Here is a 120,376-nt window from a genome sequence, read left to right as displayed (position 1 = left end):
CCTTGTCAGTAAGTCGCTTAAGTGTCCAAAGGAATCCCTGTCTTTCCTCAGCTTCCTCTCTCCCAAGGAGCCCATTATCTCTGTTAGCCTGCCATAGAGAAAGAAGACATTCGTGACATGCTCTAACTTCTCTGAAGTCAAGGATGCCTTCAAAGTGAAGTTTGGGTGGTTGGGGGAGGGGAAGTAGCGCAGGGGACAACAGGGAGGAGGGAAGGAATTGTAAGCAAATGGACAGCTGGGGGATTGGCCAGTTCTTCTGGGCATTCTGTGAAGCCTCTTTGGAGGCAATGAAGAAAGTAAAATTCAGAGGCATCTTTTAAAAAATGCTGTAAAGGTTCTGACTTCTTAAACTGATCTACATAAGGAATAAAGATGAGAGAAATAATGCCAGTCAGTGGGCCAGGTATGAACCCAACCCTATTTTCACTTACCTTTGCTATTTTTTAAAGGGACCATTACATTCTCTATTTGGCAGTATACCAGAGGAACCAAAACAGGAGAACTACAGTATCACATGGGGCTTCCCTGGTGGCTCAGAAGGTAAAGAATCTGCCTGCAATGCAGGAGACCTGGGTTCAATTCCTGGGTCAGCAAGATCCCCTGGAGAAGGGAATGGCAACCCACTCCAGTATTCTTGCCTGGAGAATTCCACAGACAGAGGATCCTGGTGGGTTACAGTCCATGGGGTCACAAAGAGTCAGACATGACTGAGTGATTCACACACACACACACACACACACACACACACACGCACACACACACACAGAGTCAGACACGACTGAGCGATTAACACACAGACACACACACATCCCATAACATGGTTGTGGTCCTGGACCAAGACCTAAGTAGATTCCCTCAAATGCTATCCCACTTAGAGGAGTATGGATTCTAGAAACACCTATTCTGACAAGAAGCCATAGATTAAAAAAAAAAATTTAAGTTTACACCTTAAATAGCTTCGGGTTAAATGTGATTAAGGAGGGAAATTATGAAGAGAGAAGGCAGGAAATTTTTTTCTCAGTGGACTTGTATTTCATTTCTAAAACTGGGGCAGTTGCTTCTCTTACTAACATGTCATGCAAGTATTTTCTTAGGGAACTGGGGACAAAAATTCCAATTCTGAGCAATAGAAGATTGAAGACTAAGTGACTTTACTATTTTAAAAATAACTTTTTCCAAGGATAAAAACAATCTATGTCCATTATAAGAAATTAGGGATGAATTAATGAGTTCCACACTGGGGAAGATGTGATGGTAAGATTCTCTATTCATTTTTTAAGAGTGAAAAAATGGTTTGAAAGAACTGAGGCAGTTTTCATATGTTTGACTTGTAGGGAGGGGCCAAGCAGAATGTTGAGCCTTCCTGCAAGGCTGAGGTTGCTCTGTTTATGACTTGGCTCAGAAGACTGTCACAAGGGTTTATGGATTAAGAATCTGGGAGGCAGCAGTGTTACTACTATTAGGTACATTTGGCCCATGGTGTTACTAAATTAGATTCATTTGGCCCACCCGCCCCAAATTAAAAATAAGGTTTACAGCTGAGAAGGAGTATATTGACAAAGCAATCAAGCGGGGAGACTGGAAAACAAGTCCCTGAGCTGCCTCCCTGAAGGTGTGGGGGTGGGGATATTTATGGACTGAGAAGGGTGGTCTTAGGGGAAGAGGTGAAGTTGATTGGAGGCAGGGGAAAAGGTGAGGTAATTGGTGTTCTACACAGGTGTATCTAGATTAGATGTTTCTGCATATCAAAATGGAGGCTCTGAGCCATGATTGGAGAATGGAGTTTTCTTTTTTTTTTAATTTTATTTTATTTTTAAACTTTACATAATTGTATTAGTTTTGCCAAATATCAAAATGAATCCGGGGAATGGAGTTTTCAAGTCCTCTGATGTCACCAGGTGAGGGTTAAGACGTCCACGCAGGCTCAGTTTTGGGGCCTGTGGTCTCAACCTGCCCCAGCTGGCCTGCATTGGACAGGAGCTGACTACAGGTTCCTGTAATCCAAGTGGACTGTATGAAGCTGGGAAGGTATGCAATTTAAGAGAAAAAAGAAAAAGGGGGGAAAAAAAGCTAAGTAAACTGAGGTTAATCAATGAAGAAAGGATTTTAACAAGCTAGTCCCTTCTCTGTTCTGTGAGACAAGCTTAAGAATTTCTGTTATCAACTTCTGTTAACTCTATGGGTCACTGTTTGAGTGCTGTGGTTCGTCTTGGTGTCAAGTTTGAGTGATAGGGGGACTTAATTTTGGACTATTCTGGTGAGTGGGAATGCTGTGTGTTTGTGAATAATTTGGAAATCCAGGGGTCGTCAAGTGAGTTTGGAAAAAAAAGTTGTGAACATCTTAACTGGTTGGTTCCTTTTATGTTTCTTCTCAGACACACCTGCTTAGAAGGAAAAATTAGGAGGTACTTCAACTTTTTTCTTTTTTTTTTTAAATTTTATTTTATTTTTAAACTTTACATAATTGTATTAGTTTTGCCAAATATCAAAATGAATCCGCCACAGGTATACATGTGTGCCCCACCCTGAACACTCCTCCCTCCTCCCTCCCCATACCATCCATCAGGGTCGTCCCAGTGCACTAGCCCCAAGCATCCACTATCGTGCATCGAACCTGGACTGGCAACTCGTTTCATACATGATCTTTTACATGTTTCAATGCCATTCTCCCAAATCTTCCCACCCTCTCCCTCTCCCACAGAGTCCATAAGACTGTTCAACTTTCTTTCTTTTATCTTTCATTTGCCCTGACTAGGTAAAGAGGTGCTGCAGACTTGGTTTGGTTATCATCCCTTCAAAAATTAGCTACAACTCAAGATGTTTTCTTATGAGAATTAGCACCCAGGGCCATGATGTAACATCTGTCTTGCATAATCAAAATACTCCTGTGCTGAACTAAAATGGCCTTTTAGTGCTTTGGGGGTGTTACCTGAGGCAATGCTTTATCTGTTTCTATGAGAAAAGGGCTTTAAGAAAGCTTCTCAGACGAGGGTGTAAACCTTAGAACAATTGGAAACAAGTGGTACCGACTTCCTCTCCCACCCAGAATGTCTTCTGCAAGCTTGCCCAGGAACCAGCAAGGGAAGGAGACCCAACTACACTTTCATCCGGAGGTTGGAAGCTGGAGAGGGGATTGAATTGCCAGTGAACTTTGCACTGTGATTTCATATTAAAGTGGCTGCATCTGTGCCACCTGTTGATGGCATGATTGGAGCATTAGTCCTGGCTCAGCCTCGGCACCATTGATAACTCTGCTTAACATCACCCCGGGGGAGGCTTTATTAGAAAACCAGTCACTTTGCCTGGGCAATGGTGTACATTGGTGCCCCATTCAACCTTTTTTTCCGACATTAGCACATTTGAATGGGCCACCGGTGAAGCCATTCAGCGAGAACATGCAACCAGGGTTTCTGGGTGGCCTGGGGCTGAGCTGAGAATTCTCGTTAATGGACTGTGAGACTTAGCCTATTGAGGTACATGAACTCAGTGACCAAAGAAAAGTGAGACAAAGATATCCCTTGCAGGAACATGTAGGTCAGAAGTAGACAAAAGCAGACATGGACCAAAGTTTTTGATTATTGAGCTGAAAAGGGAACACAGATCCCTGTGGGGTTGCTCCACTAGAGCTATTTGACAGAAATCTCAAAAATGCCCTCACACTCTGAGAGGAAGGCATTTATCAGAATTGCAGGCGGTGTGTGAAGTTATTTTAAAAATGTTTTTTCCTTCCACTTGTCTTTGTGGTAATTTCCTATTTGGCAGTACTTAGAAAAGGCCCCCGATAACTAGAATGAGAAGAAAGTGTTGCAAAATTGACTGGAAAAAGCATGCTTAGAAGTGAAAGGTGATCATGGGCAGCATTTCCAATGTCACTGGTACTCTGAATTATTTTCAGTCTAAAGGGACCAGAAAGCGTGCTTTGGGAACCAGAATTTGTGCATGTTTAGTATTATAACTTTAGTAGATTTCATTTTTACTCAAGATATAGGATAAAAAATACATCGTTTTGAAATTTTGCAAAAACACAAAAGAATAACTGAAAAAGCTTAAGGAGTCATTTGTGATCCATCTACATGATTAATTATAATAACAGCTTGCTTAATACTGATTAACCCTACACTGTTGCTTCTCAATTCTATGGGCGAGACATTCGTCCCGTATTTAGAAGTCATCAATGTAGATGTCTAAAGAACTAATACTCAGATGCATGTGAAATTTGAAAGGTGTACTGTAATTTTTTCAAGATGGTATTTTAATAACATATGAATACTTTATTCCAAACCAGCTTTATTAAAATGATTAGAATTTTTACAACTTTTTGAGATAGCAGTATGTTTTAAAATATTCAGAATTTTGGTTTTGAGAGATTTGGGGAACCTAGTAATACCTGTAATCTTGTTCCATAAAAGGAGCTGAGAAGAATGTGTGTGTGTGTATGTTTTAAATCCTATCATAAATAAGGGAATGATTTTTATGCGGGAAGTATTCTATTTTAAAAAGTGTGACTGAATGACTTCTCTGGTGGTCTGATGGTTAAGAGTCTGCCTTGCATTGCAAGAGATACCGATTTGATCCCTGGCCTGGGAACTAAGAGCAACTAAGCCTGCAAGAAGAAATCACCACAACAGAGATCCCATATGCTGCAATTAAGACCCAGTGCAGCAAAATAAATAAATAAATGTTAAAAAAAAAAAAAGTGGAACTGAAGGAAAAGGAAAAATCATACCTTGAGATCATATCCATTGAGGCATATACCTTTATATACCTTGAGTCATATCCATTTATACTGAAACAGAATTTTATGAGGGTGGGGGCTTCTGGGTCCATTTAGCCTACTGTAGCCATAGTATGATTGAGGCCTCCAGAGGTTTAGTAGTTTGCCAGAGACCCACTTAGTATCTGGACTTAAAAGTAGCACTGTATCTTGTGGGAATTGTTTCATTACAACAGTAATAGATCTTTCTTTGTTAAAGGCTAGAATCCTTACATTTAGAAGCTGTTTTACCTCATATTGGGATTTCCCTGGTGGCTCAGACGGTAAAGCGTCTGCCTACAATGCAGGAGACCTGGGTTTGATCCCTGGGTCGGGAAGATCCTCTGGAGAAGGAAATGGCAATCCACTCCAGTACTCTTGCCTGGAAAATCCCATGGATGGAGGAGATAGGCTACAGCCCATGGGGTCGTAAAGAGTTGGACACAACTGAGCAACTTCACTTTACCTCATATTGAGTTGACTAAATGTAAAATTGATTTACATGCTATCTATATTTATATGTCTGTCTTGGTTATGATACTTTTGTTATATGTTTCCTAAACTTTCAAAAAGCTCTAGTAAAAGATAACAATTTCAAAACTCCACTTTTCTCCCAAAAACCTTTGTACCAGTTTTGCTTTGCCCCTTTTATTTTTAAAGCATTTCTAAAATCAATTCCCTTTCTTTCCACCTTTGTATTAAGAAATCTTTAGCTTCCTTTAGGTGTATACCCTGTCTAGGTTATTTCTGTTTCTTCTCTGTCTGCCTGTGCGTGTGTGTTCAGTTGTGTCCGACTCTATGCAACCCTGTAGCCCGTCAGCCTCCTCTGTCCATGGAATTTTCCAGGCAACAATACTAGAGTAGGTTGCCATTTATTTCTCCTTTAAGCCACTTCATAATGTGTGGTAAAATTTGTCCATCTCTGTGATTTTGTCGATCGACAATTTTGTCGATCTCTGTGATTCAGAGCAAGTTGCCTCTGGAAACGCTTCCATCTGGGTCCTCCGTTGCTTTCTAGAGAAGGGGTCCAGAATATGCCAGCCCCAAATATGCCACTTTGGCATAAAGATTATTTTGTGGCAGTTGAGGAAGTCACAGGAAATGTTCTCTACCATAGTCCCTCTGGCCTGAAAAAGAAAAGGGCATAAATCTCCCTTTGTAAACATGACATAAATTTGTAGAGGCGTCCCCTCTCTTACACCACCAAGACCCTGGAGGCAGCTCTGGGTGGGTCGTTACAATAAACCATGTTAAACAGCCAGCTTCCCACAACTCACCGCTCCTGGGAGCTCTTGCCTCCTTTTCTGTGTCTAGTTACTCCTCCACAGTTTTATTCTTTGTTAAAATGGTTGAGAAGCATTCCCCTCCCCGGTTTGCTTCTTTCCATTTTAACTTTTTCTGTGAAGCCCTCATGTCTGTAAAATACTAACATCTATAAAGTTTGTATGCCTTTTCTCCTGTTCCCTTTTTTCTGTTTGATTCACAGGCCCCCCTGTTCGGAATCTGAGAGGATAGAGGAAAAGTTTTTTCTTTCCCTACACTAGGTAATCACTAAATTTTCTCTTCTGTTCCAATCAAGCCTGTCATATTGCTTTTTCTCCTCCAGTTTCCAACTCTTTAGTGCATTGTTGTTCCATGTTGTCTTACCCAGCAGTTTTCCTCTAATTTGCATCCTTTTCAGTTCACTACAGTTCAGTCACTTAGTCATGTCCGACTCTTTGCAATCCCACGGACTGCAGTATGCCAGGCTTCCCTGTCCATCACCAACTCCTGGAGCTTGCTCAAACACATGTCCGTTGAGTCAGTGATGCCATCCAGCCATCACATCCTCTGTCGTCCCCTTCTCCTCCTGCCTTCAATCTTTCCCACTATCAGGGTCTTTTCCAAGGATTCAGTTCTTTGCATCAGGTGGCCAAAGTATTGGGGCTTCAGCTTCAGCATCAGTCCTTCCAGGGAGTATTCAGAGTTGGTTTCCTTTAGGATAAACTGGTTGGATCTCCTTGCAGTCCATGGGACTCTCAAGAGTCTTCTCCAACACCACAGTTCAAAAGCATCAATTCTTCAGCGCTCAACTTTCTTTATAGTCTAACTCTCACACTCATACATGACTACTGGAAAACCTTTGTCGGCAAAGTAGTCTCTGCTTTCCATTATGCTGTCTAGGTTGGTCATAGTTTTTCTTCCAAGCAGCAAGCGACTTTTAATTTCATGGCTGCAGTCACCATCTGCAGTGATTCTGGAGCCCAGAAAAATATAGTCTGTCACTGTTTGCATTGTTTCCCCATCTATTTGCCATGAAGTGATGGGACCGGATGCCATGATCTTTGTTTTTTGAATGTTGAGTTTTAAGCCAGCTTTTTCACTCTCCTCTTTCACTTTCATCAAGAGGCTCTTTAGGTCTTCTTGATGAGTTTGATTAGTTTTTCTTTTCAGTTAAAAATTTTAGATCTCAAATGCCTTATTATTAGCTAGAAATGTCTTGGCAATGAGTGGATGTGATCCCACTATCATGTCATCTCTGTTATTTTTGGAGGGCATGTCTTATGGTAAAAAGAATGGGAATTCATTTGTAAAATCTTAAGCTATCTTTCTACAAGCAATAAAGTCTTTGGGTTTTAAAGGACAATGGCTTTAGATATCTAAATTTTGTTTGAAGATACTGTTAAAGCAAAGTTGAGATGAATCAGTTGATTACTGTCCGGAAATTTTAAAGCTTTCTCATACATCAATTAATAGGTATAAGGGTTAGTTTGGGTTCCATATCTTTACTTTTCCATATAAGAAACTGCTGGGTTTGGGTTTATTATATTAATAATATAATAATATTTCCATTTAGCCAATGATACTGTGTATGAAGAACTGAGTTAAGCATTTGACATACATTCTGTTATTGAATCCTCTTAACAATCCTATAAAATAAGTACTTTTTCAACTCTGTTTGACAGACAAGGAAAACTTGAACTTTGAGAGGTTAAGTGACTTGCCCATGGTTACCTGGCTATTAAGTGGGAAATTGAATAGTTTTTGGAAGTGGTCTCAACCTGGTTCCTTTGAAGAAACAAGACCATCATTAGTAATTATATCTTACTATGCTTTGTGAATGTCTTTCCCTTTATACTTTATTGATGACACATGGTGCTTTTCCAGCAGTTCAAAGTCTGTAAGGGCACAGCCAAGGGCAGGGAAATGGTACTTGGATAAGTCATATTACTAGGCTTGCAGCTAAGATCTACAGCCAGAGGGGCCATTGTGGCTGGAGGATTGTGGGAAGGGGCATACTCAGCATTCCAACCAATGCCTGGGTACTTTTTATTTGAATCTCTTCTTCAGCATTGGCCACTGGCTAGATGTATGTGCTAACATGTTCTTATTCTCATATTCTGATGCTCACTGATTCTGGTTTCTGATCCCACGCTTTTCCATTTCTTTTAGAGTTCAAATGGTCTGCTTTCTGATTCAGTTTCTCTAGGAAATATATGAAAATATTTTCTGAATTGTAGAAGTACAAATTATCAAATATTGCAATATTATGGTTACATTTCTGCTGTTAGATGATTATTCTGCTGTGAAACCTCACCCAAACTTCTGGTTCAGGAAAAGTCAGCTTTACAGTTTTCATCAACTGAAAAAAGAGCCATATTAGGTATAATTATAAATTTTGATAAAGTAAAGCATAACTATGTCACATTTTAGGTTAACAGATGGGGTTCAGGACATGCTGCTGCCAAATATGGTATTTTGTCATATTGAGTATTTTAAACTGAAGGAATTTGAGAAACCAGCATGTGCAAGAAGGACCTTCTGACCTTCCCCTGAAGCAGATAAAAAATTTCATGTTAGAGATGCCCTCATTATATCTGGAGGAAAGGAGCATCCTTATCTCTTAAAATCTAGGGACCAGAGAGGATTCTGAATGAACAGTTATTGCTAAGCTTCCCTATCTACTTGCTTCATGCCCTTTGTCCTCTGCTGCTTTTTCATGACTTTCTGCTCTTCATCAAACCTAATATAAAAATGCTCAGGTTTAACCATTTCTTTGGGTCTTCCTTTTGAAGGTTCCCACATCACATGAAAAGTATGCTAAATAAATTTGTATGCTTTTCTTTTGTTAACCTTTAAAAATTTTTTTTTTCTGTGTGAGTTAAACTTCATTACAATATTCTTTTTTTGTGTGGATGACTCATATGGATTTGGGAGTTTGTGATGGACAGGGAGTCCTGGCGTGCTGCGATTCATGGGGCTGCAAAGAGTTGGACACGACTGAGCGACTGAACTGAATATGGATTTATATCACTTATTTATTTAAAAAAAATTTGGCCACACTGTGCCATATGTGGGATCTTAGTTTCCCCACTAGGGATTGAACCTGTGCCCCATGATGTGAAAGTACAGGGTCTTAACTGCTGGACCACCAGGGAAAGTGAAGTAGCTCAGTCGTGTCCGACTCTTTGCGACCCCATGGACTGTAGCCTACCAGGCTCCTCCATCCATGGGATTTTCCAGGCAAGAATACTGGAGTGGGTTGCCATTTCCTTCTCCAGGAGATCTTCCCGACCCAGAGATTGAACCTGGATCTCCTGCATTGTAGGCAGATGCTTTACCGTCTGAGCCACCAGGGAAGTCCCTGTTAAATCTGTCTTTTGTTATAGGGGTCCCAGTCAAGAACTTAGAAGGGTAGAAGAGAAAAACGTTTTTCTTCACTGATACAACCTACATAAAAGTCTGACAGATTGTCTGAAATTGGCTTCTACTCTCTCTCAGGAGATACGAGGCTAAGCATTGCTTGTATGAGAAGGACGATGTCAAAATGCAAACCCAGCTTTACCTTACACACCAGCTTTCTCCAGAGAAGGTAGAAAGTTGGCAGCAATGGCTGGTGCCATTTCACTAAGGAGATACACAAACAAAACATGAGCTTTTACAATCACCCTAGGAATTAAAAAAAATCTTGAGGCCAGGGTCCTACCCCAGACTCAGTTCAGTTCAGTTGCTCAGTCGTGTCCGACTCTTTGAGACCCCATCGACCGCAGCATGCCAGGCCTCCCTGTCCATCACCAACTCCCGGAGTTTACTCAAACTCATGTTCATTGAGTCGGTGATGCTATCCAACCATCTCATCCTTTGTCGTCCCCTTCTCCTCCTGCCCTCAATCTTTCCCAGCATCAGGGTCTTTTCAAGTGAGTCAGTTCTTCGCATCAGGTGACAAAAATATTGGAGTTTCAGCTTCAACATCAATCCTTCCAATGAACACTCAGGACTGATATCCTTTAGGATGGGCTGGTTGGATCTCCTTGCAGTCCAAAGGACTCTCAAGAGTCTTCTCCAACACCACAGTTCAAAGGCATCAGTTCTTTGGCGTTCAGCTTTATTTGTAGTCCAACTCTCACATCCATACATGACCACTGGAAAAACCATAGCCTTGACTACACGGACCTTTGTTGGCAAAGTAATGTCTCTTTTTAATATGTTGTCTGTACCCCAGACTAATAACTAAATAAAAATATTTGGAGGTAGAGTCCAGGCATCAGATTTTTTGAAAAGCTTCCTGAGTGATGCCAATGTATAGCCAGGGTTGAGAAGCACCGGTCTAGCACTGCATGTTGATCAGAAATTACCATATAACGTGGTCCAAGGTCCTTTGGGAGATGGAGACATTAGAGTTAAGACTTGGACCTTACCTTTTAATGTGGTTCAAAACACTCCTGCCACAAAAATGGTTACTAATAATGCAGTGTGGTCACTTGTTGTTAGTAACTGATTGGTAAGTGAGAGAGGTTACCACAGAGTATGCAGTGTGTGATGGTGACTAAATAGCCTCCAATTCCTACCCTCATCCTTCTGGGTAGTAATAATCACTGTCTCCTGTGTGCCAGCTAGTTTATCTGCCTCATTTCATCTTCTCAACTGCTTATCACTTAGGTGGTGGTCTCATTTTACCGCAGAAAACTAAGGCTTGGTGATACTGTTACTTGTGGAAGGTCTGAGCAGCAAACTTGGAAGGTAGGTCTATGGGGACCGGCATCCATGCTCTCTAACCATTAAGTTGTACAGTTTGGTCTTGGTAGGTGCCTGGTCAGTAGCAGTTAGGGTGAGCTATGTGCCATAAAACGTTTAACCTTTTATACATTTACATTTCTTGTTTTTAAACTGTGCATTTTGAGAAATTCCAAACCACAGGAAAGTTGAATGAATAGGACACTAAATACTGTATAAATCCCTTTCCGGAATTTATTTGATTGTTTTCTCATTATTAGATACAGATTAAATATTCATGGCAAGGAAACTGGATAGCTGGTCTATAATTCTTAGTGGATCCATCAAGAGGTTCATATCAGATTGTCCCACTATCGGTGATGCTAAGTTTGGTCATTTGGTTAAGTTGGTATCATGCCTAAAGTCCCTGTTGTACAGTTAACCTGTGTGGTGATATTTTAAAACAGATAGTTTTTTACCCTTTGGTTTTAGCATCTGTTATGATTTTTTCACTGTGGGTTGAAAATAGAGATTTTCTATTTCTATCATTTTCTTGACACTCATTAGTTGGCATATTAGTTGCCTCAGGCTGCCACAACAAACTACCACCACTTGGTGGCTTAAACAACGGAAATGTATTTTCTCATGGTTCTGGAAGCTAGAAGTCCAAGACCAAAGTCTCGTCAGGATTGGTTTCTGGTGAATCCTCCCTCTGTCTTGTAGGCAGCTGTCTTCTCAAGGTGTCCTCACTGGCCTCTCCCATGTGACTTGGGGAGGGAGAGAACCCTTTGGTGTGTCTTCCTCTCCTCTTCCTACAGAACACTAGTCCTGTAGGATCAAAGCTCTACCCTTGTGACCTCATTTAACCTTAATTACCTTCCTACAGGTCCCGTCTTCAAATACAGTCACATTGGGACTTAGGGCTTCGGCATATGGACTTTGGGTGGGAGACAATTCAATTATAACAGATAGTGTTCTGTAAAACTGAGCTTTCTTCTCCCCACCCCTTCCCTCCTCCTCTTCCTTCTCCACCCCTACCGTATTTTCTCCTTCTTCGGAGTTTCATGATGGATTCATTGAGTTATTTTTCATCAACTGTACTATGACCTGTTTCTGTCATTTTTCACGGTGATCAAATTGTCCAAGATGTGGCCAGTGGGAGGGTCTTCAAACTAGCCCCAGTATGTTTCCACATGACTCTATCGATGTTTAAGCACTTCCTTCCTTTCTTGAATAAGATGTTCTAGTCTACCTTGTGTTTTTCCTACCCCAATCATTTCTGGAATCAGTCATTTCTCTAAGGAAACCTTGTTCCTTTTGGTGGGAGATGGTATTTAGAAACACTGTCTTTGAGCTTATGTTGCTAGCTATGATTACCTTGTGAATCTGTTATTTTTAATAGATTTCTCCATATGGTAGCTATAAAAACTGTACCAAAAAAGACTTTATTGAATTAGAGATTAACTCTTCAAGAGTACAATCAGGCATTTAGTAACATTTGAAAAGCCTTTGAGTGGCTTGGAATGTAGCATGTACTTAGTAAATAAATATTGATAAATGAATGAATAAATGGCCTTGAATTGTGGGGTTTGCTTGGTTTGCTAGGAGGAGAATTTGCCCAGGCTGTAGTGAGTGGAGGAGATTGACATCATTTCTTGTATATGTATTTATATATGCATCTTATCTGCATTGTTTCAGTCTGTAGCTGTCTCTCCTGTTAAGAAGAAAAATCCAGATTCCTGCCTCCAGACCCTTAAGCTCTTGTAGCTGTTTCCCCAGGAAGTTGGAGCCTCTAACTTCTCATCAGTGGTTCTCAGAGCATCCCTTCAGACTTCTAGGGGGATGAGATAACTTATCCTGAAAAGATACTTGAAAAGAAATATTTTTTCCTAGTTTTAAAAAAACAGATAGCTAAGGAATATTATTTTTTCACAGATGAAGAGAATCGAGTTAAAATGAAGCTAGGAATACAGATTTCAGAGCTCTTGAGACTCTCATATATTTAATATCTATCCCGAGGAACAAGGATTCAGTCACAACCACTCTTTAAGGATCTATTTACTGTCAAAGTGTAATTGGATTTTGATATAGCAGTTCATTTTAGTGGGGGTGGGCAAGGGAAGGTGATTACAAAGTAACAAAATGTAAGTGATGGTACCTTTGATTTTTTTTTTTTTCTTTCCTGCTCCTGGATCTTAACAGATACTGGGAGTAAACCCCTTATCCCCCACAGTAGTCTTAGAAAACAAGGCATACACTTCAACTACTTCTGCTGTGAATAATCCATTGAAGCCAAACAGTATTATACTAGATTCATCAATGTTCACACAAAGGTCATATCCTTACATATCTCTTTGAATTTGTGGGACGCATATGGTGTACCACTTCTATAGAAGAAATATTTTCATTTTAGAATTCAACTTTTGTAACCTTTGGCAACATGTAGTATCAATGGCTCTTTGTTGTTCAAAAAAAAAGTAAAACTGTAAGCTATCCCCAAGGATATGCAGGGCGTTGCTATAGCAACAGAATCTGCCTCCTAGCACCGCAAGAGAAGCTATGAATAAAAGATGGTGTTCTAAGGACAACAGAATAGAAGAGGTTGTTTCGATCCTTCTAATACCTGAAATTTGCTGTTATTTTGTTAGATGCAAAATAAAAATCTTGGGGAAAGGCCCAGTTCACTAAAGGGATGAATTTCTATATTGTACTTCAGATGTCATGGGGAAAAATATACACTTTCTGAATAGAGTCAGGCCATGGTAGGAGGGCCAGGAAAGGGCCAAAATGTTTGATTTATGGGTTTTTGTTTGTTTAATTTTTTACTTTGGATGAAAGAATTCAAAGAAAAACATGCTACTCAGACATACAGAAAATAGGACTATTTAAAATTTGACCGAACATAGTCTTTTTGTTATTTATAAGTTTTTTGGCCGTGTTGCACTGCATGCGGTATTTTAGTTCCTTGACCAGGGATCGAACCCATACCCCCTACAGTGGGAGCACGGAGTCTTAACCACTGGACTACCAGGAAAGTCCCTGGTTCTATATTTAAACATAGCAGACTTTACGTAAAATATAGGACAAAACAAAGTACTGTAATTTCAGCTTGCACTGTCTGTTCTGAATCCAGTTATTTTTATGTGTACCCACTTTGGTCACTGAGTTCTAGCTCCTAGTGATTTCTCCACAACTGCCTGTGCTGCTGCTAAGTCTCTTCAGTCGTGTCCAACTCTGTGCGACCCCATAGACGGCAGCCCACCAGGTTCCCCTGTCCCTGGGATTCTCCAGGCAAGAACACTGGAATGGGTTGCCATTTCCTTCTCCAATGCATGAAGAAAGTGAAAAGTGCCTATCTACCTACTAACCTAGCTATGTTATATTATACTGGGTATTTTAGGACCCACATCTTAGGATGATGGATAAAGGTTTCAGATGATGCAGAAATAGAGAACTTTGACTCTGTCTCTCTCTACCCACCAACACACCTACATACATGTATATATACATGTATCTTTTCACAACTATCAGTTCAGTTCAGCGGCTCAGTCATGTCTGACTCTTTGCCGCCCCATGAATTGCAGCATGCCAGGCCTCCCTGTCTGTCACCAAGTCCTGGAGTTCACTCAAACTCACGTCCATTGAGTCGGTGATGCCATCCAGCCATCTCATCCTCTGTTGTCCCCTTCTCCTCCTGCCCCCGATCCCTCCCAGCATCAGAGTCTTTTCCAATGAGTCAACTCTTCACATTAGGTGGCCAAAGTATTGGAGTTTCAGCTTTAGCATCATTCCTTCCAAAGAACACCTATATATCACATTTAATTTTTAAGAAACATCTTTTTTTATTGTGTGAAGTTATTGGTGGGTGAACTGTTATTCTGAAAAGAGGTAAAGAACTCACCCCTCTCTAATGCTGATTTTCAATATATGAAGAGCTAAATTAAATTATTGCAGAGATGTGACTTCCCAGGTGGCGCAGTGGTAAAGAATCCACCTGCCAATGCAGGAGACGGAAGAGACGCAGGTTTGATCCCTAGGTCGGGAAGACCCCCCTGGAATAGTAAATGGCAACTCTCTCCAGTGTTTTTGCCTGGAAAATCCCATGGACAGAAGGGCCTGGCAGACTACAGTCCATGGGGCCACGAAGAGCCAGACACAACTGGGCATGTGTGAGCACACATGCAAGTGTGATTATCAGAGCAAAGGGGCTGCCATGGACTGCGTTATTTCTCCCCCACCCAAATTGATATCTTGAAGCTCTAACCCTGAATGTGACTCTTATTTGGAGACAAGGTGTTTGTGGAAGTGATTAAGGTTAAGTGAGGTCTTAATGGTGGGACCCTGATCCAATGGGATTAGTGTTCTTTAAGATGAGAGACCAGAGCTTTCTCTGTTTGTGTGCATGTACTGAGGAAAGGCCACGTGATCACACAGTGAGAAAGCAGCCATCTATGTCAGGAAAATAGGCCTCACTAGGAGGTAACCATGTTGGCATCCTAATATCAGACTCCCCATCTCCAGAACCGTGACAAAATAAGCGTAAGCCATTTAGTCCATGGCATTGTGTTATGGCAGCCCAAGCCAGCTGATACAGATTTAAAAACACTTGTATGATTACTTAATTTTCTTTTAGAGTCAGAGGTTAAAGGGGGGCAGGTATGCACATGATTCTCAAAGTTTTTCTAGGACTGGTCTTTTGTTACTGTTACCTTAACAACTTTACATAAGCTGGAATCTGAAGGTTTCTAATACAGTTATTAAATGTGTTTAAAAACACTATTTTGGCCATGAAACCTAGAAAAATAAGACCTTTTGTTTTAGTTGCAATAATTTCCCCACTTATTTTTGTGGCTGGATACAATTGCAGAAGCTTAACAAAAAGGCAGCATTTTGTTTTTCAATTCTATCTTAATTTAGGTGTTGATTGACTACATTTGGGAGGATGGATTAATAGACTCTATGTTAGTACTAATTTTATGAGAATAGATTCCGGACAACCACTGTCAAAATTTCGGAGATCTTTTTTCCTGTTCAGTGTTTTCCTTTCCTTGGATCTCCCCATAAGTCAAAAGCTTCAGAGATTTTTTTTGATTAGCAAGGAGTCTATTCAGTTGAGCTGGTTATATGTCTTGGTTGTTTCTCCTAGTCTTGAAATTAAGTGGTACACTAAAATGTTAATATTGAGGGGTGGGAACATGAATTATTCTTTTTTCTTCTACTTTCCCACTTATTTTCTAAATTTTGTATAATAAACATTCATCCTGAAAAAAATAAAGTTGAAAAATAAGTGTTAGACAAACTTGTAAAAATCCTGTCTTCTTTGAGGAAGAATTTTAGATGGTTTACAATAAAAAACATTTATACAATAAAGCTAGATGAGCTAGGAATTCGAAATCTAAAAGCATGAAAAAAGGAAGTAAATACTCTAACCGTGAGATTTAGTATAGTTATGGTAACTGAACATTAAATTTAGCTCTGAGCTTCTTTATATCCAAGAAAAAAATGGTGGATTAGAAAATGATCATTATCTGATCAAGAGAAAGTATATCATCTAAGTATACTTAGTGAAAGGACATTTTTTTTGCTTGTTAAATTCCTAAAAGGAACTTTTCATAGTATGTTTTATTTGTGTAAAGCATAAAAAGTATTTTTATATGCTTGTAAATATAGAGAAAATGTTTGGAAGATACTCAGGAAACTATTGATGGTAATATTAAGTTGCCTGACACTTTTGCTGCCTAGCATACTTTCCCCTTACTTTGATAACAGTGTCCCTCTTCCTTAAGGGAACAGCTCCCCTTCTATTTTAGTCATGAGTTTCTGAGCACTGCCAACTGCAAATACTCCTTTGACCCAAACCAAGCTAATCAGAGCATATCCCTGGGATTTTTCTAAGGGAGAAAAAAACATCCCTTTTCTCATTGAATGACAGTGATGCAGGGTATGTTCCCTCAGTCATGTGAAGCCCTGTTCTTCACCACCCAAGATAACTAAGAATAACTAATGTGCATGTAGAAGCAGAGACCAGAAGCTCACACCCCAGGCTCATTCCCTGAGGCCTTTGGTACCACTCTGGTTTCAGCAGTGTTTGCTTTGATTCCTTGCCTTATCCCTAGCGGCCTTCCCTTCTTCTCCAGCATTTAACTTCCGTCAAATTACAGATCTATCACTTGCAATAGAAAGAATCTTGACTACTTGAATACCCCTGGGAGTTAGAACTGTGTGGGCAAGGAAAGAAGGATATGGGAGCTTTTATATTGCTTGGGGGAAAAAAACTTTTTAAACAATAAGCCCTTATTGTATTTATAATAAAAATCCTACTGGAAATAAAGGCAGGAAAAATGTATCATGAAAAAATTTGTGTAGAAGACATTGAACAATACAGAAGACAGTGTCTCCAGAAAAGCAAATGCACTGCGCCTTTATTCAGGTGTCTCGTTCTTATGTTGAACTTTGTTGCAGTCTGGGAATAACACTGAAGTGGTACGTGGTAGAGGAACTAAGCTAGTGTGGTGCTCCATTATACGAAAGTAGCCTATGGAATGCTTAGCGGAGTGGACAGAGGACAAATCTCAGGCTGTTAGCCTATCAACCTAAGGGCCTTGACTATTCCAGGTGAACTTCTGTCATGAGAAGTTAAGTGTGCGTATACTGTTGATGGCAGAACGATATGCTTTGCATGATAGATGAGCAGATGGCGGGGTGACATCTTATGAAAGATGAAGATAATGCTCAGTTGTATTTTTACCAGAATGAAAGGTCATCTCTCTTGCAAATGGAGATGGCTCATGGAGGTCCCTGAAGCTGAGGCCAAATTTTCTTCAAGAGGCAACTTCTCATCTGCTTAAGTCCTTGAATGTACTTTACTGAGACCTTAGGGTAGCTTAAGATGGATACAGCATGTCACAGGGAAAAGAGACTTGAACTAGTTTACACTTCCAGTGTGACTCACTGACACCTACAGCCTTAGCAACCTCCCAGGGCTGGGTGCCCCTTGAGCAGCTATAGATGCAGACTTCCAAATGCTTTTTGACTAATAAGTCTGCAAGTACTTTTTAACTCGGTATACGTTCCTGAACACCTGTCGGTATTCCTTTATTCCCTCTCTAGTTTTGTGGTGCAGTTGTGTCTGACTCTTATGACCCCATGGACTGGAGCACGCCAGGCTTCCCTGTCCTTCACCATCTCCCTCTGTCCTTTTAGGGTACCTCTATCTATCTAGTCATCCCGGCTGGTAACCTGGGAACCATTCTAGATTTCTCCCTTTGTCTCACTACGAGTATATAATACAATTGCCCCTCTCTTACAATTTAGAGATTTTGTCTTCCCCACTCTATCTTCATGACCTCTCTTTTTGGTTCTGTGCTAATTATTTGTCATCCAGTTCCAGTTCAGTTGCTCAGTCGTGTCCGACTCTTTGAGACCCCATGAATTGCAGCACGACAGGCCTCCCTGTCCATCACCAACTCCTGGAGATTACTCAGACTCATGTCCATCGAGTTGATGATGCCATCCAGCCATCTCATCCTCTGTCGTCCCCTTCTCCTCCTGCCCCCAATCCCTCCCAGCGTCAGGGTCTTTTTCCAATGAGTCAACTCTTTGCATGAAGTGGCCAAAGTTTCAGCTTTAGCATCAGTCCTTCCAATCAACACCCAGGACTGATCTCCTTTAGAATGGACTGGTTGCATCTCCTCGCAGTCCAAGGGACTCTCAAGAGTCTACTCCAACACCATAGTTCAAAAACATCAATTCTTCGGTGCTCAGCCTTCTTCACAGTCCAACTCTCACATCCATACCTGACTACTGGAAAAACCATAGCCTTGACTAGATGGACGTTTGTTGGCAAAGTAATGTCTCTGCTTTTGAATATGCTATCTAGGTTGGTCATAACTTTCCTTCCAAGGAGTAAGCATCTTTTAATTTCATGGCTGCAATCACCATCTGCAGTGATTTTGGAATCCCCAAAAATAAAGTCTGACACTGTTTCCACTGTTTCTCCATCTATTTGCCATGAAGTGATGGGACTAGATGCCATGATCTTTGTTTTCTGAATGCTGAGCTTTAAGCCAACTTTTTCACTCTCCTCTTTCACTTGCATCGAGAGGCTTTTTAGTTCCTCTTCACTTTCTGCCATAAGGGTGGTGTCATCTGCATATCTGAGGTTATTGATATTTCTCCTGGCAATCTTGATTCCAACTTGTGCTTCTTCCAGCCCAGAGTTTCTCATGATGTACTCTGCATATAAGTTAAATAAACAGGGTGACAATATACAGCCTTGACGTACTCCTTTTCCTATTTGGAACCAGTCTGTTGTTTCATGTCCAGTTCTAACTGTTGCTTCCTAACCTGCATATAGGTTACTCAAGAGGCAGGTCAGGTGGTCTGGTATTCCCATCTCTTTCAGAATTTTCCACAGTTTATTGTGATCCACAGAGTCAATGGCTTTGGCATAGTCAATAAAGCAGAAATAGATGTTTTTCTGGAACTCTCTTGCTTTTTTGATGATCCAGCGGATGTTGGCAATCTGATCTCTGGTTCCTCTGCCTTTTCTAAAACCAGCTTGAACATCTAGAAGTTCACGGTTCACATATTGCTGAAGCCTGGCTTGGAGAATTTTGAACATTACTAGAGTGTGAGATTGGAGAAGGCAGTGGCACCCCACTCCAGTACTCTTGCCTGGAAAATCCCATGGATGGAGGAGCCTGGTGAGCTGCAGTCTATGGGGTCGCTAAGAGTCAGACACGACTGAGCGACTTCCCTTTCACTTTTCACTTTCATGCATTGGAGAAGGAAATGGCAACCCACTCCAGTGTTCTTGCCTGGAGAATCCCAGGGACGGGGGAGCCTGGTGGGCTGCCGTCTAGGGGGTCATACAGAGTCTGACACGACTGAAGTGAGTTAGCAGCAGCAGCAGCAGCGTGTGAGATGAGTGTAATTGTGCAGTAGTTTGAGCTTTCTTTGACATTGCCTTTCTTTGGGATTTGAATGAAAACTGACCTTTTCCAGTCCTGTGGCCACTGCTGAGTTTTCCAAACTTGCTGGCATATTGAGTGCAGCACTTTCACAGCATCATCTTTCAGGATTTGAAAGAGCTCAATTGGAATTCCATCACCTCCACTAGCTTTGTTCATAGTGATGCTTTCTAAGGCCCATTTGACTTCACATTCCGGGATGTCTGACTCTAGGTGAGTGATCACACCATCGTGATTATCTGGGTCGTGAAGATCTTTTTTGTACAGTTCTTATGTGTATTTTTGCCACCTCTTATTAATATCTTCTGCTTCTGTTAGGTCCATACCATTTCTGTCCTTTATCGAGCCCATCTTTGCATGAAATATTCCTTTGGTATCTCTAATTTTCTTGAAGAGATCTCTAGTCTTTCCTATTCTCTTGTTTTCCTCTATTTCTTTGCATTGATTTCTGAGGAAGGCTTTCTTATCTCTTCTTGCTATTCTTTGGAACTCTGCATTCAGATGCTTATATCTTTCCTTTTCTCCTTTGCTTTTCACTTCTCTATTTTCACAGCTATTTGTAAGGTCTCCTCAGACAGCCATTTTGCTTTTTTGCATTTCTTTTTCTTGGGGATGGTCTTGATCCCTGTCTCCTGTACAGTGTCACGAACCTCCATCCATAGTTCATCAAGCACTCTATCAGATCTAATCCCTTAAATCTATTTCTCAGTTTCGCTGTATAATCATAAGGGATTTGATTTAGGTCATACCTGCATGGTCTAGTGGTTTTCCCTACTTTATTCAATTTAAGTCTGAATTTGGCAATAAGGAGTTCATGATCTGAGCCACAGTCAGCTCCTGGTCTTGTTTTTGCTGACTGTATAGAGCTTCTCCATCTTTGGCTGCAAAGAATATAATCAATCTGATTTCGGTGTTGACCATCTAGTGATATCCATGTGTGGAATCTTCTCTTACGTTGTTGGAAGAGGGTGTTTGCTATGACCAGTGCATTTTCTTGGCAAAACTCTGTTAGTCTTTGCCCTGCTTCATTCCGTATTCCAAGGCCAAATTTGCCTGTTACTCCAGGTGTTTCTTGACTTCCTACTTTTGCATTCCAGTCCCCTGTAATGAAAAGGACATCTTTTTTGGGTGTTAGTTCTAAAAGGTCTTGTAGGTCCTCATAGAACTGTTCAACTTCAGCTTCTTCAGCATTACTGATTGGGGCATAGGCTTGGATTACTGTGATATTGAATGGTTTGCCTTGGAAACGAACAGAGATCATTCTGTCGTTTTTGAGATTGCATCCAAGTACTGCACTTTGCTGGAGCAGCTGTGAAGAGATACCCCACGACTAAGGTAAGAGAAACCCAAGTAAGATGGTAGGTATTGCAAGAGGGCGTCAGAGGGCAGACACACGGAAACCATAATCACAGAAAACTAGCCAATCTGATAACACAGACCACAGCCTTGTCTAACTCAATGAAACTAAGCCATGCCATGTGGGGCCACCCAAGATGGGCGGGTCGTGGTGGAGAGGTCTGACAGAATGTGGTCCACTGGAGAAGGGAATGGCAAACCACTTCAGTATTCTTGCCTTGAGAACCCCATGAACAGTATGAACAGGCAAAATGATAGGATACTGAAAGAGGAACTCCCCAGGTCAGTAAGTGCCCAATATACTACTGGAGATCAGTGGAGAAATAACTCCAGAAAGAATGAAGGGATGGAGCCAAAGCAAAAACAATACCCAGTTGTGGATGTAACTGGTGATAGAAGCAATGTCCGATGCAGTAAAGAGCAATATTGCATAGGAACCTGGAATGTTAGGTCCATGAATCAAGGCAAATTGGAAGTGGTCAAACAGGAGATGGCAAAAGTGAACTTTGACATTCTAGGAACTCAATGGACTGGAATTCAGCGAACTCAAATGGACTGGAATGGGTGAGTTTAACTCAGATGACCATTATATCTACTACTGTGGGCAGGAATCCCTTAGAAGAAATGGAGTAGCCATCATGGTCAACAAAAGAGTCCAAAATTATTTGTCATAGGACTAATTAATTAAACTAGTATTTATTGAGCATCTATTATATGTCAAGACCTGTGTGAGGTTCTGAGGCTTCAGTGGTGAGTAAAACCGACAGTTCCTGTTCTCATGAAGCTTGTAGTCTAGGGAGTTACTGTGATACATTTCAACTGGTGTCCCTGCCTTTATTTATGTTTTAAAATTTTATTTATTTACCTGCATGGGGTCTTAGTTGTGGCACCTGGGTTCTTCAATCTTCATTGTGGCCTGCGGACTCTTTAGTTGTGGCTTTAGTGGGATCTAGTACCCTGACCAGGAGAAGGCAATGGCAGCCCACTCCAGTACTCTTGCCTGGAAAATCCCATGGACGGAGGAGCCTGGTAGGCTACAGTCCATGGGGTCGCTAAGAGTCGGACACGACTGAGAGACTTCCCTTTCACTTTTCACTTTCATGCATTGGAGAAGGAAATGGAAACACACTCCAGTATTCTTGCCTGGAGAATCCCAGGGATGGGGGATTCTTGTGGGCTGCCATTTATGGGATCGCACAGAGTCGGACATGACTGAAGTGACTTCGCAGCAGCAGCAGCAGTACCCTGACCAGGGATTGAACTCCTGCATTGGAAATGTGGAGTCTTAGCCACTGGACCACCAGAGAAGTCCCTTAACTGGGGTGTCTGCTTTTAGAATACATGCTCAGTCCTTGAGCTTGAGTCCATTTCTAAAATTCAATGGCAAGATGCAAATCTGACTTAAGTTAATTGTTTGCAGGATGAAATACAAACTCCTCAGCTTGGCACACAAGTCATTCATGACCTGGCTCCTCCCTCTGTCTTCAGGCTCATTTTTTTCCACTATAGTTAATTAAAGAGTGACTAAAGAATGAGCCATCTTCCAAAGCCACTGCTGAAAATTAGTATTCTTATATATATCTGACTTCATAGAAGGGTGAAATCATGGATTTTTATGTATTTGCGGTGGATGAACCTACAGCCTGTTACACAGAATGCAGTAAGTCAGAAAGAGAAAAATATCATATGTTAAAGCATATATATGGAATCTAGAAAGATAGTACTGATAACCTATTAGCAAGGCAGCAAAGGAGACACAGACGTAGAGAACAGACTTTTGGACACAGTGAGGGAAGGAGAGGGTGGGACGGATTGAGAGAGCAGCATGGAAACATATCCATTGTGCTGTTCTATGGTAAGTGGTTTCCATTGTGTCTGACTCTTTGCAACCCTATGGACCGTAGCACTCCAGGCTCCTCTGTCCATGGGATTCTCCAGGCAAGAATACTGGGGTGGGTTGCCATGCCCTCTTTCAGGGGGACATCCTGACCAGGGATCTAACCCACACATCCCTTAACGTCTCCTGCATTGGCAGGTAGGTTCTTTACCACTAGTGCCACCTGAGCATGGAAACATACACAGTAAGTAAAATAGATAGCCAGTGGAAATTTGCTGTATGACATAGGGAGCTCAAGTCAGGTATTCTGTTTGAATAGAATTTGAAAAGACCCTGATGCTGGGAAAGATTGAAGGAGGGAGGAGAAGGGGATGACAGAGGATGAGATGGCTGAATGGCATCACCAACTCAAAGGACATGAGTTTGAGTAAAATTCGGGAGTTGGCAATGGATAGGGAGGCCTGGCATGCTGCAGTCCATGGGGGTCGCAAAGAGTCGGGCACGACTGAGCAGCTGAACTGACTGACTGACTGACAAGATAGAATTAAATAAATGGACATACAAAAGAGATTATGAATGAGAAGACAATATCTGTCATTTCTCTCTAATCCATAAAGTCACTGTATTCTAATAAAATTTCAATTTTTTTTAATCTTGAAATTTGATAAATTGAAATAAAAATTTATATGGAATAATAAAGTGTCCAAAAGAGCCAAAATAATTTAAAGAATAAATTGGGAGTTTACCTTGTTCAATAACAAGATTTAATATGAAATGATCGCAATGAAAATAGTGGGATTTTGGCACAGGACAGGCAGTTAGACCCCATATGCAAGTGTGACATTGTGTGTAATAGAGCTGGAAGGATAAATCAATAAGGAAAGTATCAGATCAGATCAGATCAGTCGCTCAGTTGTGTCTGACTCTTTGCGACCCCATGAATTGCAGCATGCCAGGCCTCCCTGTCCATCACTAACTCCCGGAGTTCACCCAGACTCACGTCCATTGAATCAGTGATGCCATCCAGCCATCTCATCCTCTGTCGTCCCCTTCTCCTCCTGCCCGCAATCTCTCCCAGCATCAGAGTCTTTTCCAATAAGTCAACTCTTCGCATGAGGTGGCCAAAGTATTGGAGTTTCAGTTTTAGCATCATTCCTTCCAAAGAAATCCCAGGGCTGATCTCCTTCAGAATGGACTGGTTGGATCTCCTTGCAGTCCAAGGGACTCTCAAGAGTATTCTCCAACACCACAGTTCAAAAGCATCAATTCTTATAGATCTTTTTATAAATAATACTGAGACAATTGGCTCTGAGTATGGGAAAAGAATTGGATTTTTATTTCATGTCACATGCAAAAAGAAATTCATAAAGATAAAGATCTAGAGAGAAAACAAAACTTTAAAACAAGAGAATATCTTTAATCTACAGGCTAAGAAAATTTATTATATTAAAAGCACATCAAGGGACTTCCCTGGCTGAGACTCTGGGCTCCCAATGCAGGTTGCTTGGGTTTGATCACTGGTCAGGGAACTAGATCCCACATCCTACAACTAAGACCTGACTCAGCCAAGTAAGTAAATAATTAGATAAATAAATATTTTTTAAAAATCCCATCAAGGAGGAAAATGAATATGTTAGCCATATTAAAATTTGTATGCAAAAGGTATTATAAAGTTAAAAGTTAGTCATTTTGACAGCAAAAGAGACACTGATGTATAGAACAGTCTTGTGGACTCTGGGAGAGGGAGAGGGTGGGATGATTTGGGAGAATGGCATTGAAACATGAATAATATCATATATGAAATGAGTCGCCAGTCCAGGTTCAATGAACGATACTGGATGCTTGGGGCTGGTGCACTGGGACTACTCAGAGGGATGGTATGGGGAGGGAGGAGGGAGGAGGGAGGAGGGTTCAGGATGGGAACACGTGTATACCTTGTGGTGGATTCATGTTGATATATGGCAAAACCAATACAATATTGTGAAGTTAAAAAATAAAATAAAAATTAAAAAAAAAGTTAGTCATTTTGAGTAATTATTTGCAGTACATTATCTGATACTGAACTCATTGTTATTGAAAAATGTGCCTGAATTTCTTTAGTTCCCACCTTGATGAAGAGCATCATTATGGACCTACTCACCCAAGCCAACAACTAGTTGATGAAATAAATTAAGGGACAAGTCAATATGAAAAATAAAAATAACTCCCCCAAAAGGGGCAAATGATGCAAAAAAAAAAAAAAAAAAAAAAAAGCCAAACAGTAAAAGAAACCCTAAGAGTTAACCTATGAAAGACATTTCGGCTTCACCAGTGATAAGGTAAACGGAATTAAAACAATGCCAGGCTTCCCAGGTGGTTCAGTGGTAAAGAATCCTCACCTGCCAGTGCAGGAGCTGCAGGAGATAAGAGTTTGATCCCTGGGTGGGGAAGATCCCCTGGGGGAGGAAATGCCAACCCACTCCAGTATTCTTTCCTGCATAAATCCATGGGCAGGGTAGCCTGGTGGGTTACAGTCCATGGAGTCCCAATGAGTCAGACGAAACTGAGTGACTGAGCATGCATGAGCAAAATGAAAACAATAAGGTGTTAGTTCCTGTCCACCAGACTGGCAAGTTTCTACAAGTCTGGTAGTACCAAGCATTGGCAAGAATGTCCTGAAAGGGGAGCTGTCATATGATGGAGGCAATTTGGTAAGAACTGATAAAGTGAAAGGTGTACAGCCTTTAGTGATTCTAGTTTTATAACACCTTGGAGAAACTCATACTTGTATAAGAGTTGTAATGGCAAAAACTTGTAACATCTGAAACTTCCTTGAGCAAGAAATATGTAAAGGGAAATTTACACATTCCTTTCTCAACAGAAACTTATTACTCACTGCTCTGGAGGCTGGTGGTCCAAGATCAAGGCATCAGCATGGTCTGGCCAATTGATGTGGGCCCTCTTCCTGGTTCATAGCTGGCATCTTCTCCCTTTGATCTCACATCCTCAGAAGCCTCTTTTATAAGAGCACCAATTCCATTCATGAGAGTTCTACTCTCATGACCTAAGCACCTCCCAAAGGTCCCTCACCTTCCAATGCCATCACCTTGGACATTAGGGTTTCAAAATATAAATTTTGAAGGGACACAGACATCTAGACCATAACAATGTATTATTGTATACTCACATATTTAATTACTGATATATTTGGGTTATAGTTACATTCTTTTTTTTTTGTATTTGTCTTATGTTCTTTATTCTGGTTTTTCTCCTTTTTTGGCTTTCATGAATAAAATATTTAAAGTTTTAAAAATTTCCCTCTTATTATCAGTTTCCCTCTCAATGCTATTCCTTTAGTGATTATTCTTAAGATTACCACAGATATCCTTGACTAAGTAGATACACTAAAAATGGATGCTTTTACCTCTGTCCAGTCAGTAAGAGGTCTATTTAACCTCTTTCCCTTTTGTGCTATGGTTATCATTTTATTTCTCCCTATATTTTAAGCCTACAGTATTATTGTTTTATAAAGTCAACAATCATTTGAATATAACCACATATTTACCTTCTCTTGCTCTACATTCTGTCCTGTATTTCTGTGCTTACATCTGGAATCTTTGTACTTTTGCCTGAAGAACTCACTTGAATATTTAGTGTGGATCTTTTGGAATAAGGTTTCAGAGTTCTTATTTGCCTGAAAATATCTTTGTTTTAATTTCAGATTTGAAGGATCTTTTGCCAGGTATGTAGTGCCAAACTGGAATTTATTTTTTTCTGCACTTTAATTCCTTGGCTTCTTTTTTTCTGTTGACAACTCTTGTTCTCTAAAGGAGGTGTGTCTGTCTTCTCTGGTTGCTTTTAAGATGTTCTCTTTGACTTGAGCTTTAAATAGCTTTGCCCAAAGTATTTAAGTGTGATTTTTTGGGGGGCGGGGGGGTGGTGTATTTACCTCACTTGTGTTTAAATAGTTTCTCTAATCTGTGACTTGAGATCTTTTATCATTTTTTGAAAATTCTCATTCAGTTTTAGAATCATTGTTTTTTACCACTTCTCTGAAACTGCAGTTGTAGAGATATTAGCCATTTTACCACATCCTACATATCTCTTGTGCTCCTCTTGTATATTTTTTCCCCCTCCGTGTTCTAGTCTTAATTTTCTATTAACGTATCTTTCAGTTTCCTAATTTCTTCTTCTGTATCTAATATGCCTTTAACTCTGTTTACTGAGTTCTTATTTTCAGCTATCGTATTTTATAGATTCTATTACCATGATCAAAGTCTCTATTTGGTCATTTATCTTATTGAAATTTTTAATTAAAATTATTTTAAAGTTTATGTCTGATAGCTCCAATATCTGGATCACCTTCTGGTCTACTGTCTATTTTCTATCCCCCCCCCACCACCCCCACTTTGGTTTTCGTGATTTTTTCTATGCCTGGTATGCTAAATAGTTTTTTAGAAAAGAATGTATACATTATATAAAAAATTGTAAAGGCTCTGGATAATGTTACCCTATTCATTTTTTTAAATTTAATTTTATTTTGTTTTTTAACTTTACAATATTGTATTGGTTTTGCCAAATATCGAAATGAATCCGCCACAGGTATACATGTGTTCCCCATCCTGAACCCTCCTCCCATCTGCATCCCCATACCATCCCTCTGGGTTGTCCCAGTGCACCAGCCCCAAGCATCCAGTATCGTGCATCGAACCTGGACTGGTGACTCGTTTCATATGTGATATTATACATGTTTCAATGCCATTCTCCCAAATCATCCCACCCTCTCCCTCTCCCACAGAGTCCATAAGACTGATCTATACATCAGTGTCTCTTTTGCTGTCTCGTACACAGGGTTATTGTTACCATCTTTCTAAATTCCATATATATGCATTAGTATACTGTATTGGTGTTTTTCTTTCTGGCTTACTTCACTCTGTATAATAGGCTCCAGTTTCATCCACCTCATTAGAACTGACTCAAATGCATTATTTTTAATGGCTGAGTAATACTCCATTGTGGATATGTACCACAGCTTACTTATCCATTCATCTGCTGATGGACATCTAGGTTGCTTCCATGTCCTGGCTATTATAAACATGAGTTATTTTTTCCTTTTTTTTAAAAATGGAAGATAGAATGACCATCTTGATTCAGTCACTAAGGAAGATGATTCAAAGCTGAATTTAAGTTTCTGTGAGGGCTGGTCTATTTTTTGTTTTGCTTTACCATGAAAGCATAGACTTTGGGGAGTCTGAACTGAAAGCCTGAGGTGTTTATCAGATCATCTCTTCTTTCAGATCAGATCAGATCAGTCGCTCAGTCGTGTCCGACTCTTTGTGACCCCATGAATCGCAGCACGCCAGGCCTCCCTGTCCATCACCAACTCCCGGAGTTCACTGAGACTCATGTCCATTGAGTTAGTGATGCCATCCAGCCATCTCACCCTCTGTCGTCCCCTTCTCCTCCTGCCCCCAATCCCTCCCAGCATCAGAGTCTTTTCCAATGAGTCAACTCTTCGCATGAGGTGGCCAAAGTACTGGAGTTTCAGCTTTAGCATCATTCCTTCCAAAGAAATCCCAGGGCTGATCTCCTTCAGAATGGACTGGTGGGATCTCCTTGTAGTCCAAGGGACTCTCAAGAGTCTTCTCCAACACCACAGTTCAAAAGCATCAATTCTTTGGCGCTCAGCCTTCTTCACAGTCCAACTCTCACATCCATACACAACCACAGGAAAAACCATAGCCTTGACTAGACGAACCTTTGTTGGCAAAGTAATGTCTCTGCTTTTGAATATGCTATCTAGGTTGGTCATAACTTTTCTTCCAAGGAATAAGCGTCTTTTAATTTCATGGCTGCAGTCACCATCTGTAGTGATTTTGGAGCCCAGAAAAATAAAGTCTGACACTGTTTCCACTGTTTGCCCATCTATTTCCCATGAAGTGATGGGACCGGATGCCATGATCTTCGTTTTCTGAATGTTGAGCTTTAAGCCAACTTTTTCACTCTCCTCTTTCACTTGCATCAAGAAGCTTTTGCGTTCCTCTTCACTTTCTGCCATAAGGGTGGTGTCATCTGCATATCTGAGGTTATTGATATTTCTCCCGGCAATCTAGATTCCAGCTTGTGTTTCTTCCAGTCCAGTGTTTCTCATGATGTACTCTGCATAGAAGTTAAATAAACAGGGTGACAATATACAGCCTTGACAAACTCCTTTTCCTATTTGGAACCAGTCTGTTGTTCCATGTCCAGTTCTAACTGTTGCTTCCTGATCTGCATACAAATTTCTCAAGAGGCAGATCAGGTGGTCTGGTATTCCCATCTCTTTCAGAATTTTCCATAGTTGATTGTGATCCACACAGTCAAAGGCTTTGGCATAGTCAATAAAGCAGAAATAGATGTTTTTCTGGAACTCTCTTGCTTTTTCGATGATCCAGCGGATGTTGGCAATTTGATCTGTGGTTCCTCTCCCTTTTCTAAAACCAGCTTGAACATCAGGAAGTTCACGGTTCACATATTGCTGAAGCCTGGCTTGGAAAATTTTGAGCATTACTTTACTAGCGTGTGAGATGAGTGCAACTCAAATTAAAATGTGTTTGTTTGTTTGTTTGTTTTTCTGGCTGTGCTGAGTCTTCATTGCAGCTTGTGGGCTTAGTTGCCCCATGGCATATGAGATCTTAGTTCCCAGACCAGGGACTGAACCCCCAGATCCTACATTGGAAGGCAGATTCTTAACCACTGGACCACCAGGGAAGTCCCCTCAATTTTTTTTTTATCTCTTCAGCACCAAAAGACAGCCAGCAATATAGCTCACTTGTAATTTAGGAATTAGCAAATTGGCAGAAAATTTTTAACTCCTCTGATTCCTTTTTCTCCTGGAACCTGCTCCTTCTCATTTCTGGCTATCATAAGTGTCAGTTTTTATCTTCTAACCCTATGTAATTGACACAATCTCTGAACCACTGTTTTCTTCTTGACTGCCTAGCCCTGAGCCTTTTAGGAAAGAAATGGTAATAGGAGGTGTCATGGTCAGTCTAGTGCATCTGCTTTCTCTCAAGGATTAGCTCTCAAGTTCTGGCAGTCTTGATTGCTCTCCAGTGCCTTAGAAAATGACTTTTTTGGGTAGCTTATTGAGATTTTCTAGTTATTACTAGCATATGAGTGTTTGTCTTATATAAGCTACTCTGGCAGAAGTTTCTGATCTCCTTTCCCAATTGCTCTTTTCTGTTGTGGATGACTTAAAACTGTTTTAAAATGACACTTTGATTCATTGCAATAGTTGGTGGACCTCTAGCTGATTCATTTATAATAATGTATACATTAGAAAGAGTAAAACATATCAAAATGAGTAATGCTGTTGAAATTTAGAATGGTTAGATAACTATACCTGATTCTTGTGGTTAGATATTTAAATCACACTAGAATTACTTGTTATTACTCCATTTCCCTGAAAAAAGGATGAAACTATCAAAGGAAAACATACTTGTAGATTTTGTAATGTCATTAAAACTCAGCAGTGAGGAAGATTAACTTGTAAAACATTTCTCCATTGATTTAACTTTTTTGGTCAGAGAATTATTTTAAAAAAATCCCTAACTTTTATTGCTCTGCTGGCTAATAGCGGTTTCTTTATGTCCTGAGTTTACTGAATCAAGAAAACCTTATCTAGAAGTCAGGTCAGACTTCACCTATACTAAATACTGTCTATGCAATAACTCTATAAATCTCACCAGTGTGAATTTTATAAAAATTACGAGACAATGTGACTTAGTGGAAAAGAACATAGACTAGGAGTTGAGATATGCAGTTTCTAGTTTATTGACTATGCCAAAGCCTTCGACTGTGTGGATCACAACAAACTGTGGAAAATTCTGAAAGAGATGGGACTACCAGACCACCTGACCTGCCTCCTGAGAAATCTGTATGCAGGTCAGGAAGCAACAGTTAGAACTGGACATGGAACAACAAGGACTGGTTCCAAATAGGAAAAAGAGTACATCAAGGCTGTATATTGTCACCCTGCTTATTTAACTTATATGCAGAGTACATCATGAGAAATGCTGGGCTGGAGGAAGCACAAGCTGGAATCAAGATTGCCGGGAGAAATATCAATAACCTCAGATATGCAGATGACACCACCCTTATGGCAGACATTGAAGAACTAAAGAGCCTCTTGAAGCAAGTGAAAGAGGAGAGTGAAAAAGTTGGCTTAAAGCTCAACATTCAGAACACTAAGATCATGGCATCTGGTCCCATCACTTCATGGCAAATAGATGGGGAATCAGTGGAAACAGTGGCAGACTTTATTTTTTGGGCTCCAAAATCATTGCAGATGGTGATTGCAACCATGAAATTGAAAGACGCTTATTCCTTGGAAGGATAGTTATGACCAACGAGACAGCATATTAAAAAGCTACTACTTTACCATATTAAAAAGACTACTTTGCCAACAAAGGTCCGTCTAGTCAAGGCTATGGTTTTTCCAGTAGTCATGTATGGATGTGAGAGCTGGACTACAAATAAAGCTGAGCGCTGAAGAATTGATGCTTTTGAACTGTTGTGTTGGAGAAGACTCTTGAGAGTCTCTTGGACCGCAAGGAGATCCAACCAGTCCATCCTAAAGGAGATCAGTCCTGAATATTCATTGGAAGGATTGACACTGAAGCTGAAACTCCCAGTACTTTGGCCACCTGATTCGAACTGACTCATTGAAAAGACCCTGATGCTGGGAAATATGGAAGGTGGGAGAAGTGGACGACAGAGGATGAGATGGCTGGATGGCATCACGAACTCAATGGACATGAGTTTGAGTAAACTCTGGGAGTTGGTGATGGGCAGGGAGGACTAGAATGCTGCAGTCCATGGGGTCGCAAAGAGTCCGACATGACTGAGCAACTGAACTGAAGAGTCTTGTTCTGCTAGTGACTGTGATTTGGATCCTATAGACTTCTTTGGGCCTCTGTTTCCTTATCTGTAAAATAACAGTTAAAGTAGTCAGTGGCTGTGGCAGATTGTATTTTCCAAAGATGGCTTCACACATCACTATACCTGATTGTACATATTCTTACAAAGTAACTAAAATTCTCCTTGCTGAGCGGTGAGGTCTATGTTGTCCTTTCCCCTCTCCCTCACTTTAATATGGGTAGGAACTATTCCAACCAATAGGCTATGGTAGAACTGAGGCTATGTTACTTCTGAGGCAAGATCATAAGAAGACAGTGCTTCCACTTGACCTTTCATTCTTTTTTTTTTGTAATATTGTAAAATTTACTGTTTGTCTGAAAATTTTTTTTTAATTAAAAATTTTTAAAAATTTATTTATTTTACTTTACATTATTGTATTGGTTTTGCCATACATTGACTTGAATCTGCCATGAGTGTGCATGCGTTCCCCATCCTGAACCCACCTCCCACCTCCCTCCCCATCCCACCCCTCTGGGTCATCCCAGTGCACCAGCCCCAATCACCCTGTGTCATGCATTGAACCTGGACTGGCGATTCGTTTCACATATGATAAATATACATGTTTCAATGCCATTCTCCCAAATCATCCCACCCTCTCCCTCTCCCACAGAGTCCAAAAGACTGTTCTATACATCTGTGTCTCATTTGCTATCTCGCATACAGGGTTATTGTTACCATCTTTCTAAATTCCATATATATGTGTTCGTATACTGTATTGGTGTTTTTCTTTCTGGCTTCACTCTGTATAATAGGCTCCAGTTTCATCTACCTCATTAGAACTGATTCAAATGTATTCTTTTTAATGGCTGAGTAATATTCCATTGTGTATATGTACCATAGCTTTCTTATCCATTCATCTGCAGATGGCCATCTAGGTTGCTTCCATGTCCTGGCTATTATAAACAGTGCTGCGATGAACATCGGGGTACACGTGTCTCTCTTGATTCTGGTTTCCTCAGTGTGTATGTCCAGCAGTGGGATTGCTGGGTCATATGGCAGTTCATGACATCCGGTCCCATCACTTCATGGGAAATAGATGGGGAAACAGTGGAAACAGTGTCAGACTTTATTTTTCTGGGCTCCAAAATCACTGCAGATGGTGACTGCAGTCATGAAATTAAAAGACGCTTACTCCTTGAAAGGAAAGTTATAACCAACCTAGATAGCATATTCAAAAGCAGAGACATTACTTTGCCAACAACGGTTCGTCTAGTCAAGGCTATGGTTTTTCCAGTAGTCATGTATGGATGTGAGAGTTGGACTGTGAAGAAGGCTGAACACCGAAGAATTGATGCTTTTGAACTGTGGTGTTGGAGAAGACTCTTGAGAGTCCCTTGGACTGCAAGGAGATCCAACCAGTCCATCCTAAAGGAGATCAGCCATGGGATTTCTTTGGAAGGAATGATGCTAAAGCTGAAACTCCAGTACTTTGGCCACCTCATGCGAAGAGTTGACTTATTGGAAAAGACTCTGATGCTGGGAGGGATTGGGGGCAAGAGGAGAAGGGGATGACAGAGGATGGGATGGCTGGATGGTATCACTGACTCGATGGACATGAGTCTCAGTGAACGGGAGTTGGTGATGGACAGGGAGGCCTGGCGTGCTGCGATTCATGGGGTCGCAGAGTCGGACACGACTGAGCGACTGATCTGATCTGATCTGATGGCAGTTCTATTTCCAGTTTTTTAAGGAATCTCCACACTGTTCTCCATAGTGGCTGTACTAGTTTGCATTCCCACCAATAGTGTAAGAGGGTTCCCTTTTCTGCACACCTTCTCCAGCATTTATTGCTTGTAGACTTTTGGATCGCAGCCATTCTGACTGGCGTGAAATGGTACCCCATTGTGGTTTTGATTTGCGTTTCTCTGATAATGAGTGATGTTGAGCACCTTTTCATGTGTTTGTTAGCCATCTGTATGTCTTCTTTGGAGAAATGTCTGTTTAGTTCGTTAGCCCACTTTTTGATTGGGTCTTTTATTTTTCTGGAATTGAGCTGCAGGAGTTGATTGTATATTTTTGAGATTAATTATTTGTCTGTTGCTTCGTTTGCTATTATTTTCTCCCATTCTGAAGGCTGTCTTTTCACCTTGCTTATAGTTTCCTTTGTTGTGCAGAAGCTTTTAAATTTAATTAGGTCCCATTTGTTTATTTTTGCTTTTATTTCCAATATTCTGGGAGGTGGGTCATAGAGGGTCCTGCTGTGATTTATGTTGGAGAGTGTTTTGCCTATGTTTTCCTCTAGGAGTTTAATAGTTTCTGGTCTTACATTTAGATCTTTAATCCATTTTGAGTTTATTTTTGTGTATGGTGTTAGAAAGTGTTCTAGTTTCATTCTTTTACAAGTGGTTGACCAGTTTTCCCAGCACCACTTGTTAAAGAGATTATCTTTTCTCCACTGTATATTCTTGCCTCCTTTGTCAAAGATAAGGTGTCCATATGTGCATGGATTTATCTCTGGGCTTTCTATTTTGTTCCATTGATCTATATTTCTGTCTTTGTGCCAGTACCATACTGTCTTGATGACTGTGGCTTTGTAGTAGAGCCTGAAGTCAGGTAGGTTGATTCCTCCAGTTCCATTCTTCTTTCTCAAGATTGCTTTGGCTATTCGAGGTTTTTTGTATTTCCATACAAATTGTGAAATTATTTGTTCTAGTTCTCTGAAAAATACCATTGGTAGCTTGATAGGGATTGCATTGAATCTATAGATTGCTTTGGGTAGTATACTCATTTTCACTATATTGATTCTTCTGATCCATGAACACGGTATATTTCTCCATCTATTTGTGTCCTCTTTGATTTCTTTCACCAGTGACCTTTCTTTCTTGGGAAATACTTGCTGCAACTTGGAACTCAATAACCCGCCTGTGAGGAAGCCTGAATCAGCCCTTAGAGAGAGATCAGATGGAGAGACATCCAAGTGCAGAGAAACTATTTTTCCTCTTTCAGTTTCATCCTTGGCCACCTTCCGAGGTAACTGGTAATTCCAGTTCCTGGGTCTTCTGTTGAACTGACTGGCTTCTTATTGCCTTTCCTTACTGTAGGTACTTAGTTTCTAACTTTCTCTGGTCCTCTGGATTCAGGGTCATCCACCCTTCTCCTTCCAGATTCCAAAATTTTGTTTTTATCTCTTATTTGCTATTGTCTTCTCTCCTGTGTTTTTATCCTTGGGGCTTCATGACTTTTTATTTCTCTTATTTTGTTTAAGAGTGTTGAGAAAGAAGCAGAGGTGAATGCTTGTATTTTACCCTCCATGTTTAATTGAAGTGTCCTCTTTCTTTTTCTAAATTTTCTATTAAAACTCCATTTTCTTTTTTGACCTTTTGCATAATCTTTGAAAGTTCTGACTATAAAAACTACTAAAACTTCCTGCAGGGTCAGGTATTTGCTATAATGTTGCTAGTGAAATACATTATTGGGTGCTTTGTTTTAGTAACCCATGGAGAAAAGAGTGGGAATTAAAAGATAATCTCCCATACATATAATATCTGTTGATTTACTTTTACTCTAAAATAATTGACTATTTTTTAAAGTAGTTTTAGGTTTACAGAAAAATCGAATGGAAAGATCAGAGGTTTGTTGTTGTTGTTTTTTTTTTTTTAAACAAAGATGCAAAGGTAATGCAGTGGAGAAAGGATATTCTTTTCAACAAACCACACTGAAATAACTGGATACTCATATACAAATAAGCAAAAACCAGAAAACCCTTCTATCCATACTTTGTACCATAAACAAATATGAATTCAAAATGGATCATAAACCTGAATATAAAACCTAATCTATAAAATGTATAGAAGAAAATAGATATGATCTTGAGTTAAACAGAGATTTCTTAGATAAAACACCAGAAATAAAAATTGGTAAACTGGTCCTCATCAAAAGTAAGAACTTCTGCTTTTCGAGAGATACTATGCAGAGAATGAAAAGGCAAGCCACAGACTGGGCGAAAATATTTGCAAACCACATATCTGATGAAGGACTTGTATTCAGAATATTCTAAGAGGTCCCAAAACGCAACAGTAAAGAAACGAAGAACTCTGTTTTTAAAAGTGGGTAAAATATCTAAACACATTTCATGGAAGAAGATACATAATGACAAAGAAGTACATGAAAAAATCCTTACCATCTTCACTTGTTAGGGAAATGCAAATAAAAACTGCAAAGGAATACTCCCACATATTTATTAGAATGCAAGCATTAAAATGATTGACCATACCAAGTGTTGGTGAGGATATGGAGAAAATTTTCACACATTGCTGGTGGGAATGTAAAATGATATAAACATTTTGGAAAGCAGAAAACATACATATACCCTGTGTCACAGTCATTCCATCCCTAGGTATTTATTTAATAAAAAATGAAAGCATATGTTCATACAGAAACTTATACACAAGTGTTCAGAGCAGCCTTATTTGCAGCAATCTTAAGCATTGGTAAACAGTCCAAATGTCCACTGTCAGGTGAACAGATGAACTATTCACTGTTGTATGTCAAAACAATGGAATACTACCTAGCAATAAACAGAAGTTAACTACTGTTACATGACCAACATGTGGCAGCTAGTTTTTCGCGGAACCTCCATACTGTTCTCCATAGTGGCTTTACCCACTTTCCTTCTCACTAATAGTGTAGGAGGGTCCCTTTTCTCCACCCTGTCCAGCATTTGTTATTTGTAGACTTTAATGATGGCCATTCTGACTGGTGTGAGGTGATACCTCAGTGTAGTTTTGATTTGCATTTCTCTCATAATTAGTAATGTTTAGCATATTTTCATGTGCCTGTTGGCCATTGGGGTGCATGTATCTTTTTGAACTAGTGTTTTCTTCGAATATTTATTCAGGAATGGAATTGCTGGTTCATATGGTCATTCTATTTTTAGATTTTTTTTTTTTGAGAAATCTCCATACTATTTTCCACAGTGTTTGCATCAATCTACATTCCCACTAACAGTGTACAAGCATTCCCTTTTAGGGCTTTTAAGGGGGAAAAAGTATGCAAAGTTAAATGAGAAATTCTGTCTCTGAAGAGTTAAAAGTTGTCATTAGAAAATGCTCCACTAACTTGAAGTGTTTCTTGCCTGTTCTCATTTGGAAATATAGAATGATGACTAAAAACTACTCAATATGCATGCCAAATTGAAGTTGATTAACCTCTGACCTTTACACATCATTTAATGAGGCAGCATGCACGCTGGCATGAAGAAGGCTCTGTCAAAATGCTGAGTTTCAGTTAATTCCTTTTCTGGAGCTCTTTGTTTTGCTCCCAGCCCACCTAATTTGACTCTTGTCATGCTCCATACAAGGCTGGGGGCTTTATATGAATCCCAATCAGTCACAGTTATTGGCAGAAGCTGCGTGGTCGGGAATGATAGTGTCGTGGAGTCTCATGTATAAAAAGATGTATGTGATCAACAGAAAATAAAATATCCTTTTGTCTCTGGTGAGTCCAATTTAGCAATTATTATGGCATTTGAAGAAAATGTCAGTGTAGTCATTTTGTTTAGATTATTTCGTGTCTTGATGAGCTACGAAAAGAGAATGAATGCTGAGATGGGTGGTGTGTGATAGAGAGCTGGCTGAATTTTCTGTGCTGTACACAAAGACTGAAAACAAATTGCCCACAGATTGAAATAATTTCCACGGGGTCACAAATGTCAACAACATCTTTCAGAATTGGTTTTCTTTTTAAAACTAGAAATTTCTTTCATGATGTTGTCCAGCTATGAAAACGAGCTTTGCGTGAAACACATTTAGAGTCTTTGGAGGACAACTTGAAGCTCTTGGTGATGTCATCCTTTTATATTATTTATTTTATCACTCTTATCCTCGTGATCATCAGTGTCATCATTAAATATTTATTGATTGTCATGTGTAGGTATTTGTTAAAAACCACTGAAACTATAGATTTAAAACAATGTGAAAATGAAAGACTTCCTTTATATAGTTTCATTTTAATCATATGACAGGTCTATATATGATGAAATATCTGTAACTCTCCCATAAACAATGTGAACATTTTTAAAAATTAGCTTTTAAAAGCAACTTCATGCCACAGTTAGTGTCTTTTGACTATTAGCGTGAGGTTAAAGTAAATACTTCTAGAATCTTCCTATCTTTATAAAGTTGCCTAAGGGACTAGAAAGATTCTTCAAATGGAGGCAATAATTTGGGCCTTATTTTCATAGAATACTACTTATTGTCTGGGAGAGGCCGTGATATCACAGCCTCTGAATGACATTAGGCATTCATATGACTGAGATAAAAGTATAAACCCTTAGAGGGAAAACACCATCTAGCATGTGCTTCACATCTTTTAGCCTAGATGCATTCATCTTTGGCATTTTTTGTCTTGTGCTCATGCTCCGTCGTTTCTGACTCTTTGTGACCCCATTGACTATGGCCCGCCAGGCTCTTCTGTCCATGGGATTCTCCAGGCAAGAATACTGGAATGGGTTGCTATGCTCTCCTCCAGGGGATCTTCCCAACCCAGGGATGGAACCCGCATGTTCTGTGTCTCCTGTGTTGCAGGTGGATTCTTTACCTGCTGAGCTGTTGGGGAATACTTCTTGAGCAGCTACTATCTAGGAAAAGATACAGATAAGAAGCAGTTAGTTTGGTGAGAATATGACAGTATAGATGTATGATCTAGGTATTTTAAGAGGCACAGACCAGGCTCCTTAGCTTCATGTTGGGGGTCCTGGTGGTGCTCAGAAAAGGTTTTCAGGAGCAAGTGATAACCTCAACTAAGATCTAAAAGTTAACAAGGCAGAGGGAGTAAGGAGGTAGAGAGAGGTGGTGAAGAGGCCAGTACACATGAATGCTCAGAGGAGAGAGGGTGAGCTTTTTTAGAGTTGAATGTGGTTCAGTCTGGCAGGAGTACAGAATGAATGGAGTGGTGAGGCATGTGGCTGGGGAAGCGAGCAAGAGCCAGAGCAAGGCCTAGTACACAGGCCAGGGGACTAGAATACAAAGTATTTGGTTGGCCAAAAAGTTCATTTCAGTTTGTCTATAAATATAACAGCTTAAGGGAAAACCCAAACAAACTTTTTGGCCAACCCGATAGTTTAAGTGGGAAATTTCGCTTGTTTACAACTTCACTTTAGAAAAGACTTAATATATTTGATGAGAAGGAAAATACTTGAATTTGAAAGCAGATTATTATAAACTGTTATAGTGAATATTTGTTAAATATATGAATGTGACTAAGTATACTGCAATTTAGCCCTTTCTAGAAATATGTTTTGTGTAGTTTTTATTTCATTGTAATATGCCATAGTCATGTGTGAATATATTATTTAGAATTTAAAACCACACGTAGTAGCCTACTTCCCTTGGAAGTAGGGAGACAGAAACCTCTTCCATTTCATTCAGTTCAGTTCAGTTGCTCAGTTGTTTCCAACTCTTTGCAACCCCATGTACTACAGCATGCCAGGCTTCCCTGTCCATCACCAGCTCCAGGATCTTGCTCAAGCTCATGTCCATCCATTTGGTGATGCAATCCAACCATCTCATCCTCTGTCGTCCCCTTCTACTCCTGCCCCCAATCCCTCCCAGCATCAGGGTCTTTTCAAATGAGTCAGTTCTTCTCATCAGGTGGCCAAAGTATTGGAATTTCAGCTTCAGCATCAGTCCTTCCAATGAATATTCAGGGTTGATTTCCTATAGGATTGACTAGTTGGATCTCCTTGCAGTCCAAGGGACTCTCAAGAATCTTCTCCCAACACCACAGTTCAAAAGCATCAATTCTTCAGTGCTCAGCTTTCTTTATTGTCCAACCCTCACATCCATACGTGGCTACTGGAAAAACCATAGCTTTGACTAGATGGACCTTTGTTGGCAAAGTAATGTCTCTGCTTTTTAATATGCTGTCTAGGTTGGTCATAGGTTTTCTTCCAAGGAGCAAGTGTCTTTTAATTTCATGGCTGCAGTCACCATCTGCAGTGATTCTGGAGCCCAGAAAAATAGTCTGTCTCTGTTTCCGTTGTTACTCCATCTATTTGCCATGAAGTGATGGGACCAGATGCCATGATCTTAGTTTTCTGAATGTTGAGTTTTAAGCCAACTTTTTTATGCTCCTCTTTCACTTTTATTAGGAGACTCTTTAGTTGTTCTTCGCTTTCTGCCATAAGACTTGTGTCATCTGTGTATCTGAGGTTATTGATATTTCTCCCGGCAATCTTGATTCCAGCTTGTGCTTCATCCAGCCCGGCATTTTGCATGATATACTCTGCATATCAATTAAATAAGCAGAGTGATGATATACAGCCTTGATGTACTCCTTTCCCAATTTGGAACCAGTTTGTTGTTCCCTGTCCAGTTCTAACTGTTGTTTCTTGACCTGCATACAGATTTCTCCGGAGGCAGGTCAGGTGATCTGGTATTCCCATCTCTTGAATAATTTTCCAGTTTGTTGTGATCCACACAGTCAAAGACTTTGACGTAGTCAATAAAGCAGAAATAGATGTTTTTCTGGAATTCTCTCTTTTTCAGTGATCCAGTGGATGTTGACAATTTGATACTGGTTCCTCTGCCTTTTCTAAAATCCAGCTTGAACATCTGGAAGTTCACAGTTCACATACTGTTGAAGCCTGGCTTGGAGAATTTTGAGCATTCCTTTGCTAGCACCTGAGATGAGTGCAATTATGCAGTATTTCATTTAACTGAGGGAAAATAATTTTCATGCATCAAACATTTATAGTATTCTCACAAACATAGGTTCCATGAAAACCAGCTACAATGGAAATAGAAATGAGGACAGAATCCTGTAATATTTACTTATCCTGTGAGTTAGGTTTGTATTAATTAGGAACTTAATTAGGAAAACTTGATGCATTTGGGAAATGGAAATTAGAGCAAGAAATAGCTGCATTTTTAGGTCAAGTTTTCCACATAGTTCTGGAAAACAAAGCTGTAACCAATGCATGAAGTAGCATCAGATGGTTGAGTGAACTCCCTGCCCTCGTGAAGCAAATGGTCAGTCTGACCAACTAGAAAATGAGGTGCAGAGGTGATGGAGTGTTCTTACAGCCAGTGTGAAACTTCTCGATGCCTGAGGCAGTAGTGTGCATGAGTAAAGGAGGGCGATTTGTATACCTCTTCTCTAGTTTCTGAAGAATCCCTGGAAATTCTTGAATCTATTTTTATGTTCAGTGAGCTTCTAACTTACTTGATCATCAGCACTTTATCCTTTTATGACCTGGCTTCTTATATCTTGAAAATATATATATATATATATATATTTCCCCCTCCCCCCTTCTAGCTAGGCATTTTGCTATAGAACCTCTGCACTGAGGTGGTAGGAGGGCTGACCCTGAAGTCTTATACCACTGTAGGATCAGGGAAGAGGCAAGTAGGTGGAATCTGCCTGCCATGTAGGAGACCTGGGTTCAATCCCTGGATCAGGAAGATTCCCTGGAGAAGGGAATGGCAGAAACTCCAGTGTTCTTGTCTGGAGAATTCCATGGACAAAGGAGCCTGGCAGGCTATAGTCCATAGGGTCACAGAGTTGGACACAGATGAGTGACTAACACTCACTTTTTTCATATGGACCTCCACTGGAGCCAAAACAAACCCACTGAGGGCAAAGCTACTTCTGAATCTTGAGTGCGCCAGACTGTACCCTGTATTTCTCTTAAGGACCTATTTGCCTCCTTAGGGACATCACTACAGTGATTCAAGCCAGCAGCCTCCCTGTCCTACTCCTCAACCAACTGCTTTCAGCTCCTGTTGAGATGAAACATCACCTTCCTAGGCCGTTTAACTTCACTGTAGTGGAATGTCCATCCACATTCTAATAACTGTCTTGGTTTTGGGGAGAACTCCATACTCAAATATGTCTGCTCTCTGCTCTCAGTCCTCGTTAGAAAATTCCATAATCAGTAAAAATAATGCCTAGATCCCCACGCATATTAGCATCCAGGTATGGTCATATGACAAATGTTTGCCAGTGGAATGTGAGTAGGTGGGGGCCACTTCTGAGTATGGGTCTTAAGACACTGGGCATGCGCTCTTACATGTCCTCTCTTCCTTTCTGAGAGCTGGTATACAGTGGTGCCTGTGACCCAGCTTTGATCAAACAGGCATGGACAACATGCTAGAGTTTTCCTATTCAGGATGTGGTCCACAGCCTGTCAGCCTGGGATCCTCTGGGAGCTTGTCGGAAAGGCAGACTTTCAGGTCATATCCCAGACCTGAAACCAGAATCTGTATTTTTAACAAGAGCCCCAGTAGTTTCATATACATATTAAAACCTGGTAAAACAAAAACACAGAAATATCTTGGCTCTCTGAGTGATCACATGGAGCGTGGCTGCCCTGATAACCGGTGCTCTCATCTCGGGACTGCTGTGTGTGAGAAAATAAGCATCTCTGGTAACCCACCAGAGTTTGAAGTCTCTTTGTTGTATGGCTTCCTCCTAAGTAATTCAGTGTTGTTCAGTCACTCAGTCATGTCTGACTCTTTGCGCCCTCATGTATTGGAGCACACCAAGCTTCCCTGTCCTTCACCATCTCCCAGAGCTTGCTCAAATTCATGTCCATTGAGTCGGTGATGCCATGCAACCATCTCATCCTCTGTCATCGCCTTCTCCTCCTGCCTTCAATCTTTCCCAGCATGAGGGGTTTTGTAATAAGTCAATTCTTTGCATCAGGTGGCCAAAGTATTGGAGCTTCAGCATCAGTCCTTCTAATGAATATTCAGGATTGATTTCCTTTAGGATTACAGTGTTACTATAACTGATTTTAAGACTGAGGAAACTTGAGATTTGAAAACTGTATCATGAAGGCCTCACAGGAAATAGGATCTAACTTGAATGTTTGGAATAAAGAGATTTTAATAACAGGAGGTGTGGGCAGGGTTAAGGATACAGGGCTACTGTGGGGTCCTCTTTTAAGAAGTTTGGGAGAAAAGTAAAGGAAACCAACTGGCAGCTAGAAGTTACAGTTTTGGAATCAAGCCTTGAATCTATTTGGGACTGTGAAGAAGGGGCCAGTGAAAGGGAGGAGATGGAGCTAAAGGGAGATGACTGATGGGGTTCTAAAGGAGGCAGGGGGCTTCCCTCATAGCTCAATTGGTAAAGAATCCGCCTGCACTGCAGGAGACCCCAGTTCGATTCCTGTGTTGGAAAGATCTGCTAGAGAAGGCATAGGCTACCCACTCCAGTATACTTGGGCTTCCCCTTTTGGCTCAGCTGGTAAAGAATCTGCCTGCAATGTGGGAGACCTGGGTTCAATCCCTGGGTTGGGAAGATCCCCTGGAGAAGGGAAGGGATACCCACTCCAGTATTCTGGCCTGGAGAATTCCATGGACTATACAGTCCATGGGGTTGCAAAGAGTCGGACATGACTGAATGACTTTCACTTTCAAAGGAGACAGCAGGTCTCGGGGAACAAGGATGGTTATTTCTCTGGGATAGGAGGGAAGGACGGACAGAGGCATGTGGGGCCGTGTGATGTGTGAGTGTGACTTTGCTGAGGGAACTCATGCCTTCTCTGAGAGCAGGACGTGAGTGCTTGTGAGAGAGAAGGCATCATTTCCCACACAGGTTGTGGAGATCTTGTATGAATCAGGTGGAGGAAGGTGGCGAATATACGTGGGGAGGGCTCTGTCTAGTTTGAAAATCTCTCCTGTTGAAAGTCTTCTGCTTTGCTCCAGGGCACCAAGTAGTCCACTGGGGAACCACTCTGTCCCAGTAGAAAGTCATGCCTTTGATGAAAGGTCCCCTATGTTAGAAGCAGTTAGGTAGAGAAGTGCCTGAGAGTGGAACCTGAACCATTGGTAACATATCCTGAACTACCATGTAACTCTGGGGCACTAACATTTCATTGTTGTTTCCTTGTCCATTGGTGTATCCAGTGCTCTGGACCTGGGGCTTGAGCCCAGGTGCTTACCTGGTAATGCATAATAGAGCAGCTGCTTCAGTTTCACTCATTCAAGCCTCTGTTCAGAATTCATAGGTGGGAAACTTGGAAGATGCTATGACCAGAGTTGGCTGCCAGCAGTCTTGTGTATTATGAGCCAGAAAGCTTGGAAAGATGAATAATGGCCCAATGGACTCAAGTTCTCGCTACCTACTCTGTAGAATCTGGTTGGGGGTGCTTGGGCCAGGAGGATGCTAGCATTATATAATATTTCTGTGTTAGCCAGCTTTACCGGCCAAATCATCAGGACAGCTGGTGGCTTCTATTTGGCAGCTGTTTTAAGAAAAGGTTTTCTTTTACAGAGACAATGGATTTTTTCATCCATGTTTGGATGGATTTGGGCCTCTCTTCCACTGCTGAATTTTGTCCAGTTAAAAAAAACCAGTGAACAAGAATACATAATTCTCCATCTCTCTGTAACTTCTGATTCTAAGTCTATAAACAGGCTACCAGGCTCCTCCACCCATGGGATTTTCCAGGCAAAAGTACTGGAGTGGGTTGCCATTGCCTTCTCCAAAATTAGCATAGGCATACACAAAGAAGTACTTCCATTTAGGAAAACAGTAAATAAAAAAAAAAGTCAATAAAAAATGAAATTAAAACTCAATTCCTTCCAATTATTTTTTACACATTACATATGTACAAATGAATCTCCGTATTTGTGTGTGTAAAATTAGCATCAGTTCAGTTCAGTCACTCAGTCTTGTCTGACTCTTTGCGACCCCATGAATCGCAGCACACCAGGCCTCCCTGTCCATCACCAACTCCTGGAGTTCACTCAGACACGTCCATCGAGTCAGTGATGCCATCCAGCCATCTCATCCTCTGACATCCCCTTCTCCTCCTGCCCCCAATCCCTCCCAGCGTCAGAGTCTTTTCCAATGAGTCAACTCTTCGCATGAGGTGGCCAAAGTACTGGAATTTCAGCTTTAGCATCATTCCTTCCAAAGAAATCCCAGGGCTGAGCTCCTTCAGAATGGACTGGTTGGATCTCCTTGCAGTCCAAGGGACTCTCAAGAGTCTTCTGCAACACCACATACACAAATATGGAGATTCACTTGTACATATGTAATATGTAAAAAATAATTGGAAGGAATGAGTTTTAATTTCATTTTTTATTGACTTTTTTTTTTTTTCCATTTACTGTTTTCCTAAATGGAGGTACTTCTTGTGTGTGGGCAGGTGAGAGTAGACTCCTAAGGAACATGCTGCTTCTCAAGTGAGGCTGGGGCCTGAAGCCTCCCAGTGAAGTAAGTGCTGAGAGGTGTCATGTTATTTCCAGGGTGGGCATAATTGGAATTGAAAGCCTGAAGTAATTGAACCAGATTGCTTCCCTAAAAATGTAAAATGCTGTATGTTTATTTATTCCCAGTTGTTTTACTGTCAGCATTCTTTATTTGAGGTTTGGATAAAAGTTTGCTTAATCAGAAAAAAATTATTAAAAATAAAGGGAATTTTGAAGTGATGAATACAAACAGCAGTTTATTAACCTGTGGAAAATGTACTTGATTTTTTAAAATTTGTTTACTTTTTTTTTGAATTTTATTTTTAAACTCTACAATATTGTATTGGTTTTGCCAAATATCGAAATGAATCCACCACAGGTATACATGTGTTCCCCATCCTGAACCCTCCTCCCTCCTCCCTCCCCATTCCATCCCTCTGGGTCGTCCCAGTGCACCAGCCCCAAGCATCCAGTATCGTGCATCGAACCTGGACTGGCGGCTCGTTTCATATATGATATTATACGTATTTCAATGCCATTCTCCCAAATCATCCCACCCTCTCCCTCTCCCACAGAGTCCAAAAGACTGTTCTATACATCAGTGTCTCTTGCTGTCCCATACACAGGGTTATTGTTACCATCTTTCTAAATTCCATATATATGCGTTAGTATACTGTATTGGTGTTTTTCTTTCTGGCTTACTTCACTCTGTATAATAGGCTCCAGTTTCATCCACCTCATTAGAACTGATTCAAATGTATTCTTTTTAATGGCTGAGTAATATTCCATTGTGTATATGTACCACAGCTTTCTTATCCATTCATCTGCTGATGGACATCTAGGTTGCTTCCATGTCCTGGCTATTATAAACAGTGCTGCGATGAACATTGGGGTACACGTGTCTCTTTCCCTTCTGGTTTCCTCAGTGTGTATGTCCAGCGGTGGGATTGCTGGATCATAAGGAAGTTCTATTTCCAGTTTTTTAAGGAATCTCCACACTGTTCTCCATAGTGGCTGTACTAGTTTGCATTCCCACCAACAGTGGAAGAGGGTTCCCTTTTCTCCACACCCTCTCCAGCATTTACCACTTGTAGACTTTTGGATTGCAGCCATTCTGACTGGCGTGAAATGGTACCTCATAGTGGTTTTGATTTGTATTTCTCTGATAATGAGTGATGTTGAGCATCTTTTCATGTGTTTGTTAGCCATCTGTATGTCTTCTTTGGAGAAATGTCTATTTAGTTCTTTGGCCCATTTTTGGATTGGGTCATTTATTTTTCTGGAGTTGAGCTGTAGGAGTTGCTTGTATATTTTTGAGATTAGTTGTTTGTCAGTTGCTTCATTTGCTATTATTTTCTCCCATTCTGAAGGCTGTCTTTTCACCTTGCTTATAGTTTCCTTTGTTGTTCGAAGCTTTTAAGTTTAATTAGGTCCCATTTGTTTATTTTTGCTTTTATTTCCAATATTCTGGGAGGGGTGTCATAGAGGATCCTGCTGTGATGTATGTCGGAGAGTGTTTTGCCTATGTTCTCCTCTAGGAGTTTTATAGTTTCTGGTCTTACGTTGAGATCTTTAATCCATTTTGAGTTTATTTTTGTATATGGTGTTAGAAAGTGCTCTAGTTTCATTCTTTTACAAGTGGTTGACCAGTTTTCCCAGCACCACTTGTTAAAGAGATTGTTTTTAATCCATTGTATATTCTTGCCTCCTTTGTCAAAGATAAGGTGTCCATAGGTGTGTGGATTTATCTCTGGGCTTTCTATTTTGTTCCATTGCCCTATATTTCTTTGTGCCAGTACCATACTGTCTTGATGACTGTGGCTTTGTAGTAGAGCCTGAAGTCAGGTAGGTTGATTCCTCCAGTTCCATTCTTCTTTCTCATGATAGCTTTGGCTATTTGAGGTTTTTTGTATTTCCATACAAATTGTGAAATTATTTGTTCTAGCTCTGTGAAGAATACCGTTGGTAGCTTGATAGGCATTGCATTGAATCTATAGATTGCTTTGGGTAGTATACTCATTTTCACTATATTGATTCTTCCAATCCATGAACATGGTATATTTCTCCATCTATTAGTGTCCTCTTTGATTTCTTTCACCAGTGTTTTATAGTTTTCTATATATAGGTCTTTAGTTTCTTTAGGTAGATATATTCCTAAGTATTTTATTCTTTCCATTGCAATGGTGAATGGAATTGTTTCCTTAATTTCTCTTTCTGTTTTCTCATTATTAGTGTATAGGAATGCAAGGGATTTCTGTGTGTTGATTTTATATCCTGCAACTTTACTATAGTCATTGATTAGTTCTAGTAATTTTCTGGTAGAGTCTTTAGGGTTTTCTATGTAGAGGATCATGTCATCTGCAAACAGTGAGAGCTTTACTTCTTCTTTTCCAATTTGGATTCCTTTTATTTCTTTTTCTGCTCTGATTGCTGTGGCCAAAACTTCCAAAACTATGTTGAATAGTAATGGTGAAAGCGGGCACCCTTGTCTTGTTCCTGACTTTAGAGGAACTGCTTTCAATTTTTCACCATTGAGGATAATGTTTGCTGTGGGTTTGTCATATATAGCTTTTATTATGTTGAGGTATGTTCCTTCTATTCCTGCTTTCTGTAGAGTTTTTATCATAAATGGATGTTGAATTTTGTCAAAGGCTTTCTCTGCATCCATTGAGATAATCATATGGTTTTTATTTTTCAATTTGTTAATGTGGTGTATTACATTGATTGATCTGCAGATATTGAAGAATCCTTGCATCCCTGGGATAAAGCCCACTTGGTCATGGTGTATGATCTTTTTAATGTGTTGTTGGATTCTGATTGCTAGAATTTTGTTAAGGATTTTTGCATCTATGTTCATCAGTGATATTGGCCTGTAGTTTTCTTTTTTTGTGGGATCTTTGTCAGGTTTTGGTATTAGGGTGATGGTGGCCTCATAGAATGAGTTTGGAAGTTTACCTTCCTCTGCAATTTTCTGGAAGAGTTTGAGTAGGATAGGTGTTAGCTCTTCTCTAAATTTTTGGTAGAATTCAGCTGTGAAGCCGTCTGGACCTGGGCTTTTGTTTGCTGGAAGATTTTTGATTACAGTTTCAATTTCCGTGCTTGTGATGGGTCTGTTAAGATTTTCTATTTCTTCCTGGTCCAGTTTTGGGAAGTTGTACTTTTCTAAGAATTTGTCCATTTCTTCCACGTTGTCCATTTTATTGGCATATAATTGTTGATAGTACTCTCTTATGATCCTTTGTATTTCTGTGTTGTCTGTTGTGATCTCTCCATTTTCATTTCTAATTTTATTGATTTGATTTTTCTCCCTTTGTTTCTTGATGAGTCTGGCTAATGGTTTGTCAATTTTATTTATTCTTTCAAAGAACCAGCTTTTGGCTTTGTTGATTTTTGCTATGGTTTCTTTTGTATCTTTAGCATTTATTTCTGCCCTAATTTTTAAGATTTCTTTCCTTCTACTAACCCTGGGGTTCTTCATTTGTTCCTTTTCTAGTTGCTTTAGGTGTAGAGTTAGGTTATTTAATTGACTTTTTTCTTGTTTCTTGAGGTGTGCCTGTATTGCTATGAACTTTCCCCTTAGGACTGCTTTTACAGTATCCCACAGGTTTTGGATTGTTGTGTTTTCATTTTCATTCGTTTCTACGCAAATTTTGATTTCTTTTTTGATTTCTTCTGTGATTTGTTGGTTATTCAGCAGCGTGTTGTTCAGCCTCCATATGTTGGAATTTTTAATAGTTTTTCTCTTGTAATTGAGATCTAATCTTACTGCATTGTGGTCAGAAAAGATGCTTGGAATGATTTCTATTTTTTTGAATTTACCAAGGCTAGCTTTATGGCCCAGGACGTGATCTATCCTGGAGAAGGTTCCATGTGCGCTTGAGAAGAAGGTGAAATTCATTGTTTGGGGATGAAATGTCCTATAGATATCAATTAGGTCTAACTGGTCTATTGTATCATTTAAAGTTTGTGTTTCCTTGTTAATTTTCTGTTTAGTTGATCTATCCATAGGTGTGAGTGGGGTATTAAAGTCTCCCACTATTATTGTGTTATTGTTAATTTCTCCTTTCATACTTGTTAGCATTTGTCTTACATATTGTGGTGCTCCTGTGTTGGGTGCATATATATTTATAATTCTTATATCTTCTTCTTGGATTGATCCTTTGATCATTATGTAGTGACCGTCTTTGTCTCTTTTCAGAGCCTTTGTTTTAAAGTCTATTTTATCTGATATGAGTATTGCTACTCCTACTTTCTTTTGGTCCCTATTTGCATGGAAAATCTTTTTCCAGCCCTTCATTTTCAGTCTGTATGTGTCCCCTGTTTTGAGGTGGGTCTCTTGTAGACAGCATATGTAGGGGTCTTGTTTTTGTATCCATTCAGCCAGTCTTTGTCTTTTGGTTGGGGCATTCAACCCATTTACGTTTAAGGTAATTATTGATAAGTATGATCCCGTTGCCATTTACTTTATTGTTTTGGGTTCGAATTTATACACCCTTTTTATGTTTCCTGTCTAGAGAATATCCTTTAGTATTTGTTGGAGAGCTGGTTTGGTGGTGCTGAATTCTCTCAGCTTTTGCTTGTCTGTAAAGCTTTTGATTTCTCCTTCATATTTGAATGAGATCCTTGCTGGGTACAATAATCTGGGCTGTAGGTTATTTTCTTTCATCATTTTAAGTATGTCTTGCCATTCCCTCCTGGCTTGAAGAGTTTCTATTGAAAGATCAGCTGTTATCCTTATGGGAATTCCCTTGTGTGTTATTTGTTGTTTTTCCCTTGCTGCTTTTAATATTTGTTCTTTGTGTTTGATCTTTGTTAATTTGATTAATATGTGTCTTGGGGTGTTGTGCCTTGGGTTTATCCTGTTTGGGACTCTCTGGGTTTCTTGGACTTGGGTGATTATTTCCTTCCCCATTTTAGGGAAGTTTTCAACTATTATCTCCTCAAGTATTTTCTCATGGTCTTTCTTTTTGTCTTCTTCTTCTGGGACCCCTATGATTCGAATGTTGTAGCATTTAATATTGTCCTGAAGGTCTCTGAGATTGTCCTCACTTCTTTTAATTCGTTTTTCTTTTTTCCTCTCGGATTCATTTATTTCTACCATTCTATCTTCTAATTCACTAATCCTATCTTCTGCCTCTGTTATTCTACTATTTGTTGCCTCCAGAGTGTTTTTGATTTCATTTATTGCATTATTCATTATATATTGACTCTCTTTTATTTCTTCTAGGTTCTTGTTAAACCTTTCTTGCATCTTCTCAATCCTTGTCTCCAGGCTATTTATTTGTGATTCCATTTTGATTTCAAGATTTTGGATCAATTTCACTATCATTATTTGGAATTCTTTATCAGGTAGATTTCTTATCTCTTCCTCTTTTGTTTGGTTTGGTGGGCATTTATCCTGTTCCTTTATCTGCTGGGTATTCCTCTGTCTCTTCATCTTGTTTAAATTGCTGAGTTTGGGGTGTCCTTTCTGTATTCTGGCAGTTTGTGGAGTTCTCTTTATTGTGGCGTTTCCTCACTATGTGTGGGTTTGTACAGGTGGCTTGTCAAGGGTTCTTGGTTAGGGAAGCTTGTGTCAGTGTTCTGGTGGGTGGAGCTGGATTTCTTCTCTCTGGAGTGCAATGAAGTGTCCAGTAATGAGTTATGAGATATCTATGATTTGGGGGTGACTTTGGGCAGCCTGTATCTTGGAGCTCAGGGCTGTGTTTCTGTGTTGCTGGAAAATTTGCTTGCTATGTCTTGCCCTGGAACTTGTTGGCCCTTGTGTGGTGCTTGGTTTCAGTGTAGGTATGGAAGCGTTTGATAAGCTCCTGTCAATTAATGTTCCCTGGAGTCAGGAGTTCCCAGGAGTCAGGGTTTGGACTTAAGCCTCCTGCTTCCAGTTATCAGTCTTATTTTTACAGTAGTTTCAAAACTTCTTCTATACAGCACCATTGATAAAACATCTACATTAAAGATGAAAAGTTTCTCCACCGTGAGGGTCACCCAGAGAGGTTCACAGCATTACATGGAGAAGAGAAGAGGGAGGAGGGAGTTAGAGGTGACCCAAATGAGATGAGGTGGAATCAATAGAGGAGAGAGTGGGCTAGCCAGTAATCACTTCCTTATGTGCACTCCACAACTGGACCGCTCAGAGATGTTCATGGAGTTATACAGAGAAGAGAAGAAGGAGGAAGGAGACAGAGGTGGCCAGGAGGATAAAAGGGGGGAATGAAAAGGAGGGAGACAGATCCAGCCAGTAATCAGTTCCCTAAGTGTTCTCCACCATCTGGAACACACAGAAATTCACAGAGTTGGGTAGAGTAGAGAGGGTTAGGGAGGAGACACAGGCGATCTGGTGGAGAAAAAGCAAAGTCCAAAGGGAGAGAGAGCAGTCAAGCCAGTAATCTCGCTCCCTGGTGAAAAATGGGTACTGAAGATTGGGTTCTTAAAGGTACAAAATTGGTAACAAATACATAAAAGCAAAAATTAAAAATCTAGAGTAGAGTTTGAATTTTCAAAAATACAATGTTAAAGAAAAGAAGAAGGAAAAGAAAGAGAAAAAAAAAACAAACTAAAACAAAGTTGCAAAAATTATAAAGAAAATATAGGTACAAAATTGATAACAAATACCAAAAAGCAAAAGTTAAAAATCTAGAGTAGAGTTTGGAATTTCAGATATACAATGTTATATAAAAGAAGAAGAGAAAGAAAGAGAGAAAAAAAAAGTCACAAAAATTATATATATAAAAAAATACAGGTACAAAATTGATAACAAATACCAAAAAGCTGACATTAAAAATCTAGAGTAGAGATTGGAATTTCAAAAATACAATGTTAAAGAAAAGAAGGGGTGGGGGGGGGGGAAACAAGGTCACAAAAATTATAAAAAAAAATATATATGAAGTTTGCTTTAAAAATATAGGGTCTTTTTTTTTTGCAAAGTAATAGGTTATAAAAGTGAAAATTAAAGGAATAATAGAGGACTTAAAATTTTTTAAAAAATTAAAAAAAAAACAGAGAAAGAATGATCATAAAAATAGTAAAAATATATCTAGGACTTTCTCTGGTTTTGTTGTGGGTATTGTGGGGTCAGTTCATTTTCTGCTAGTTCCTTGGTCCGACTTGTATTTCTCAAGATCTATAGGCCCCTTCCTATGTATTCGGTACTACCCACAGGGTTTTAATCTATTGCCTGTAGCTTCCAAGGCGGTTCCTTCTGTTATAGCTTCTTCTGTTTGCTGGTCTCTTCAGTGTCTGGTTTCCACCCTGACACAAAGGGGACGGTGGTGGACACTTTTTTTTTTTTTTTTTTAGGCTAACTTGTTCAGTTGCGCTGTGGGGAGGGAGGGACGTTGCAAACAATAACACTGGCGTGTGCTTGCAGTGCCTCAGCCACACTGGGTCTGCCCCTGCTCACGGCGCGTGTAGCCTCCCCACCCACACTGCTCAGGCTCTAGGTTGCTCGGCTGGGAACCATCCGTGGCTGGCCCTGGGCTGCTTGCACCTCCCAGGTCCAAGCCACTCAGGTTCAGGTACTCGGGTAGTCCTCAGAGGCGCAGATTCAGTTGGGCCTGCGTTTTGTGCCCTTCCCAGGTCCTATCAGCTCAGGTGATGAGGTGTTTGGCGCGCGATTGCTGCGGCTTATCGCCTCCCCGCCGCTTGGTTATCTAGGTGTACAACCGGCGCACCTTCTCAGGAGGATGTTGACCGTCCAGACCCCAGTTTTAGTTAGCAAAGAAGCCTGCTTACAGTTTTATAGATAATGTCTCTCTGGGGCTGCGATTGCCCCCTTCCGGCTCTGGCTGCCTGTCACCAGAGGGGGAAGGTCTGCAGCCGGCTATCTCTGTTCAGTCCTTTGTTCCGTGCACGGGCCTGGCGGTATCTTAGGTTAGGGCTGGCTTTTCGCGTGGTAGATATCCCACAGTCTGGTTTGCTAGCCCAAATTATTTCACTCAGATAGCGCTCAGGGTATTCAGGCCAGATCCTTACTCTAAGCGAAGCAGCCTGCGCTGCACCTCCCTGCCCAGCCCCCGCTTGCTAAGGGCGTGTGCAGACGTCTGCACTGCTTCTCCACTGGGGGAGTTACCGTAGGGCTCGCAATCTGCGGGTTTTAATTGTTTGTTTATTTTTCCTCCCTGTTATGTTGCCCTCTGTGCTTCCAAGGCTTGGCACAGATTCGGCAGTGAGAAGGTTTCCTGGTGTTTGGAAACTTCTGTCTTTTTAAGCCTCCCTTCCCGGGACGGAACTCCGTCCCTCCCTCTTTTGTCTCTTTTTTTGTCTTTTATATTTTTTCCTACCTCCTTTCGAAGACTTGGGTTGCTTTTCTGGGTGCCTGATGTCCTCTGCCGGCATTCAGAAGTTGTTTTGTGGAATTTACTCGGCGTTTAAATGTTCTTTTGATGAATTTGTAGGGGAGAAAGTGTTCTCCCCGTCCTACTCCTCCGCCATCTTAGCTCCTCCCCCCAAATTTGTGTATTTTTTAATTGAAGGACAGTTGCTTTATAGAATTGTGTTGGTTCGTGCCAAACATCAGCATAATGTACTAGATTCTGAGTAAAAGAAATCATATTCACTGTATTAACGTGTATTCTACTAAGATGGTGGTTTAAGAAAGAAAAATGGAAAATGCCCAAGAAAGAACCACACAAGGCATACTGTCCCTGTGTATCCTGGCTCATCTTATACCCATCACAGACGGGCATGTTTTGGGGTGTGTTAAATTATTACAGAAGAGATGCCAGGTGCTGAACAGATTATAAATATAATAATTGTTATAGCAAAGACATTTTATTGCAGCATAGAAGCCAATATTGTCTGATTTCTGAAGACTTAAAAGACGCCTACAACTTAAAGTAGGCCTCAGGGAAGCTTGTGGTGAGCCATCCAGCCCAAGGCAATTTATTGGCAGAATTAAATTCTGGCTAATTTCCTTAGTGCCTGTGTGTCCATCGCTCTAATTAACTGCACTAGTTACCAGTGGAAAACACATCTTTCAGTGCAGGGCACTTTGCTGAAGTGGAGCCAGCCTTCTGCAAAGTGCCTGGAAGATTGGTTTGGAGTATTCTGAAGTGGCTTGGGATCCCCAGAGACTCCCAGGCACGGTACAGTGACTGTTAGGGGCTCCTTCGGCCTCAGTGGAAGGTTCTGAAGTGAGACTGTACTGAAAGCAGGCACTGTTGCTAAGACAACTTGTGTGTGTCATTGTGGGGGGCAGGGGTTCAGCTCTGCAGCTCACCTGCCATCGCAATGAGAGGAACGTGAAGGGAGAGGAGGATATGAAGTGAAGGGAGCGCAGAGGCTCCAGACAAGTCTGATAAAGAGGCCTGGGCACAGTCACTTACAGGGCAGAAGAGGCTGCAGTCAGGGGTAATGGCAAGTTGCAGAGCATCAGTGGAGTGAATTCAGACGTCTTAGGTGAGGATATGGAAGTGAGGGAACCTGGAGATGAGGTAGAGATGTGAGGTTTGCTGCAGGGACCTCAGTGGAAGGGCAGACTGGGGTGAAATGAGGCAGGGCAACATCAAAATACCTGTGGATTTACAGAGGTGTTTATGCCACACACTAGTTTCTGGAATTTTCTCTGTGATGACTTCTGCATTTTTACTCAACAAAGTCCCATGATGCTCTTGTGTTTTTTCTTTGCCAGTGCAATGCACAAGGTGGAGGAGTGTTTCATGAGTGACAGTTAGGTAAAGGAATGATTATGTTTATCTGTGGTTTTTAAATTGGCCAACATCCCAATGCTATGGGATGGGGCAGAGAGCAGGGGTTGTAGGAAGATGACATTGGTCAGACTGGAGATCATGGTGCTGCAGAGAGGTGGGTACTGTGCCCATAGTAAAGGACATGGCAAGAATACTTGGGGTTGACTCTGGAACAGTTCCTCTTCTCCTTTCAAGGAAGAGGAGACTAGTTTGTGGCATTGAGGTTATGTCATCCTGGGATACGGGGAGCTCTGAGATGAAAGTACAGGGTGCATTGAGACCAGGCTTGTCTTTGGAGTCAACAAAAGAGAATGTGATTAGAATCCTAAGAGTGCAACTGAAACCCATAAGGATAAAAGGAAGAAAGGAAAAGTCAAAGATTCGTCTAAGGATTGTAGAGCACTCTATCAAATTGAACAAGTTGGAGTAGCCTTATTGGCAGATGTCTGGAAGAACCAACTAGAATAATTTACTTCATATGCGTAAGCTGCAGAAAATCAATAAAGGAATCAGGATAGAATAGGGAGGCATTTTCAAAGGATCTTCCAAGTCCACGAGGCATCAGAGGAAGCTATTACTTCTGACAGATTTGGTGTTTTACAGTGAGAAATTCCACCCTTAGTGAATATAGTGTATAGTGAGCTAGGAACAGCAAGTCTGTAAAATTTCAGTGATTGTGTACTATTTACTTATTTCCATATGCTCTGTGGTTAAAGTGAAGGGGCTCATATTTTCACTCTCTGTTTGTTTTATGATTATTTAGTATCAATAATACTGTGTGTATTAGAATGAAATATGTTTAAGGTACCAGCATCCTTGCCCTCCTGATGAGCCTCCCTAGCATGTAGGAAAGAAAAGGAAATATTATGGCTATAGTTTAGTTTAAAGCCTTTGGAGAGCATAAATAACAGTTTAGGCAAAGGATTCTTAGAGAATTTTTTTAGTAATTTCTACTTTACAGACTTAAAAATAATAGGTAATTTTCTAAATGAAGTTCCATTATATATTTCTGTATATAATTATATTCTAGTATACATATTTCTTTATTTACATTGATATGAAAACAACTTTACTGTATCATAAGGTTAAAGTTGTTAATTGTCTTGCTTCCTAGTTTTTATGGCTGTAGGGCAATACTGACATCTTAATTTTAGGGCATATTTTTAAAGGTAAAATTTGAAAAACTCTAGATACTGGAATATCTAGGTTTGTTTTTTGTTTTTTTTTTTTTTGGTTTTTCTTTTTGGCTTCTAGTATCTGAATCCCTGCCCTACGTTATTGGGGTTTCTAAAAGTTAAAAATGATTGATACTTAATTTCCCAGCTAATTGGGTATGCAGCTATCATATAGACATGTGACTGAGACTCGGCCAGTCAGATGCACCTACCATGGACTTTGAATTGATAGAGAATAACAGAGAAGTACAGGAAATGTGGGGAGTCTTTCCTGGCATCAGCAATAGTGAGAGCAACAGGCCCTTCACGGGGCAGCAGTGCCAGGGGTAGGGCATTGCCTGCTTGGTACTGCGTCACTGGTGAGTTCTGGGCAACAAATTTGTTTAGCAGTAATTCTGGCTGCCTGATCTTTTTCATTCCTGCTCATTTTCCAATCTTGGTCTTTTAATCTTTCTTGTGACTTTGGAGCTACCCAAAGCCCTTCTAGTAAATCTCACTTTTACTGAAATCAGCTAGTCATTGCCTGTTACTTGCTATTGCATTTTATATTTGTAGGTTTACCCCACTGAACTGAGAGGAACCCAGGTTTTTCTTTCGTTACCATCTGAGCCACCAGGGAGGCCTTCTATGGTTGAATACAACCATAGAAGACCTTACAACTTCCCTGGTGGCACAGACAGTAGAGAATCTGCCTGCAGTGTTGGAGACCTGGGTTCGATCCCTGGGTTGGGAAGATCCCCTGGAGAAGGAAATGGCAACCCATTCCAGTATTCTTGCCTGGAGAATCCCATGGACGGAGGAGCCTGCCGGGCTACAGTCCATGGGGTTGCAAAGAGTCGGACATGACTGAATGACTAACACTTTCACTTTTTCTTTCAAACCTGTGACTAGATTCAAGGGGAATCAACAGTCCCAGTTTGCCCAGGACTAAGGGGGTTCCTGGGACACATAACTTATGGATGTGTCTCTCTGTGTTGAGTTGGTCAACCCTATTCAGTAGCCAGGTGGCCTTAGCCATGTTTCAAACTTGCTGTAACTGTTTCTTCATCTGTAAAATAGAGGCTCACCTGTTGTTATGAAATTCAAATCAGACAGTTAATATGGAAGTGCTTTGTAACACATTGTCTACTGGGACTTCCCTGGTAGCTCAGACAGTAAAGAATATGCTTGCAATACAGGAGACCCATATAAAGGGCTGCATGAAAGCACAGTGGCATTAATGCTGAATGGTTCTAGACTAGAGTCCTCAATACAACCTCTTAGACAGTGCCAGTGTGTTCCCAGGACCATCTGTATGAGAAGAACCTGTTACAATACATAATAAATGTTCAAATCTTTAAAATGAAGATTTCTGGGCTCTCCTCCAGACCTACTGATCAAGCATTCTTGGGAGTGAACTCCCAATAATCTGAGTTTTAAATTTAAAATTTAAAACTTAAATTTAAAAATTAAAATTAAAAAAATTTAAACTGAAAAAAGTTAAAGTCGAACTTTAAAAAGTTTTCAGGTTATTGTAATTCACACTAGAATCAGAAGATCCTGCCTTAAGAAGAGAAGAGAGGATTGTTAACCCTGTTTGCCCTTTTTACTGACTAGAGTCTTCTGTTCTAGAGGCCACGTTTTATATCCTTGTTGCTCAAAGTGTGGACTGTGGACCGGCAACAGTGGGCACCTGGGCACTTGTTCAAACCATAGACTCTGAAGCTCTGTCCCAGTCCTACTGAGTCAGAATCTGTAGTTTAACAAGATTCGAGATCTCCAGGTGATTGGCATGTACTTTAAAGTCTATAAAGCACTGATGCATGTTAAGTGAATGTCAAAGAGTGGGGGAAGGATTGACTTGTCAGGTATAAGGTGCTGGGCCCAATAGATAACTCTTTTTCCCTAACCTCTCTACCAGCTGAGAGTCAGGCCAACAGATCAGATAGATGGGGATCAGAAAGCCAACATTTCTACTGAGAAAAGCTGTGCTGGGTCATGTGACTTTTGCGTGGAGTCAAGTTTGCATATTAACTCATTCCTGAATCGAACAGCAGAGTCCAAGGAGAGAAAGAACTCAGCCAGGATGCTAAGTGTCCACTTCCCAGCCCTCGGGCCAGTTCCCATATCTCCTTGCTGGGAGGAAAGTCACCGTGCTCCACCTTGGTGGTGCTTCTAAGATCGGGATGTAAAAAGCAGCCCAGAGACCTTTTGTCCTTTAGGAGACCATGAATCAGTGTTGGGCAGTCTGCCCAGGTGCTTCAGAGTCACGGTGACACAGGGTCTTGATGCCACCCCGTGGAGTCTGGATAGGCAGCCCCTTTTCCCTTCTCAGCTGCCTCTTTCTTCTGTCTCATCATTTTGCGCTGGTTGCACAGCTGCCAAGGCCAGGGAACCCATGGAAACCCAGGTGGTGGCTACATCTGCAGATGAACTTTGGAGGCGGGAGCCAGTTAGTGAGCTGTATGTACATTTTTTGAGAAGAGAGGACTGCATTTTATCTCTTGCTAAGATCAGGTCACCTTGGATTCTTCCTTTAGTCCCCGAAGGACTTTTCTTCCATGTGTAGGTTTCCTGCCTCCCTTACATGAAAATGACTCTGAAGTCAGGCTGATCGCCTTAATGCCTAACAGTGTGTTAGTGATATGCAAAACCAGCCATTGAACCCCAGCATGTCTAGCATTGTCTAATCGTTTAATTGACCATAATGATTTTATTATCTGGGTTTAAGACAGGACAATCAGCAGTTTTTTCAGAGTGCTTCCAGGTTGATTACATATGGAAAAGGGAGGAGGTATGTAATATCTATATACACAGTAACTGCTTTTTCAAATTACATTCATTCCTCTTTATTTTATTTGAAAGTGTAGGGAGTTCAATATAGTTCAAGGAAAGCATTGTGGTAAACAGCCAGCTTAAATGTGAGCAGTGTAAAGAGCAGCAGCTTGCAGAAATATTGCTATAGATACTAAGACCGTATCCTGCCTTGGTACAGACGGCAGATAATTGAATCATGTTCAATAGAAAGCCATTACAAAACCGAACTTATTTGCAATGCTAATGTGGGGAAGACAGCTGTCACAGGGAATTAAATATGATCATTCAGAGCTTGAATAAATGAGGTGTCCATTATCTTCTGGCTGTGTTGCAGGCTGCTTGAAGAACACAAATAAATGGTACTGTTGCAGTAACCAGCCCATGGTTTTGTTTTTTAGTCATAGGAATATGAGAGTGTTGGAGGCGGGGGTGGGGAGATAGTGAGACAGAAAAGAAGCTTGGCAGATAAATACAGGTAAGTGGGCAAAGAGTTTATTTCCCTCTTCCCCTTCAGAAACCATGGATGCAAGGACATAATCAAAATTCTATTTTTGATGCCTGAAACAGACTTTAATTCTATTAAAGATTTTTTTCTTAATCAAGATTCATCCCTTCTTCTTAAGGCTCAAATCACAGCCAACTTACAAAGGAGGCTGAATGTGAAAGGGTAGAGTGGGGAGTAAACAAAGCTAATCCTTTTGTCCCGTCCCCAAGGCCTTCCTTCTCATCCAAATAGGATAATACAGATAACAGAACTTCTTCGTGGATAATCAATCTGCCAGTGAGCATAAAGGATAGTTGGATCAGAGTTAGTTTAAAAAATGCCATTAATTATCCAATTAACAGAAAGGGAGGCTTCCTTTGATTGGATCTGACCAAGCTATCTACAAATGAGTTTTCTTATGTTAATCACATGGAGATAGTAAACTATCATCTTTTTGACACATTAAAAGTTAGAAACAATTGTTAAAAAAGCACTTTTAAGACCATTTTCAGCTAGACTATCTAATGCAAGTAATTCTGGAACGTGGGTTATCGGTCTGTAATTACATGACACTGGTTGAGAGGGAAAAGCCAGCATTTAGGGAGCTGTGACTGGTGAGACCAGTTGGGCTTTCCTTATGACGGCTACTGGTCCAAAATGACCCCTTGGAAGTAAACAAAGTTTGGGGAAAAAGAGTCCAGCTCTTGGTTTTTGGTCTTTTCTGTAAACTATCAGTGAAGTTAGCAGTCATTAAAAAAAAAAAAGGTAGTAAAAGAGAAGTTAAAATGATTGTGTGGGTTCGTATCTGTTTTTATATAGTTAAGAAACTTAGCATTGGTCTTTCGTGTCTCACGGTATGTGGATTGTTTGCAGCATATAAATTCAATTCAAGAAAGTAGTGCTTTGCTCTGTTAATTCCAACAGGTTGGGAAATTTCAGGCATTGGTAAATATTTTAGAAATGGAATATGAATACTTGACTGTTATGTGGCTTCCTTCATAGCACAGTTGGTAAAGAATCTGCTTGCAATACAGGAGACCTGGGTTCAATCCCTGGGTTGGGAAGATCCCCTGGAGAAGGGAAAGGATACCCACTCTAGTATTCTGGCCTGGAGAATTCCATGGACTATACAGTCCATGGGGTCGCAAAGAGTTGGACGTGACTGAAGGACTTTCACTCACTAATGCATTTGTAGTGTGGCAGAGCTGTAAGTAAGGATTATTTCCCCAAACTCACAATCTAAGTCTTTTCTCACCAGGGCTTGTATTTTTTGAGGTGGTTAAAAACCTATTCCTTTTGAGAGAAGACTGTCGGTGGAACATTTGTTTTGATGGGCAGAGGAAAAGAATGTGGCTTTGAGATTCTAAAAGAATTCTCTAGAACTTTGGCTTGGTAGGAACTTTATGGGCTCATGACATCTTAATGCCTATGATGGAAGAGTGTCTTATATTGAATACAGAATTCATCCTATGTTTGGAATTTCTTACTTATCAGATGCCTGAATAATTTAGTATGGGACTAAATAGGTGTTCCAGATGGATACTTCAACTTTTATTTCTGAAAATAATTTTTCTATCTGATTGCAAATATCACACATTTATAATAAAAAATTTCAAGCAGTAGAGAAATGTATGCTGTAGTAAATGAAAGTCCACCTAAGTCCAGCCTTCCAAGATAACTATGGATAGTCTCATGCATATTATTTCAGCATTTTTACCTGTGTATATACAAATCTTTATTCCCCCTGAAAGTTGTGTGTATAGTATAATTCCACATGTTTTATTCACTTGGTTGTTATGTCATAGCTATTTTTTCATATCTGCAATACAGATCTACTTAATTAAAAAAAACAGAATAATTTTGTGTTACATTTAATCATATAATGGAATTCCAGCTGAGCTATTTCAAATCCTGAAAGATGATGCTGTGAAAGTGTTGCACTCGATATGCCAGCAAATTTGGAAAACTCAGCAGTGGCCACAGGACTGGAAAAGTTCAGTTTTCATTCCAATCCCAAAGAAAGGCAATGCAAAAGAATGGTCAAACTACTGCATAATTGCACTCATCTCACATGCTAGTAAAGTAATGCTCAAAATTCTCCATCCAGGCTTCAGCAGTATGTGAACCGTGAACTTCCAGATGTTCAAGCTGGTTTTAGAAAAGGCATAGGAACCACAGATCAAATTGCCAATATCTGCTGGATCATCAAAAAAGCAAGAGAGTTCCAGAAAAACATTTATTTCTGCTCTATTGACTATGCCAAAGTCTTTGACTGTATGGATCACAATAAACTGTGGAAAATTCTGAAAGAGATGAGAATACCAGACCACTTGACCTGCCTCTTGAGAAACCTGTATTCAGGTCAGGAAGCAACAGTTAGAACTGGACATGGAACAACAGATTGGTTCCAAATAGGAAAAGGAGTACGTCAAGGTTGTATATTGTCACCCTGCTTATTTAACTTACATGCACAGTACATCACGAGAAACGCTGGGCTGGAAGAAGCACAAGCTGGAATCAAGAGTGCCGGGAGAAATATCAATAACCTCAGATATGCAGATGATACCACCCTAATGGCAGAAAGCGAAGAGGAACTAAAAAGCCTTTTGATGAAAGTGAAAGAGGAGAGTGAAAAAGTTGGCTTAAAGCTCAACATTCAGAAAACCAAGATCATGGTATCTCATCCCATCACTTCATGGGAAATAGATGGCGAAATAGTGGAAACAGTGTCAGACTATTTTTTGGGGGGGCTCCAAAGCACTGCAGAAGGTGACTGCAGCCATGAAATTAAAAGACGCTTACTCCTTGAAAGGAAAGTTATGACCAACCTAGATAGCATATTCAAAAGCAGAGACATCACTTTGCCAACAAAAGTTCGTCTAGTCAAGGCTATGGTTTTTCCAGTGGTCATGTATGGATGTGAGAGTTGGATTGTGAAGAAGGCTGAGTGCTGAAGAATTGGTGCTTTTAAACTGTGGTGCTGGAGAATACTCTTGAGAGTCACTTGGACTGCAAGGAGATCCAACCAGTCCATCCTAAAGGAGATCAGTACTGGGTGTTCTTTGGAAGGACTGATGCTGAAGCTGAAACTCCAGTACTTTGGCCACCTCATGCGAAGAGTTGACTCATTGGAAAAGACCCTGATGCTAGGAGGGACTAGGGGCAGGAGGAGAAGGGGACGACAGAGGATGATATGGCTGGATGGCATCACTGACTCAATGGACATGAGTTTGAGTAAACTCCAGGAGTTGGTGATGGACAGGGAGGTCTGGTGTGCTGTGATTCATAGGGTTGCAAAGAGTCGGACATGACTGAGCGACTGACCTGAACTGAACTGAATCCCGGGGTTGGCAAACTTTGACCCACAGGCCAAATCTTGCCCCCGTACCCCACCCCCTCCCCGACTCTGTTCATGTATTATTGGAACGTAGCCATCCTCATTTGTTTGTGTATTATCTGTGGCTACTTTACCCCTAAAAAGGCAGAGTTGAGTTGCTGCAACTGAAACTGTATTGCTGCAAATTTGGAAGTATTTCCTGTGTAGACCTTTACAGAAAAGGTTTGCCAACTTCTGATTTAACCAATCATCTGTTAGTTAGAAGTATAGATTGTTTTTCATTTTGTGCTGTAAAAAATATATTTGTAAATTTGTGTGTATTCACTATTTTCTTTAGGGTGAATTGTAATAAGAAGGACTGCAGAGTTATACCTTAAATTTTATAATGATTGGGATCTAGGTAACAAGTTCTTATCCCAAGAGACGCCCTGTAAAAACCAATTGATTAATTTTTATTAGAGTATAGTTGCTTTACAATGTTTTGTTAGCTACTGCTGCAGAGCAAAATGAACCAACTGTACATATACATATATTCCCCGCACCATCCGCCCCCTCCTGCCGCCCCAGTCATTTAGGACACCACAGTGTAAAACCCAATTCTTAGAGATGTAGTTGTTACAATCTGGCAGACCCGAATGGACATTTTGGTTTTATAATTAGTAGCTGTGTGATTGCATAGATTCTTTTTTTTTTTAGTATATAAGTGGGACTTAAAAAATTTATTTTTTAATCGAAGGATAATTACTTTACAGAATTTTGTTGTTTTCTGTCAAACATCAACATGAGCACAAGCAACAGAAATCGATTCTAGCTAATTGAAGGAAAGAGGTTTATTGGCTGTTGTGCAGTGCAAGTTAGCTCAGTAGAGCCAGGCTGCTGAAGCTTTGCTCCTTTCAATACAGATCTGTCTTCAGAAGGGCTGCCCTTGACTGGTTCCTGGAAGATGACTACTCTGAGTCCTTGGAAGATCCTGCCTGAAAAGAGTATTTTTGTATTTCTGAGGCCTTGGGTCACGCTGTATCAGTTCAACCGGACAGTTAATGCCAACAACGTGACTTACAGTGAATAACATTTCTGTTTGCCTGAAGACTTGGGCTGCATTGTATTACTTTGGGTCTGCAGACTGAGTAGCTCAGGTCAGGTGTTGCATGCCTATATGACTGACCCTTGTAAAAACTCTAGACACCAACGCCATTTCCTTGGTGACCTTCCCTGGCTGGTACTGTCACCTGCACTGGGAGGAGAGTTAAGCATTGTCTTTGCAACTCAACTGTGAAAAATTAACGGAGAGCTTGCCACTGTTTTCCCCTCGACTCCACTTGTGTGCCTCTTTCCCTGTTGATTTTATTTAATCTATATCTTCTGCTGTAATAAACCATAACCATGAATATAACAGGTTTTATGAGTTCTGTGAGTTCTTCTGGCAAATCCTCAAAACTGGGGGTAGCCTTGGGGGCCCCTGACTTAGATACATGTAATGAGTAGCTCTTGTGTGTATCATATGTGTAATGAGAAGGCTAGAGAGAGAGGCTTAGTGTTAAGATAGAACCTGCACAAAAAGCATGGTTCACTATACTTGTCAGGCCAGGAACATTGGAATGATCAGGGTCTACCATTTCTGTGTTTTTGGCACCCTACTAAAGAGTAATGTTCCGGGAGAATTCTAGCTTAGGGCATGTGCTGCCTTTCCCGTCTTGCTGTACTGGTGATGTGAGGAAGGATCTGAGTTTGTAAAACTCTTAAGACTTTGACTGCTATTGTGGGAGAACAGTGAACACATCTAAGTCAGCAAACACTTATTATTTATTGTCTACTATTCTAGGCAGTGGGAATATGTTGAAGAACAAGAAAATGTCCTTGCCCTCAAGGTGCTTACATTCTGCAAAGGTAAGTCTTCAAAAGGGTATTGATATGTATTTATGAAGCAGTGATGGATGCCGGATAGCCAAAAAATAGCAACTGTCCACTTCAGTGTTCAGATGACTCAACCTTTCTAAGTTTGTTTTCTGTAAAATGGGTATAAGAATGTTTAGACTGTTGTATCAAACCTATGAGATGATCTTTATCTTTGACACACAGAAAACACCCAATAAGTGGTTTTTAAAAAATTATTCATTTTTGGTTGTGCTGGGTCTTCATCACTGCATGTGGGCTTTCTCTGTTTGCAAAGAATAGGGGCTACTCTCTAGATGTGGCGTGTGGGCTTCTCATTGTGGTGGCTTCTCTTGTTGCAGAGCATAGGCTCTAGGGTGCATGGGCTCAGCAGCTGAGGCACACAAGCTCAGTAGTCATGGCTTGCGGACCCTACTAGAGCTCAGGCTTAGCAGTTGTGGCACACAGGCTTAATTGCTCCTCGGCATGTGGAATCTTCCCCAACCAGTGATAAAACCCATGTCCTCTGCATTGGCAGATGGATTCTTATTCCCTGTACCACCAGGGAAGTCCTGAATGGTGCTTACTGTTGTGTCTAAGAGTGGGAGTTTTGAATTTTGAAGTCAAGCTGCCAGGGTTCAAATTCCACCTGCTTATTAGTTCTTGATCTTACGCAAGTTATTGAATTTCTCTGAGTAGGAATATCTTCATATATGTGCAATCTAGCAGTTGCATGTGGAGAAGGCAATGGCACCCCACTCCAGTACTCTTGCCTGGAAAATCCCATGGATGGAAGAGCCTGGTGGGCTGCAGTCTATGGGGTCGCTGGGAGTTGGGCACGACTGAGTGACTTCACTTTCACTTTTCACTTTCATGCATTGGAGAAGGAAATGGCAACCCACTCCAGTGTTCTTGCCTGGAGAATCCCAGGGACGGTGGGGCCTGGTGGGCTGCCATCTCTGGGGTTGCACAGAGTCGGACACGACTGAAGCAACTTAGCATCAGCAGCAGCAGCAGCAGTTGCATGGGGCTTACACTTAATTTAGTGCCCTGCTGCTGCTGCCTTGAAATTATTGATTATTTTTGAACACAGGGTCCTGCGTTTTCATTTTGCACAGGGCCCTGCAATTATCTAGTTGGTCCTATTGCTGAACTTTGATATCCTTGTGCAAAATCGAGATAATAATACATACCATGTTATTTCTCAACAGTCTCATTTTAAACTCTTGGTTTCAAAGTTTTTATCCTTTACATTTGTCTCCTTTTCAGATATAATATTATCACATTGTGCTCATATGAGTCCATTTCATTTGTTTTATAGAAAGAAAGCCAACTCAATTTCCTACAGGAAAGTGAAATCTTAGTAAGTTCAAAGCATACACAATCTCATGCTTTGCAATGACAACTCATGCACTGAATGTTTCAACATCCTTCACAGATGACCCAGTGTTTTTATATGAGGATATTGTTGCATTTAAAACTGAAGATATTAGAAAATGTAGAACGATTCATTAACTTGTATAATAGGAATATAGTCAGCCCTTGAAGATTGGTGCTTTGATGTAGAGTAGGGTATGAAAGCAAACTTCAGTCCTGTTAAATGCCCTCTTAGAACTAATTCTTGTAATTTAGGTGCCTGTGGTCTAGGACAGAGAGAAATAAAGAACCTGCCCCACTGTACTGGAGAAAGTAAATTTGAATGAAAGATTGGAAATGAATAAACCATTTCTGAGTGCTTTAAGCACAATAACATAGTTGTCTTTTTAAACAGAGTACTTGTATTTAATTTTCACCCATCAACAGGTAGGAAGAGAAGTGAAGAAAAGCGAAAATAGCTTTATGGATCAACAGAGGCCTATTGAGGCAGTAAGAGGTTTGACGTAAGCTTATGTTCAAATCCGAGCAATTTAAAAATTTTCATATTTGGATTTCTGTCCTCAACACTAGAAAATTAAGTGTTGGGTGTGAAATCCAATACCATTTGGAGTCTCAGCCAAATGACTCTAAAAGCTTAGAGGCATTTAAATATGCCACTGAGGGCGGGGGTGTGTGTGGTGTGTGTGATGTGTGTGTGGTGCGTGTGTGTGGTGGTGTGTTTAGGTGGGAATTGCTTGAGAATGCCTCAGCATGGGGGAAAGCACACTTCAGATTTGCTTCTCTGGTGTTTCTGTGAAGGCCTTTGTGCAAATGGACCAGGAGATTGCAATTTGGCAAACAGGGTCTGTTTCACTTCAGAGAGAAACTGAATTTGAAACTTAGAAAAAAACTTCAAAAAACTCATTTAAAAACTACCAGTGGAAGCATAGTCTGTAAAAAAAATAAAAAAATAAAAGATAAAAACATTGAGTTAAAAAATGAAATGACTAAAATTCACTGGATGAAAAAGTACTCCTCCCACCTTGATGACTACGTGACTAGGGATGAAGAAAGAGCGCACACACAGCCAACATAGGCAGGCTCCACGTGCCAGGGAGTCAGGGGGTGGTGAGTGTGAAATGGTGGATCCTCCTCCAACGAAGGGCTTTTAATTTTGCAGTTAATAGAATGTCTGCTTTATTTTGCACCTAATTTAAGCTCAGAATGCTCCCTCTACTTGAACAAATAAGAGGAAACGAGCAGTTGGCATGGGGTTCAGGGATGGGAGTGTGAGAAGAGCTTGAGGTTTTAAAATTCATTGTTCGCTAGTTCATGTTCGTGGGCTAAAAGCTTCTCTTTGGACCTCAAAGGTCAACGGTGTATTAATGCTCTATTATCATAATTATTATAAATAGTTATGTTTTGCCACTTTGACTATGCTGCTTTGTAAAATTACTTCTGAAAACAGTTTTTCTTCTGTGTCTCCACCCCCACCGTGACCCCCTGCCCCTTGCCAGAATGGCAGAAGGGAATTATCGGTGTTGAATCATGAAGGAACTGGGAGGTTACAATGGAGGGTACAGTGGGGACACAGGCCACACACACTGCATGTGTTGGGGAAGGGTTGAGCCAAGAGTTAGACAATATTAATGGTTTCATTTCCTGCCATGGGAAAGTGATTGGATTTCAATTTGGAAGGTGTAGGGTTGAATCTGAGATTCAGTTGTACTGCTTAGAATGTGAGTGACAGAGCTTTTTTGTGTGTTCATGTAAGGTACGTATATGTTAGATTTTTATTCAAGGGTTCCAGAGATAACGACGTAACTTGAATCTGTGCCTTGGAGTTGGTCAGAGTGTTAGAAAGAATTCCAGCTGGATTCTACAGCTTATATAGAGACTCAGGCTGGTAGAATAGTGTTGTTCATTTGCCAAGTTGTGTGCTTTTGAACTGTGGTGTTGGAGAAGACTCTTGAGAGTCACTTGGACTGCAAGGAGATCCAACCAGTCCATCCTAAATGAGATCAGTCTTGAGTGTTCCTTGGAAGGACTGATGTTGAAGCTGAAACTCCAATACTTTGGCCACCTGATGTGAAGAACTGACTCATTTGAAAAGACCCTGATGCTGGGAAAGATTGAAGGAAGGAGGAGAAGGGGGCAACAGAGGATTAGATGGTTGGATGGCATCACCGACTCAATGAAGATGAGTTTGAATAGACTCCAGGAGTTGGTGACGGACAGGGAGGCCTGGCGTGCTGTGGTCCATGGGGTCTCGAAGAGTCGGACATGATTGAGCAACTGAACTGAACTGTCTGACTCTTTGTGACCCCATCGACTGTAGCATGCCAGGCCAGGGAGAATAGTCTAGATTTTAGATTTAACAACTTCTATATATTTTTTTTTTTTTTTTTTAAGTTCAAGAGAGGGATGAAAGGCTGATGGTAAGAGTGTGAGACCTTGGCAAAACAACTTCTTTAGATGTTGCTAAAGAAGAAGATGCTGCTGCTGCTGCTGCTAAGTCACGTCAGTTGTGTCTGACTCTGTGCGACCCCATAGATGGCAGCCCACCAGGTTCCCCTGTCCCTGGGATTCTCCAGGCAAGAACACTGGAGTGGGTCGCCATTTCCTTCTCCAGAAGAAGATGCTAGTAACCTTATAATTGGAAGATTTGGGGGAAAATCATAGACTTGAGGATGAAACCTAAAAATAGAATGCCTCCTACAGTACAGAAAGAGGGATTTTATATTTTTCACATTAATGAAATATTCTTGCATAAGAATGTAACTTCTGTTGTAATTAGGCAAATAGGCTGCTTACTTCGCATATTTTATTCCAGGCATTTGTTAAATTCCAGCCATGCTAGAATTTTTCCTACTTGGTTTTGGCATTGAATGAGCAGAGATGTCTTTATACTCAATGTTTCAAACATGATGGTGTCATCCAAGCGTGAACTAAGACATACTATCATAGTTGGCTAATTTATACTGTTACCCATAAGGACAGTCTTGCAGCCATAGAGATTTAGGTGTTCGAAAGTCACTCAATGACATTTATGTGTATGCTGTATGCTTAGTTCCTCAGTCACATCCGACTCTTTGCAACCTAATGGACTGTAGCTCACTAGACTCCTCTGTCCATGGGATTTCCCAGGCAAGAATACTGGAGTGGGTTGTCATTTCCTTCTCCAGGGGAATATTCCCTACCCGGGGACTAAACCCATATGTCCTGGGTCTTCTGCATTGGCAAGCTGATTCTTTACCACTGAATCACCTAGCAAGCCCCCTCAATGACCTTGATCATCAAAATGAAAACATTTCAACCATCTTTTCCTTCTAACTGCTGGTCTTTGATTGAGTCTCACCAATGCCGAGATTTTTCTTTTTACCTTGTCTCTATCCTTGATAGATAGGGTGATATTTTGACTTTTGAAGGAGGAAGACACAGAGCATTCCAAGCAGATGAAAAGCACCAGCAAAAGCACATAGGCAAGGAGATGTGGGGGATGGGCGAGTTACCCAGGGTGTATGGAGATGTGACATTTTAGTGGGGAATAAGGAGGTGAGAGGTGAGGTTAGAAAGAGAACATTGTAAGATGGCAGCACAAGAGAGATTGAGGTCAGATTGCATGGGCCGTTAAAGGCCTGTGATCTGTGATTTCAAAAAGTGAGTCTGGTGGCAATGTGGAAGCAGCGTTTAAGAGGATAAAGTACAGTAAGGTCAGAAAACCAATTATGGTATTGCCTGATGAAAGAGGGTGAGGCCAACTCTGCCCATGTCAGTAGGAAGAGGAGGAGATGAGAAAGTTATTTCCTTGATAGAGTTGAAAGGATTTGGTGTAAAATGGATGAGAAGGGGAAGGGGAAAGAATGAGTCAAAGGTGACCCCAACCCAGGTGGCTGGGAAGATGACCTCATGGTTTACTACTGAAATGGGGAACTTGCTGCGTGGGGGTGCTCAGGGTGGGTTGTTAGTTTCCTAGGACTGATATAACACTACAAGTGGCCTAACCTACAGAAAATTATGTCTCATAGTGCTGGAGGCAAGATGTCCAGGGTCAAAGTGTCCCAGTGTCCTTTTGAAGCCCTAGGCCTGTTCTAGACCTCTCTTCTAGCTTTTGGAAGTTCCTTGCATGCATGTTAAGTCACTTTAGTCATGTCTGACTCTTTGCGACCCTATGGGTTGTAGCCCACTAGGCTCTTCTGTCCATGGGATTCTCCAGTCAAGAATACTGGAGTGGGCTGCTGTGTCCTCCTCCAGGGGATATTCCTGACCCAGGGATCGAACCTGTGTCTTTTATGTCTCCTGCATTGGTGGGCAGGTTCTTTACCACTGGTGCCACCTTTTAGAAATTCCTTGGCATGTGGCATCATTAGTCCAGTCTTCACCTGGTGGTATTCCTGTGTGCATATCTGTGTCCAGATATGGGCTCCAGTCCATAGGGTTGCAAAGAGTTGGATATGACTGAGCACATATGCATGCTACACCCTTAGGGAATACTCGTGTATTGGAGAATTTTCTACAGAGTGTTTTCTAGCTACAGGAATGAAATCATTTGCTTGGAGGAGAAGAAAAAGAGGAGGACTATAATTTCTTTGCATCCTTCCTTATGAGCTAGGCTTTCTGCCAGTGTGTGGAGAGCTGCTCTCATTTAATCCTCAAGTGGACCCAGTGAGGGAAGAGTTGCATGGAAACTGAAGCCCACAGTCACACAAAAGGAGGATGGCAAGACTAAGATCTGCACCCAGGTTTATTTGATGTTAGGGCTTCCCTGGTGGCTCAGATGGTGAAGAATCTACCTGCAGTGCAGGAGACCCAATTTCCATCCCCGAGTCAGGAAGATCCTCTGGAGAAGGGAATGGCTATCCACTCCAGTATTCTTGCCTGGAGAATTCCATGGACAGAGGATCCTGGAGGGCTACAGTCCATGGAGTTGCAAAGAGTCAGACACAACTGAGCGACTAACACTTTTGCTTACTTACTGCTTTATTTGATGTCACTAAAAGATGCTGAGTGCTCCTGGGGAGAGAGTCTTAGACAAGGAACTCAGAGGAACAAGGGCAGCAGTGGGAGCCAGTGAAGGGGAAGGAAGAGAGCAAACGAGAGTTAGGAAAGAAAGCCACTGGGAATTCAAACTAGAGTGTGAAGGAGCAGGGAGAGGCACTGTGTTGACTGTCTTTAGGCAGGCTAAGGACCTACAAGTGTCTCTCTGGTTTAGTACCCTCTCTGCTCTTTGAACGTCCATTTGATTAAGAAGTAAAATTAGAACAAATTTTCATCCACAATGATTACAGGCAACAAATTCACTGTAAAAAAAGGAATTACTGTCAGTTTCATTCTAAGTTCGCCCCAGTCAGTGTGCTGTTGGGGGAGAAATACCAGTTCTGATAAATTGCTCTTTCGATGTGTATACATCTACCTCGTGATGGCTTTGGAGGCTAATTTTATTCTGCAGTTCTGAGCCTTGGGACCTGACACTAAGGTTGGGGGTGGCTACATGCTTTCCCTATGTCTGTACCTCTGTTATGGCTGCTAAGAAATGCTTTTTGGTTATACCAACCTGTGGAGGGATCTAATGAGAACATTTTTAGAGGCTAGATGGAGGCATTTTAGGACATGTGAGGCTATTAGTTGAAAAATAAGCACTTTCTGGCTTGTTGCCCATACCTGCTTTATATTCACTTCAAAGAAAAAAATTTTTCATTAAAAACAAAGCAGTTAAAATGTCAAGGTGCCCATTCTCTCTTTTCAGGCTCTCCTTTTTACATTACAAAACAAGTGGATTGAGTGAAGCAGAAACTGCTGCTAAATAAAGCCTTTTCTTGGCGTTCCTTGGAGAAATCAAGTCCAAGACCAGTGGTGAAAGGTGATTGTACTATATCCACTACACAGACTATTTCTTCTAATTATCAGCATGAATGTAATTACTTACAAGCATTTCAGGCTCCTATGATCATGTCCCTCAGAGCATTTCATCTTTAATGATTTTCCTTGATAGAAAGCCAGTTGGAAGCATTTGTTGCATAACATTGCTCAACCAGAAAGAAAAATACGTACTTCTCAGAAGAAAGATCTGTATGCTTTCTTCTCAATGGTACTTATATTCTGCCGGAATTTGATTAGGAGCTATCCTGGCACAAAGATTGCTAATGACCGAGTCAAATAACTTACACAGATTAAACAATTTCTTGGAAAAAAAAATAATGTAGTATGACATTCCTTTTCCAAGAATCTTGAAGTTCAGAATGGTAAGCACTTAATGGTGAATTGTTAAATCCTTTAACTTCTGAGGATAGAGAATACAGTGGGGACAGGTTTCTTGAGGGAGTCTGTAAAGTCTTAAGTGAGATAGTTTTAAGGGAAGAAATTTCTGGTCTAGGGGTGAGTCTAAAGTGTAAACTCATGATAGTTTAGGGTTTTTAAAGCTGTCAGTGACATTAGAGCTTACCTATTCCCCCTCCTTCAGTAAACGAGCAAACTACCCAGATAAATTACAATCCAAGTGCTTGGTAACTTTCTCCCTGTCACAGGCTTGCTGGCATCACGACTAGTTGCCGGGCCTCAAATGCCTCCCCAGTATTCTTTCCACTGTCCTTTCTTTCTCTAGGATTAGAAAGAAGTGACAAAAGACTTCGTTTATCTGGCATTGCCAAGAAGCATATTTTTTGTCTTATGTATTTCTGGGTAAGTTTATTTCTTAAGCATCACTTAAAAGCGTTTTATGGAAATGGTCATCTTAAGGCGTTTCCCTGGTGGCTCAGGCGGTAAAGAATCCACCTGCAGTGGGGGAGAACCAAGAGATATGGGTTTGATTCCCTGAGTCGGGACGATTCCATGGAGAAGGGCATGGCAAGCCACTCCAGTATTCTTGCCTGGAGAATCCCATGGACAGAGCCTGGTGGGCTACAGTCCAAGGGGTTGCAAAGAGTCAGACAGGTCAACTTAAAGAGCGTGCTGGGTACAACTTAGCCTTTCCTTGAGGAAGTGCTGCCATCACCACGGGCGTTAATTATTTTACCCTGGCTGAGTCAAACCCATGGTTGCCCTCTAGAGTAGCAGTCCCCAACCTTTTTGGTACCAGGGACTGATCTCATAGAAGTCAATTTTTCCATGGACTGGGGTTGTGGGGGGTGGTTTCAGGGTGATTCAACGACATTATGATTGTTGTGCACTTTATTTCTAATCTAATGCTGCTGCTGATCTCATGGGGTACCAGTCTGTGGCCCAGAGATTGGGGACCCTTGCTCTAGAGGAAGTGGGAACGAGTGATGTCATAATTGGATGGGATGGGATAGTACTGATTGAAAAGACTCCTTGTTCTATGGCGGTGACTCAGTTGCTTCTACTGACCCTGACATCCATGTCCTTGTCCCCATGTTGCCATCTAGTACACATGTCCACTTGCCAACATGTTCTCCTAGGCTGCTGGTGCTCCTTGCACCTGAAGCCTCTCCTGCAGAACAAAATGCAACATCATGTCATCATTTTATGGTTAAAGATTTTAGGTTTCTTTTTTTGCCTAAAAACTGAGTCCAATAAAATTAAACACAATTCATAACACCTATAAACTTGTGCATCCTTTGGGGCTGTTATCTGGTGATTTAAGAAAGTGATATTTGATGTTTTCACCAAACACAGTCTTAGTAGAAGGATTTAATTGTTGAAAACAATGTGCTTACACAGGGGCCCATTGTTTCTGTAAGTAAATTCTGATTTCTGGTTCAGTATCTCCCCTTCTTTCTTGCCTCCAGATTGTCCCCTGATTTGGAGGGAAGTTTTACACTTAGATGCTGTTTTTCTTTTCCTCTCCAGTTTTATTGAGAAATAATTGACATACATCACTGTGTAAGTCTAAGCTGTACAGCATAATGGTTTGATTTACATATATTGTGGAATGATTATAATCAGTGGTTCTTAAACTTCAGCCTATACCAAGTTCAACCTGGAGGTCTTGTTAGACCAGATCACTGAGGTCCACTCCTAGAGTCAGATAAGGAAGACCTAGGGTGGACTCTGAGGCTCTGTAGTATCAACAAGTTATAGGGGATGCTCTTGCTTCCAGTCTGAGAACCACACTTTGACAGCCACTGAGGAAATCATCATTCTCCAGAAAGATCTATTCTCTGATCAAGAGGATTGATCAGAAGATTTGAAGATTCTCTGATTAAGAGGATCTATTCTCTAATCAAGAGGATAGATCAAGAGGATTTGAGATTCTCTGTGACATTGTTCAGAGCTGCTTTTGCGTTCCTGGGATTTGTCATGTTGAGACTCTGGTCAATGACTTCCTATATCAGAGAATAGCATCAGCTCTCCTACCTGTTGGTTGTTGTTCAATCACTCAGTCGTGTCCGACTCTTTGCGATCCATGGACTGCAGCACACCAGGCTTCTCTGTCCTTCACCATCTCCCAGAGCTTGTTGAACTCATGTCCATTGAATCGGTGAACCATCTTGTGCTCTGTTGTCCCCTTCTCCTCCTGCCCTCAATCTTTCTCAGCATTGGGGTCTTTTCCAGTGAGTGGACTCTTTGCATCAAGTGGCCAAAATATTGGAGCTTCAGCATCAGTTTTTCCAATGAGTATTCAGGGTTGATTTCCTTTAGGATTGACTGGTTTGATCTCTCTTGGTTTGGCAATATTTAACATACATACTTTTGCTGATGTCTTCAGTAGCAAATGGGCTTTATTCTTGCTTTCCTCTTCCACAATATGCATTATTTATTAATAGTTGGAGTTTTTATATATACCCTTCTGGAATTTCTTGAGTAACTTTCAAAACTGAAGCACAATACACCCCTGAGATTCACTTTTCTATCCTCAGTCATGGAGAACTTGAATACCTAGCTCACAGATCTCATTTTAACTCTAGCAATGTTAATATCTGTCTATGTGTCTCTCTTCTGCCTTACTTACACGTGTGTGTAAATGTGTATATGTGTACACTTAGATACAGACACACACATACATGGGCTCTGCATAGGAATTTAAGCTGATACTACCTAATGACATCATCCTTGGAAACTTCAGCATCTGCCTTATCAACTCTGCCAACCCTCCGAGTTCAGCACATCTTATGGAAGCACCAGCCCCAGCCCTCTTGACGGCAGCGAGAGTTCTTAACTCTGGACAGTGGTACTTGTCTCTCCATCACCCCACTCCCAACCTGCCCTCTGACTTCCCCTCACTTTTTTGTTTACTCATGATGAGCCTATTCTAGGAGGATGTGTGGCAAAATAGAAAGGATACTGGCTTTGGAGTGAGATGCACACAGGTTGAAATCCTTTCCAGCTGTGTAACCTTGGGTCTTTACATCTGTTGTGTGGGGCTGATACCTACATTACAGGGGTGTTGAGAGGGTTAAATTTGATGATGTGTGTAAACACTTAGCCCATCTGCGCATGGTTGATGATTAGCTCCTGAGAACTCATTACTCTAGATACTTCATATGCTAACAAGGTGAGTCACTCCTCAGTCTTACCTGTCACTCAGATTGGCACTGCTACTAAGGGCTTCAATCTGAAGCCCTCTCTAGAACCACCATATGTCATGGGGAGGCAGGATGGTCTGGGGATGCTGGAATCACAACAGTGGGAGGAGAGAAGAGGATGGCAGAGTCCTAAGTCACTGAGAGCTCATCCCTGCATCTCAATGCTTTGTAAGAATCAAAGGGTCAGTGCCCCCTGCAGCTCCAATGTCCCTAGAATTGTACATTCTGTTCCTCTGTTGCTCTCCATTGTTATCATTGTGACCTTTGCTGCTCTGTATTGTCACCGTCTACAAGATCTCTTTTGGCAAATTTGCATTCCTTCACTCTTTTCCTTCAATCTTATCTTCTCTATTTTTCTACTTTAAATCCTGTGTTCCAGCCAAACACTGGAGTCCTATGAGCCATCCACCAAACAACCAAACCCTATGAGCCATCCACCACTTCCTGGTTTGTTATCTTTTTTCATAGCATACATTTCTTTCTAATCTAATATGTTATTTATTTTGGTTTTCTTGTGTATCCCTTACCAGAATACAAGCTCCTTGAAGTCAGAGACGTTTGTTTGTTGACCCACCCTTGCACTTAGACTAGTGCCTGGCCGTAGAATATGTTCAATAAATATTTGTTGAGTGAATTCCTGCCTTTCCTTTATGCTTCTTTACACAGTGGCTCCTTAGGGTCACCCCAATTTCCGATTAATTATGACGAGGAAAAAGTAAATCAGAAACTTGATAGCATTGTCTTCAGGTCTAAGCTTTGATCTCCTGCGATGAGGACCAAAGAATCACAGGGATCACCCTGCCGGCAAGAGTCTGGCTGACTCTGCAGCCCTCCCTTGGGTGTGATCTGCCTCATATGATGGGGTGCTCTCCAGCTGTTGGTGCTGGTCTGTGTGTGCCCCTGGGTGCGAGGTGTTGGGCTGCTGGCCACCTTACTGGGGCTTTGTCCCATTAAGACCCTGTCTCTTCCTGTTGGGCTTGTGGCTGCAATGCCTCAGGCCCTAGCACACTCCTGTTCTAACAACATTAAGTTCTCTTCAGGGCAGACCAACTGGTTCCAGGGATAGAAAGGCTGCTGCTGCTGCTGCTGCTACGTGGCTTTAGTTGTGTCCAACTCTATGCGACCCCATAGACGGCAGCCCACCAGGCTCCCCCGTCCCTGGGATTCTCCAGGCAAGAACACTGGAGTGGGTTGCCATTTCCTTCTCCAATGCATGAAAGTGAAAAGTGAAAGTGAAGTCGCTCAGTCATGTCCGACTCTAGCGACCCCATGGACTACAGCCTACCAGGCTCCTCCGTCCATGGGATTTTCCAGGCAAGAGTACTGGAGTGGGGTGCCATTGCCTTCTCTGATGGAAAGGCTAGGGAGGTAGAAATCAGAAGGTGAGAGTCCCAGTTCTAGCTGCATGTCTGGCACTTCAGACAAATCAATTACTTCAAAAATTGTTTTCGAAGAGCTTATAATGTGCAGATGGGGTATGTAGAAACTGTAAAGATGGTTTTTGTTCTCTAAGAGGTTCTGATCTAGTTGGAAAGACAAGATGCACAGACAGTCATTCATTTTATCTTCAAAATATTTCTCCAATGTGTTCACCTCTTCCCATCCTCACAATCCACACCCTCGTCCTCTCCATAACCACACTGTGCACCCAATTGTAGGTATCATCTGCTCTTGCCTGAATAACTACAGCTTTCCACCTGTTCCCCCCAACTCTAATCTTGTCCCTTCTGACTGTTCTCTCACAGAATAGTTACTCTCTAAAAATTTAATATCTCAATCAAACCACGATGCTCTCCTACTTAGAGATTTTTGCCAGACACCTTACCTTGACTTATTTGGACTTGCTGGTCTTCTTCTGCCCACCTCTCCTTTCCCATCTCATGATCCTCTCTTCTTACCAACCATAACATAACTTCTTCTGATCTCTTGGACCTGAGATATCTTTCCCACCTGGGGCCTGTGCATGTGTCATTGGTCTGCCTGGAATTCTCTGTGTCCCCACCATCCACCAGGTTCTGGTCTTCACATGGCCAGCTCCTCATCTCTGAAGTTTCAGCTAAAAAGGGATCACTTTACGGGCCTTCTCTGAATCATATTTCCCTGGTCATCCCATTGCAGGGCATTTTCTGTTTCCTTCAAAGACCTTATCTCAGATTGTAGTGCTTGCTTATTTATTCGTCTCCATCACTGGATTGTATGCTCCCTGAAGTCAGGGACGGTGCCTTCTTCAATGTTCTGTCCTTATACACCTCAATACCTGCTCAGCACAGTCCCAGATATACAGCAAGCCTTCAATAAATATTTTTACATGAAACAAGTAATGGCTAATAGCTGAGCATGCTGCCCCATAGGATGGCACTATAACTATATGAATTGTTGAATCAGTGAAAGATTGGATTAATATGGTAATTGTGCTCTGTGCCAGTTATCTTCAGGATCAGTTCAGTTCAGTCACTCAGTCGTGTCCAACTCTTTGCGACCCCATGAATCGTAGCATGCCAGGCTTCCCTGTCCATCACGAAGTCCCGGAGTTCACTCAGACTCACGTCCATCGAGTCAGTGATGCCATCCAGCCATCTCATCCTCTGTCGTCCCCTTCTCCTCCTGCCCCCAATCCCTCCCAGCATCCAAGTCTTTTCCAGTGAGTCAACTCTTTGCATGTGGTGGCCAAAGTACTGGAGCTTCAGCTTTAGCATCATTCCCTCCAAAGAACATCCAGGGCTGATCTCCTTCAGAATAGACTGGTTGGATCTCCTTGCAGTCCAAAGGACTCTCAGGAGTCTTCTCCAACACCACTTTATATAATTAAATACATTAAAAGATCATTAGAAACCTTAAACCTATGCACAATCCTAAAATCAGTTTAAGTTGTGTATTTGCCATGTTGGATATATTTAGGTCAGTCAGGCTGGTGAGTGATCAAGAACTCATATTAATGTCTTAGCACACTTGCTTCATTTAAAATTGGTATTGAAACTGTGATCTTGTCCTGAGAAACATCTTTTAAAAAGACAATTGCACTTGCAGGGAGATGACCCTCCTTTCCCAAAGGCCCTGCAGAGAGCTGTTCTGTTGAATCCTTTTCAGATAACCTGGGAGTTGAGGGTGGCTCTGTTTTAAGTCCTTCTCTGTTAAGCATCAGATTGTAGCAGTCTTGGTGGGTGGCTGCAAAAGGCAGCTTTCTCTGTTGTGTCCACTCACAAAAGACAGTTATTCTAAAACATATCCAGTGGACTGCTTAAGAAAGTACCTGCCTTATGTGGCTGTAAGTCATCTTACAAACATGCTATGTGCAGTACTGAGCACGGTGTACATTTCTGAGAGCAGCTGCTTCTCGTTTTATCTGACCTGATATTGATTCACCATCCTTGCTGGATTCAGCGGATTGCTCAGTGGCATCGGAACATGGGCTTGATGCCTGTTGGCAGCTCCTGCCGTCTGGGTGCCTTTCAGTTTCATCCCTTTGATTGTAGAGCAGTTTTGCATTATTGATAAATTACAGGTATGGTACTCAGAAGGAGGAAAGGGGCAGCTCAGAGTGAATGGCGGTGCCCTTGGGTACGACACTCACTTGGACTCATCCATTAGACAATCCTATGTAGTAAAAGGTATGTTTATGGGATTAGTTATTAATCACAAAACAGGATAGGAGTTACTTGACTGCTAATTATAACACTGGATGAGCACATAAAATCATCATAATAAACAATATCATCCCTGTAGGACCCTTCACATGAAATCAGTCCAGCCAGACAAATATTTATTTACATAAACATGGAATCTTAAAAAAAAAAGATCCTAAAAAACTAGCAACAATCAAATAAGCAAAATGTGTGTATAGAAGCTAATAAAAATTAGTACCTTAAAAAAAATCACTGCAAGCTATGTTTTCTGTAATTACACCAAACCCTAGAGTTTTAACCATGTAATAGTAATTTTTTCGTGTTTTTGCAGTTATTGTCCTTTTGATTTACTTAACTATGTCTAACTTGAACAAACAATGTTAAGTGGGGAAACAGATGCGATTAAATAGCCTGTAATTATGTTTTTAGTCAACTGCTACCATCACAGACTCCTCCTGCTACTCGGACCAGAAAAAAAGTGACCTAACTGATTTTACCAACTGCTTTGCCAGGCCCTGATGCAGAATAGATGGCCTTATTAAGCAATCAAAAAATCAGCCATTACAGAGGAATGGTAATCAACAGTGTTTATACAGCTCACACACTAGCCCCACAATACACAATCAGGACCATGAATTCTGCTAATTGGGTACCTTCTGCGTCCAGAGGTGCCTGCAAAGGGAAACAAAAGGGACTTGAAAATTAGTGTTTGTAGCAATTAGTTTCTGTCTAAAGGCTTAACCCAGTTCACGGAAACCATGATTCAAACAAGGATTATTATAGCAACTCTGGTATTTAAATGTCTTCTGCCATTATTTGAGGTAGGATTTAGCTTGGCAAAAGTAATGTAGATACATCCTCTTTTTTTTTAATTTACTTTAAATGATTTTTGTTTTAAACTTCTCAAAAATCAAAACCATTAAGCCATCTGCTTTAAATTTTCTGGCATTCAGTGTTTTTTTTTTTTTTTTTTTTCTCTTTTTTTTAAACCTATGATCTTGCTCAAGACCAGTTGAAAAGACTGTTAAATACATGTATTGTTGTGGAGCTTTGCTCAGAGGGATAATACAGTTGAGTTTGTTGTGCCATTATTTCTCTCAGAATGATTCATAGTTTAGTAGGAAAACATAGGGTATAATTCTTGGTGGAGGAAAAAAGAGCAGCTAGTGTTTTATTTATAAATGTATGTACAAGTTTACATTCTAAGTAATACTGCTAAAATAGTCCGGAGGGAGAATGTAAGTTCTCTGTGTATTTTATCTGAGCAGCGTAGCAAGGCATTTCCAAATGGGCTCCACTGAAAGCCAATGGGTTTTATAAAATTCATTACAAAAAGCCTTTTGCCCTCTTCTTCCCTTTTCATCTTTAGCATTTCTGATGTAATAATCAGACAAATCTCTGTGCTTTGCTTCTGTCTTTATGACTCCCTGCTGTAGACACTCAAAGGGCAAATTAATAGTAGCACAATTTGAGGGACCTCTTAAACTCCCATGGAAAGCATCAGCTGCAAGTTCTCGCTTTCCTGAAGCTCTCCACATGGCCACAGAAGGATCCTAACAGCGACATCAGAAAGATTAGGAAGAGGAAAGGAAAACCTTATGATTCAGAAGGAGACAAAAGAAATAATCGATGTTTCATTTGCTGTGATTTAAAGGCTACATAAGCAAATGACAGTTTGTCTTTTTAAATTTATTAATAACCCACTCTCTTGAATTACTTAAATGGTTAATCAATGTGTCAATAACTTTGGTAAAAATTTTTATTATTAACAGCAAATTTGACATTATTAAGAAAGAAATTCTAGAAGGGATATTGGTACTTTGAAGACAATCAGAATGATAAGTGTGATCGTTTTAGAGACACTGTAACCACGTTTTACTCCTGACTGATTACATTACATATTGATATTAGTGAGCATTAGTATGTAGTGCAATCAGTCAGGAGAAAATGAGTGAAATGTGAACTAATGAGAGCTAATTGTATCATATAATAGCAAGGACACAGAATTCTATCAATTAAATTAGTTTGAGATGAAACAAATATGAATATAATAATGTTTATAATAATGAGGCAATTAGAGCTAATGAAATCAGAGTTAATAAAGACCAAGATCCCTGTTCCATTTCTGCCCTTCTCCTCCTGATTCCTTCAAACTGGGTTGTGTTCCATTCACTGGATTATTTTCAGCCATTGATGCGATGTCTGTGCATGTTGAAGATGTAGGAATGAAGAATGTAAACCTTCACAGTCTGTATGTTTCTTGATCTTATACTTTCAGAAGACTCCCCTTGACCTGCCAAGGTAGTCATCTCCGATGAAGAAATCATGTCTTGTTCTGTATACTATCTTCATAGACTATCTTTTCTTGATCCAGAATAGAAATTAGCACTTCTTGGCATAAATGCTGGTCTTATATTGTCCATATATTGGAGCTGACTCTTCAGGTCCAGTGCCTCCCCATTGTGTAATTCAGTTGAATTCTGCTTATTAGCTGCTGCTTCAGTGTCCTTTAGTTGTTGGCATTCGTTCCATTTAATTTCCTGATTCAAAGAGTCACAAATGGAATGGCAAAGCCAGATTTGTAGATCCTTGGATAGTAATGTACTCTCCAGCAGAAATTATGTTCATTCTCTCTCAGAAGATGGTTTTGAAGACCCAATTTCAGGTTGGTAAAGTATTAACATCAATGAAATGATTAGGACTCATATTATATTTTGTAATTTATATTGAATCTAATAGTCCATGTTCCTGAGCACCCTATAAGGCAGTGGGTATGGGTATTAAAGAAAACTAAGCAGTGGTATATTTCTAATCAGTTTAGAAACTCATTCATTTAACTGTACCAATAATGGACTAAGAAAGTATTTTCTGTAGTTCATACCTATTATATCATAGCTATTGTATTGGTAATTGACAGGAAAATTGAATTTTTAAAAATTTCTTCTCGATTATCTATTTGGATGTTACTTTGGTTATTGTACTTCTATTTGTCCTTGATTTAGGCTGGAGTTTGTGTTAGTGAATGATACTTGCACATTAAAGTAGGTGAAACTTTGTCCTGTAAAAGTTTCAACGAACTTTCTTATTTGACTACTTTTTTTTTTTTTTAATTGTGTATATTACGGGTGTTTTTGCTTTTGCGGTTACATTAAAAAGACATCAGAACGGGCTGTGAGTTAATGTTTCACTTGCAAAAGGTTATGGATTATGCTCAGCTGGTTTCTCAGGCTGGCACAGGGTTCATGATTAGAAGAATGAAAACAAAGATGAATTGAAAATGTCACTAACCTTTATTGGGCCCTGAGAATCCTGGAGCCTGCATGACAGGAGGCTTTCCTGTTTTCAACAGGATAAAGAAGATTGAAACAAAACAGCCCAGATCTTGGCTACTTACATCTTTTAATGAATGCTCTTCACGTTTGGGTTTCTTTGTCTGTCTCCCAGTTTTCAAGGGTTTAATTGTAAAAAGTGCGGATGGTATCACATATTATTAAAAACCATGGAGCAGACATCTGTCTAGAATGGTTTTTCCTCCAAATCATGCCCAATATGAAGGGCATGTTTACAGCTGTGCATGTGTATATGGCCAGTAATTCATTCTCAGTGTTCACCAGCACTGAGTTGAAAAGTATTTTCAGGTATACTGTAAGTAAAGCTGTGTGTTTAAATGGGGCACATTGGAGGGATATTTAAGGTGAGATCTAAAGTCTTACATGTGATGGGCCCACTGGATTTGAACTTGGTTGTGCTATCTTTAAAAACCTTCTGTGATCAATAAACAAATATATTCACACTCTAGATCCCAGAACCTCATCAGAATAGAGGAAAGTCAAACGAACACCATATTTATATAAACTGTAGAGCATCTAGAGATTAAACTGTGGTCCAGTGCTGGTCAGAATAATACATCTAACCAGTGTTAATTTGTTTGAAATTTAAATTTCTATTAAAATCCACTGTCTTTGTTTCCTTACAGTGATTTGGACTTGGTTGTTCCTGACCTAAATATGAATAACATTGTAGCACCTGAAACATATTAATCTGTTTCTTTCTCCCTTAATTTTTCTTCTTGCTACTGCCTGGTCTGGCACAACTTGTGACAAATTGTGTTGTACTTTTCACTGATTCCATAGGTAGTTTGAAAAAGTACTCTATGAAGATTACTAGAGAAATCTCAAAACATATTCCTTCATTCTGGACTGTACATATGTTGTGGATGAAGAATTTTAAGCTTTTAACAATACATTTAGCTGTTCTTGAATTAAAATGATGTCTATAGGCTCGCGCTTAGTTCAAAATTATTTTGTTGTTGTTTAGTCACTAAGAAATATTTCAGTGCAAATCTGATCTATATGGATTGAATGACATTTTTCTTGGGGCAGAGTTTAAATATTTGAGAAATATAAGCTTGTGCCTTTTAATTCTCATTTTACCTAATTATATATTATTCTTTTAACAGATTTTGTTTTGCATTTTGAAACATGATCAAAGTGATCTTTTGGCCAGAAAGTGTTTTCATTTAAAAATATGAAGCATTTTATATTTTTATTTGAAAATATCCTTAGTAAAATCATATCTAATTTATAATGATTAAACAAAACTTATGCCCAAAGGTTGAGCATTTTATTGAGCAAATGATCAGCTTTATTTTCAAGCATAAAGTTAAGAGACTTACCTGGTAGAAAGGAAGTTTCTATTAGTGGCATTATTTTTTACTCAAAAGTGACAATTTTATAATTGTGGCAATTTAAGACTTATTCACGCATATAACATTCTTTTATTTCACAACAGTAAGGTGAGCTTTTTAAACTTAAAAATCATGTTTCCTATTTGGAAAAATATATGACTTTTTCATGTAAAGCCAATCACTCAGGTTTCAATTTGAAGGATCGTAGGTTGGTAATGGAGCTCCAGTTTTAACGTTGATGATTTATGTGATTTTGAAAGTCATATAAACTCTCTTTATTCAAAATTCCTTTGTACTGAATTATTTTTCACTACATCAGTCAGAATAGGCTAGGTTACGCTGCAGTGACAAATAAACTCTACATCTCAGTAGCTTACAATAAGCAAGGCTTAATTCTCACTCACGTTTTCATCAAGAATGAGTTGGGAGCTGTGCTCTGTCATTGTCGTTACTGTCTAATGCTAGAACCTATGTTGATGGAGTGGCCTCTCTCTGGAGCATTGCCCATTGCAAAGGCAGAGAAAATAGAAAATATGGGGAAACACACACTAATTCTTCAAGCTTCCATTAACTATTGGCTAAAGCCAATCTAGCTTCAGGCAGCAAAGAAGAATTATACCATTTAATGGAAGAAAAAGAAAGACATTGCTACCTGTTAACAGCCTTAAGACCACCATACACTCTCCTCACCCACTACCCCGTGTTTATTTACTTACAAATGTTATTGTATGACAAAGTAATACACTGAAAAAAAAAATCACTAAAATTAAAAGAAAAACCACTTGGACTCCTATTACCCTAACATATCAAACCTTTTAATTTGTTCAGGTTTATTTAAACACCTTGGCAATATATATAATCTTTATATAGTTGTATTGATTTTTTTCTGTATTAGTTGGACAAATATGCCAGTGATTTTCTAAACGCTGGTGAACTCATTAATGAGATTTGTTTTAAATCTTTACATTGTCATGGGTTTCTAACCTGCCTGTGATTATATTATCTTTGTTATGATTTTGACTTATAACTTAACATAAAAGAGAAGTTGGGGGTAAGTGTATAAGATAATAGCTTACATGTGGAGTATCTTAAACTGTTTTATGGAAGTTTCCATTGTAGTTAAAAGTGTTTTTCTTTTAATGTGTATGTGGACTAAGATAGGCCCAGATATTTTGAAAAGGAATCTAATATGGGTCTGTTTTTCTAAAATTTTAGTTAAATTGTATTTCAATGTTACATTGTTTTTAATATAAGAACCTTATACTTAGGTGCTTTTATTAGGATGGGATTACAGAGCTTGATTTACACAGGGTTGTTGTGTAAAGCCTGGATTTTGTGAGGAGAGTCAATGAACAAAAGGACACGTGAAGAGTTTTATTGTGTAGTATATCCAATTTAAAGCTTTAATTTTCAAATGAGCATGAGAGGGTATATTGGCTATTTTCTTTAGTATTAATGTTTGTAGTAATATTATGCTAAAACCCTTATTTTGTTATGAATAAGACATTTTTGATAGGTAAAATAAACTTATCTTTTATTGGGGTCTTATCAGTAGCAATGCCATTTTTTTCTTTTAATCTCCTTCTGGAGAAGTTGTTTCAAGTAACATTAATCATGAGTAGGTTTGGATGGTGCAAGCAATATTATATCCCAATATATGGGATATATTTATGTCATGTATGTTTTATGACAGTTTTTTTTTTCATTGTCAAGGTTGCCAATGACCTCTGTGTTGCCAGATCCAGTGACCAGTCCTTAATATTTCCCATTCTTAGTCCTGCAGCATCGTTTGACGCAGTGTGCCCCCTTTCCTGAAACAGGTTCTTCACTGGACCTCCAGTGCACCCATGGTGTCTCGGTTTTGTTGTTTCTTTGTTTACCTGTCTCACCGGCTATACCTTCCCAGTCTTTGCTGTATATATCCTCTTTGGATCTTACTGATTAAATGTTTGAGTGGGCCTCTTTTCTGTATATCTAAGCTTGCTTGTTAGATGATCTCATCCAGTCTTATGACTTTAAATGTCATCCATATGCATATGACCTAAATTTATATCCCCAGCCCTGCCTTTCCCCTGATATCCAGACTCATGTAGATATTTTAAATGATGTTTCTGTTTAGATGTCAATAGGCACGTCAAATTTAACGTCCAAACAAATCTTGATTCTTTTTCCTCGTTATCTTGCTTTCTACCCATTGTTTACCACTGCACTAAGTACAAAACTCTTTGCCAGATTTCGCATGACAAAAGCACTGGGATGGATCATTCTTGACTCTCCTCTTCTTTTGTATCCTGTATGTAATCCTTTGACAAATCCTGTTGGCAGTTCTGCCTTCAGAGTAAATCCCCAGACTACTTGTCGACATTGCCTGGTACTCCTGTCTGAGCTGCCACCATTTTTCTTTTTTTTTTTTTTTTAATTTAAATTTATTTATTTTAATTAGAGGCTAATTACTTCTCCTGGATGATTGCAATAGTCTCTCCATCTCTCCACTGGTCTTACTCTTGCAACTGTAGATACCTCCAGCCTTTTGAAAGTTTGTTTTATGTCGCTTGACTTTTATGAAAGACCTACATTAGTATCTATTTTGGCTAACAGCAAGAAATCTGCACAGGATTTTTGCTTTTACCAAAAAAGGCAAAAATTGAAAATAATCTTCAGTGTTTGTTTTGCAGTGAGTTGTTACAGAGGCAGTGCACACCCCAGCAGAGGCACCCCAAGCTTCTTCCTGGGGAACAACACTCAGTATCCAACCACCGTGGCTTTGAACTGTGTCTGTGAGCATCTGCAGTTTATTTTATTTTGTGCACCTGTTAGTAAGGTGTGGCCTACTGTAATTACTTCTTAATTTTACACCATTTTGGCTTATGAAAGATTTCATAGAAACAATCTGCTTTCAAATATCAGTGGGATCCTGTGACACTGTTCTTCAATACTGTTTATTCTCTAATGAGGCGGCTTATTTGTTCTTTAAAAATCTAAATCTGTTCATGGCAAATCCTCCGATTCTTCCAATCTCACTTAGAGAAATCTTCAGGAATAAATATTTTGATTCTTTTAGCAGAATGTAGACATTGTTTTTTCAGGCAGAGTTTGATCGAATTGTATGACTCTTTTTTTGCCCTCTATTATGATTCTCTGTTGGGGTATAATCCAGAATTTACAGAGTGAGCCTTTTACTGATAAACAATTTCTTACTCTCCTTTCCTTGGGTCACCCATTTCTCTTAAGTGGCCTAGTCATGTGGTGGTGATGATAAAGCTGCTAAAAAATCATACCCACTTCTCATTTCCTTCATTATTTTCAACACAGTGCTAAGATTAGAATGGGAGCAAGGAGACATTTTTATCAACTTTGGGGTTCATGATGTCAAGTGAAGGAGTGGATTAATACACTTGTCTTTCTTTGCCAGTGAGTTTTTAAACTTCTATTATTGTTCTCTATTAGGTCCTTCCTTTTGAGTCTGCACTATTTTGATTAAGACAGATTTGTGTCAGGTCCCATCATTTATTTGCTTTTTTAATCCTGGTTACTGAGAGTCTGGATCATGATCTTTCATGTCACTTACCTTCTGAGGACTGTATACATCTAAGAGACAAGGTAGCAATGTCTGAACTATCGCCATTGAAAAATGAACTTCTTGATGTTATTTCCTGGCTTGTCATTTAAGGCTGTTCTCTGCAGCCTATTTTCTGGAATTTGATTGCAGTTTAAGAGTCCCGTATAGTTGAACATCTATCCTATAGATAAAATAGTTCTTTCAGACCATGCAGGTTGACAAGTCAGTTAACCACCCAGCCATGCATGCTACCTTAATAGTGTGGGCAGAGAACTGAGTTTCTTTGATTCCTCCTCTCAGGGATTTTCCCAACATAACCTAGTAAATTAGTTACATAATTGTTGTTGTTCAGTTAACTCAGTGGTGTCCGCACGGTATATTAAAACTTGTATGAGAGGTAGAGACTACACTTTTTCTGATACCTAGCTTCAGAGCAAATCGAATGATATTTTCCCAAATTTGTGCTCACATTTCAGTGATATTTTTCTAAATCTGTGCTCACATTTCAGCTATTTGATAGGAGGAGTAATGTCTTCTGATTCGCCCAGGCTGTGTTCCAGAGAGAAGCACCTTTTCTTTATACGGTGTAAGCTAGATTTCCTAAATCACAAAAAACGCTGACCGAGATTTTCTTTGAGCTCTTCCAACCTTGAGGATGAACTTTAGTGATTTGGGAACAAAATTGACAGCATTTGCAGAAGGAAAGGCCAAACTGGCTACTCTGAAACTGGCTTCTCAGTGTCCCAGTGTCCCTGGCTGACTCACGTGCTGCCTGCTGCTGTTTTGCAAAGCTTTCAGCCTCTTTAAATGGCACTAATCATTTGGGTGTTGCTTGACCCCTTTAGGTCTTGGAAAAAAGAAATGATTTTACTGGTGGTGAGGGTGGCTAAATACACACTACTGGGAAATGACGTTTTCTATTTTCTCAGTCTAGGCAAGCCATTAATGAGCAAGCTTTCCCATATACTTTCCCCCAAATTTTACCTGATGGGGCCATGTCTGGCTCCAACTATGTAGTTTGTGTTATGCCTGATATTCTGGGAAAAGGGAAAAAATATTCCACAAGGAATCCAAATATAGAACATAGTTGTTTAGATTAGCTTTCGGGGTGTGCTGTCACTCTAAACTTAGACATATCTTCCAGTGATATGGTGCTTTGGTTTGTAATCTTGTGATGTGTGCAAAATTTTCTGTCTTTCTTGGCCTTGTTGCCTAGGCCAATACATGCAAGGCTAAGTCTGGTTTATTGTGTTTCCGTTATCTGTGATAATTGACTCATAATTTTACTTTGAATATTATGAAGAATTTCCTTTCCTATTCTTTCTTAAAAACACGTGGCTAAACTTCAGAACTGACGTAGAATGATTCTGTTATTGTCATCAAAATGGTAAGCACTGTATCTGTAAGCCTAGTAAAGACAGCATAGAATGGACTGCTTTCCCCTTTGTTACTAGTTGTAATTTGAACTTCAAAGGACAGGGACCCATTTCTTTTGTGGCTTGTAAGAATGCAAGGGCCACTGGGGCGCTCCACTGGTAGGGCTATCCCAAGCTCCAAGTTGATTTCCTGTGCTACTTAGTGGACAGTTCAATACAGATAACTGGAATCACAAAACTGCTTTGAAAGAATAAGCTGTTAAGAGAACTGATGGAATACCTCTTTTAACTCTAAAGAGCATTCATTACATAACTCCACGTTTAGGAAGACTTGGGTTCAACCTCTAGACTCTAGTAACAGGAAATGAAACTTAGGATCAACCAATCTAAATAAAAAGTTAAAGATATTGGCCTTAAATTCTGTTTTCTAGAATATTTTTTGGATAGATGTATTTTACTTTTTCCTGTTTTATTTTTAAAGCTTCATGATTTTCTTTCAACATTTTCTTTACATTTATCTTTGCTTTATTTCTACCTTTAATGATTTATGCTTTTATGTTTTAATATCTGTAACTTTTTAATATATTAGCAGTCTTATCTTTATCTTTCTACATTTCTCAATTTGTTTTGTATTCTTGATATTTTAAAATATTCTCTAATTTTAAATTAGCCCAAACCTTTATTCTTTTTATTCTCTCTTCCTCTCTCCCTCTCCTCCCTTCTCCCTCACCCCCCGCCCCCAGCAATACATTACCTCCACCACTCTCTTTTTAAGAGTTTTCCAAAAACTATATAGGCTTAAAGTACTGAGTTTCCCTGGTGGCTCAGTTGGTAAAGATTCCGGCTGCAATGTGGGAGACCTAGGTTCGATTCCTGGGTTGGGAAGATACCCTGGAGAAGGGAATGGCTACCCACTCCAGTATTCTGGCCTGGAGAATTCCATGGACTGTGTAGTCCATTGGGTCTCAGAGAGTCGGACACGACTGAGCAACTTCCACTTTCAAAGTACTAGTGGCTCAGACAGTAAAGAATCTGCCTGCAATGCAGAGACCCGTGTTTGATCCCCGGGTCAGGAAGATCCCCTGGAGAAGGGAATGGCAGCCCACTCCAGTATTCTTGCCTGGGAAATCCCATTAACAGAGAAGCCTGGTGGTCTACAGTCCAAGGAGTCACAAAGAGTTGGACGTGACTGAGCAACTAACACTTTCGCTTTTCACTTCCTAAAAACCCTGCCAATCTTATTGTGCAGATAGTACATTTGATTTGCTAAACTTTGTAATTTCTTACACAAAAGGTCTTTCTACATTTTCTGAAATATGCAGCCCTGCTCCACCGCCTTTGCAGTGTATGTCAGTGTACAGTAGTGGGTTGGTGTGTCTTTGTCTCACATCTGATCTGATACTAACTTTTGTGAAACCCACTTTGGAATATTATTGCTATTCTGACTATTGATGGTCCTTAATTATTTTAATAATAGAAGTATAGAAATTGTGACATTATTATTGCACTTAGAGATAAGTGTTTGTGCTCATATGTTTATACCTAATATTTTCTTCAAGCCATTCTAGAAAACCTACTTTAGGAGACTCTGAAAATTATTCTCTTGCATTTTTCATAGTTTGCTTCTTTCTGACTTCTTACTATTTCCATCCTGAAGAAGCAGCTCTATGCTCTTCCAAACCTCCTTTGAAGCAAGGATAACTTTTCTGTTTCCAAAGTTTTCTTTAAAGTCATAGAAGACAAATAGTGTCTAAACTTTCCATAAAATAAGTGGGAATAAAACATATGTAAAGAAAATGAGATTTGCCTTGAACCTGTCTCCACAGGGGTCAAATTGGGTTCTTAACAAGTTGTTGAAGATCTATTTATCATGGGAGACTTTAAATAAAATTTTAAATCAGTCTCTTACAAAAAAATGGAATATCATGCATATGCACGTGTGTGTAAGGCTTTGCTCTATTTATGGGTTTGATCTGTTTATAGGACTTAGTTTACTAAGAGTGGTTGAGTTTCTCAGGGACAGAGTCATATTAACCAAACTCTTGATCGGCCCTAAACACTATGAAGGATGGCACACTATCTCTGTAGAACGACCTCAAGTGGTTTAGAGTCAGAAGGTGACTTGATGAACTTGGACTCTGGTCAAGGGGAGTTAATTATAAACTCTGTATGTTTAAGGCATAAGGATGTTAGCCTATGAGAGCCTGAGGAAGCTACGGCTGTGATAATGACATTCTTGTCCTAGGACTGGTCGGGTCCCTAAGTGAGGCCATACTTTTCCTTCTGTGGAGGGCGTGGGGCGCTGAGTGAGAAGTCACGCCATTTTTAAATCCTTATAAGGGGAAGTTGAGTGCCACAGCAGCCGTTACCGCAGGCTGTGCCTGGCCAAGTGGGCCTCCTAAGTCTTCCCCCATGATCATCTGAATAAAACCTGGAGGATAGAAAAAAAAAGTCATTTTCCTAAATTCCAAACCAACCAATCTCCATCTAACAAGTTCTTTCTTTACGGATGTTATACCATTGCTTAGCTTAAAGTCAAATTCTAATTTTTTCCTAATTCTGGTCCAGGAAATGTTTTGTCTCAATGAAATATATTAGGTATATCTGATTCTTAGGTACTGATTTTTAGCTAAGTTTCAAGAATCTCAATTATCACCTTTAGTATAGCCTACAATCACCAATCTCTAACTCAGCGCATATGAATTTGAACAAACTCTAGGAGACAGTGGAGAACAGGGGAGCCTGGTGTGCTACAGTTCAGAGTCGGACACAATTGAGTAACTGAACAACAACAATAGCCTACAATGTAAGAAGATTATTATACTATGCTTTTCAATAATATACAAAGCTGCTGCTAAGTCGCTTCAGTCTAGTCTGACTCTTAGCGACCCCATGGACTGCAGCCTGCTAGGCTCCTCTGTCCATGGGATTTTCCAGGCAAGAGTACTGGAGTGGGGTGCCATTGTACTAATGTTTAAATAAGACTTGATGTGTAAGATGTAACACTCTGCAAAATGATAAAGGCTCTAGCACATGATGACACCATTTAATGACCTCCGTTGATTATTTTACCGCTTAAAATGGCAAGGTATTTCCCAAACAATGAGTGGATGCTTTCTATTATGTAATGATAAAAAGTACCATTTGTATTTTAGAAGTTGATAGTAAAAGGGCTTAAGGTTATAAAACTAGTATTTATTCTTACTAATTTAATTTAATATTTATTCTTACTAATTTAATCTAATTTATTCTTACTAATTAAATGATTCTACAACTCTGCTCACAGATTCATTTCACAAGGCAGAAGATACTGGGGGCCTCCCTGTAGAATGCTGTTCTCACACCCTCACAATACAAACAATAGCTGCAACTGAACTGCACTCAGTTCTAATGGTATAGTGCCTGAAAATGTAAAAATCCTTCTAGCTCCAGTGATATTAATTATTGGAAAAATTATTGTAGAGCTTAGCTCAAAAACCTAGACATCTGAGATGGTCAATGAAAATTTGTTGATGGATTAGACAGATCATTGAATTTCAGCTGTTCAGTGTCAAATGGCCCAGGTAGTTTGATATACAGTATTAAATTATAGGAACAACTATTTTCACAGGAGGCAAAAAATGTGTATGTGAACATTCCCTGTCTCTATGGGAAAAGCATTATGTAGAAGCTTTTAGGTAATATCTTCCTTTGATGAAGGAAATATCTTGCCCCATGCTATTTTTCTACTATATTTCATCCATGCAGCAGCAGCAGCAATCAAAAAGTCATTGAGTGTTCACTCATTGAAATGTGTTGTCGCTCTAAGCACTTTTGTATAAAAGATTTTAAAAATAATTATATTTATGAAAATTTAAGAACTACCAAATCACACACTTTAATCAAACTTTTAATTTTGGGGTATGTTCATCTCACCTCTCTTTTTGGGCATTTCTTGTAATTAAAACTTACATTTAGGTTCTTCATTAATAGTCTGTCTCTAGATTACAGTGGGGTTCCCTGGTGGCTCAGACGGTAGAGAGTCTGCCCGCAATACTGGAGACCTGGGTTCGATTCCTGGGTTGGGAAGATCCCCTGGGGAAGGCAACGGCAACCCACTCCAGTATCCTTACCTGGAGAATTCAATGGACAGAGGAGCCTGGCAAGGCAGTGGATTGATTAGAGCAGTAGATAGATTAGAGCAGTGGATTGAGCCTTGCAAAAGGAGGCCTCAGTGTGTGCCCAAGTTTTGGAAACCTTGCTTGTATTGTGTTCATTGTTGAGCACCAAATACGTGCCACTACTTGTCACTAGCATCTCTAGCTTGAAAAGCATTGGCTATTTCCTTGGTCCCTAAACTTTGGTTGTTGCTTTGGGGGTGTGATCTATGACTTCAAAATTAGGGGTTACATCTGTTTGGCTTGTGTCATGAGCTTGCACAGCTGTGTAGCTCTCCTCAGTAGCAGGTCCTGCTGACCATTTCCTATTCTTTCCTGTAAGTGATGGATGGTTATATCATAAACATTTTCTGAATTATCACTAAATAATGATTATAAACAATATCACTGAATAATGATGATGAAGTCATGGAGCTGATCCTAGGTTTCTTTTTAAAAAGGGCAGCCCAGAAAGGAATTTCATGTGATAGACATCTCTCTCAAAACAAGATGCATGTCCTTAGAGATCTGCAAATCCTGCTAAAGTCTGGTATTTGCTCCTCTTTCCAAAAAAAGATTTTCCTTGTGATGAGATCTCTTAGAATTCACTCTCTTAACAACTCTCATTTATAATGTAAAGTGGTGTTAATGATCTTTTTCTTTTTCATGCTCTACATTTGATCCCTAGTACTTATTTATCTTACAGCTGAAAGTGTGTATCTTTTGCCTGCCTTTGTCTAAACGCTGCCCTCCACCCTACCCACTGGCCACAAATGTGATTTACAACACTGCCTTAGTTCCTGGTATACAATATAGTGATTTGATACTTATATACATTTTAAAATGATCAATATGATAAGTCTAGTTGTCTCAGATGAATATTTTTTTTTTTTTAATGTTATTTCTTATCAAGTCTACTCAGGCTTCAAAATAGTACTTTTTTTTTTTTTTAACTTTAAACTTTTAATTTTGTATTGGGGTATAGCCGATTAACAATGTTGTGGTAGTTTCTGGTAAACAGCGAAGGGACTCAGACATACATATACTTGTATCCATTCTCTCCCAAACAGTTCTCCCATCCAGGCTGGCACATAACATTGAGTAGAGTTCCATGTGCTAATGGTGATGATTGGTTTTAACCAGATGTATGCTAGGTCAGTGGAGAAGGCAATGGCACCCCACTCCAGTACTCTTGCCTGGAAAATCCCATGGACAGAGGAGCCTGGTAGGCTGCAGACCATGGGGTCGCGAAGAGTCGGACACAACTGAGCGACTTCACTTTCACTTTTCCCTTTCATGCATTGGAGAAGGAAATGGCAACCCACTCCGGTGTTCTTGCCTGCAGAATCCCAGGGATGGGGGAGCCTGGTGGGCAGCTGTCTATGGGGTCGCACAGAGTCGGACATGACTGAAGCGACTTAGCAGCAGCAGCAGCAGCATGCTAGGTCAGAAGAGCATTCTTTTCTTAATGCTTTCTCCTGTGGTTGGCATTTAAAATGCTTTTACTTTTGTAGAAAGTATTGCAAGGAGTGTATTTATGCTTATGGGTTTTTTCTTTTGTTGAAATAAGATAATATAGGTAAATTATCAGGCATACATAATCTTCCTAGAAGAAATTTCTAGGGCATTTATTATTGACAATGAATGAACAATTTACTGGCTCTTTATTTTTGGGGTCATAGACCTGGAGCTGACTATGGCTCAGATCATGAGCTCCTTATTGCCAAATTCAGATTGAAATTGAAGAAAGTAGGGAAAACCACTAGACCATTCAGGTATGACCTAAATCAAATCCCTTATGATTATACAGTGGAAGTGAGAAATAGATTTAAGGGACTAGATCTGATAGATAGAGTGCCTGATGAACTATGGACAGAGGTTTGTGACATTGTACAGGAGACAGGGATCAAGACCATCCCCATGGAAAAGAAATGCAAAAAGCAAAATGGCTGCCTGGGGAGGCCTTACAAATAGCTGTGAAAAGAAGAGAAGCAAAAAGCAAAGGAGAAAAGGAAAGATATAAGCATCTGAATGCAGAGTTCCAAAGAATAGCAAGAAGAGATAAGAAAGCCTTCCTCCGAAATCAGTGCAAAGAAATAGAGGAAAACAACAGAATGGGGAAGACTAGAGATCTCTTCAAGAACATTAGAGATACCAAGGGAACATTTCATGCAAAGATGGGCTCGCTAAAGGACAGAAATCGTATGGACCGAACAGAAGCAGAAGATATTAAGAAGAAGTAGCAAGAATACACAGAAGAACTGTACAAAAAAGATCTGCACGACCAAGATAATCACGATGGTATGATCACTCACCATAGAGTCAGACATCCTGGAATGTGAAGTCAAGTGGGCCTTAGAAAGCATCACTATGAACAAAGCTAGTGGAGGTGATGCAATTCCAGTTGAGCTATTTCAAATCCTGAAAGATGATGCTGTGAAAGTGTTGCAATCAATATGCCAGCAAATTTGGAAAACTCAGCAGTGGCCACAGGACTGGAAAAGGTCAGTTTTCATCCCAACCCCAAAGAAAGGCAATGCCAAAAATGCTCCAACTACTGCGCAATTGCACTCATCTCACACGCTAGTAAAGTAATGCTCAAAATTCTCCAAGCCAGGTTTCAGCAAAACGTGAACCATGAACTTCCAGATGTTCAAGCTAGTTTTAGAAAAGACAGAGGAACCAGAGATCAAATTGCCAACATCTGCTGGATCATCGAAAAAGCAAGAGAGTACCAGAAAAGCATCTACCTCTGCTTTATTGACTATGCCAAAGCCTTAGACTGTGTGGATCACAATAAACTGTGAAAAATTCTGAAAGAGATGGGAATACCAAACCACCTGACCTGCCTCTTGAGAAACCTATATGCAGGTCAGGAAGCAACAGTTAGAACTGGAAATGGAACAACAGACTGGTTCCAAAGAGGAAAAGGAGTACGTCAAGGCTGTATATTGTCACCCTGCTTATTAAATTTATATGCAGAGTACATCATGAGAAATGCTGGGCTGGAAAAAGCACAAGCTGGAATCAAGAGCACCAGGAGAAATCTCAATAACCTCAGATATGTAGATGACACCACCCTTATGGCAGAAAGTGAAGAAGAACTAAAGAGCCTCTTGATGAAAGTGAAAGAGGAGAGCGAAAAAGTTGGCTTAAAGCTCAACATTCAGAAAATGAAGATCATAGCATCTGGTCCCACCACTTCATGGGAAATAGATGGGGAAACAGTGTCAGACTTTATTTTTCTGGGCTCCAAAATCACTACAGATGATGACTGCAGCCATGAAATTAAAAGACACTTACTCCTTGGAAGAAAAGTTATGACCAACCTAGATAGCATATTGAAAAGCAGAGACATTACTTTGCCAACAAAGGTCCATCTAGTCAAGGCTATGGTTTTTCCTGTGGTCATGTATGGAAGTGAGAGTTGGACTGTGAAGAAGGCTGAGCACCAAAGAATTGATGCTTTTGAACTGTGGTGTTGGAGAAGACTCTTGAGAGTCCCTTGGATTGCAAGGAGATCCAACCAGTCCATTCTGAAGGAGATCAGCCCTGGGATTTCTTTGGAGGGAATGATGCTAAAGCTGAAACTCCAGTACTTTGGCCATCTCATGTGAAGAGTTGACTCATTGGAAAAGACTCTGATGCTGGGAGGGATTGGGGGCAGGAGGAGAAGGGGACGACAGAGGATGAGATGGCTGGATGGCATCACTGACTCAATGGACGTGAGTCTGAGTGAACTCTGGGAGTTGGTGATGGACAGGGAAGCCTGGCATGCTGCAATTCATGGGGTCGCAAAGAGTCAGACACAATTGAGTGACCACACTGAAGTGAACTGAAGAATATTTTGCCAATCTAAGCTGCGTCAACACCTTGAGTTGTTAAGAATACCAGCAAGAATGTGCTTGCTCCTTTATATGTTGCCGGGAGCCGGCATATTGCATATTGAGTGCATATTGCATATTGAGTGCAGCACTTTCCACAGCATCATCTTTCAGGATCTGTAATAGCTCAACTGGAATTCTATCACTGCCTGGAGCCAGCGTGAGGAACTCCGCCCATGACAAAGGTCATGAGGAAGGAGGCTCGGCATACGCAAAGGCGGGATCGAGCCTCAGGAGTCCCCCTGGAAATTCTCGAGCATCTACCCCCCAAAACCAGAGTCTGCCTACTTTCTGCTTTGTGCTTTCACCTACACCTCTGACTTTACAGGGGGCTGTCTCCCACTACCTCTCTCTGAAAAAAGAGTTAGCTCACAGCTCCAGTTAATAATTCTTGGATGTGACAGTGTTTCAACCTACAAACTCCTTTGGAAATCCTCTAGCCTGCCTGAATGGGTTTTTCCGGCCACATGTGATTGTTCAGAGCCTCCCAACTGTGAGAGGCAGGAGATGTTCTAAACTGCCTAAACACAGATTCCTTTGAGTAGTTAAAAGATTGATTAGAAATTGTATTGGTGAAGGGTTTTTCACTTGTTGGGCCAATGTTTGCTGCTAAGTCTCCATACTCCTTACCTACTGTGTCTTTGGCAGTGTATTGATTGATATAATGGGTGTATAGAAATGTAAAATGCAGCTTTGTCCAATGCTTTTTGGAAGGCTGGCGCCTGACTTTGGAATAATCACCTTTAGAGAAAGATAAGTTTCTTAAAATGTTAACAGGCCTCCTGGCCAGAAGATGATGTCTATCACCTGAACGTTTGCATATGATAAGTTTACAGGAAAAAAGCCTGGCTTGCTGCATGACTCTACCCCTTCCCCCATTATCCTCTATGCATAACTTAAGGTATAAAAACTACTTTGGAAAATAAAGTGCGGGCCTTGTTCACTGAAACTTGGTCTCCCCATGTCACTCTCTCTCCCAAATTCCAGCTGAGTGTCCATCTGGAGCGCGGATGTCCTCTGCGACCATTTATTTGCCTGGGCTTCTAAGACCCACTCGAGAAGGTGTCTAAGGTGGGGCACCTTCCGCTATTCGAGAGGGCGCCTGCGGCCTCCGTGGTCAGAGCTAACCTGGTGTCACGGGTTATATTGATTTTCCGCGTAAACCAAGCCACTCAGCTTCTTTTCTCCACTGAATTTCCTCACTGAGCTATCCTTATTCTATTACTCTTTGTATATTTAATTAAAGTGTAATTAAGCAGTTATTCCCTGACCCTCGCCTAGCCGTCTCTCCTTCGAATACCCTGGCTCAGCCGGGGCTGGTCCCCGGCAATATGTATTTACTCTTTTTATAAATTGTCTGTTTATACCTTTGACCTTGATATTTGTCTTGAAAATAGCAATGCTACTGTCACTTATATTAGCTTTCTTTTTTATTAAACAAGATAAAGCAGTTTTTCATATTTGAATGTCAATTTTACCTTTGCAACTTCTGTCTCCATTGGTCTGACAATCATTCTATTCTGCTAATTTTTCAAGAATTTTATTTTCTATATTAATCTCTTTAATCTATCTGGAATTAGTTTTATTAATTGGTATATAGTGCAAATCCATATTTTTAACAGATTCTTGACCTATTCATCCCTAAACTATGTTAGATAATCCTTCCTACTCTCTATTTAGTAATATGTTATTTTATAATATATTCATATTTAAGCTGTATAGTTGGTATACTTTTGATCTCTCTGTTCTGTTATATTGGTCAAAATGTGGACATTTATTCTTGTTTTAATTCATTTTACTTTCCAAATAGTTACTAAGAGGTTGGTTATGTGTCTTTCTTGTTCTGTTTTCCATTCAAATAAAGGCTGGACAAATTGTTCATGGTTAGTGCCATAATTCACTGTTGTGTTGAACTGTCATAATAAGAGTTGTTTGAATTTTGATTTGAAACCAGACCTAGCAATAAGGGTAATTATTGTGATATATTTTATTTCCAGAATCTCACATGACAGTTTTTTGAGGTCGTCTTAAATATCAAACTAACTCTAATCTTAAAAAGTCTCAATTTCCCTAGAGCTTATGGTTTGAACTATACAAAATTTCAGATGCTACTTGGATATCTGGTATTTGCAATCTAATGTCCCTTTTTAAATTAAAGATTAAGACCCAGAGGGATGGTACAGGGAGGGAGGTGGGAGTGGGGTTCAGGATGGGGCACACGTGTATATCCGTGGCACATTCATGTTGATGTATGGCAAAACCAATACAATATTGTAAAGTAATTAGCCTCCAATTAAAATAAATAAATTTATATTAAAAAAAAAGAATTCCATATTGTCACTCCACCCTTTATGGATATTTTAGAGATGATTCTGTGTGTGTGCACACACGTGCATGCTCATGTGCATACGTGTGGTCGGGTGTCTGTGTGTATGTTGAAAAATTGCTCAGAAAAAAGGTTTACTTATTTTGTTCCCAGTTTTAGATATTTAATGGTGACTTTAGTAAAAGGTAGAGAACTAAGCTCATACTTTACCTCTGCTCTTTTTCAAGATGCCACTGAAATTATAGAATAAAAAAAAAATCATAATTGTACTGCGAAACAGGAAGGATAACATAGTGTCCAGTGATGAATGTAGGGAAATGCTTGCTTTCATACACAAACCTAATTGCATTAGGTTTTGGAAGGCAAATTTGGCTGAAGGTACCAAAATAAAAATGTATGTATCCTTTGAGCTAATAATTACATCCCTAGGAATATATATTCCCCCCCCTCAAAATTTAAACATATGCCCAAAGATGTATGTGGTAAGATATTCAACAACCTGAATGTCAAAAGGAAAAATTGATCATGCATGCATGCATGCATGCATTTGGATATTATTTGTATGATTATATTTATAAATGTGTTTGTGTGCTAAGTTGCTTCAGTCATTTCCAACTCTTTGCAACGCTTTGGACTGTACCCCACCAGACTCCTCTGTCCCCATGGGATTTAACAGGCAAGAATACTGGAGTGGGTTGCCATTCCCTCCTCCAGGCGATCTTTCCGACCCAGGGATTGAACTCTTGTCTCTTACGTTTCCTGCGTTGGCAGGCAGGTTCTTTACCACTGGTGCCACCTGAGAAGCCCTTATAAATGTTACATACGCTTAGTTATTACAGCATTAGAATACTTTGAAAACCTTTATATCCTATTTCTAAGCAGTGGCTACCATGAGAGGACAGTGGAAATTTAGTTGGAGAGTTGAAAGGGAATAAAATAAACTTTTATTTTTTTAGTGTACGCTACAGCATTGTTTGAAAAATCATCAAATGAGTATCAAAATTGAATGATGTGCAGGAGGTTTCCTCTAGCTAGATTTCATTTTGCCCTGCATTCATTTTCGTGGAATGATCTCTCACATTTCTTTTTTTCTTCTGATTACTGATGATTTTATCTCATGATTCTGTCAGTTGAAAAATTAGTATAACTATAATTTAATGAGTAAATGGTTTGGATGACATTTCTCTCTTGATATTATGGTTTCCAAAAGAGAGAAGATCATTAAAAATGTAGTATGATTTATTTGTTCTATATTCTCAAGACAAAATGTTGAGCTTGAAATTAGCTTCAGTTTTTAAATAGCACAGTTGTTGTTTTAATATTTATTAATAAGTGTCTGCAGTCCCCTTGATGCATTATCGTATGTAGAATAGGCATGTTGTGCCTTCATTATTTCTACAGTACAAACTGAAAAAAAAAACATAGAATGGAGAACCAAAGGACAAGCAGGCAAATTTTATTTATTATGATAATCCCCCTCAAGTCCCTTTTCCCGCTTTTGATCTAGGTAAAAGCAAGCTGGGAACCTAATTAAACCAGTGCTGAGTGAGACAAGATAGGATGCAAAAAAAATAAAAGATTCTGACCAACCAGATTTTGAAATGGAAGTTAATTAAGAGCAGTGTACAAATAATCCCCACAAATGGTGACATTTAAAAAAGCATTTTGCTATTCTGAAGCAGTTATGTAAATCATTGAAAATGAGACTCCGGAGGAAATGTAAAACATGGAGGCTCACCTTTTAATACCTTTTGGTAATGTTTTTATGTGACTTAATGTTTGTCAGGGGACTGAGTATTTGAAGATAATTTGATGACAGAAATATTGTACCCCATGAAATGTGGAACCATAGAGGAGGGGCCGCCAAGAGGGAGACCTGTAGGTAGGCTCAATGTAACAATACCAGCAAGGAAACTAGGGACATCCTCTGGCTCTGTGGAGCTTCTGACCCTGTCTATGGTGTAGGAAGCAGAAACTAACAATATGCTAATGAATCAGGCTTAAAAAAGGGCATGACCTCAGTATTCAAGAAGGCTCACACTGGGATGGGCTCTTGGAACAAGGGTGACAAAAACTAGACAAGCAAGCTACATCATTTACATTATAATCTGCATATGGCTTTCAAAGAATTTTAGCTCATGAATTTCAGTAGGACAAGTAGAGGGCATGTTTTACTAATTGCTGTTATCTGGAGAAACAAGGGCAGAATATTTAAAGATATTTCTAAGATCATACAGTTGGCCAGTGGTGGATTTAGGGAACTGACTCCAGGCACTCACATTCTTACTTCCATACGGTATCTGCGGATTATGGCGGCAGCAACTTCTGACACAACTGCTCTAGAAACATTTCTGATGACACAAGGTATAATTTCCTCATGAATATCTCTGAGCTCCCCTCCCCAAATATGCTGGTCCCTCCATCCTTACCTATTTCATCTTTTTCCTCTTTCTTTTTTGTCATTGACTAACACTTTTTCTATCCTCCCTGATGTTTTCAAATTAAAAACAAAAGTTTTTGTCTGTATCTCCTGAGACCAGCCTAGAAATCATGAACTCTCTTGTATGCTGTCAGTTCATTCCTTGTTGACTATTGCTTTTTTTGAGTTGGGGGAGGGGGAACTGTGATGAGCTATTTTATGTAGTTCAGAATTGGATTTTTAGAGTCACTAAGACTTAGAAAACTGAAAATGTGCTCCACATTTTGCCTATCAACAAAGCCTAATCAAGAATTTATTCTTTGCCAGCAACATTCTAAAAAGACATGATTCCAAGCTGTGGCTTGGAAATAAACTCCTTTTATTGCACTTCAATTTATAGTGTTCTTTGCCTTCATTTTGCACAGGGAATTTACCCATTTAGAAGACCTGAAGCACAAATTAAGATATTTTGAGTAATGCTATTCACAGTATGTCCGGAGATTATTGTGAATTGATATATGATACTATTCTGAATTTCTGACAATAATCTACTGAGAGTATGCTCCTACATACAAGTTCTCACAGGAATATTAAAGGTTTTTGGATTACAACATTAATGAGACTGGTTTATTATTCACACCTCAATTCGCGAACCGGTTTTTTTTTTTTTTTTAAACTCGTCTTGATTTTTCTCCTCACAAGTTGCTCTCTTGAGCCATACAGGATATGACTAGTAGAATTGCTCAAAATTAATTTTGGACCCTAAGAGAACCACCTGACTAATTTGAAGTAGCAGAATTCAGTAATGTTTAACAGCAGGATAAACAATTAAAAAAATACTCATAGGCCTGGAACTCATAGTCTGTTTAAACAACTCAGAAGTTTGGAAAGTGGTATTTGCAAATTTATCCTGTGGATCTGCTTGCTGGAATAATGTTTCTAACTAAACACAGGAAAAAAATTAAGTGGAAGAAATGTTTAAATTCACAGAGCCAGAAGAAATAAAATAAATCTCAAATACTCACATTAAATTAACCTTGGATTTATCTTGTTAACATGGCAAGTCATTATATACTTAACACAATTGAGATACATGGTTTCAATGAGGCAGACCATTTCTTGAAAGAATGTTTTCACAGTACATGAAATGTAAGAGCTTGGGTAACACCAAATTAACCCTGAGGGAGATAGTCATTGAAATGCTCATGGTTTTATATGGGAAACTGAGCAGAGTAAAGCTTAAGAATCTAACATATAGACAAACAAGTTCCCAAGCTGTGAACAGATGTTCTGAAAGTCTGTTTTTACAAGTCAGTAGTTTCTAATTCAGAAGATTTTCCCACAATACTAAGAGTGAATTCTCAACAATGTTAGCTATGTGCTAAGCTCTGAGTACTTTATGTGAGTTATTTCATTCTTTCAAAAATCCTATGCTGCTGCTGCTACTGCTAAGTTGCTTCAGTCGTGTCCGACTCTGTGCGACCCCACAGACGGCAGCCCACCAGGCTCCTCCATCCCTGGGATTCTCCAGGCAAGAACACTGGAGTGGGTTGCCATTTCCTTCTCCAAAGCATGAAAGGGAAAAGGGAAAGTGACACGACTCTTAGCGACCCCATGGACTGCAGCCTACTAGACTCCTCCGTTCATGGGATTTTCCAGGCAAGAGTACTGGAGTGGGTTGCCAGTGCCTTCTCCAAAAATCCTATGACTTAGGTTAAAATTAACCTAATTTTGTAGAATCTGAGGCGCAGAGAGATTAAATTGTCTGGGGTCACACAGCTGGATTCAGGAGTTTGATCCAGAACCTGTACTCCTAACTGTGTCACACACAGAGGTAATAGTATTACTTCTGTTAATTCTGATGTTAAATCATTAAGTTCTGTTCTAATGATCTATTACTACATAACCATTGACCCCTACCAACTACATAATCATTGACCCCTACCAAAATCTGATTTTATCTGACTCATAGTCTTGGGGCTTCCCCGGTGGCTCAGACGGTAAAGAATCTGCCTGCAATGGAGGAGACCCGGGTTCAGTCCCTGGGTCATGAAGATCCCCTGGAGAAGGAAATGGCTACTCACTCCAGTATTCTTGCCTGGAGAATTCCATGTACAGAGGAGCCTGGTGGGCTACAGTCTATGGGTCTGCAAAAAGTCGAACATGACTGAAGGACTAATACGGTCTTGTGGGTCAGTAATTCAGGACATTTCCTCTGAGCAGTTCACATTTGCTCTGTGTAGTGGCAGCAGAGGTAGAGAGTGAGGCCAGGGGATTCACCTTCAGCATGAATGGCTCACTTAGGTGGCTGGCAACTTGTTGTTATCATTTGGGAGCTTGACTGGGACTACTGGTTAGCATTCTTGGTTCTTCTCATCCATAAGGGCCTCTCCACGAGGGGTTTCCTTGGCTTCCTTTCAGGATAGTGGGCAGTATTACAAGAGTGAGTGTTCTAAGAGACAGAAAGTGGAAGCCTTCCAATTCCTTTTGGTCTGGGCCTGGAAAACTAGCACATCATCACTTCGGCTGTATTCTATTGGTCAAAAATCGTGATGACCCAGATTCAAGGAGAAGGGGGTCTATCTCTTGATGGAAAAGTGGCAAAGAATTTGCAGCCATTTTTAATCTATTGTAGGCATCAAGAATCGGAGAAGGCAATGGCACCCCACTCCAGTACTCTTGCCTGGAAAATCCTATGGACGGAGGAGCCTGGTAGGCTGCAGTCCATGGGATCACTAAGAGTTGGACACAACAGAGTGACTTCACTTTCACTTTTCCCTTTCATGCATTGGAGAAGGAAATGGCAACCCACTCCAGTGTTCTTGCCTGGAGAATCCCAGGGATGGAGGAGCCTGGTGGGCTGCCATCTACGGGGTCACACAGAGTCAGACACTACTGAAGTGACTTAGCAGCAGCAGCAGCTAAGTAGGCATCAAGAGTAGGCCATGGAAGCCTATTTAACATGTGACCTAGATTAATCTTTCTCATACTTAGCTTTAACCTCTCTTCTTCTAGCAGGTTAGTTTTAATGTAAATCTTGCCTTTTAAAAATATAAATTTTCATTTAACTCTTAAGGTTTATGATTCTTTGAGAGAAGGGTATATTATTTTTAAATGTAAAATACTTGGAACATAGTTGGGATTCTGTATATGCTTATCTATCAATTTTCTTTTTACTTGAAGGCAAGTTTAAGATTTAACAAACAACTGAGTTAACCCAGAGGAACAAGATGGATTATTTGAAAGTGCAATATTCTACTTTACCTTTTACAACATAAATGCTTCATTTCCCAAGTTGCATAATAATATTTTTCTGGTCTGTCATCAAACTCATTGCCTGTGAGTGCTTTTGGAGAAGGGGCTATGTCTTATACTCTATACAGTATAAGAGGTGAATATATTCATTAGAGATATTCATCTCTTTTACTGTTTCCCCAGAATAAATACAATATGCTGGGAAACAGTGGGTACTCAGTAAATATTTGAGGGGATGAAACTTAACAGACAAAACAATTTGAATGTAAGACAAGACATTCAAAAGGTAAGACATCAAAAACTTATTTCCCTTATCGAGAATCTAATGTGTCGACTCCTAATGAGACAAAAGTGCATCTGGTGGTATGACAATTTAGTGGTATTTGTTTGTTGTTTTAAATGTTTTAATACACTTTTAAGCCAGGAACACATATCATTTTATTTCTGATAAAGAAATTCAATCTGTGTAACTAATTTTAATGCACAACTGTGTGCTTTACCAAGGCCTTTCTTTATCTCTACCTCAAAAGGTAAGACCTCTTTGTATTTCTAGTGAAAATATATTTTAATCTAGTTGTGTGCCATGAGGTATTTTCTATTTAGTTAAAATTAATGCTATTACGAGGAATTTGGCTGGAGATGATTAGATAGCATAACTGACTCAATGGATATGAATTTAAGCAAAATAGTGAAGGACAGGGGAGCATGGCATGCTACCATCCATGGATGGGGTCACAAAGACTTGGACACAACTTAGAACTGAACAACAGCAAAAACAATCATCTACTTAACAACAATCAACTACTTTACCTGGTCTTTTTTTTTCTTCTGAGAAATGATAAAGGATAAACAAGGCTGAACATGCAGAGTATGACTTAGTTTGGACATTGGCTTTCTCAGTACCAAGCATAAGTTTGAGTTTCTTTCTGCAACCCAGGGCCAGTGGAACCCCTACTGTTAAGCCATCCCCTATTACAGCTGGGATCTCCAGAACTCTGGTCTAAGAGTTCTTAGATTATTCACTTTTGCTCCAAGTTTAGAATGCAGTTTATTCACATATAGAGAAGAAGGGTTATGGAAGCTATTTTCTTTGGGGAGCAGACAGTGTAAGTCCCAGTCTGAGTCTGAAGGCCTGAGCACTTGAAGTGGGGGTGCTGAAGGTGTACAGTCCTGGTCCAAGTTCAAAGGTCTGAGACCCAGGAGTGTCGATGTTGGAGGGCAGGAGAAGCTGGCTGTTCCAACTCAAGCAGAGAGCAAATTTGAGCTTCCTGTCTTTTTGTTCTGTTCAGTCCCTCAATGGATTGGATGATGCCTACCTACAATGGCAAGGGCAGTCTTCTTTATGCAGTCAAACGATTCAAATGCTAATCTCTTTAAGAAACACCCTCACAGACGCTTCCAGAAATTATGTTTTACCAGCTATCTGGGCATCCCTTAGCCCAGTCAAGTTGACACATAAAATTAACCATCATAATCTTCAATTAAAACATTCTTATCTGAATAGCTAATCTTCAGGACAGTGGCTCTCACATTTCTTGATTGTGAATCATCCAGATTCATTAATTCTCTTCCTTTTCAAAAAATTTCCATGTAAATTATGTGCTCCAATACCTGTCTTATCCTGGGTAGCAATTATGATTTAGCAAAGCGGTGAGTATAAAGGAGAATCTCACATAAACTCACTTGGCTACTTATTCTGTGTTCTAGTAATAGCTCCATGGACTATAAAATTAGAATTGTTAGGTAAAATTAACCATGGATTTTTATTGTCTGCAGATTATATTCATGCTTGTGGTCTTTTCAATAACTATCATGAGCAATAAAGAATTAACTGTTGAAAAGTGTGAAGACCTATGTGTAAGAAGGGCTAACATTGAAAGACATAGGATGATGAGCTAGAAAAGATTTAAACAGTAGGAGTTATTAAATCCCATAGAAATTTATGGAAGGTAGTCCAAAAATCAGTAAAGATCATGTACTTGATAATGATGATGATACATAAAGGTAATAATAATAAAAACCAAAACCCATATTATGGCATACAGATTTAGAAATGAGAATAAAATCAGGTGGAGGATTTCAGTTGGAGTCAACTTCTCTTTTATATACTTTTCCATTTCTAATCAAAACACTCTAGTACTGAAATGGGAACTGATGATTGAGGGCATTAAAAAAAAATTTCACTTCCAACTTCATCAAGGCCAAGTGCAAATAACTTATCTCAGAGAAGTGAAGAGCACCTTCATCCCCGTGGTTTCTATTGGTGGGGGGGATTGTGTTTCATAAGCGCACACACAAAATTATGAAAATGAGCATGTGTGAGGCTTAATAGCTAATTTTCCAAGTTGATTATCTTGGACAGTTCATTGGGATGCTCTTGCTTCTTAGCTAATTTAATTTGTTTCATCCTTTTTATTGTCTCACTTAAATAGCAATTAGGGGAGAAAGCACTCCATTTGGCCTCCTACTTGCCCCTTTAGTAAATCATGATTTCACCCTGTGCCGGATAGTTACGGGTATATGAAGAGATGGCCCCAGTAAAAGGCAGAGTGGGTGAACACTTGACTCAAACCTGAGTAATCCAGGGTAAAGTTGCCAATGATCAAAATGTGTGTGTGTGTGTGTTTAGCAAATACTTTAGAACAACTCATTTATTCATATATTCAGAAATGTGAAACATTCTTACTTGGAAATTCAGATTCATCTATATGATGCCAACTAGCATGCTGCAACTATAAAACCAGTTTTCAACTTGTGTAAAATAAATGAACCCTTTATTTTGTACTTCCTGTTTTAAAACTATGTATTGTATATACAATAAAGCAGCTATTAAATGCTGTAATATTTTTTAGTATATGGTCATTAAAAGGGGTTTATGAAGTGCTTGTTTATGTAGTCCTATCTTAGGTGAGTCCAAAGAGGGCTTCCTGGATCTGGAGCCCTCCACTAACAGATTTTGTGCTCTGCTCTTGAAACACTATATATTCTGATGAAAAATGTATGCACGGTCTCACTCAATATGTATTGATTTTTGTGCCCCCCCCCCTTTTTTTTTTCAGACAGCTTTACTTGGGCATGAAAAGGCAAACAAATGAGATTGAATGTGATAAGCAAATTGCACAGCTGTACTGGATACTTTTTAGTGCAGGTTGGTCAGTGAAGTTAGGTTACATGATTCCTGAAAATGGCAACATGTTGGTGAGAGAGAGTGATTGGCATGGCCTGGGTGTCAGTGGGGTTCTTAGCAGCCAGGTGGCTCTTGCAGCTTTGTGTGTGTGAGTGCTCAGTTGCTTCAGTCTTGTCCAATTCTTTGCAATCCCATGGACTGTAGTTCACCAGGCTCCTCTGTCCATGGGATTTCCCAGGCAAGAATAGTGGAGTGGATTGCTGCCGGGGTCCAGCCCCGGCTATCCAGGGAGTTCAAAGGGGAGATGGCATTGGCGAGTTCACTGGATACAATAGCTTTATTTAAATATTCATCAAATGGCTAACAAACACATGAAAAGATGCTCAACATCACTCATTATCAGAGAAATGCAAATCAAAACCACTATGAGGTACCATTTCACACCAGTTAGAATGGCTGCGATCCAAAAGTCTACAAGTAATAAATGCTGGAGAGGGTGTGGAGAAAAGGGAACCCTCTTACACTGTTGGTGGGAATGCAAACTAGTACAGCCACTATGGAGAACAGTGTGGAGATTCCTTAAAAAACTGGAAATAGAACTGCCTTATGACCCAGAAATCCCACTGCTGGGCATACACACTGAGGAAACCAGAAGGGAAAGAGACCCGTGTACCCCAATGCTCATCGCAGCACTGTTTATAATAGCCAGGACATGGAAGCAACCTAGATGTCCATCAGCAGATGAATGGATAAGAAAGCTGTGGTACATATACACAATGGAGTATTACTCAGCCATTAAAAAGAATACATTTGAATCAGTTCTAATGAGGTGGATGAAACTGGAGCCTATTATACAGAGTGAAGTAAGCCAGAAAGAAAAACACCAATACAGTATACTAATGCATATATATGGAATTTAGAAAGATGGTAACAATAACCCTGTGTACGAGACAGCAAAAGAGACATTGATGTATAGAACAGTCTTATGGACTCTGAGAGAGAGGGAGAGGGTGGGAAGATTTGGGAGAATGGCATTGAAACATGTAAAATATCATGTATGAAACGAGTCGCCAGTCCAGGTTCGATGCACGATACTGGATGCTTGGGGCTGGTGCACTGGGATGACCCAGAGGGATGGAATGGGGAGGGAGGAGGGAGGAGGGTTCAGGATGGGGAACACATGTATACCTGTGGTGGATTCATTTTGATATTTGGCAAAACTAATACAATTATGTAAAGTTTAAAAAATAAAATAAAAAAAAATATTCATCAAAGATATAAAGAGTAATAGAATGAGGATAGCTCAGCAGGAAAATTCAGTGGAGAAAAGAGGCTGAGTAGCTTGGTTTACGTGGAAAATCAATATAACCTGTGACATCAGGTTAGCTCTGACCACGGAGGCCTCAGGTGCCCTCTCGAATAGCAGAAGATGTCCCACCTTAGGCACCTTCTCGAGTGGGTCTTAGAAGCCCAGGCAAATAAATGGTTGCAGAGGACCTCCGTGCTCCAGATGCAGACTCAGCCAGAATGTGAAAGAAAGAATGACATGGGGAGACCAAGCTTCGGTGAGCAAGGCCCGTAGCTTTATTTTCAATAGGGGCTTTTATACCCTAGGTTGCACATAGAGGATAATAGGGGATGTGAAATCATGCAAAGTCAGCAGTCTTTGATCCTTATCGAAACCAGGGTTTCTTTCCTGCAAATTTATCGTATACAAATGGTTTAGGTGATTTACATCATCTTCTGGCCAGAAGGCCTATTAACATTTTATGACTCTTGACAAAGGTTTGTCAACCATAAGACATTTTCTCTAAGAGTAATTATTTTAAGGTTTGGCGCCATCCTCCGAAGGTGTTAGATAAAGTTGCATTCCTATAGGGCAGAGGTACAATGGGTTTACAACAAAGGAAAGAATTTATTACCTTAAGGGTCTAAAGTTGCTAACACCAAGGCCACTACTTATTTTTTCTACATACCAACTATATTAATTAATACACATTCAAGGATACAATACAGGGGATGTGGAAACTTGGCAGCAAGCATTGGCTCAGGCTCATCAATGAAATCTTTTACTAGTTTTATTCTGACAGTTTCTAATTCTCTGAGAGGCTCTAAGCTATTTGAATATCTTAAGCTTCCCATGCCTCTTGAGGCTGAGAGACTGTAAACAATCGTATGCATAGCTGTAGGAGTCCGGGTAAACTTGTCAGGCGAGTTAGAGAGCTATCTGAGGGGTTTGGATTTAAACACTCCTAATGCCCAGGAACTTTATTAACTGGCACTGTAAGTTAACTCTTTATCAGAGAGAGCGAGATGGTGGTGGGGGACAGCCCCCAGTAAAGTCAGAGGTGAGAGCACAAAGCAGTAAAGTAGGCAGACTCTGGTTTTTGGGGGTAGATGCTCGAGAATATCCAGGGGACTCCTGAGGCTCGATCCCGCCTTTGCGTATGCCGAGCCTCCTTCCCCATGACCTTTGCCACAGGCAGAGCTCCTCACGCCGCTCCCGGCAGATTGCCATTTCTTTCTCCAGGGAATCTTCCTGACACAGGGATGGAACCCATGTCTCTTGTGTCTCCTGCAGTGGGAGGCGGTTTCTTTACCACTAGCACCACCTGGGAAGCAGCTTTGCACAATCCACAAAAGGCCACCCTAATAATTGTCCATGTTGCTATCCTGTCCATTAATCCTTAGGTTCAAAAAGTCCAAAGCAATAAGGGAAAAATGTGTACACACCAGCTTCATTGGGACTTACATTATTAGAGACAGCAGAAATCTAAACATCTTCAAAATAGTATTTGCTATCAAGTATCTTTCAAAATCATGATAGAACTCTACAAGGCTTTAGCATTACTAATTATATTTGCTTATCTTTCATTCTCTTGAATTTGTGAAGGTAGAATGTTTCCCTCCAAATTGTAACATGACAATGAAACAGTAAAAATCTCCCTCCCCTAGGAAGACAAATGAAACTCAGAAATGTAACTGAAAAATCTGTCTTCAACTCAGCAGTTTTTGCTTCAGTGTAACAGTTGTCCAGAAAGAACAAATTGTCTTAATAGCAGAGAGAGACGGTCATGTCTTTCTAGTTATTTCTGTAACTAGATTTTATTAAACTTTTAAGGTGTTTGTATACTGGGTAAAGGGCCTTAGTATGTGTCTGAAACAGTATTTGTTGAATGAATGAGTGAGCAAATGCGTAAGTGAGGAATCTGAAGGGCCATTGGAAGTATCAAAATGGCAAGCCTTCTTTCCCTGGCTTTGTGGTGTGAGGACATTGGGAAAATGAGCAGCCTTTCCTTAATAGGGGAGGTAGCGTCTTCGGGGGAAATTCCAGTGTCCAGGTGGAGAAAGCATTCTGGGAAAAGGCTGAGGGTTTAGAGGAATTTATTTACTTTGAAGTTGGAATTCCAGAAGGGACTGGGGAAGGGATTATCCAGGAGTGCAGCCATGAGAAGATGATTTGCTCAGGAAGAAAGCTAGAACTAAATCAGGATGGAGTATGGGAGAGGGGCAATGACTCTCTAGAGGGGTTTACACTTTGGCAATTTAGGAAGATCTGGATGAAATGTAAGTGGGATGAAATGGCCTCAAGCTTCCATTGTGGAATTGTTTCCACCCTCAGTGTGTCAGGAATGTGTTTGATCTGCTCATTGCCTTCTGTCCTATGAACTCCCAGAAATGTGTGTTCTCTAAGGAGCCTGGCACACAGTAGGTGTTCAACACAAGTTTGTTGATAACACGAGTTGATTAAGTAGTATGGGGCAGGAAATGCAGGATATAGGCTTGAATTGAAAAGATAGTTTTTGTAACTCCAAGGCAAGCCTAGGAGTTACAAAAACTATCTTTTCAATTCAAGCCTATGCCTTGGGGGAAGGCGATGGCACCCCACTCCATTACTCTTGCCTGGAAAATCCCATGGATGGAGGAGCCTGGAAGGCTGCAGTCCGTGGGGTCACTGAGGGTCGGACACGACTGAGTGACTTCACTTTCATGCATTGGAGAAGAAAATGGCAACCCACTCCAGTGTTCTTGCCTGGAGAATCCCAGGGACGGGGGAGCCTGGTGGGCTGCCGTCCATTGGGTCGCACAGAGTCGGACACAACTGAGGCGACTTAGCAGCAGCAGCAGCAGGCTTGCCTTGTGTTGCCAGATTACATTTGGCAAATTAGTTCGAACAACTTGCAGCACTTTCCTGTGGAAGATGGATTAAGCTGTTCTAAAGGGCCCCAGCCAACTCGATGGACATGAGTTTGAGTAAGCTCTGGGAGTTGGTGATGAGCAGGGAAGCCTGGTGTGTTGCGGTCCACAGAGTCACAAAGAGTTGGACATGACTGAGTGACTGAGCTGAACTGAAAGGAACTTAGAACTGAGGATGTTTGGTAGAAGTGAGAGAAAAGTAGATTTCAGCCTAGAATTTTCTAACAACTTGAGTTATTCAGAATTTTAAAAGTGCTGCCTTAAAAGTGTAGAGAGCTTCCTAACCCAGAACGTATGCTAGTAAAAACTAAATGACTGTGTCTTACAAAAGTTTTAGAGGGGGTCCCTGCGTTGGAAAGAGCTTGGTCCTGTCTTCCATTAAGAGTTATTTTTGTGCTTGGTATTGTGTGATAGTCCAATATGATAAAATAAAAACAATGTGTTTGAGAAAGGAGAAACAGATACTATTCCTGAAAAGGGAAATAGAAAATAAAAGATTACATCCATATTATCATTATATCCTTTTGATAGTATGTATAGTGCAGAAAACTATTTAAGGAATTATTTAAGATGTGCAATGGAGAATGTAGAAGCCAATCTGAATTAAGCAGAGAGAGACTGAAGAGGTTCGGAGTCATTTGGAAAGGCTTCATGAAGCGATTGGTTGTTTAACAGGGTCTCAAGAAAAGGTTAGAATGAGGACTGTGAAGTGAGGGGTGGGGGAATCTATCCAGGGAGGCCTGAGGCTTGAGGACTAGCCGGTTGAGGCTGCTGGGGCCTGGCCTGTCGGGGGTGGGTGAGTGAGTGGGCTCACCAGGTCCTCTGCGTGTCCTCAGCATGGAGATGATGGGAACAATCAGTGGTCATTTGAGGCAATGAAACACTTCACTTCCTCTTGTTCAAAATCCTAGAGGACTCTAAGCTCCACTGACCTGCAAGCTAAGAGACCCGGGAGTCCCAGCTGGGTCCCTAAATAGTTGTTTGGTGACGACACATCAATTAATCTCCCCTGAACCTTATTTTCCTCAATTGTAAGGCAAGCGAGTTGGTTAAATCAATGCTTCTCAAACCTGAGTGTGCAAATGGAGATATTAGCCAAATGTGGCTCTGATTTTAAAGGTCAGGGTAGAACTGCAGGTCTAACAAGCTTCCAGGTGAAGCTGATGCCACATTTTGGGTAGTAAGAGGTTGGATAACACTACAAATTAGTTTTAATTATGTTATCATTCATTTTCACAGTTGTTTCATAGTTGTATTCTCTCTAACCGGGTTATAAGATTAAGAAGAGTGTCTAGCAAAGAGCTTAGTCCATAGTGGGTACCCAATACATTAAAAAAAAAAAAAAACTAATATAAAGTTAGCCCTTTGGACTCTGTGCTTACCTAGAAATGTGGTCATTTTGACTGTTCAATCCTGCCTTTTAACCATGTAGTGCAAGCTCAGGAAATCAAATAAAAGTCAAAGAAAAACCTCAGGACTTTTCCAGATCTCTTCCCTCAAGACTCCTGCTTCTTCCAGGATAAAAGGAAATTTACGGGCTGCTTAAATATCTGGTTGTTGTGTTACTTTCAGGAAAAACAATTAGATAGGCTTGCCACGTGTTGAGTAGATGGAGTGGAGGTTTTCATTCCATTAATATCCATGAGTCATTCTACATTCTTGAAAGTATGTCAATGAAGCCCAGTTAATTTATTGCAATTGCCAATGGTAGCATTTTGCCTATGCAGGTAATCAGCAATACTGTAATCACTTATTTCACAAAGAAAATGAGGTTGCATGGTTTATTTTCTCTACCTTTTTGTTTTAATATTATCATTCCTTTAAATAATAAGGTGTATTGGTCTCTGTCCTCAAGAATTGAGAAAGAGGAGACTTTAGAGTTCCCAAACTGAAAGTGAGAATATTGATATTGAGAACAGTATTGTTGCTTTTTTGAATAGACAGTGGTAATTTAAAAGTATTCTAAAGAGGTTATGTTGATTGCATATACATGTCTTTGATTACTCAAGGTTTTTATCAGACTTAAGATGGCTTCCAACAAAAGGTCTTCAAAAGTAATAAGATTCCTTCCAGTCCTATGGCTCCATGAAATCTGACCATGAGTAATTTACATCCAGAACAGTTTACAGTGGGAAAATGAGGTTGACCAAAGGATTCCTGAGGTTTGCTGATGGCTGCCTAATAGAAGGCAATGCTGATGAAAAAGAAGAAAGAGGAGGAAAATATCAGAAACAAAAATCTTGCCACCAAAGTAACCTAAAGAAAGCCCCAGTGATTAAAATGTATCACACCAATTTGATTTGAAACCTCTGCTTGTTAGGAGAAATCCATTACAGTGGTTGATCTCACAGAGTATCAATGTAATGCTGAATTTGTTTTTTAAAAAAAGAGGCTGGCTTACCAAGCCATATTTATTATTTGGGTTGGAAAAAACTTGAGTCACTAGATTTTTGACAGGTGTCTGAGATTCATATTTAACTAGTTTATGAAAAGCGGGTATTTAGTGGAAAGTTCTCAGGGTAGCTGACATAATTGAAATTAAAAAAAGAGCAGGACAATTAAATAACAAGGAGGGTTGGGAGGAATACAGGGAGGCCTCAGGAATCCTGAAACAAAGAACAACTTGCCAGGACTTCATCTCTCTTTTGGTTTCTACTTTTCTTGGCTGGTTTTATTTTCTCCCACTACACACCAGCTTTCTCCACTTGGCAGTGAATGGGGCTGTTGACACTTTGCTTAGGAATTTCCCATTTTACAACATCTTCCATCAGGGAGATATAAACTGGTTTTTTTTCCCCAGATCCATTTCAAAATACTGTGGAAGAACTGTGATTGGATGCTTCAGGTGATTGCTCAGTCCTGCTCCAATCAGTTGTGACCAGAAGGGCAGGATCATGTAAGAAAAGGTCAGCTCCCATCATAATTAGTGGTTGGAGTTGGGAGGAGAGCAGTAATTTCCAAATTAAGGGAGGGAATGTATTTGTCAGAAGATGAAGATAAATGACTGGGAGAGGGCTCCTAATATAATGGTCCTTGGGATGTGCTCTGTCCTCCTAATATGATGCTCATCGTGTTTGATACTCTTTGTGCTCACTACTGGTTATGAATCCAAGGTGACCGTAGCTGTTGTATAGTCACCATCACATAACCTTCAGGGGCATTGTGGTCTCTGCATCTTAGAAAACAAAATTGCCTGAATGTTTCCTGGGCCCCACACTTGGCTGGGTGGTGGGGCTCTTTGTGGTATTTCAATAGGTGTGGAAGAGGATTTGAGAGTCTCTTAGTACAAGACTTCTTCCTACTCCACTTCCCTCCACTCTGCTCCTACCAGCCAAGGAGCCTGTGTGGTCCTCACAAGTAGACTGCAAACCTTCCAGTAGGCAGGAACAATGGCATGTGTTTCTTTAAATCCTAGGAATCTTGGAGTATGATCCTTACATAGGGCAAAAGTAACAAATACCTTTGAACTAAGTTTAACCTGTATAAAAAAGTCAGAAATGTAGTTGGAGCTATATGGCGATTTGTAAATACAGTAAGTTCCCTACATATGAGCCTTCAAGTTATGAACTTTCAAAGATGCAAATGTGTGTTACATCAGCGTCAGGTGTGAGTGGAATTGCAGCTTGCCCTCCATCTCCTATTGCTGATAATCCTTCAGCTATAGCACCTCCCACCCCCTCTCCCTCCTCCAGCCAGTAGCTCTTCTTGCCTGTTCACTAGATGCCAGCCCTGGATGCCAGCTATTATACTGTACTACTGTACTTTTCAAGGTACTCTACTCTAAGATTAAAAATGTTTTATTTTTTGTGTTGTTTCTTATATATTATCTTTGTGAAAAGTATTATAAACCTATTACAGTACAGTACTATAGAGCTGATGGTGTTAGTTGGGTATCTGGACTAACTTTGTTGGACTTATGAACAAATTGGACTTATGAATGCACTCTTGGACTGGAACTTGTTTGTATGTAGGGGACTTACTGTATCCTTACATGTGAGCATTTTATATCTGATACATGTGTTGCTATTGTGTCCAGATGGAAAGACAGTCCTATCTGCAATTCTATTTGTCGACTACATAATGTATTTTTAAGAAGAATATTACATATCTATAATAATTTTAATTCTTCACCAATAATGTATGAATCTGAGTTTCTGCTTATGAAACACAAGATTTGTATGATTCAAGCGTATTATCTCTTACAAGCAGACACTAATGAGTCCTATGAAGGTAATAGACTCTAGAAATAGAAGCAGAATCCAAACAAATGTGTTCATTAGTCTCACTTGTCTTCTGATGATGGATAAGTTGAATCTTGAGCTGGACACATGTCCCGATTTGAAGTTTTTTAAAATATAGAGATTTTATTTTAACAGAAAACTTGACAATAAATAGCTTATGCTACCATTTGTTGTAGAAAACAATGTGTTCCTGATGTGTACTGTGAAGATTCTCACAGATACTTTGCCTCTTTTCCTAAACAGGAATTTTAAAATGATTTTTTCATGATTTTATAAACACATTATCATTGTAGAAAATTTAAACAATTCAGAAATAAATATTAAATGTAAGTAAATCCCCCATAATCCTATTCCCTAGAAATAGTCACAGTTCACAATTTGATATATATCTATTGATTTTGCTTAAAGCCCTTGCATAGCAATTACCATATGCCAACAACTGTACCACATTTAATCCTCATGACAACCCTATGAGGTAGGTCCTTTCTCTTTATTTATGGAGAGGAAAATGGAGTCTTGGAGGCATTAGGAACTAGCACAGAGATACATAGTTATATGGGGTTGAGATTCAAACATAGTCTGGCTGCAAAGTCCATGCTCATAATTATATATGAGGCCTTTCTATTCCCTTCCAAATGGCTATTTATGCATATAATATAGATATATGTAATGTGTTTTCAAGGTCACTCACCTTCCTGCAGTCAACCTTTATTTTAAAAAATATCTACTTAAAATGGCTCCAGACCCTATTCCATATGAAGTGGGAAATCCACTGTGCCTCTCTCCAGTATTTCTGTGAATTCCTGGAGGTATCTGTGCTCCAGGACGTGGTCTTCTGCAGCCTGCTCTCTTGTAGGATCCTGTCTGTGCATTTGCTGTCCTCTCTCTTCATCTCTGGTCACTGCCCTCTTTCTTCTTTTCCCCAAAGTACCCCTAACATAAATAAGGCAGTTGTATGTAGAAAATTTGTCCTGAAAACTCGGGGGTAAAAGAGAGAATTATGAATTAGAAAAAAAAAAAAAAATTAGCACAGTGCTTCCAATGATTGTTCTCAAAGTCTGAGGGAAAATTACAACGTGAAAAATTTCAAAGTGCCCCCTCTTGGGGCGCACTCCAACTCCTGAAAGTGCCGTCCCTGTTTTGTGAACTACGTACTTTCAGATGCTTTTCCTTGATTACTTTCTTCTCTCTCTGAAATCCTTGCCCCCTTATTATCCAGGCTTTCACGCACAGACACTAGGTGGTCCTTCTCTTATAATGCGGAGTGATTTAGTTCGACTTTATCTTTCCTTTTCATGGCCAGTAAGCTCTATCTTGCCCAGCAAAAATACTTTATGGTGGAAATTTGTTGTTTTCCCAGCAGTTCTCAATGGTGGTGGAGGCAGGATAAGGGGTGGGGAAAATTTCATTCTCCAGAAAACATCTTTATGTGAAAACAGAATTATCCAGCCCCAAATGTCAATAGTTCTGAGACTGAGAAACCCTGGAATACACAAGTGTCTACCTTCCTTTCGGGGATTATTTCCCTTCATTTGGATGATGCAGTTTTGGCGGAGCTGTGGTACCTACTCTCTGACTAATGGCAAGCCCTTTGCCAGGCTGAGTCTGATTTTTGGAGCCCCAATTCCATGGCCACATACCAAGAATGGAGATTTGTATCAATCTGGACCAATCCTTGCTTGGGGATGTATCCTACAGATGCATTCCTGCATGTGTGCATGGGGATTGGGCAGAAAGTTCACACATCATTGTAATGACAAAGGTCAGTAACCATTCAAATGTCCATCAGTGTGTTAGTTGCTCAGTTGTGTCTGACTCTTTGTGACCCCATGGACTGTAGCCCACCAGGCTGCTCTGTCCATGGGATTTCCCAGGCAAGAATACTGGAGTGGGTTGTCATTCCCTTCTCCAGGAGATCTTCTTGACTCAAAGATTGAACCAAGGTCTTGTGCATTGCAGCTGGATTCTTAATCATCTGAACCACCAGGGAAACCCTTCAGTAGAAAGTCCATCGGTAGGTGACTGATTAAAGTATGATCAACTCACACAAAGAAATGCTATCATAGTAGTCTGTACTGGGTTAACTGAGTAAAGCTATTTCCCAGAATCCCTTTTACTTCAGATTCTGAGTTAGAATTGATACAAGAGGCATTGGTAGGAGCAGGCATGAATGGCACCATTAGTCTCTCAGGTCCTTGGGATGAGATAAGGTGACAGACTCAGCGGCGCTGGTGGCTTCCAATCAGCCTTCCCTCTTTGCTCTATGTTTAGCTTTTCCTCCTGACTGGTGCTTTCCTGCAGATCCTCAGAGGGCCCAACTTCCCATGTCCTTTCCCTTTTGTGGTCCTGTTTTGGTAGCAGGACTTGCCTGGCTTCTTAGGTTGACTATTTGGTGATCTGTCTGCAAGATCAATTCCATCTTTCAGATCTTTACTTCCCCAGATCCTCCCATACTCGTATAATGTCTGATTCTTCTGCTGCTGCTAGGTCACTTCAGTTGTGTCTGACTCTTAGTGACCCCATGGACTGCAGCCTACCAGGCTCCTCCGTCCATGGGATTTCCCAGGCAAGAGTACTGGAGTGGGTTGCCATTGCCTTCTCTGGTCTGATTCCTCTAATACATCTTGAATACTGTAACTCTAAATGGTTTTGCTTCCCTGATCTAATACAGGCTAACACAACCATATATAGCCTCTTAAAACAATGGGACAGTTCTATATATTGACATAAATTGATCTCCCAAATACATGAAGGGAAAAGAACAAGGTGCTAAACTGATGGAAAGTATTACCAGTAAAGTTGGAGTTCCTTTGACCGATAACTTGTAATTCTGGTCCTTATTTAATTTCCCCAGAGGTAAATACTGTTCAGTTCAGTTTAGTCGCTCAGTCATGTCTGACTCTTTGTGACCCCATGAATTGCAGCACGCCAGGCCTCCCTGTCCATCACCGACTCCCGGAGTTCACCCAGACTCACGTCCATCGAGTTAGTGATGCCATCCAGCCATCTCATCCTCTGTCGTCCCCTTCTCCTCCTGCCCCCAATCCCTCCCAGCATCAGAGTCTTTTCCAATGAGTCAACTCTTCGCATGAGGTGGCCAAAGTACTGGAGTTTCAGCTTTAGCATCATTCCTTCCAAAGAAATCCCAGGGCTGATCTCCTTCAGAATGAACTGGTTGGATCTCCTTGCAGTCCAAGGGACTCTCAAGAGTCTTCTCCAACACCACAGTTCAAAAGCATCAATTCTTTGGTGCTTAGCCTTCTTCACAGTCCAACTCTCACTTCCATACATGACCACAGGAAAAACCATAGCCTTGACTAGATGGACCTTTGTTGGCAAAGTAATGTCTCTGCTTTTGAATATGCTATCTAGGTTGGTCATATACTAGCTCCCAATCAGGAATCTTAAGTTCTGGGGAAGAGTTCTCAGGAAATTGTAACTAATAAGATTATTTTGTTGACGTGTAAGTAATATACAATAAGATGCACAGATTTTCGGTGTACACATTGATGAACTTTGATAATTTTAACAATGCAAACAAGATAAAGAACATTTCTAACCCCTTTCCTTTGTACTCTTTTCTAATCAGTTATCCTATTCCCTCTGCAACCACTATCTTATTTCTGTCTCTGTAGATTGATTTTTATCTGTATCTGGCTTTCATATAAATGGAATTACATAGTATATGCTTTTTTGTCTGGCTTCTTTTAATTAGCTTACTGTTTTTGAGAGTTTTCCATGTTGTTTTATGTATAAGTAGTTCATTCTTTGATGGTTGAGTACCATTTCATTGTATGTATATTCTATAGTCTATCTACTTTCCTGTTAATAGATACTTGCATCATTTCCAGTTTGGGGTTGTATAAATTCTTAGAAGGTTTAGAATATAACTGAAAAGAGATTGCTGAGGCAATTATTAGTAGTATTTTAAAGATTATACTGCTGACTGTGGCTCGGACCATGAACTCCTTTTTGCCAAATTCAGACTGAAATTGAAGAAAGTGGGGAAAACCACCAGACCATTCAGGTATGACCTAAATCAAATCCCTTATGATTATACAGTGGAAGTGAGAAATGGATTTAAGGGACTAGATCTGATAGAGTGCCTGATGAACTATGGAGGGAGGTTCGTGACATTGTACAGGCGACAGGGATCAAGACCATCCCCATGGAAAAGAAACGCAAAAAAGCAAAATGGCTGTCTGAGGAGGCCTTACAAATAGCTGTGAAAAGAAGAGAAGTGAAAAGCAAAGGAGAAAAGGAAAGATATAAGCATCTGAATGCAGAGTTCCAAAGAATAGCAAGAAGAGATAAGAAAGCCTTCCTCAGAAATCAATGCAAAGAAACAGAGGAAAACAACAGAATGGGAAAGACTAGAGATCTCTTCA

General features: G+C 40.2%; 1 long non-coding RNA gene across 2 annotated transcripts; it reads left to right on the top strand.

The window, feature by feature from the left end:
- Window positions 1-745: 745 nt before the first annotated feature.
- LOC123330783 lies at window positions 746-71,799 on the top strand. 2 transcript variants are annotated; one of them, XR_006546941.2, is made up of 3 exons: window positions 746-2,028; window positions 64,271-64,335; window positions 71,423-71,799. It is a non-coding gene; the product is annotated as an uncharacterized LOC123330783 (long non-coding RNA). The 2 variants fall into 2 exon arrangements; XR_006640362.1 differs by lacking the exons at window positions 64,271-64,335; window positions 71,423-71,799 and adding an exon at window positions 63,351-63,841.
- The last annotated feature ends 48,577 nt before the right edge of the window (window positions 71,800-120,376 follow it).

Source organism: Bubalus bubalis, chromosome 20 (genome assembly GCF_019923935.1).
Source record: "Bubalus bubalis isolate 160015118507 breed Murrah chromosome 20, NDDB_SH_1, whole genome shotgun sequence".
Classification (NCBI taxonomy): domain Eukaryota; kingdom Metazoa; phylum Chordata; class Mammalia; order Artiodactyla; family Bovidae; genus Bubalus; species Bubalus bubalis.
This window is presented reverse-complemented; position numbering and strand designations above follow the sequence as displayed.